Source organism: Schistocerca cancellata, chromosome 3 (assembly GCF_023864275.1).
Source record: "Schistocerca cancellata isolate TAMUIC-IGC-003103 chromosome 3, iqSchCanc2.1, whole genome shotgun sequence".
Classification (NCBI taxonomy): Eukaryota; Metazoa; Arthropoda; class Insecta; order Orthoptera; family Acrididae; genus Schistocerca; species Schistocerca cancellata.
In genome coordinates this window covers 352,076,753-352,220,931 of record NC_064628.1, presented here as the reverse complement: position 1 = coordinate 352,220,931, position 144,179 = coordinate 352,076,753, and positions in this window count along the sequence as shown.

The following is a 144,179-nucleotide window of genomic DNA, read 5'->3' as shown; positions in this document are numbered from 1 at the left end:
CCATTCAACTTATAGCTGAAGGGAAACTCCCAAAACCCTGGCCAGAACAGCTGGTGTTGCCACTTTACTTCTTATGCGCTTGTTTTCGTCTCTTTTGATTATAACACTTGCTAGTCTATTGTTGGGTTCGTGTTCTCGTTTGGTCTAGTGGACTGTTCCTGGATGGATGGTAGACGACTATTTGGATGTCATCGGTAATGGTTATATGATGCACTTCTTCCTCGGGTGATGGCGATCTGCGTGTTTGTGGCCGTTTGTATCTACATCTACATCTACATCCATACTCCGCAAGCCACCTGACGGTGTGTGGCGAAGGGTACTTTGAGTACCTCTATCGGTTCTCCCTTCTGTTCCAGTCTCGTATTGTTCGTGGAAAGAAAGATTGTCGGTATACCTCTGTATGGGCTCTAATCTCTCTGACTTTATCCTCATGGTCTCTTCGCGAGATATACGTAGGAGGGAGCAATATACTGCTTGACTCCTCGGTGAAGGTAAGTTCTCGAAACTTCAACAAAAGCCCGTACCGAGCTACTGAGCGTCTCTCCTGCAGAGTCTTCCACTGGAGTTTATCTATCATCTCCGTAACGCTTTCGCGATTACTAAATGATCCTGTAACGAAGCGCGCTGCTCTCCGTTGGATCTTATCTATCTGTTCTATCAACCCTATCTGGTACGGATCCCATACTGGTGAGCAATATTCAAGCAGTGGGCGAACAAGTGTACTGTAACCTACTGCCTTTGTTTTCGGATTGTATTTCCTGAGGATTCTTCCAATGAATCTCAGTCTGGCGTCTGTTTTACCGACTATCAACTTTATATGATCATTCCATTTTAAACCATTCCTAATGCGTACTCCCAGATAATTTATGGAATTAACTGCTTCCAGTTGCTGACCTGCTATATTGTAGCTAAATGATAAAGGATCTTTCTTTCTATGTATTCGCAGCACATTACACTTGTCTACATTGAGATTCAGTTGCCATTCCCTGCACCATACGCCAATTCGTTGCAGATCCTCCTGCATTTCAGTACAATTTTCCATTGTTACAACCTCTCGATACACCACAGCATCATCTGCAAAAAGCCTCAGAGAACTTCCGATGTTATCCACAAGTTCATTTATGTATATTATGAATAGCAACGGTCCTACGACACTCCCCTGTGGCACACCTGAAATCACTCTTACTTCGGAAGACTTCTCTCCATTGAGAATGACATGCTGCGTTGTGTTATCTAGGAACTCTTCAATCCAATCACACAATTGGTCTTATAGTCCATATGCTCTTACTTTGTCCATTAAACGACTGTGGGGAACTGTATCGAACGCCTTGTGGAAGTCAAGAAACATAGCATCTACCTGGGAACCCTTGTCTATGGTCCTCTGAGTCTCTTGGACGAATAGCGCGGGCTGGGTTACACGCGATCTTTTGCGAAACCCATGCTGATTCCTACAGAGTAGATTTCTAGTCTCCAGAAAAGTCATTATGCTCGAACATAATACGTGTTCCAAAATTCTACAACTGATCGACGTTAGAGATATAGGTCTATAGTTCTGCACATCTGTTCGACGTCCCTTCTTGAAAACGGGGATGACCTGTGCCCTTTTCCAATCCTTTGGAACGCTACGCTCTTCTAGAGACCTACGGTACACCGCTGCAAGAAGGGGGGCAAGTCCCTTCGCGTACTCTGTGTAAAATCGAACTAGTATCCCATCAGGTCTAGCTGCCTTTCCTCTTTTGAGCTATTTTAATTGTCGTATCTACCGAGGTCCGTCGCAATCTACTTGGCGTCCCTGAGGGTGCTGGTAGGTTGTCATGTCTGGCAAATTCTGGCGTCTGGGTTGACCGGTTGTTTGTCTTCTGTTTCTTGCACGTGTGAATAGTTCCAGTAATAATGCCATGGTCTTCCCCCACTATGGTCGGTTCCAGGCGTTACATCTACAGTCGCTCCTGCTAGCAGTGTCCTTAGGAATTCACTTTTTCGTCTGATACACATGTTCTCGCGCTATTCATCCATTTACGGTTCGATGCGGTTCTAGGTGCTTTCCTTGCAGTCTGCAGATCAGGTTCTGTGATATGTAGTTGCCTGAGACGTTGCAAGAAGTCCTCTGGGTTGTGAATGGAGTGAACACACTCTCCAGCGTATGGGAACAGCAGTTTCTTCAAGAACGTTCCTGCTAGGTCGGTTGTGTGCTATTGTTGTTGACAGTTTAGTGCAGTCACATGTCCTCTAGGTGTACTTTCGGCAGCCCTTATAGTCTAGGTGGAATTGATGCTCTCGGCGAAAACTGGTATTTCGACTCCATCTCGACATCTCAGCAGGAAACTGAGAGAACTCAGTGTCCTTCTTTTCCTCCGACGAAGCTTGTCCGGCTTCTTGATGTTTCGGTTCATCTCTTCTCCATATAGTCTGTTAATGTAATTATTTAGACTTTCCCGGCGATCTGTTGACATCATACGATGCCCGGTATTCTACCGGATATGAGCGTCATTCAAGAACGTAGTTCACAAGACTCGTTCCACTCGACGTAGTACGTGATGAATATAACGAGCCAAGTTGTCGAAATACCTTGCATGAACGACGCCGATATCCGGCAGAACATTCTACAAGTGAAGATGTCAACAGATCGGTGGGAAAAGCTGAAGAACTACAGATGGTAATAATTAGTTATGCGTGTATGTTAGCAAGGAACTTTGTAATAAACATGGATTAATATGGACGATAGTTTCATTTCATAGCTAGCCCTTTCTCTAATAAACACGAGGTAATGTGATCCATAGCTTCATTTCATAGATCTTTTGTAAGGTGCAACGCCCATATCACATGTTTGGTAGGGCCACATCTTTCATATTACTTCTCCGCAACACGACACCTTTTATTAAATGCCCCTGAACCCATGGGGAGGGATCTGACTACTGACCACTCCAACTGATGCCGAAAGCTCAGCTGCACCCTCACGACGTCTGTGACCATCTACTCAAAGCCTCCTGTAAGAGTACTGTGGCTGCTACTCTCGTACTCTTTGTACACTAGCCGGTGTGTCAGACGTTCTGGAGTCTTCGGTACGTTACGGAAATTTTTTGGTAAGCGGGAGCATTATCGAGTCGCACTGGCGTTTTTTAAATATGTAAGTGGGAGGCATACGAATGGGTAGGTTTACGGCTCTAAAAAATAATTTTGATCGGGGGTTAAGGTGGAGATCGGTGCCAATAAAACCTAAAGACAATGTCGAGGGGAAGAAATGTATTAAGAAGTCAATCGGTTATCAGTTAATAATCACATACAATGCAAAAAAAAAAAAAAAAAAATGTGAAGCACACAGAAGACAAAATATGATGTCAGTGTAACTTCATACACATACAAACCATCTGAACGTGTGTAAATGATTAGAGTTGTAATTCTCTGAGACAGGCAGAACGCTCCAGAGAGGATTAGTGGTGATGGTTTTTGGTGTTGGTACCAGGTCTGGCAGGGTATATAAGGGGTGCAAACAGCATCCGATGTTGAGTAATCACTGAAGAACACGGAGATACACTCGTGTGAGACAGTGTTATCAGCAACTGACAGAGATCGAAAGGGGCCTCATTATGTACCTCGATTTGGCCGGCTAGTCCAAACGTGCAATATTCAGATCTACAGGCCATTCGGCTCGACAGTGAACTGCATGGAGACGTAAGGGCAAGTATATTTTTAGTCGAGATTCGGGTCGATCACGTCAGACCACCACAAGAAACTATCTCCGTATTGTGCACCAAGAAACCCCAAGAACAAGTAATGATCTCTCTGAAACATTCTGTGGCATCCCGCATCATTTTTGCGAGGCTAGCAGTAGCCAGGTTAGGTAGCTGCCATCTCATGAGTAGCCAACCGTTAAAACTACAACACTTGTAAGTGGGCTGTGTGGTTTTTTTTTTATTGGTAACGCCACGTAGCGCTCTGTATGAAAATCACTGGGTGTGCTGTGTGCAGTCTGTGGCTGGTTTGCATTGTTGTTGGCTATTGTAGTGTTGGGCAGCTGGATGTTAACAGCACGTAGCGTTGCGCAGTTGGAGGTGATCTGCCAGCAGTGGTGGATGTGGGGAGAGAGATGGCGGATTTTTGAGAGCGGGTCGATCTGGACGTGTGTCCATCAGAAACAGTACATTTGTAAGAATGGATGTCATGAACTGCTATATATATATAATGACTTTTGAACACTATTAAGGTAAATACATTGATTGTTCTCTATCAAAAACTTTCATTTGCTAACTATGCCTATCAGTAGTTAGTGCCTTCAGTAGTTAGAATCTTTTATTTAGCTCGCTGTATTGCAGTAGTTCGAGTAACGAAGATTTTTGTGAGGTAAGTGATTTGTGAAAGGTATAGGTTAATGTTAGTCAGGGCCATTATTTTGTAGAAATTATTGAAAGTCAGATTGCGTTGCGCTAAAAAATATTGTGTGTCAGTGTAAGCACAGTCATGTATAATTTTTCTAAGGGGACGTTTCACACTAACGGCTGCATTTCGAGTGTTGCCGTGACCGGGAAGTACGGATTGCTGAAGAATGAAGCCGCATCGTGTTCAGGGATGAATTACGGGGCTGCACTATCCCAGATGACCATCATCACCGAGTATGGCGTTGACCTGCGAAGAGGTCAAACTCTTTGAATGTTTTGGGGGGTACAGCAGTGTCATTCCTGGCGTTAAGATGTGAAGAGCTGTCGGGTATGATTTCAGGTCACGACAGTTCGTAGTGCCACTTTTCAATAGGACAAAGCTCGACCACACGTGGAACGTGCCTCTATGAACTGTCTATGGTGTCACCGCCAGACACCACACTTGCTAGGTGGTAGCTTTTAAATCGGCCGCGGCCCGCTAGTATAAGACGGACCCGCGTGTCGCCACTGTCAGTAATTGCAGACCGAGCGCCACCACACGGCAGGTCTAGAGAGACGTATTAGCACTCGCCCTAGTTGTACAGCCGACGTTGCTAGCCATGATTCACTGAGAATTACGCTCTCATTTGCCGAGACGATAGTTAACATAGCCTTCAGCTACAGTTGCTACGACCTAGCAAGGCGCCGTATTCAGTTGCTATAATACTTCTGTATTATCAAGAGCAATGTTCTACAAATGTGGATTAAAGTTAAGTATTCCAGAAGCTACGTACTTTTCTTTATAGCATTCATTACGTATCCTGTTTCAGACCTCACGCCCGCCTGCTTGAGTTTAACGCGTGCATTTGGGCCTTCTCTAGCTATACAACAAGTGGCGCCGAGGATTGGTGACGCGCTCACGTTGCATTCGTCTTGATATTGCTTTGCTCTGATTTATTTGTGTAATGGCTTCGCCACAATCTCCAGATGTACTGTCCGAATTTTATCGCTTGCAGAATCAGCAGACGCAGGCCTTATTGGATGCCCTTGGACAGCTCGTCCAGGGTCAACGTGCATTGCAAACCGATGCGGCCGCAGCCGCTTCACCGCTACCGCCGCCACAACACGCAGTTGCACCACCATTCCGTAATTTTCAAGGGGAAGTGGAAACATGGACGGAGTGGTCACGCCAATTTGGATTCCATCTCGCCGCCTACAGAATTCAAGGTACCGAGCGGCAGCCTTTTTTGTTAGCATCCGTCGGGGTGCAGACGTACCGTGTGATAGTGAAATTGTTTCCCCGACGCGACGTAGCAACTCTGTCCTACGAAGAAATTTTGTCTGCTTTAGATGCCTATTTCAAAGAAACAGTCAATGTAGTTGCAAAAAGGTATACGTTCTTTCGTACAAAACGTACGGCCGGTCAGACTAATCGGGAGTGGGTTGCAACTTTGCAAGGCCTTACAAGGGATTGTGCTTTTGAGTGAGAATGTGGACTCCCTTATTCAGATACTATGGTGCGTGATGCAATTGCACAGAACGTTTCTGATGTTCGCATAAGGGAACAGATTTTGAAACTAGTCAATCCCTCCCTTCAACAAGTGAATCCTCAACTAGTGACTGCAACTTTTCCTTTACCCCGCCCGGAAGATGTTTTTGACAAACTGTGCCCGGGTAAATATTTTTCGAAGCTGGACCTAACAGATGCTTACTTGCAAATACCGGTGGACGAAGAATCCCAGCGCGTATTGGTGGTTAACACGCATCTTGGTTTGTACAGATTCAAAAGACTGCCATTCGGGTGTGCATCCGCCCCTGCATTGTTTCAGCAATATTTACAAACTGTTTGTGCGTCGGTCCCTACTGCTGCAAACTATCTGGACGATATTGTGATCTCCGGAAAGACGGCCGACGAACTTTTAGACAATCTCTGAACATTATTTCAGGTCTTGGGACAAAATGGTCTTCGCTTGCGGAAGGACAAATGTGTGTTTTTTGCTCGTGACTTGGCATATCTGGGACATGTACTCAATGCCCAAGGCATACATCCCAGTCCGGAGCACCTCCGTGCCATACACGACTTGCCTTCGCCGCAGAATTTGAAGCAGCTACAGAGTGTACTGGGTAAAATAAATTATTATCATCGCTACATCCGCTATGCCTCTTCCATTTCAGCTCCGCTTCATCGCTTACGCCGTAAAGGTGTTCCGTTCGTCTGGTCGACGGAATGCGAACGCGCCTTTCGCCAGTTGAAATCGGCGTTGCTTTCTAATATTTTCCTTACGCCATTCGATCCCCAGAAACCCCTTTGGTGATGGTAGATGCATCGGATTTCGGGATCGGTGCTGTGCTTGCGCACAAAGATGGCTCGCATGATCGCCCTATTGCCTTTGTGTCCAAATTGCTCTTGTCAGCCCAAAGAAATTATTCACAGATAGAGAAAGAGGCTTTGGCTCTCGTATTTGGTGTTACAAAGTTTCACGATTTCTTGTATGATCGTCACTTTACCATCATCCCAGACCACAAACCGTTGACATCACTTTTTCATCCGACCAAGCCTGTACCTCCACGTACAGCGCAGAAATTCATTCGCTGGTCTATTTTCCTCTCGCAGTACCGCTACGATATCTTGTATCGGTCCACTGCTAAGCACGGAACGCCGATGCGTTGTCCCGTTTGCCTGTTGCCGAGGATAGAGCATTCGATTCTTCCGAACTTGCTTGCATGTTCATTGATGCGGAAACCGATGACGTGGTAGAATCGTTTTCGATTGATTTTCGTAGTGTAGCTGCAGCCACAGCTGCTGACCCTGTCCTTGCTACCGTTTTGCGTTTTGTTGCTACACAATGGCCCTTGTCAAAGTCACGGATCGAGGATCCGTTGGTTCGCCGATTTTTTGCTCACAAGGAGAGACTTTTTGTACGACGTGGTGTTTTGCTGTTGCGTTCTGATAATGATCAGTCCAGGGTCGTAGTCCCTCGTTCGTTACAGTCCTCTGTCTTAAAGCTTCTACACCAAGGACATTGGGGTATAGTGCGAACGAAACAACTTGCTCGTCAGCACTGTACTTGGTTCGGAATCGATGCTGCGATTACGAATATGTGCTCTTCTTGCATGGCGTGTGCCGAACAACAATCCGCGCCGCCGCGGAAATTCTTTGCATGGCCGAAAGCCACTTCCCCTTGGCAACGCTTACACATAGATTTTTCTGGTCCAGTCTGGAATGCTCAATGGTTGGTTGTGGTCGATTCCTTCAGTAATTTTCCTTTTGTTGTCCGGATGTCTTCCACGACGTCTTCTGCCACAATCCAAGCGTTGTCCGCTATCTTTTGCATTGAAGGACTACCACAGACTATTGTTTCCGACAATGGCTCACAATTCATGTCCGCAGACTTTCAGTCATTCTGCAAGGCCAATGGTATTCAACATCTGACATCCGCGCCGTTTTCGCCTCACTCAAACGGTGCCGCTGAACGTTTGGTCCGGACTTTCAAGTCACAGATGTTGAAGTTGAAAGAGTCGCATTCTCGGGAGGACGCGTTATTGCTCTTTTTGTTCTCGTATCGCTCTCAGCCCCGCGATGGTCGCTCGCCGGCTGAGTTGCTCCACGGTCGCTCTCATCGAACCTTGATGTCCTTGCTACATCCGCCGCATCAGGTTCCTGTGCAGCGGCAGACACTTGCTTTTGCCCCTGGCGACGTTGTATACTATCGCAACTATCGCGGTTCACGGCGTTGGCTCGCAGGGCGCATTCTTCGCTGCCTCGGCCGCGCGATGTATCTAGTTTTGGGGGTCTCTGGTGAGGTGCGTCGGCATCTCAATCAGCTGCGCCTCTGTCGTCGCCCGGGTTCTGCCGCTCCCCGTCTGCTTTCAGCGACGGTGCCGTCCGGTCAGCGCCCTGGGGACCCATCTACTGGCTCGCGTCATCCCCAGGTGTTACCGACGATGCCTTCCATTTTGCCCCATGGCGACGCGCCGCCGCCGCCGCCTGTTCTCCCGCCGGCGCCGCCCGCAGTGGACGCTTCGCTGCAGCCGCTAAGCGCCTAACTGGGTCACGCGCCGCCGATCGCTTCCCGTGACCAGCTGTCCTCCGCCATGGAACTCTTGTCCGCTCCGGACCAGCTGTCGTCTTCGCCAGTCGGGTGTTCCGACTCAATGGAGGTCGACCCTTCGGCTCCTCCTGACAATCTACGGGCGCATACACCTCATGTTGGCGTGCACCCTGGACTAGGTTTTCAGGCGTTTCCTAGCTCCCCTCGGACCGAATGGCCGGGTGCGGGTGGCACAGCCTCGCCTGTTGTTAGGCTCCCCACCTCGTCGCATACGTCAACATGGGGTCCTCCCCACGGCGGGCGGAAGCCTTATAACACAACCGTTCGCCGATTTGCGGGGGAGGAATGTGGTGTCACCGCCAGACACCACACTTGCTAGGTGGTAGCTTTTAAATCGGCCGCGGCCCGCTAGTATACGACGGACACGCTTGTCGCCACTGTCAGTAATTGCAGACCGAGCGCCACCACACGGCAGGTCTAGAGAGACGTACTAGCACTCGTCCCAGTTGTACAGCCGACGTTGCTAGCCATGGTTCACTGAGAATTACGCTCTCATTTGCCGAGACGATAGTTAACATAGCCTTCAGCTACAGTTGCTACGACCTAGCAAGGCGCCGTATTCAGTTGCTATAATACTTCTGTATCATCAAGAGCAATGTTCTACAAATGTTGATTAAAGTTAAGTATTCCAGAAGCTACGTACTTTTCTTTATAGCATTCATTACGTATCCTGTTTCAGATCTCACGCCCGCCTGCTTGAGTTTAACGCGTGCATTTGGGCCTTCTCTAGCTATACAACAGTCTGTGTGATGTTGAGGTTCTCCTGTGGCCAGGAAAGTCCCAATATCCGTTACCGATACAATTTGTTTGGAAAAAAAAATGAAATGTTTGTATGGCGATAGTTGCCGGAAGATCGTATCTGGAACGTTTGGTCACCTGGCGCGAGTCTTTTTATTTGACGTCACTTTGGTGACTTATGCTCAACTAGGATGAAAGGATGATGAGGACAACACATATTCAAACAATCCCGAGCGGAGAGAATTCCACACACGGCCGGGAGTCGAACTTGGGGACACTTGGCGGGGAGTCAGAAATGATAACCAGCAACCATGAGCTGCTGACAACAAGCGTCAAACTACCTCGGACGTCAACTCTGCCCCAGTGCCAGAATTCCGGGTATGAAGGACCAGTTGCAATAGTTGCAGACCAGTTTAGTCCAACGGCTTTATGAAACCCTTCCTAGGCGAATCATCGAGGCCAGTGGGGTGTAACTTCAAACTGGTAAGTGGACTCACATTGCCAAGTTCTTTGTAAATTTGATTCGATTATGTAGGTCTAAGCACTGAAATACTCTCTCAACCCCTGAAGATTCATTTTATTTACTCCTGCTTCAATTATTTGTCACGAAGTGTCTATAAAACTTGCGTAGAGGAAGCGACTGTTAGCTTTTCTAATGTGAGTAGAACTGAGGTAACTGATTGGAATTTACGTGAATTAACAACCTGTAAGAGACTGTAGTAGAAGCTGAAACTTCCATCGATGAAAGATTCAAGATTAGTTAAATTATGACTTACCTCGAATTACAAATTATCAGCATGGATTACAAAAATGTGGGTGTGGAAGACTGAGTCAGGAACATTCACTATTGGGAACTAATGAACCAAGTTTATAATTATACATCATGTATTCATTTATAACAGATCCTGATCATGTGTATTAAGGAATCGATGACCGTTAAGTGCAGACATGTCACGAAAAATGGTTTATTTCTGTGTCGGACGTGATCTTTGTAGTTTGTCACCGATAAAAGTCTGATCACCGAACTACTAAATAAACAGTTATGTACGTAAAATACAAAAGGGAGAGCGTATTCTCCGGAAAATAGGTTGAAGATAAGTTGCAATGACTGAGACTGCTATAGATCTCTAGGCAACTGAAGAAGTCGGTGGAATAAAGCGCTAACGCACAAGACGATATTTTGAGTACCGCGTGTTATATCTTTAGTTAAATTCAAAGACAAGAAAATTAACACGACAAAAGAACAACACAAAATAATTTCTAACGGTACTTACGGACTTATTTGTTACAAGCGCACGCTGTATACGAAAAAAAAGGAAAATTGATTAATTGCGTACTAAATACATGGTTAGCACTTTCTTGCGTCGACCCCATAGATTGTCTTGGAGACTTCGTCGGGTTCGTCGTGCAGTCCAAGCCAGATACAGATGCTTTTGTTGAGCGGTTACAATCGGTAGTTCTCGTATAGACAGTGATGGATATCTCCTGTGTCTGTGTATCTTAGCCAAAGCCTTGAAGAAGCCTTTGCGGCACAGGCGACGCTGCTGCGACAGCGGTTTGTCTCTGATCTGCTGCAAGACGACTGACGAGTCTAACTTTGCAAAGCAGGACCCGGGGGACGTCTTTGTGACATTAAGCAGTAATTGCCATCAAGAGCTTACAGTCTCCTCATGAAAGGGGAGACACAACTGGGACATTACCGGTCTAATGCATCTCATTATCTTTGAATCACGTAGCTCTTCCAGACAGGCCGTAATGTTTTCCTTTGCAAAGAACGTAGTTCCTGTTCCCTTGGAAATCGTGACGTTCGTTTACAGTGTCTGCTCAGCTTTTGTCTACCCACCTTCTTCTTTTCCTCATTGCTCTTAACTTTTCAACTGTGCTGGAGTCGTCCGGCTCTAATGACGCCCAATTCTGATGACTCTTCCTTTTAACAATTTTTAAACGTGTACGCTTTAAGTATTACTTATTATAATTTTACAGGAGTCTTCTACAGATTCCTTCAAGGTTAGCAGTGCGACTCATTAACTTTTGACACTCTCAAGGGAACCGCGCCTACTCGACATCACCGATTTCGTAGAAATTTGTCGTACGAGGAACGTGCAATAAGTAATGCAATACAATTTTTTTCTTGGAAGCAGATAAGTTTTATTCAGGATTCCAACACATCGTATTATTCCCGACTCTTTTGGCTACAAAATCCTATTTTTGAACATAATCTCCATTCAATGCGGCGGTTTTACGCCTCCTTAACGGGAAGGCCTGTCTGTTCGTATTGTATTGCTATTCCAGTTGATTCTAACTGTCGCTGTTGATTACCAAAATCGCCTCCGTACTTTCGCGGTTCATCTATTCATCTTCGTCTTTTTGTTTCCCTTACTTTTTTTCACTGTAGGACAGCCAACTCTTACACTGCTGTTGTTTTTACGATGTGAGTTATCTAATCTAAAAAGACTTCTCTGACTTACCTTATAAAGCTGTAGCAATACAGGTGAGGTTCTTGGAATAAAATGCTCGATCAACAACTAGGTGAAAAATCCACAAACAAGATATATTAAACGGCCCAGTTGCAATTTTCAGAAATTCAACCACATATCACTTAACAGAGAAGCACATGCGTCACTGCAACTTTATGTATACAGAAAGAGCAGAAGCATACACAATACTGAAAAGATGATACAAGAGATCTAAGACGTCAGCATACCCAAAATAGCCACACACATATCATTTGACGTCACATATGCATACACCGGCATTCCCACCACCATCAACATCATCATACAGCAATTAGAACAATAGAAAGACATTCGCATACCCTGCATAAAAGAGACGACAAACATTCTGAAATTAATCACAGAGCAAAATTATTTGCCATATGACAACCAGTACTACTCATAACAAGATGGGATTCCCATGGGATCATCAGTCAATGGACTCCTAGCCAATATATTTCTTAATCACATTCGGAACAAAGTATCTGAAGCTATGGTAAGATACAGACAAGTAGTATATTGGCATTGCTATGTGGATGGCATCATATGCTTTCCTAGATGAAACACCTTATTTCATCAAACAACTCTACAATGACATTAACACGGTCCATCAACAATTAAAATTCGTCGTAGAAACAGAAAGTGACAGTAAGTTAAACAACCAACACGAATTATCCATATTCAAGAAAGTCACCACCACCAGCACAGCCACACAGCAAAATTCAAACCATCTGACTGTACACAAACAAGCCATTTTCCAAAACATGCTGCACAGACTGAATAAAACGTCACTCAGTGAAGACAACTACAAAAATGAACTACAGATAATCAAAGAAATGGTTGTGGAGAATGGATATGACACAAAAATTATATACAAACAATCATTAAATTGAAACAAAAATGAAGGTACAACTGGAATACAAAACAAACTGATCGTAACCACCTTACATGCACACAAATGGTTCAAGTGGCTCTAAGCACTATGGGACTTAACATCTGAGGTCATCAGTCCCCTAGACTTAGAACTACTTAAACCTAATTCAAATCTGCGACCGTAGCAGCAGCGCGGTTACTGACTGAAGCGCCTAGAGCGGCTCGGCCACAGCGGCCGGCACATGCAGACACCCAGAACACTAACACACATAACACAAACACGTAGCACACACACACACACACACACAAGCTCAGATCAACAAGAAACACAACAACAAGCAGGTGGAACACTCTCACTTACAACAACAAAGCAGCTCACAGGATAGGCAACGTGTTCAGAAAGCAACTAAAAGTAACCTACATAGCAACTAACTCAGTACTGAGGACTAAAGACAACGAGAAACGACACAAACACCCAGGGCCGGCCTTAGCCATCCAGGTGCCCCGGGCGAGTCGTCCAGTTGGCGCCCTTTATTGTATAAATAGCGAACCTGGCAGTGCTTTGCAACACGGTATTTGACTGTTTTCTAGAAATCGTCTTAAGTGGTTAATGGCGTCATCTTATGATCATAACATGGTTTTTTCCATCGTAAATTTGAGTATTTTATTTTTTTAAATGGAAATGAAATCCAAATAATCTGAAAGCCCGCTAAGACCCTCCATCTGAGTCTTGTGTAGCCTGTGACGTCAGTCCAGCTTGCTGCTGTCGCTGTCGCAACAGTCAGTATAGCAGTGATATATTGTTTGGGCATTCACGCTTTGGGAAATTGTCTAAAAATATTGCGTAGTACTGCACTGTACATCTACAAAAACTCCACAAAATTGTTTTTGCGTGTTCCAAACAAAGAAAAGATGCGTAAAATGTGGTTGAAACAGGCTCGTATATCCCAAATATTTCTTTTCTTTTCTGAAGCACCCCTGTACTATAGCGAACAAAACAAAACAAAAATTATTCAAATTGGTCAAGCCATTTCTTTATTTTGGTGAGACTAACACACAACAATTGATTTTTATATATAGGAGGTAATATGTATAACGAAAAAACACTAATTTTGAATTGGGTACCATATTTTTATTGAATTTAATATAACTGTAAGCCATAAACCTATATTTTCTGTCAGTCATCTGAACACAAAACATATTACGCCTAATGAAAAACAATTATAAACAACTAAAATTTTACTTTTCTCGCTTTTCTGTCGGCAAAGTCTCTGATCAGATTAGCAAAGTCCAGGTTTTCTGCAACTTCATTTTCAATGGACAGTGAGGCCAAACTGGTTAGTCTTGTTTGAGACATTGTAGACCGCAAGTACGTTTTTATCAACTTCAGTTTGGAAAAACTGCGTTCGCCGCTTGCGACAGTCACTGAGCAAAATACGTAACGTTATCCAGATGTTGGGATATAACTCTTGAAGATTATGCTTTTTTATGAAGTTTAAGGCTTCAATAGGCGTTGCCTGGCTGTCTTCGAGATAGTGTTGCAGGCCTAAAATTTCATCGCACAGCAAATTTCCATCAATATCTGACTTCATGTTGACAGTTAACTTTTCTTGTAATTTAGAACAGCATTGTATTAGTTCTTCTTTATTTTGATTTTTTTGAATGTCAAACAAGAAACTCCACGTCGCAGAAAATTCTTGCATCTGTTCAAATCTTTCTTTCATGGATATGTGCACGGTGTCCAACAGTGCATTGAAAAACTCTACTTTAAACTTCTTTTTTGGGTCAGTTATTTGATCATCAACAGCCTCTTCACCCGGCCTGCGTTTAATACGTCTTAATCGCATTTGTGGTTTAAATGATGGCTGCGTATCAAGATCCGAAGCCAGTTCAGTTGCTGTTACAATAGCTTGTTCGAAACCTGTTTGTCTATATGTTTCCAAATAAGAGCAACATTTGTCAAGGATTCCCATAAACTCGACAAAGTTGATTGTGGGTGACTGACTTGCTTTACTCACAACGTTAATTTGAAACAGAACATCATACCATGTCACGAGAGAAACAATGAAGCTGAAGTCTTTTAATTGTCCTCCTAGTGTTGTCGCTTCCTGTGACACCGCAGCATCGCTTTGTTCAGTAGCATCGGCCAAGGAAACCAAAGCGTCATGCATTTCGCACAATTGATAACGGACCGCTTTGACGCTATCGATTCGAGCTTCCCAGCGTGTGTCACTTACATTTTTCAGGGTGTATATCTTCAAATGGTCGGTCAAAATTTTCCATCTATTTACCGATCCAGCAAATAGATTAAACATTTTTTGTAACATTCCGAACAGTGTCACGGATTTTACTGATGATTTTGCCGCATCACACAATACCAAATTATAACTATGGCATCCACATGGCACAAAAAAAAGCTAGTGGATTTAACTTCTTAATTCTGTTCTGGACACCTTTATTTTTCCCCTTCATGTTCGCGCCGTTATCGTAGCCCTGTCCTCTGCAGTCATTAATGTTAAGGTCAAGATCACTCAATGTTTTTAAAATGCTTTCTGTGAGACCTTCACCGGTTGTATCATCTATTTGAAGAAATGAGATGAAATGTTCTTTTACACTTGCGCCATCCTCTGTTATGTCGGCGCTTCTTAAAGTTATCGAAAGTTGTTCTTTGTGGCTTATATCTGGTGTACAGTCAGCTATGATTGCATAATACTTTGAACCCTTTATGCGGGATACGATTGTAGACATAACGCGTGATGCCATGAGTTCTATTAATTCATTTTGTATATTTTTGCCGCAATAATGGTCAGCCAAATCACCACTCAATGCCAGTCTGACGTGCTCTTCCATGATTGGATCAAACTTTGCCAATAACTGTACAAGACCTAAGAATTTTCCATTATTTGGGGTAAATAATTTATCTGATAACCCTCTGAGTGCCGTATTATTTTCAGCCAAATACAAAGTAATGTGCATCAATCTTTGAAGCACATTGCTCCATCGTAAACTTTCTTTAGAAATTAGCTTTTGTTCTTCCTTGTCAACAGTTAATCCAGCTTTAAACCTGATTTCTGCTTCAGTCCATTGAGTAAATGCTTTTTTGTGGTTAGGACTATTTTCATGCAGTTTCAGAGCTTCACTTAAATGTTTCCAATTTCTGAAACCCACAGTGGAAGTCAAATTAGTAGTTGATTTTAAATCAAACAGTCGACAACAAAAGCAAAAGGCACTGTCGTTTGATACAGAATAAACTAGCCACCGTCGTCTGATAGTTTCTTCGTTTGATAGTTTTCTTGTGTAATGAGTTGAAGAGAAATGACGCCCATTTTCATCTTTTGGAAAGTTATTTAGACATACTTGTGAGGGTCCACATATTATAATGCGATCTATATCTCTAGCATTAAGTACTTTTGGCCACGTACCTACATCAGAAACATTGTATTCTTTTATTGCAAGAACGTTGATACTTTCATCGACCACAGATGTCATGTGTTGATTTTGACTTGGAGAAATAATTAGAGGATTCATGCAAAGATGTACTGCGCTGGTCAATTTGATCACCTTCAATAGGTGATTGTATATTTTTTGTGTATAATTGTTCACAGTCTGAAGAAATATTTGCTGATACATGGACTTTTGATTCAATATCTGAAGTATTTGCCTTAGAATTTCCTTTAAGGTACTTATAAATATTCATGTGTTTTTTAGTTTCTTCAAGAACTTTTTCTTTTTCAGCTTTTCTTTTCCGATTTTCTGAACCAGAAAGCTTTTTTTTAATCATTTCCTTCTCTTCTGGCATGATTTAATAATTTGACAAATTATTGCTTGGACACTGCTCTATTTCGCGACCACAATATTCGATCTATAACAAATAAAGAAATTCACCTATCAGTAGACATAACTAGAAAAAAACCTGAACTGAAAGATAAAAATGTTTTTCGCACTTACCAGAAAATTAAAATGTTGACACAGTCACGACACTCGTTTCACTCACAATTATTCAGCCACGAAAACATGACCGCTGCCTCCGACTCTTACTGACAATTACTGACATGTGGGTGCAAATCGTAGCGCTGCCAACATATGCAGTCTAACAAACATTGTGTGGCGCTGTATTATTTCAGTACGTTAGGGGAGAATTCTCTATGAATGAAGTGCACGCATTGCATGATCTATTAATTAATGTACATGAGTCATTAAGTCACAAATATTCGATATAAATACATTCGTATTAATTAAATCATAATGTAATGTATATTTCACAGTCTGTATTTTCTTTTATTTGGAGCGACCGGTAGTTTCTGTTGTGAACGAGAGATGGTGCGGCTGCATGGGCTCTTCCTTGTTGCAGTTCTTGAAACAAATAAGAGAGGCGCTTTGGTAGAGCCCGTGCTAGCCCGCGTCAAACATGGGTGGTTGCAGACAATACGAAGATTGCATTCAGCATGATTTCTCTTCTGCTACCCCGAATTCATCGCGCATTCGTGAGATTAGTGACGTATGTTGAATGAGACTGAATAATATTTTAGTTTCGCGAAATGGGTGATTGTAAATTGTAATTTTTTTTTACATGCGTTTAGTACGTGGCGCCCCTTGGGCCCCGGCGCCATGGGCGACCGCCCAGGTCGCCCCAGCCTAAAGCCGGCGCTGCAAACACCACACATCTAGCATTTATCATCTGACATGTCTAGACTGCAGTTCAGTTTGTATTGGACAGACAAGCAGTAGTTTCGAAATTAGGTACACAGAACGCAGAAGAGTACTAAAAAATTACCAGTGTCATTCTACATTCGCAGAACAAGTCATGAACAGAAACAGAAGCAACACTTGAAACGTCCCTTTTAGAACAATTTATACAAGACTGTGCTTAAACTGACACACAATGTTTTTAGCGCAACGCAATCTGACTATCAAAGATCCCTGCAAAGGAATGGCCCCGAGTAACATTAAACTATACCTTTCACAAATAACTTACCTCACAAAAATCTTCATTACTGGAACTACTGCAATACAGCGAGCGCCACTGCTGCCAGCTAAATAAAAGATTCAAACTACTGAAGGCACTAACTACTAATAGGGATAGTTAACAAATGAAAGATTTTAATAGAGAACAAACACTGTATTTACCTTAATATCATCAAAAGCCATAATATATGTAATTTCAAAACTCCGCCATCTCTCTCCCCATATCCACCACTGCTGGCGGCTCACCTCCAACTGCGCAACGCTACGCGCTGTTCACATCCAGCTATAGCAGTTCATGACAAATTACAAAACTCCGCCATCTCTCTTCCCACATCCACCACTGCTGGCGGCTCACCTCCAACTGCCCAACGCTATGCGCTGTTAACATCCAGCTGCCCAACAATACAATGGCAGACAACAATGCAAACTAGCCACAGACTGCACACAGCACAGCCAGTGATTTTCATACAGAGCGCTACGTGGCATTACCAATATAAAAATCTAAACAGCCTACTTACATAGCCCCCATGCTCCCCACAAAAAATTTTACAAATTTTTTTGGCCAGTGGCCAATAATGATTTGATAAAATTTTTCATACTTACACTAACAAAGATATCCAATGCACACACTTATTGATACAATGTTGGTCAAAAGCTAAAATTTTCTCACAGTCCATAAAGACAGTCCTGATCATTCATCATAATAGTAATTACAGTTTTTTTCACAAAGTCTCATTAGTAAAAAAATTGCACACAGAAGTAGTGGATTTCCATGCAGTCTTGCACACGGAAGTAGTTTTCCATGCAGTCTTGAAGAAGTAGTGTTGTCCTTTCAACGGAAAGACAGTGCTGACTCTTGACATGCTGACAGGTAATGGGCCACAACAGAGCAAACCCGCAGCAGAGTCATTCGACGTTTTGAAGAATATTGGTAGGTAGGTCATCACAGAGCAGACCCATTGTAGTCCTGGTAGAGATTACGGTATTGGTGGGCCACCAGAGGTGCAGACCCACTGCAGTCCTCGTAGAAATAATGGTACTGGTGAGTCAGCAAAGGTGTAGACCCACTGTAGTCCTTGTAGAAATAGTGGTATTGGTGAGTCAGCAAAGGTGTAGACCCACTGTAGTCCTTGTAGAAATAATGGTATTGGTGGGTCATCAAAGGTGTAGACCCACTGTAGTCCTTGTAGAAATAATGGTATTGGTGGGTCATCAAAGGTGTAGACCCACTGTAGTCCTTGTAGAGATGGCCAGCAGCCATCTGTTGTGACTGTGCAGGTGCACAATCACCATTGAAGAGTCTTGCGGATGATATAGCAAGTTCATAACCACCACTTGTGCACTCACAAAGTTTTTGGAATTGTCCTTAGAACCAGCAATGCTGTTATCCAGTCCCTTGCTGAATTATCAACACACGTGCAAACACTAACAGTTCCAACTTCTCACATATTGTCCATATACTATGACCAACAGAAACGTGTGCAGTGAAATGTAACGTACAAGTTACTTAATTAGATGAACTGGTGTCAATTACAATTTTATAACATGAGAATACAAAATGAGGTACAAAATACATCATTAAAGAACATAACAATACAGATAACATTTGTAGTACAGGCTTTACAACAGAATAGAAATAAACATATACATCAGTGTTACAGGAGTTATGACATAAGTAAATACATAAAAGATCAGAATAACTTGTGAAACATCAACTTCACACATGAGCATTAAAACAAAACAGAATAAATAATGTCTCAACATTTTAACAAAGTAAATAACATCGAAAAATTCTACAACATAGCTCTCATCAGCTAAACACATAAGACAGGAGAAACACAAATAAACAAGGGTACATAAACACATAGTGGGATAACACAAAAGGAAAGGGCAGGGTTTGTTTTACTGCAGTATTTTGCATGGAGATCTCCCTTCGTTCATCATTATTCCCAAAAAGTCCTATCTATACCTCCTTCCTGTATTCTGTTCACATCCTCTGTCAAAAATAGTTTTCTCCACTGTACAGTATCCCTTTTTTTTGCCAGACCATTTTCTGATAGCTTCTCAATGCATTTCTTATAAATTCATCATAGTTAGTTTCTTATATAGTCTACTCCTCTTAAGCTAACTTAAATCTACTGAGCTCAGATGCTAAACTAAGGGACGAGGCAATGCAGCAGCACATAACAAATTAACACAAACAGCAATGCAAAAAAAAAAAAAAAATGGAAAATTGCAAAGCAAGCTACAGTAAATCTAAATTACCAACATTACAAATAATATGAGCCAATGTGCAGCAACAAGAAAACTAAATCCGTAGTAAAACTGGCTTAACAGCGTAATACAAAGTCAAATTCTGTAACATTATGCCTGGCAAACAGCAGCAGCAAATATAAAAAATATAAAACTTATATCTATACATGACAAAGCTCAAGCAGAAAAAATATTACATTAAAAATGGCCATGTTTAATACCTATGTCACATCTTAACACTGAAGTGATGCATCACGAGAACTTACACCAGCAGATAAGTTACCAAATCGTAAAGAAATTATTTATGCAATTCCTGTGAAGGGAAATGTCTATTTATGTGCCCTCGTTTTCTTGGAAGTAGATCATAAATTTCTTATTGACTGGATCTGTAGGCATAAAATAACTATATTAGTACATATATTAAATTTTATTTTAACCAATGCTGCAGTGCAGCTAGAAACTAGATATTAAAGAAAATGAGAAAATATGTACAAAGGACGGCATGAAACATCATTCATTAGCCATATGGCATTTCATAACGCAGTAAAAAAATTCCCTCAATTCTAGAGAAAGACGCTTGTCATAATCAGGTGTGCAGATGTAAGCGTGTCGTGTTTGCGGTGCTTTCTACAAAGGTATGTCAAAAGCGAGTATAATGGCCTCCCCTTTTTTTTCTTTTCTACCTGAGCGTCTGAAAAGGCTTGTTCTCCAGGTGTCTGACGCAGCTGTGTGCCCATGACGCACGTGCAGGTGGTCACTTAACATTCTTACGGAAATATTTACGACAGCAGCTTCCGCTACAGTGTCAGTCTCATATAAAAATATTTCACAGGTCAAGAATTTGCGTTGCAAATGTGTAGAAACAAAATCTTACAGCATAATACACATCGTCGTCGTAAAAATATCATAACATGTCAGTCAGTTCTCAAAATCGTCGTAGCTTCCTCCAATAATTTCAAAACCTAAAAAAATTCTCTGCTCATGTCAAAAGTGTCATCTGCTTCAAACATACTTTAAAAATCGTGATCCCATACCAAATATATCATTCAAAGCTTTCATAATATCACAATGGGTCCGAAAAAATATGAACAGTTTACAAAGTACAGACAAAATACAATTTCGTAAGTGTGAAGTTATCCAACGGTGTAATCACGTAAACATCTGTCACTGACGTAATAAAAAGGTTGTCTCTCTCAGTTAAATGATCAGATAGCTGTGTAATTTGTGTTAGAGAAATATGGTACCGATGTGTAAAGTTGTATAAGCAAATACCATATTAGCTAGGGCTCCTTGTGCTTGCCAAACACATGGTACACAAAGTAGGCGTGTACCCCCCTGAGGTTTATTGTAATTATACCCTCAGCTGTTACAGATTACAGCAATGGAATGAAATGTATCACGGAAAACTTTCTTTGTAATTCAAAAATTTTTAAAAATAAATGTTTTAAGTACAAAATTAATCACTGAAATGCGTGTCCTGTAGCGCTAAATGTGCATCTTGTTGTAAGATAATCTCTGTGGAAGTGTCGTAGTTATTGTCCTCCGAAAGCTAAGTTCAGCAGAAGCCAATGTACTTACCTCATGATAAACAAAAGTGAAATGCTTTGCATATAGATATCTTACTTATTACGCTTATTGCCGTGATGAAGAAAGTACTGTGCTGTAACGTATTGTTGTGCTACAGAAAAGGCTGTCTCCTTGTAGCTATACCACAAAAGTTACTACTAAAACATGTTTGCTTTCCAGAAGAATTCAGAAAAAACTGTGCTGATATAAAACAGATACACCGCAAAAGCAACATTGTAAATTGTCACTCATTAGTAACGTCATGATATAATCGTGTAGCTGTCACATAAACTAACCCTGTGTCATCTGGTATCTCTCAGAAAGTACTTTAATTCAGAATGTATTTTCAAGTAAACCAAAATGTTGCATTAAAATCTCATTAGCAGTACCAGTATGTGTCCTAAGTATATAAGCCTGGTAGTCGTTACGTAATCGTGCAACTAACAAGCAAGAATGTACAAATACAACACTGTGTCGTCTGTTCGCAATAATAATGCGTTCGTAATTTCTGTTTAAATAAGTTCTCTTGGTTCTTGACTGGATATTGAACTTCAAAACATTGTTGCATGTTAACAGTTTCTCAGTGTGACAAATTGTACAAGTAGCATGAAGTGAAAATTGCAAAGACTAAGTTAAAAAGCAGATTATCTGTCAATAAATGGTTTTACATGTGAAATATGGTGTAAACCTATACTCTTCCTAGTACGCAGAGTTTCAACTTCAAAGCAATTATCATGTTGTATACGTCGGTAAAGAATACTGGAATTTTTCTCAAGGTTAGCGTCTATGTTATTTTTCCCTGAGCCAGCGGGCGCAAGTGGCTGCCTGCGGTGTGAGTCATTGTCTGTTTCTTTGTTGCCGCGCGTCGTTACTGGGATTAGGAGGCCTAACTGCCACAAATTCGCCTTGCCGAGAGGGCCCAGCTCTGTTTAAAGCTCGCCAGTTCTGATGGAATTCAGGTCTGTCGTTTTGTCGGTAGTTTACACAGTTTCTTTCGTGTTGGTCATGTGGTGGAGAATTTCCCCCTGAATTGTCACTGCACGGTGGACCGTTGCGTCTGAAGTTATTCTGTCTCCCGTGATAATAATAGTTCTGGTTGCCATATTGTCTGTTTCTATGATTGTCTCTGTCATATTCATTACTACGGAAATGCGATCTTTCTCTGTAACTATTACTCTGCCAGTGGTTGTCATACGGGTGGTGTCTGTTTTGGTCACGATTTACGTTATGAGAATAGCCTTGTCGTGTCCAGTTATTATTTCTTTCATCGCGGAATTGCGACGGATGTGACCTGTAGTGATTGTTTTCCCGTTTTTGCATCCCGCGACTGTCTGCGTCAATTTTTAATTCTTGTAAGAGTCCCTGAAAAGCTTCAATGTCGTCTTTGCAACGTCCTGCTAAAATAATATGTAGTAAATGTTCAGGCAGTTTGATTAAGCAAATGCGGATGAGTTCTGAGGGGCTGTATGGGTTTGACAGGTACTGATTCTTGTGCAACATGTCTTCAAAATATTTCACAAGACTGGAAAATTCAGATTGTTCGAAATGTTTCATCATTATGATGCCATGTTTTACTCGGTCTTGTGTGGCTTGAGACCAATATGCTGAGAGGAAGGCATGATAAAATTCTCCTTCACTGTGACAATCGTGAATGACCGATCACATTCTTACAGCTGGTTCATTCTCCAAGTAGCCACACATAAATTCTAACCTGTGCTCCAATGACCAGTTGGGAGGAAAACAATGAGAGAATTGATGGAGCCATGCTTGTGGATGAATGTCGTTGCCAGAATTCTTAAATGTTTTGAATTTACGTGTAGTAATGAACAGCTTATAGTCAAAATCATCATGTCGGCGAGTCACATATCGGTCATTGTTACGTCGTGTCGGCGGTTCCACCTCAAAATTCGGTGCACCTTGCCAATTCCTTTCATAATTACCGAAATGCCCTGTGTTATTATTTTGTGGCTTTTCCGTATTTCTATGTCCCTCTTCCCATATTGGGGCCCGAGTGTCCTCTGAAATACGTAATTCTTGTATTACCTGTGTCAACTGATCTTGTACTTCCCGGATTTCTCTTTTGTACTGTGTATTGATTTGATTTTGATTTTGTTTGAATTTTCTTATTTGTTCATACTCTTCTGTGTCAGTGAAGGCTACGGGTCTTGTGTCATTCAGATCATCATCTACCTTTGTAGATAAGTTAGTGACCTGATCCGAAAGTTTGGCTACTTTCTCCGATAGTGAACACATTTCCTCAGTGTGTTTTTCTGAACCAAGTTTCAGAGTGTCCATTTGTGTTGAAATCGAATCTACTGTGTTCTTTAAGTTTTCCTGAGTTTTTGCCAGTTGCGTAACCGAATCGGTAGATGCAACTGAGTCAATTTTAGCCCACAAGGTCTCATGATTTTCATGAACAATGGTTTGCAGCTATTTTATGGCTGCTTCGTGATTCTGTAATGCATTTTCATGCCGCGAAAAAATAGGCTGAAAATGCTCAGAAATTTGTGTTTTTACGTCATTACAGACTTTTTGACATTTCGATTCAATGTTATGTAACTCAGTAGTTAAATCTTCACGTGTTTGTTCAAGTGTGAACTTCCGAAGATTTTGTTCCATTGTGTCTACTTTTGCAGCTTTTGCTGTGTTTGTCTCTGATTTTGTTACATTGTTTCTAACTTTTGAAGATTCTGTTCCATTGTGTCTAACTTTTGAAGATTTTGTCCCATTTGTTGCATTAATTGTAATAACAATGCATTAGTGTCTGGAATCTGTTCCTCTACGCTTTTCGGCAGTGCATTTGCACCAGCAACATTCACATTTTGACAAGCAGAAAATGTGTCTTGACTTATTTGAGAAAACGGTGAGGACGCAAAACCTGAATCTACAGTATTTGCAAAATTGTGTCCTATCATTTCGGATTCCTGAGGCGAGCTGTTGCCGACCGATCGATCGATAATGCTTCCCTGTTCACTACCTGTTTGACTGTCTACACCATTATTTGCTGCCTGCTCCATGTCCCTATGCACAGTTACCAAATTACTACTTCGAATGTCTGTTAATTCACTACCCAGTGGTGCTGATAAGCTATGCTCGTCATCACTATTATTTCTCAGTTTACTTTGGAGCCGAGTGTTACGTTTTTCACACGCCATTATTGTCACAATATTTCACACGATAACACAGAAAAGAACAATTTGAATAGCAAAAATAAGAGAACACATTAACATAGCACTGAAAATAATATGTAGTTAATTACAAGCACAGCTGCGAAATACTTGGTGCAAATCTACATGCATGCCACAACTGTTTTACAGTACAACAATGAAAGACTGCAACTACAAAGGAGATTCTCTCTACAATTACGCGCTAGCAATAAACAAAAGCTACGCTAAATACACAAACTACAAGAAAAAATCAGAAGATTCCAGTGAGGTATCCTGGCAGGGTCGCCATATGAAACGTCCCTTTGAGAACAATTTATACAAGACTGTGCTTAAACTGACACACAATGTTTTTAGCGCAACACAATCTGACTATCAAAGATCCCTGCAAAGGAATGGCCCTGAGTAACATTAAACTATACCTTTCACAAATAACTTACCTCACAAAAATCTTCATTACTGGAACTACTGCAATACAGCGAGCGCCACTACTGCCAGCTAAATAAAAGATTCAAACTACTGAAGCCACTAACTACTAATAGGGATAGTTAACAAATGAAAGATTTTAATAGAGAACAAACACTGTATTTAACTTAATATCATCAAAAGTCATAATATATGTAATTTCAGAACTCCGCCATCTCTCTCCCCACATCCACCACTGCTGGCGGCTCACCTCCAACTGCGCAACGCTTCGCGGTGTTCACATCCAGCTATAGCAGTTCATGACAAATTACAAAACTCCGCCATCTCTCTTCCCACATCCACCACTGCTGGCGGCTCACCTCCAACTGCCCAACGCTATGCGCTGTTAACATCCAGCTGCCCAACAATACAATGGCAGACAACAATGCAAACTAGCCACAGACTGCACACAGCACAGCCAGTGATTTTCATACAGAGCGCTACGTGGCATTACCAATATAAAAATCTAAACAGCCTACTTACACACTTACCTCAAAATTCTCAAGTACGATAACAGTTCCCCACAAAACCTACCAAATACAGAAAACCATTGTTTAAGAAAGAGAAAGAATAAACGAATACAGAACTCACTGCACTCAATTGTTAGATGACACTAACAGTGACATTGCAAATGCAGTTTTCCACAGTGAAGATAATGGGCAAACTGGAAAAAGTAAATGAAACATATTGGATACACAGGCACCTACACACACACACACACACACACACACACACACACACAAACACACACACACATACAAACTTCGACACAGACTACAAAAATGTTAGCCATCGAAATACCCGCAATAAATTATTTTTGTTGGAAACAACTCTTTCCATTAAATTAGTGAAGACTCTGTAGCATGATTCACGATTTTAGAATCATATGGAGACGTCTATGACTGGTATATGTTTTTTAATTCATTATTTTAATTTCTTTTATGGCGTTACATGGCTGGGTTAAAACATATCCAACAGTCATTTTTATATGTGAAACATTACATTAGGCACATTGGAAGAAAGTTTCTGACACATTACAAAGATCATACACATGTTAATACTAGAACAGCGTCAGGTTAGCACTTGAAGGAGGAAAAACATAGGGGTACAAATGTTAATAAAAAAAACTGAATATCTTCTACGTGGCTGGTAGGAGACTGTATTAGGACACATTGGGGGCTTTGTGTATCTATACAAGAGATGGTAAGAGGGTGCTGAATTGACAGGATGAGTTCATCATGGACCTGTCCTTCAGTATGATCAAAAGCGTGTGCGTGCTGCAAACTACTATTACAGAGAACTATATTTGACGATTATTCTGAAATAATAATTCGATGAAAAGACACCATTATTCCTCATACTTTAAGTTTGTGGGCACTGATAAGTGTCTCTTAGTCCAACATCATTCATCATGACTACCCACATGCACAGTCTGATCGAAAGTACCTGGGCACCTATTATGAGATGTATCGAACCTTCGCCTGTGTGATGGGTTGAACTCAGCTGGGGACATTTTCAGTGAGGTGTCTTGAGTGTCTGTGGAGCAATGGCAGACATCTTCCTCAAGCGGCGATGCAGTGGAAGGCAGTGTTGTTGTGCACTGTCGTCGGCCTTGAAGTCGGCGTTCTGACTCACCCCAAAAGATGATCCATTGGGTTCAGATCGGGGTTCTACATGTACGTCTACGTCTACGTGATTGCTCTGCTATTCACAATAAAGTGCTTGGCAGAGGCTTCAATGAACCACCTTCGAGCTGTCTCTCTACCTATCCACTCTCGAACGGCGCTCGGGGGGGGAAACGAGCACTTAAATTTTTCTGTGCGAGCCCTGATTTCTCTTATTTTATCGTGATGATCATTTCTCCCTATGTTGGTGGGTACCAACAAAATGTTTTCGCAATAGAAGGAGAAAACTGGTGATTTAAATTTCACGAGAAGATCCTGTCGCAACGAAAAACGCCTTTGTTGTAATGATTGCCACTCCATTTCACGTATCATGTCTGTGGTACTATCTTCCCTATTTCACGATAATACAAAACGAGCTGCCCTTCTTTGTACTTTTTCGATGTCATCCGTCAGTCCCACCTGATGCGGATCCCGCACCGCACAGCAATACTCCAGGATAGGGCGGACACGCGTGGTGTAAGCAGTCTCTTTAGTAGATCAGTTGCACCTTCTAAGTGTTCAGTCATGGAATCGTAGTCTTTGGTTTGCTCTACCCACATTATCTATGCGATCGTTCCAATTTAGGTTATCTGTAATTGTAATCCCTAAGTATTTAGTTGAACGAACAGCCTTTAGATTTGTGTGACTTATCGCGTAATTGAAATTTAGCGTATTTCTTTTAGTACTCATGTGAATAAATTCACATTTTTCTTTATTCAGAGTGAGTTGCCACTTTTCGCAACCATACAGATATCTTATCTAAACTACACTCCTGGAAATGGAAAAAAGAACACATTGACACCGGTGTGTCAGACCCACCATACTTGCTCCGGACACTGCGAGAGGGCTGTACAAGGAATGATCACACGCACGGTACAGCGGACACACCAGGAACCGCGGTGTTGGCCGTCGAATGGCGCTAGCTGCGCAGCATTTGTGCACCGCCGCCGTCAGTGTCAGCCAGTTTGCCGTGGCATACGGAGCTCCATCGCAGTCTTTAACACTGGTAGCATGCCGCGACAGCGTGGACGTGAACCGTATGTGCAGTTGACGGACTTTGAGCGAGGGCGTATAGTGGGCATGCGGGAGGCCGGGTGGACGTACCGCCGAATTACTCAACACGTGGGGCGTGAGGTCTCCACAGTACATCGATGTTGTCGCCAGTGGTCGGCGGAAGGTGCACGTGCCCGTCGACCAGGGATCGGACCGCAGCGACGCACAGATGCACGCCAAGACCGTAGGATCCTACGCAGTGCCGTAGGGGACCGCACCGCCACTTCCCAGCAAATTAGGGACACTGTTGCTCCTGGGGTATCGGCGAGGACCATTCGCAACCGTCTCCATGAAGTTGGGCTACGGTCCCGCACACCGTTAGGCCGTCTTCCGCTCACGCCCCAACATCGTGCAGCCCGCCTCCAGTGGTGTCGCGACAGGCGTGAATGGAGGGACGAATGGAGACGTGTCGTCTTCAGCGATGGGAGTCGCTTCTGCTTTGGTGCCAATGATGGTCGTATGCGTGTTTGGCGCCGTGCAGGTGAGCGCCACAATCAGGACTGCATACGACCGAGGCACACAGGGCCAACACCCGGCATCATGGTGTGGGGAGCAATCTCCTACACTGGCCGTACACCACTGGTGATCGTCGAGGGGACACTGAATAGTGCACGGTACATCCAAACCGTCATCGAACCCATCGTTCTACCATTCCTAGACCGGCAAGGGAACTTGCTGTTCCAACAGGACAATGCACGTCCGCATGTATCCCGTGCCACCCAACGTGCTCTAGAAGGTGTAAGTCAACTACCCTGGCCAGCAAGATCTCCGGATCTGTCCCCCATTGAGCATGTTTGGGACTGGATGAAGCGTCGTCTCACGCGGTCTGCACGTCCAGCACGAACGCTGGTCCAACTGAGGCGCCAGGTGGAAATGGCATGGCAAGCTGTTCCACAGGACTACATCCAGCATCTCTACGATCGTCTCCATGGGAGAATAGCAGCCTGCATTGCTGCGAAAGGTGGATATACACTGTACTAGTGCGGACATTGTGCATGCTCTGTTGCCTGTGTCTATGTGCCTGTGGTTCTGTCAGTGTGATCATGTGATGTATCTGACCCCAGGAATGTGTCAATAAAGTTTCCCCTTCCTGGGACAATGAATTCACGGTGTTCTTATTTCAATTTCCAGGAGTGTATTTTGAAATTTGTTTTGATCATCAGATGACTTTACGAGACGGTAAATGACAGCGTCATCTGCAAATAATCTAATATGGCTACTCAGATTGTCTCCTATGTCTTTAATATAGATCATGAACAATAGAGGGCCTGTAACATTTCCTTGGGGAACGCCGGATATTAATTCTGTTTTACTCGATGATTTTCCGTCTGTTACTACGAACTGTGACCTTTCTGACAGGAATCCAATCGCACAATTGAGGTGATAGTCCATAGGCACGCAGTTTGGTTAGAAGACACTTGTGAGGAACGGTGTCGAAGGCCTTCTAGATATAAAAATTTGGAATTAATTTGACATCCCCTGTCGATGGCACGCATTACCTCATGAGTATAAAGAGCTAGTTGTTTTTCACAAGAACAATATTTTCTGAATCCATGCTATGTGTCAATAAATCCTTAATAATTCGTTAGGTTGCTGAATGGACAGGATGAGTTTATCATGAACCAGTACTTCAGTATACACTATATGATCAAAAGCAGCTGTGTGCAGCAAACTATAGGGGACTATATCCTCAAATAATAAAAGTCATTCAATGTAAATACACTTTTACTTCACATACCTTACGTTTATGGGCCCTGATAAATGCCTCTCAGTCCAACATCACTCATTCTGAATATTCACGCACGCACACACACACACACACACACACACACACACACACAGAGTGATCAAAAGTATCTGGGCACTTGTTATGGTCTGTGTCCAACCTTCGCCTTTATGATGGCTTCAACTCTGCCGGGGACACTTTTAGTGAGGTGTCTGAACATCTGTGGAGAACTGGCAGACCGTTCTTCCTCAAGAGCAGATGCAAGAGGAGGGAGTGATGTTGGACGTTGGGGTCGGATTTGAAGTCAGCGTTCTGACTCACCCAAAGGTGTTACGTTGGATTCAGGTCGGGACTCTGGGTAAGCCAGTCAGTTTCAGGTTTGTTCTTGTCCACAAACCACTGGGTCAGACATGCTGCCTTATTACATGGTGTATTGTCACGCTGATACAATAAAAAAAATGCAAATGTCGTGTGGCTAGGGCCTCCCGTCGGGTAGACCGATCGCCTGCTGCAGGCCTTTCGATTTGACGCCACTTCGGCGACCTGCGCGTCGATGGGGATGAAATGATGATGATTAGGACAACACAACACCCAGCCCCTGAGCGGAGAAAATCTCCGACCCAGCCGGGAATCGAACCCGGGCCCTTAGGATTGACAGTCTGTCACGCTGACCACTCAGCTACCGGGGCGGACGCTGATACAATCATCGTCTCCCAACTGCTCTTCCATTCGCTCTGTACATCTTGTGTCTTTTTTGTTTCATGTTGGACATCACATGTTGAGGCATATATTATAGTATCTGAAGGAAGACTGATGGAATGAAACATGTATTACGAAAAACATATAAAGAAGAAATTTTATTGTGTGGTATCAGGAAGCGGTAATGCATCAAACAAAGAAAGGAGAAAAATTAAGGGTAAGGGATACCCTTGTCTACTGCTTGCATTTTGCGCTCCACGATCTTTTCATTCTCACTGAGCAATCATAACTCAAATTAAGTAAATATAGGTTTTAAGGTGAAAGACATTGAATTCTGCTAACTGCATTGTCGTGAAAGATCGTGACCAATACGGCAGCACTTCGACAGCTCGCGATTAATATAGACTGTAGACGAATTTCTGCTATTTTAAAAACGAGAGTCCATCTTGTTCAACAGCAATTAGAAATAAATTTTGCTGAGCGTAAACGTAAGATTTGTGATTTGTATTATAACATAAGTCAGTTTCAAATAACATGGATATTTTCGTGTGATGACCATAAAAGGCAAAAATTTACCAAATGATCCTGAAAATCAAATGAATATTGAATATGTTGCCGATGCCAGCAATAATGCCGATGCGGCAGCACGAGAAGTGAATCCAGTCATCTATGATAAACAGTCAAAGCGATAAGCAGCATCTAGTGAGGAAATTCCAGAAACGAGTATAATGCAGGCCCATTCACAACGTCATTTAAGAAAGTTGCAGTAATGAAAAATAAAACGCGACCAGTAAATGGCCACGCCAATAAACGAACATGACAAAGATGTGACTTCGCGAATTTCCGCGTTGATAGGTAATACCCTAGCAGAAAGGAACAAACAGTTTTCCGCGTGAATTAACACTAATCTTGCAGAACGCGACCGGCAACTGTTAACGCGAATGGAAGAGAGTGACAAACAGTTTTCCGCGCAAATTAATGGCAATCTTGTCAAACGTGACGAAAAGAGGACCGCGTGAATTTTCGCGCAAATAAGCAATTCCCTAGCGGAACGGGAAAAACTGTTTCCCGTGCAAATTGGTACCACTCTTGCCGAACGAGATAGGGAGTGAGCAACTCTCACTGATACCGATTTGCCAAGTATTTCTACCGATTTTTCAAAACTTAAGAAAATTCCGATGGCATACCGTTAGCCGCAAAGAAGTTACCAAGCGATGTAATCACTGCAGTCAGCGCAGTCAATCATAGAAACCACTAGATGCAAACATACCTCAGTGAGGTGACAGCTTTGTACTTAACCCTGAGGAAATGCTACGTGAAGGCTTAGACGCTCAAGGTCAAAGGTTTTCCAACGAATTTACTAAATGTTGTTGTGGTCTTCAGTCCTGAGACTGGTTTGATGCAGCTCTCCATGCTACTCTACCCTGTGCAAGCTTCTTCATCCCCAAGTACCTACTGCAACCCACATCCTTCTGAATCTGCTTAATCCATTCATCTATTGGTCTCCCTCTACGGTTTTCAGCCTCCACGCTGCCCTCCAATACTAAATTGGTGATCCCTTGATGCCTCAGAACATGTCCTACCAACCGATCCCTTCTTCTGGTCAAGTTGTGCCACAAACTTCTCTTCTCCCCAATCCTATTCAATACTTCCTCATTAGTTATGTGATCTACCCATCTAATCTTCAGCATTCTTCTGTAGCACCACATTTCGAAAGCTTCTATTCTCTTCTTGTCCAAACTATTTACCGTCCATGTTTCACTTCCATACATGGCTACACCCCATACAAATACTTTCAGAAATGACTTCCTGACACTTAAATCTATACTCGATGTTAACAATTTTATCTTTTCACAAACGCTTTCCTTGCCATTGCCAGTTGCATTTTATATTCTCTCTACTTCGATCGTCATCACTTATGTTGCTCCCCAAATAGCAAAACTCCTTTACTATTTTAAATGTCTCATTTCCTAATCTAATTCCCTCAGCATCATACGACTTAATTCGACTACATTCCATTATCCTCGTGTTGCTTTTGTTGATGTTCATCTTATACCCTCGTTCAAGAAACTATCCATTCCGTTCAACTGCTCTTCCAAGTCCTTTGCTGTCTCTGACAGAATTACAATGTCATCGGCGAACCTCAAAGTTTTTATTTCTTCTCCATGGATTTTAATACCTACTCCGAATTTTTCTTTTGTTTCCTTTACTGCTTGCTCAATATACAGATTGAATAACATCGGGGAGAGGCTACAACCCTGTCTTACTCCCTTCCCAACCGCTGCTTCCCTTTCATGTCCTTCGACTCTTATAACTGCCATCTGGTTTCTGTACAAATTGTAAGTAGCCTTTCGCTCCCTGTATTTTACCCCTGCCACCTTTAGAATTTGAAAGAGAGTATTCCAGTCAACATTGTCAAAGGCTTTCTCTAAGTCTACAAATGCTAGAAACGTAGGTTTGCCTTTCCTTAATCTTTCTTCTAAGATAAGTCGTAAGGTCAGTATTGCCTCACGTGTTCCAGTATTTCTACGGAATCCAAACTGATCTTCCCCGAGGTCGGCTTCTACTACTTTTTCCATTCGTCTGTAAAGAATTCGTGTTAGTATTTTGCAGCTGTGGCTTATTAAACTGATTGTTCGGTAATTTTCACATCTGTCAACACCTGCTTTCTTTGGGATTGGAATTATTATATTCTTTTTGAAGTCTGAGGGTATTTCACCTGTTTCATACATCTTGCTCACCAGATGGTAGAGTTTTGTCAGGACTAGCTCTCCCAAGGCCGTCAGTAGTTCCAATGGAATGTTGTCTACTCCGGGGGCCTTGTTTCGACTCAGGTCTTTCAGTGCTCTGTCAAACTCTTCACGCAGTATCGTATCTCCCATTTCATCTTCATCTACATCCTCTTCCATTTCCATAATATTGTCCTCAAGTACATTGCCCTTGTATAGACCCTCTATATACTCCTTCCACCTTTCTACTTTCCCTTCTTTGCTTAGAACTGGGTTTCCATCTGAGCTCTTGATGTTCACACAAGTGGTTCTCTTATCTCCAAAGGTCTCTTTAATTTTCCTGTAGGCAGTATCTATCTTACCCCTAGTGAGATAAGCCTCTACATCCTTACATTTGTCCTCTAGCCATCCCTGTTTAGCCATTTTGCACTTCCTGTCGATCTCATTTTTGAGACGTTTGTATTCCTTTTTGCCTCCTTCATTTACTGTATTTTTATATTTTCTCCTTTCATCAATTAAATTCAATATTTCTTCTGTTACCCAAGGATTTCTACTGGCCCTCGTCTTTTTACCTACTTGATCCTCTGCTGCCTTCACTACTTCATCCCTCAAAGCTACCCATTCCTCTTCTACTGTATTTCTTTCCCCCATTCCTGTCAATTGTTCCCTTATGCTCTCTCTGAAACTCTGTACAACCTCTGGTTTAGTCAGTTTATCCAGGTCCCATCTCCTTAAATTCCCACCTTTTTGCAGTTTCTTCAGTTTTAATCTACAGGTCATAACCAATAGATTGTGGTCAGAGTCCACATCTGCCCCTGGAAATGTCTTACAATTTAAAACCTGGTTCCTAAATCTCTGTCTTACCATTATATAATCTATCTGATACCTTTTAGTATCTCCAGGGTTCTTCCATGTATACAACCTTCTATCATGATTCTTAAACCAAGTGTTAGTTATGATTAAGTTGTGCTCTGTGCAAAATTCTACCAGGCAGCTTCCTCTTTCATTTCTTAGCCCCAATCCATATTCACCTACTACGTTTCCGTCTCTCCCTTTTCCTACACTCGAATTCCAGTCACCCATGACTATTAAATTTTCGTCTCCCTTCACTATCTGAATAATTTCTTATATTTCGTCATACATTTCTTCAATTTCTTCGTCATCTGCAGAGCTAGTTGGCATATAAACTTGTACTACTGTAGTAGGTGTGGGCTTCGTATCTATCTTGGCCACAATAATGCGTTCACTATGCTGTTTGTAGTAGCTTACCCACATTCCTATTTTCCTATTCATTATTAAACCTACTCCTGCATTCCCCCTATTTGACTTTGTGTTTATAACCCTGTAGTCACCTGACCAGAAGTCTTGTTCCTCCTGCCACTGAACTTCACTAATTCCCACTATATCTAACTTTAACCTATCCATTTCCCTTTTTAAATTTTCTAACCTACCTACCCGATTAAGGGTTTGACATTCCACGCTCCGATCCGTATAACGCCAGTTTTCTTTCTCCTGATAACGACATCCTCTTGAGTAGTCCCCGCCCGGAGATCCGAATGGGGGACTATTTTACCTCCGGAATATTTTACCCAAGAGGACGCCATCATCATTTAATCGTACAGTAAAGCTGCATGCCCTCGGGAAAAATTACGGCCGTAGTTTCCCCTTGCTTTCAGCCGTTCGCAGTACCAGCACAGCAAGGCCGTTTTGGTTATTGTTACAAGGCCAGATCAGTCAATCATCGGGACTGTTGCCCTTGCAACTACTGAAAAGGCTGCTGCCCCTCTTCAGGAACCACACGTTTGTCTGGCCTCTCAGCAGATACCCCTCCGTTGTGGTTGTACCTACGGTACGGCTATTTGTATCGCTGAGGCACGCAAGCCTCCCCACCAACGGCAAGGTCCATGGTTCATTACAGCGACTTAATGCAGAGCCAGAACTAGAATCAGGCGCTGTGGGCGAAACTTTCGAAAATGATCTCTCAGGTACAAAGCACGTACTGAATCATCACATTCCTCAGTGGTGCGAACACACGTCCGTCCAAGTGGCGGACACACACCGCGAGATTTCGGCAAACAAGACACCGCCGCATCGCGAAGCAACCGCTGCAACTTACATTCATTAAATGTAGGAGTCGGGTGATCCTTACCGCCGAACTTACCGGAATTAAACAGCACTTGTTAGTCCCCATTCAGAATATATGAATGAATCGGTGGGGGCAGCATCCGCTTTAGCGGCGATACTTCTCGAAGAAAGCTTACTAAAGCGTCGCCAGTTTTAAGTGTTTTCGCCTGAAAAGAATTTCCCACACCCCGCATTTAGAGGTGTCTTGCCTAGATCATGGGATGAAAGCAGAAAGTTCAGTTTGTCACAGCACGTGTCCAGGGCTAAGGAGTCCTGTGTCCAACTGCTTCTGTCGACAAATGTACCACATACGACTAATTTAGAAGGCTTTCCTGCCTAACTTTTGGTCAGGAGCTGCTCAGGAGCGAGTTCGGAAGGAGGCTATTGGTCCAGACGCTTATAACCTCAATAAGCGTAACTTGAGGAAGTACTTCGAGCGCTACATTAATAAGACAAGGTACTTGGACAGTCCTGTCGCGCGCAAAAATATGCTGTGGATTTTAAAGACAAAATTGCCTATTAATATACGTGAGAAGCTAACCACGATGCCAACCGATGACATGTAATACTTTTTCTCGGTCCTACATTCGATCATTTGATACATGAAGATGTCAAATCTGCTAACCACAACAGCAGAGTGCAGTCTGTCAACACCGGCTCATACGCCAACAATGACAGACACTGTAACGTACGCTGTGGCAACGGCGCAGCGCCGCAACCCGCACCCCCGAATCAAGACAACAATGTAAAAATCCAGAACTTGGCGCCCTTTTACCGGCGTCGAGCAAATAGTAACCACCGGTTTAACCCGGAATGCCATACAAACTGCAATGCGACCGCAGAGAACCAGTGGCAGTCAAATTCTGGCAACCAGTGGTACCAAAATCGCGAAAATCGGGCACCGCCACGAAATTCTAATGGAAATGCCGTGTGGGTAGGGCCTCCCGCCGGGTATACCGTTCGCCTGGTGCAAGTCTTTCGAGTTGACGCCACTTCGGTGACTTGCGTGTCGTTGGGGATGAAATGTTGATGAAAAGGACAACACAACACCCAGTCCCTGAGCGGAGAAAATCTCCGACCCAGCCGGGAATCGAACCCGGGCCGTTAGGCATGACATTCCGTCGCACTGACCACTAAGCTACCAGGAGCGGACACGAAATTCTAATCATGATAGCCGGCCGCTGTGGTTGAGCGGTTCTAGGCGCTACAGTCTGGAACCGCGCGACCACTACGGTCGCAGGTTGGAATCCTGCCTCGGGCATGGATGTGTGTGATGTCCTTAGGTTAGTTAGGTTTACGTAGTTCCGAGTCTAGGGGACTGATGACCTCACATGTTAAGTCCCATAGTGCTTAGAGCCATTTAAACCCTTTAATCATGATAACAGATAAGCTAACAATGTAAGATCCACAACAAATTGGTCACCACTTCAAAACCCTTAATTTTAATGACAGGCACGCGAACAATAGGGAACTATCTCCGAATTGTCCGCGATCCATCCCGTTCGTATTGCTTAGGTGACAGGTGAGCATACATTGACAACGAACGAAGTGCCCAACTAGATGCGGTTCCAGCGTGCTCAATGATGACAATCGCTGGACGGAAAGGGGCACCATTTCCACCGAGCAGCTACACACGTCGTGACAGAATGGTGACATAGACATTAGGGAAGAGGTATGTATGGAAACTGCTCAAGAACCTGTTCAGGCCGCAGTTATTGCAGTTATGGGAGAAATTCCAACCATTGTTATACTTGACACAGGTGCAACGAAGAACGTTGTTGCTAACAGGTTTCGTAGAAGAATTACCGACAGACTGAAAATACTTATCGTGCCAGTATAGAACTGTTTGGTAACGGGCAGTATTGGTGTCAGGCGAAAGAGTGAAGATAAGCAAATGTAGATTGACGTTAAATTTGAGGACGGAACTACTAGTTGCCCGTTTCTCGTGGTGAAGGAGTTAAGAGTCAACTGCCTATTGGGCTTGGAGGTTTTGAGAAGAAGGAACGCAAATATCGACCTTCCAAGCGTCGGTGCCATTAAATAGTCAATAGTGGAGAGACTGTATTACGTGTAATTAAAAAAAAGAGACTTCACGGTAAATTTTGTCATGGAGTTAAAGTAAGAATCTTACAGTCACGGGTATTGTACACACCATCACCCTGATCGTGCTAATACCGCACCTGTTCTGTCAAAGTTTGAAGAGGCTATGTGTGAACCTGTACGCGTATATACTGGTGAGGCACTACTTTATGATCACTACCACCTCCCCCCCCCCCCCCCCCCCCCCCGCGGAGGTTGAATGGCCCATGGTAGTGTTGTGGGCATGTGAAGCGGTAAAGAAAGAATGTAAGCGGAAGAGAGACGAATGGGCACTCATTATAGTGAAAATTTCGGCCCCAGTAGCTGAGTGGTCAGCGTGACGGATTGCCGTCCTACAGGGCCATGTTCGATTCCTAGCTGGGACGGGGATTTTCTCCGCTCAGGGATTGGGTGTTGAGTTGTTTTCGTCATCATTTCATCCTCATCCGGCGCGCAGGTAGCCCAATGTGGCGTCGAATGTAACAAGACCTGCACCAAGGCGGCCCTGTAAGGGGCCTCCCGGCCAATGACGCCAAACGCTCATTTCCATTTCCATAGTGAAAATATGCGCCGCAAATGCCGAAATCCACTATTATAAGCGGTTTTGACAAAGGATACATTGTTGTGGCGCTGCGGCTGGAAACGAGAACCTCTGAAACGCCGAAGCTGGTCACGGCGTGCTACTGTCATGAGCACCTGTGGAAAGTGGTTGAAGGATGGTAAAATAACGAGTAGACCGTATGGCATTAGATAACCACGTCTCGCCACAAAACGAAGAGTTGGGAGGATCCCCCACTGTATAATCCAGGGTATGCAGCGATCTGTGGCAGATCTGGCGACAGAGCACCATCCCGGTTCATGTATAAATCTTTCGGAACACACCATTAAAAAGGCCATTACTGAACTTGGAGCTCCACATCTCAGGACCCGTACGTGTTCCTGTGTTGACTCAACAACACAGTCAGTTATGATTGCAATGGGCACAGCATCACTGAGTTTTTACTGTGGATCAATAAAAACGTGTCTCCCGTCGAATGAATCGCATTTCTTGTTACATCAGGTCGATGGTTGGGTCCTTACACGCTGCCATCCAGGCGAATCGCTGCACCTAACATGCACCGTGCCACAGATTTCGGCCGGGGAGGGCAGAATTATGCTATGAGGTACATTAAGATGGTCTTCCTTGGGCTCTGCGGTGGTAATCGAAGGCCTCATGAGAGCGGTGAACTACGTGAAATTTATTACAGACCGCCTACATCACTTCACGCTTGAAGTGTCCCCTACGGCGCTGACATCTTCCAACAGGATCCAACAGAATAATTGTCCATGTTTCGAGGTCAGAATCGTGCTGCAGTGATTTGAAGGGCTTTATAGTGAACTCACATTGATGTCTCTGCCAGCAAATGCGCTTGATCTGTACCAGTCTGAACACATATTGGGCGCCAGCTGCGTTCCCGTAAACCACCATTCCGTAATTTGCGGTATTGCTTGATCTGTGTGTAGAAATCTGGCGCCACTTACTTCTTGAGTCATGTCAAGGACTTTTAGAATCCATGACAGGCAGAATCTCTGTTGTATTGTGTTTTAAAAGTGGAACAACATACTATTAAATGGGTGGTCAAAATGTTTTGGCTCATCAGTGTACAAGAAAGTGGAAGAATCAGAATGTTTTTCTGAGCAGTGGAGGCTCAAGTTACTGATGTCTTGTGTTAAAATTTTCTCCAGTTAACCTGGAATTATTAAGGAGTATCAGCGTCAAATGAAAGTGGCTCTTCACAAAACAACTGCCAAGTGTCCTAGTCCATCCCACGGGCTAGAAGGGAGGCCGTAAAACATGACATTCAAAAAATGTAACAGTGGGACGTAATAGAAACATCTTTGTCCCCTTAGAGTAGTTCATTGTTAGCTATATCAAGGTTGGTGGAGGTGTTTGCCACATTTTGGGTGCAAGATCCATTAATAAAATCATAGTTCCCGTAATAACCCGAGCTTACATACTAGAGGAACAAACCCAAAAATTCTACAAAGTACACTATCTACACACGACAGATCTCCAATACTCCTACTGCCAGGTGAGCTTAACTGGGGAACACAAGTATACCACCTTTATTTTCGAAGAAGGTCATATGAACTTAAAGTATTGCCTTTCGGGTTGAATGTGAACGCTGTGTTTTCATAACGGCCCTGGTCATTTTTTTAGACCCGGAACTACGTGGAAGACCTGCTAATAGCAACTACAGCTTGGAAGTATCATCTTAAACAGCTAGAGGAAGTGTTAAGGAAGTTCTAGAATAGTGAAGTCACAATTAACTTAAAAAAGTCAAAACTTGGAGAGGACGAGGTCAAATTCTTAGTTCGTAATGTCTCGTCCCGAGAATTGTACTAGATCCCGAAAAAATTGAAGCTATTGAAAATTTTCCCCTTCCATCGACGAAACTACAATTGAAAGCATTCCTGGGACTTGCTTCCTTTTTCAGAAGGTTCATTTGGTGAATCTCTTGCGTAAGAATGTAAACTGAACTGATCTAGCAGGAATATTTTAACAAATAAAAGAAGCTTTAGTCACTTCAAATATTTTCTACGAACCCGATATACAGAGAAATTTCTGCATAGCCTCTGATACCACCTGTTCCATATTGGGAGCATGTCTTCTCCAGGTAACAGACAAAGCTGGTAAATCTGAAGTACGAGTAATTAGTTTCGCTAACCTAGTTCTCACCGAATGCGAAGGATCGTATTCTGCTACTGAATTAGAGGCCTTGGCTGTGGTTTGGTCATTCAAGAAATTCACTTTCTGTGTACATGGAAAACAAATTAAAGCCTATTGTGTTTATCAAGCGTTAAGTTTTTTTCTCGCTTGTAAACTGCTCCACCCGAGACATGGTAGGTGGTCAATCTTTTTACAGGTGTATTATTGTGATAGCGTTCATATTCAAGAGAAAGACAATTTAGTCGCAGATACTGTTCAGACTTCCACAAGGAATACCTGAGCGTTCAGATCTGATTGAACAGATGTCTGATTTTAAAATACTGTTAATAACAGATCCGTTACACCGACATTATTACCTGGAGATGTGCCTGAATATGAGAGTTTTACAAAACACAGATCCTCGTTGGACCAAAGATAAACAATTAATAGCACAAAAATCACGACACAGATCACCCAATGTTACAAGATGCGTGACAGTATTCTATTTCATAAACAAAACACGGTTCACACGCCTGGTGTGTATGCATTCCTTTTCCATACGGCGGCTACATTGTATGGTGTACGCTCCTGTTGGGGGGCACTTCGAAGTAGGAAAATGTAAGAGGATGCTCGCCATGAAATGCTATGTCCCTGATCTGCATCGTCGGATATATCAGTCCTTATGCATTTGCGTTGTCAGTCAGAAGTTTAAATCCTTGAACATATCCAGTAAGACACCTTTCTACCCGATTTTGATTTCATAACCTGGTGAAGTCATATCCCTTGATGTCGTGGAACCTTTACCTTATGCTCGTGGGCGTGCTAAATATCTCGCAGCTGTATATGATTTGTTTTGTGACACAAAACTTGTAAAGCATGGAAATCCTTTCATGAAGAGCAATAAGTTAGGCAATTTCGAAATTTTACTCTGAATCTAATTCCATCCTACAGGCTTTTAGGGATTTCAACCAATTCATTAGGACATACATTCGCCACCAACAGACTAAATGGGTCGAGTTCATAACCCCTTTTGAACAAATAGTGAATAATTTGCCCCATGCGTCCAGGAACCACACGCCTGAGCAGTTATGTTAGAAGGTAAAGAGAAGACTGAGTGGGTAAACCGTCTCTCGCACATGCCAGTGTGACATATCAAGGGAACAAAAAACATATCATGCTCTCATTTCCGTAACAGACTCTACGTGTCTTAGGAACTACAAATATGATGAAAAAACTGGATAAAATTAAGAACTGTGCGGCTGGTGAGAGAATACTGTTGAGAATTCACCCAAAGGCCACACTTCTGCAAAAGAAAAGCAAGAAATGGCAATTGCTATACACTGTTGGTTTTGAGATTATCAGAATTCCGCATGAAGGATCTTACTTCATAGACTGTCTTGATTCCAACAAGATTAAAAGGTTACGTCACCAGAGAGATTTAACGAAATATGTGTAATAGAGATTCTGTACGTAGTACACAGAGTCTTATTTGTAAATATTTTGCTTATTTGTATGTATTGCATTTCCATGTCATAATTTATGTGTATTTTGTACCGTAAGTCATGTCATGTCGCTCATGACAAACGTTTAAACACTACGTGTTCACGATATTTCTCTTTGTTGTACATAGTAGTGAGGATTACTAGGAGATCGAGAATCAGTTAAGCAGAATGTAAGTAGTTCATCACTGACTAGCTAAAACCCTAATTGGTCTTCTACTTTTAGAGTTATGGACATTTGCCTAAGGGATGCACAGTCCATTCAGCATGAAGAGATTATTTGCAAATAGTTGTATAAATGGTAAATGAAACGAGACATTCGTTTCTAAGCTGCTATAGAAAACAGCTTTCCTGCTTCGGTGATATTAACGAGAACTAGCAGATGGGCAAAGAAGGTTGAGAAAACCTCCCTTGTGCATGAAGTTTCAATGAAGTTCGCAATATACAGCATTGTCTCAAGAAATGATCGTGGCGCTTTGGATCTGAGTCGAATGGAAGGACTAAATGAGAGACTTCGAAAGTTCTATAACAAGCTAGGCTTCGACTTCCTGGACTCGAGCCACAATGTTGAGAACGGTAGGGTCCCTCTAAATGGGTCAGGTGTGCACTACACATCAGAAGCTGCTACTCAGGCAGCTGACTATATGTGGGGTGCACACAAGGGTTTTTTTGATTAGGCGACTCTCCATCCAATCCCGATAACGATAGCTGTAGGAAACCCAGAAGTATCAGTGCAAGATCGAAAGAAATGCCTCCCACAAGTGAGAGTATTAAAATCTTAGTGGTAAACAGCCGAAGCGTTCGCAAAAACGTGCCAGAGCGCGAAGCGCTCCTGAAAAGCAGTAGCTCACGTAATACTAGGCACAGAAACCTAGCTGAAATCTGAAACTGATAGCAGCGAGATTATTTGGGAAAATTTAAGTGCCTATAGAAAGGAGAGGTAAATGGGAAATAAGGTGGTATATTTGTCGCAGTAGACAAGATACTCAAATCCACCGAGGTAGAAATTGAAGCTGAGTGTGAGATGATTGTTTGGGCATGAATCAGCATGGAGTTGTCATAAAATGATAATTAGATCCTTCTATCGCCCACCAGTCTCGTCTCCTGATGTAACTGAAAACTTTAGGGAAAACCTCAGTTCACTTGTGCGTAAGTTCCCGAGTCACTGTAATGATCGGCGGAGACTTTAATCATACAACAAATACTTTGGAAAAGTAAAGTTTTGTTAGTGGTGAACGTGATAAGGCATTCTTTGAAACTTTCTAAATGCCTCTCTGAAAACGACCTAGAACAGATAGTTAAGAACCCCACTCATGATTGAATATATTGGATCTAATGGCACAAACAGCTGATCTCTTTGAGGATGTCTACATCGAAACTGGTATCAGTGACCATGACGCGGTTGTGGCCATAAGGATTACCAAAGTACAAAGGACAATTAAAACAAGAAGAAAGCTATATATGTTCAGTAAACTAGATAAAAAGCAGTAGTCATATCTCAGTGAGGAACTTAAAACTTTCAGCACAGGACAGGAGCATATAGAGGGATTCTGCCTCAAGTTTAAAAGAATAGTTGATCAAGCACTGGATAGATATGCACTAGCAGAAAAGTTTGTAATGGGAAGGAACCATCATGGTATACAGTCACTGTCAAGAAACTTATAAAGAAACGGACATTACTGCGTAGTAGATGTAAAACAAAGCGAGGGCTATGGGTAGAGAGATACTGAATGAAACGCTTTTGGCTATCAAGAGAGCAATGTGTGATGCCTTCAATCACTACTGTAGCAAAATACTGTCAAGTGATCTTTCACAAAAGACAAAGAAATTCTGGTCGTATGTCAACGCTGTTAGTGGCACCAAAGTTAGTGTCCAGTCCCTAGTGAATGAGACAGGAACTGAAATTGACGGTAGCAAAACAAAAGTTAAAATGTTTAACTCCGATTTCAAATGTTCTTTAACAAAGGAAATTCGAGGAGAGTTGAGCCAATTTAATTCTCGTACCACTGAAAAGATGAATCAAATAAGTATTAGTGTCAGTGGTCTTGAGAAAAAGCTGAAATCGTTAAAACTGAACCAAGTTCCAGGGTATGATGGAATCCCTGAATCCCGGACAGATTTATACTAAATTTGCGGCTGAGTTAGCTCCTCGTCTAACTATAATCTATCGTAGACCCCTCGAACAAAAAACACCGTACACAATTCTTGGAAAAAGGCAAAGGTCATACCTGTCTACAAGAAGGACAAGTGATCCACAAAATTACCGTCCAGTATTCTTGACATCGATTTGTTATAGTATCTTAGAACATATTCTGAGCTCAAACATAATAAGATATCTTCAACAGAATGATCTCCTGAGTGTTAACCAGCATGGATTTCGAAAAACGGATCATGGGAAACCCAAAGTGCACTTTTCTCACATGACATACTGAGAGCTTTGGATCAGGGCAATCAGGTAGACTCTGTATTTCTTGATTTCTGAAAGAAATTTTACTCAATACCACACCTAAGCTTATTGTCAAAAGTAGGATCACATGGGGTACCAAGTGAAATTCGTGTCTGGACTGAGGATTTTTTGGTAGGGAGGACGCAGCATGTTATCTTGGATGGAGAGTCATTGTCAGGTGTGGAACTAACTTCGCGTGTGCCTCAGGGAAATGTGTCGGACCCTTGCTGTTCATGGTGTTCATTAATGACCTTTCAGACAATACTAATAGTACAATAAGGCTTTTTGCAGATGTTGCAGTTATCTGTAATGAAGTACTTTCCGAAAGTCAGATTCTGATAAGATTTCAAAGTGGGCATAGATTTGCAACTTGCTTTAAATGTTCAAAAATGTAAAATTTTGCATTTCACAAAACGAAAAGACGTAGTATCCTATGACTATAATATCAGTGAGTCACTGTTGGAATCGGCCAACTCATACAAATACCTGGCTGTAACACTCTATAGGCATATCAAACGGAGTGATCACATAGGTTCAGTCGTGGTTAAAGCAGGTGGTAGACTTCAGTTTATTGGTGGAATACTGGGGAAGTGCAATCAGTCTGCAAAAGAGATTGCTTTCAAATCACTCGTGCGACCAGTTCTAGAATATTGCTTAAGTGTGTGGGATCCCTACCAGATAGGACTAACAGAGGATATTGAACATATGCAGATAAGGGCAGCACGAATGGTTACAGGTTTGCTTAATCCTTGCGAGAATGTTACGGAGATAGTGAAGGAACTGAACAGGAAAACTCTTGAAAATATAGGTAAACTATTCCGAGAAACTCTATTAACATTGTTTCAAGAACTGGCTTTAAATGATGACTTTAGGAATATACTACAACCCCCTTCGTATCGCTGACATAGGATCTTGAGGATAAGATTAGAATAGTTACTGCAGGCACAGAGGCATTCAAGCAATCATTCTTCCCGTGTTTCATACGTGAAGGGAACACGAAAGAAACATAATAATTGATACAACGGAACGTACTCTCTGGTAGTTGTAGAAGTGATGGCATGTTCTACTGATGTGATCAGCAGTCGCTACTTTAAACGTAAAGACAGTGCCTTAGTGACACCTCATGAGGTTATATGTATGTGTGCTGTAATATAGTTTATGTATTTTCTGTACGTGTTTGAACAGTTGGACTAAAAAAATACACAGATATCTTCTCATCCGAAATGAGAAGGCAATATCACTAGTTTTAAGCCTAGTTGCTGTTCTGAAAAGAAATATTGTAATATATTGATAAGCAAGAAGATTCTAGGTCTTCATCTCTTTCGCGATCGCGGTAACTTCTTTGTCTTAGTTTGCTTGCCATATCCAATCCGAGCGCGCATAAGTGACGATTTGTCTCGTGTAAGCATAAAACATTGGTCTCCTCAGTATTGGAATTTATGCATGTAATTCCATGGAGAGTTACAGCAATAGAAGATAAAAAAAGGTTTTGTAAAGAAACATGATAAGAGACACTGTATTCTGTGTTTTACAGGTTTATAAAAACCATTGTAAATTTTCATTGAGCCAAGTAACGTAAGGAAAGTTTTACACTCCGTGGAACTACCAAAGAAAGAGACTTTGTGTAAGCTCCACTTGATGTTATTGGTGTCGGACTTGTGTATGTAAACGTAGTATTTGTACCTTTCACTCAAATTTGAATAGATAAAGTAGTATAAGAGGCTCTCATGCAAGAGAAGATGCTATGTGGTGTACGCAAACAGACATTTAAAAAGACATTTGAAAGTGCACATTGCCTGCGTGGTCACCTTTGATGAACTGGATGAGACGTGGAAATGAGTGATGAATCCATGGACACTCCTCGTCTTCTATATATCCTGCAGTTGGTGATAAGCGCTCGCACTCACAAGAACATGTGATACTGGTGCAAGCCGCGGACACGAACTAACTTCCTGCTCAGACAGCGGGTGTCAATGATCCCCGTCACACCCAACTGTCGACGTGTTTCTTGTAGTCCAAATTGCGCGTGACTGCATTAAATGTGAATCACGCAGCGTTGAAATGCACTGAAATTTGCTTGTTGCTGTTGACGAACACTTAAGTGACTTCTAAGCAACGATATGTTTCATGTGAAATATCTGAGAAGGACAAACTTATTTGGAAATAAGTTACGTGTTGCATCAAGCAAGCAGCGTTACCAACTTACGGTTAATGAAAAAACTGTAAGCGATAGAAGTCATAGGATAACAGTATACACATATGCAAATGGCAGTAGTACCGCGCACCCATGATATAAAAGGACAGCGCTTTGGCAGAGCTGTAATTTTCACTCAGGTGATTCGTCTGAAACGGTTTCCGACGTGCTTGTGACTACACGACGGGAATTAACAGACTTTTAACGCGGAACGATAGTTGGAGCTAGACGCATGGGACATTCCACTTCGGAAATCGTTAGGGAATTCAGTATTCCGAGGTACACAGTTTCAAGAGTGTGCCGAGTACAGCACTTTCTTCGTACAGTACTTTCTTCGTACAGTACTTCTCACCACAGACAACCTTGTGGCCGACGGCCTTCACTTAAAGACGGAGAGCAGCAGCATTTGTATAGAGTTGCCAGTGTTAACAGTCAAGAAATACAGCGAGAAATAACCGCAGAAATCAAGGGGACCATATCAGTTGGATCCTAGAAGACTGTAAAACTGTGGTTTGGTTAGATGAGTCCTAGCGTCAGTTGGTTAGAGCTGATGATGGGGTTCGAGTGTGGCGCAGACCCCACGAAGCCATGGATCCAGTTTGTCAACAACACACTATGCAAGCTGGTGGTGGCTCCACAATGGAGTGGGCTGTGTTTACATGGAATGGACTGGTTCCTCTGACCTAACTGAACCGAGACCTTTTTCAGCTATTCATAAACTTCATGTTCCCAAATAATGATGGAATTTTTATCGATGACAATGCGCCATGTCACCAGGTCACAATTGTCTGCGGATGGTTTCAAGAACATTCTGGACAATTCGAGCGAATAATTTGGTCACCTAGACTACCTGTCATGAATACCATCGAATATCCATGGAACTCAATCGAGAGGTCAGCTCCTGCACAAAATCCTCCACATAAATGCAGTGCCCTACTTTCCAGGCGACCCTCCCAGAAAGTAATGCACCACATTGTTTTCTTCAACAGTTCTTTATTGAACATAATGAGAGTTACACACACGAAAGAATGGTGTTTTATCTACAGACTCTGTTTTTCCAGGTAATCTCCATCCCGTTCTATGGCCTTCCTCCAGTGCGAAACAAGGGCGTGTATGCTCTGTCGATACCAATCCTTGTCCTGGTGGCGGAGCCAGTGCTTTACTTTGGGAACCACCACCTCATCGTACTCAAAAAGTCTTCCACGAATGGCATCCTTTGATGGCCCAAACAGGTGGACGATCGAGGGGGCTATGTCAGGGCTGTCAGGTGTGACAGCCATGGATGGTCTCCCCGACCGCTGCAAATCGTGGAGCTCCGCCGCAACGCTTTCTGATGACCTCACCCTCCATGCCCAGCAACTAACTGTATTTCTGTCGACAGCAGATGCTCCATACACTTTGCACAAGCGTTTGTGAATAATCCGTACAGTTTCTTCCATTGCAGTGAGAAATTCAATGACGGTACGTTGCTTGTAACGTACATCACCTACAGACGCCATTTTGAAACTGTCCTGCAGCCACGCTATCTGTCGGACGTGACGGAAACTTGGCGCGCTCACTCAAGAGACTTCAGATAACACATACGCAACGTTTCGCATTCGTAGCATTGTTTTCGGCTGACAAAAAAATGCGGTGCATTACTTTATGGGCAACTCTCATATATATCCTCCAAAGCCAGTCCCAAGCCCAGTTGAAAAAGGGGGAGGGGGAGGAGTAACATCTCGTTAAAAAACCTTGGTTCACCTGGCCCAGGTGATAGTAGCTTGTGAGGGCCCTTTGACAGGGATACGGCGAAGGCCTTAACGGCAGTGAAGGCGGAGATGAAGATCATCGGTAAGGCGGAACTGGCGGAAGAGGCAGCCCAAATCCACTAGCGTCTGTTCTGGAATCCAGCTGACAGCGGTCAGCGTCTGTTCGCCTAGTTGGTGCGGCTGCTCCATGCTCTTCTTGATCTCAGCAATTTAGTTGAAAACATGCGACCTTCAGAGAAGTTCACCACAAACTAAGTTTCAGCTTGAATAAGCATGATGGAACAAAAGGAAAGAAATCTACCACCCCAGGCATCAGTCTGTAGACTGACTTTTCCTGGTCATCGGATTCTGGAGGACCAGGAACGTCAAGAACAGAAGAGTCGGAGCTTCTCAAAATCTCTAAGACCAAAACAGAAAAAACTTCATAGGAACTCTCAACACAAACACACTCTCCAAAGTAGGTAAACTCAAACCACTCACAAATAATATGGAAAAATTCCACATAAAAATCCTTGCGATTCTAGAAACACGATTTACTGACGAAAGCCATTTTGATTCAGGAAACTTCAGAATCTACAAAGGAAAACCTGCAGTCCAGCTGAACAAGGGATTCAAACAGTTTGGCACTGCTTTTGTTGTGCACAAATCAAGCATCAGTAATGAACTTCCATTAACATCAGAAAGAATCTCCACAATCTCAGTGAAATCTGGAAACAAGGCGTACACACTGATAAATGCACATGCCCCCACAAATGATTACAGTAGAATAGATTCTCAAGTAGTAGATGACTTCTGGGAACTATTGGAGAAACCTCGAATAAAATCCCTACTTATCACGTGAAATTATGTTACGAGATTTCAATGGACTACTCGGCAAAGAGCAAAAATTCAGAAAAACAACGGCAACTCACACAGCTCACAAGAGATCAAATAAAACCTGATAAACGTCTGCGAAAATTGTGATCTTACAATCATGTCCACACGATTCTTTAAACCTGTAAACAAACTTACAACATGGAAATCACCAAATTCAACTTTGGGCGAATTTCAGATGGATCATGTTGCCATATCTAATAAGAATACCAAAGAAATACTCAACGTACGAACAAGAAAGGGATTTTTTGAATCAGACCACCATCTGCTGCAAATAAAGATTAGATTTCAACCCAACAGAAAGAAACCACCAAGGAGCAAAACAGAATTGATCCAGAATACTTTAAACTTAACAGGAGGGAAATTCTCCAGGAAATTGGGCAATCAAACGCAACGAACTGGAAGGAACTGCAGAAGTACTGAAAAACACTATGAAATTTGGCAAACCCCCAAGAAAGAGAACACACAGATGGTGGAACAGCGCATGTGATCAAGCAATAGAAGAAAGAATACAGGCTTGGAAAACTTTCAGTAGCAACAAAACTACAGAAAAATGGCAGGGATTTTTGAGAATACAGAGGAGTTCATCCAAGGCAATACGGGGAGAAAAACTTAGATGTGATATAAACCGGCTTAAAGGAACTGAACAAGAATTTATAAAAAAACAACACCAGAAATTTTTACAAAATTTTCAAAAAAAACCTAACAGGGTATTAACCACCTAATTTGGGATTTCGCCGGCCCGATGGATCACTGGAAGCCAACCCTAAAAAGAACTGTTAAATTTTAGCTAAATATTTTCAATAACTGCTCAACTGCGAGCCTCAACAGAACAAATAGATTTCGAAAATCCCACATCCAATACCGATTCAAATCCACCATCACTTAAAGAGGTAAAGGAAATAATCAATTCTTTGAAGAACAACAAGTCTCCAGGGGAAGACGGAGTCATAGCAGAAGTATGGAAATTAAATGACAATAATCTCACGTAAGCAAACTACAGAATTATATCAAACATTTGAGAAACTGAACAAATACATGCAGAATGGAAATGTGCATTAATTCACCCTCTCCACATAAACGGTGCAAAAACCGATCCAAATAATTACAAGGGAATTTCACAGATCCATGTAATATACAAAATTCTTTCGAAGGCCCTGTTAAACAGACTACAAGAACAAGCGGACCAGTTAATAGGCGAGTATCAGACAGAGTTTTGCAAAGGTCGATAGACAAACATTATTCCTCACTTTAGAGGAGTTCAGGATAGACAGAAATACAAGGTCAATTATTCAACAAGCATTAACAGATAAACCTCCAAAGTTAAATTCATGAGAGAAACATTATAAGCATTTCATATCCATACTGGTGTACGCCAAGGAGATGGAATGTCACCCCTTCTGTTTAACAGGGTCCTGAAAAAATTGTGAGGGCATGGGAAAAGGAAATAAAAGAAATTCAGCTTGGGATTAAAAAAAAGAGCAGAGAATCAGATTGAAGTGTCTGGCTTTCGCGGACGATTTTGCCATTCTGACGAACAGTAGAGAGGAAGCCAAACTTGCATTGGAAAAACTACTCTAAATCTCACAGAAAACTGGGCTACAAATCTCCTACGAACAAACACAGTACATGGAAAACAAACCTATAGATAATCTCCCCATTACTACTCAATACGCGAAAGTGGCACAAGTTGCCCACTTCGGATATCTGGGAGAGATAATCCAACCATCAGGACTGAGCTCAATAGTCAATAAAGATAGAATCTCCAGATTACGAAATGTATATAAGCTCATCTGGAATCATTATAATAAGAAAACTATTTTTGTCAATGCGAAACTAAGGCATTACAACACAGTAGTCCTACCAGAAGCACATTATGCTGCAGAAACTACAGTGGCTCATGGTCATACGAAGATAAGAGAGATTGAAAAGCAGGAAAGAAAAATTCTGAGGAAAAAATATGGACCAGTGTTTCGGGAAGGAATTTGGACGAAGAGGCTAACTAAAGAGATTTACGAAGACATAGAAACAATAACAGACACCACTAGAAAGAGAAGCATGAAATGTTATGGACATATCAGCAGGATGAATAACACCAGGCTCACAAGGCAAATCATTGAGATAGCAATCAAGAGCAAAAACAAGACAAAGTGGATCACTGAAGCAGAAGAAGACATTAAAGAACTGGGGATCACACAAGACAACATAAACAATAGAGAACAGTTTAGAAACGTCATAAAGAAACACACACTTAAACAAGAACATACAGAGAACAGAATGGGAAGAGGTGGTCGGAAGAATGCAAGAGAGAACACAGTGAACGCATGAAGAGAATTGGAGAAGAACGAAGAAAGAAGAAGAAATCATGACTACTCAAGTTCAATCGCTCTCTTAAAAGGGAATGATCGAAAATTAATTATATATACTGAGGTGACATGAAATTTATTGTAATTTAATGTAGATGGCGCAGTGGCTAGCACACAGGACTCGCATTCGGGAGGACGACGGTTCAATCCCGCGCCCGGCCATCCTGATTTAGGTTTTCCGTGATTTCCCTAAATCGCTCCAGGCAAATGCCGGGATGGTCCCTTTGAAAGGGCACGGCCGACTTCCTTCCCCGTCCTTCCCTAATCCGATGAGACCGATGACCTAGCTGTCTGGTCTCCTCCCCAAGCAACCCAAGATACTACTCCTAGAATTGTTTGTTATATCCCTTGACGAGCGCCGGCCGACCTGAGCAGCGACCGGCAGCTGTCTATCGCGACGACCGTTCCCGTTCACGCTCCTGCCACCCTCCACCCACGCACCACTCTGAATCAGTCGTCCCCAGGCAACTCTCGACACCCGCTTCAGTAGCACGTTGCCACACAACAATGCGGCAACCTAGGTTCAATCCTCGACAACGTTATTTTATTATTATATGCAAAGTGTTTCTCTAGAACCAAGCTTTCAAACAAAAGAAAATTAGATGTTAAATAAACAGAAAGATTTCATCGTGTTATTAGTTAATTTATGTGCGGAAAGAACACAATTTTGGACACACTATGAACAAACATTTTTGTGTGTACGTAGTGGCTCAAATGGTTCAAATGGCTCTGAGCACTATGGGACTCAACATCTTAGGTCATAAGTCCCCTAGAACTTAGAACTACTTAAACCTAACTAACCTAAGGACATCACACACACCCATGCCCGAGGCAGGATTCGAACCTGCGACCGTAGCAGTCCCGCGGTTCCGGGCTGCAGCGCCAGAATCGCTAGACCACCGCGGCCGCCTGTACGTAGTGAAAAGAGCGTAATACCTGTGGTATTGTATGTTCTATAAGCATAACTGTGACTCATGAACGTGTTATTAAGTATAACATTTTGAGTCAAAGCGCTAAATAAATGTTTGGAATGCATAGAGGCGTCCCTCGCTCCGTTGTTTTTTTTTCTTCTTTTTTTCCCCTTCGCTGTTTTTTCCCACGAGCAGTACCAGGTGGAGCACAGAGAAGTCAAAACGATAAATGACCCAAGAACATTAGACTAACTGTCTAGTTCTCATCAAAAACTGAAACATAAAAGTTATTTCTGTTATCATTTGCATAGTTGTCAATAAATCAATTATCCTGAACGTTTTTTAGGAAATTACAGTACATGTACAGTTTCTATAACAGTTTATTAATCAAACGCTCTGTGTTTCGTTACTTTAAGGAAACACGAAAATAATATGCTGGAAAGTAACTTCTACTCCCTACCGCTGTTGAGTACTTGTCGTATATACTGTTGACGTAATAGCTACAAGCATTCAAGAAGGTGATAAAACATTTCGTTACTTTTTTTGTCCTAATTTTTATTTTCGTACTTGGTAATGTAATGATGTGTAATAAGAAAACCCTTTTTCAGTTGTAAAGAAGTGCACGACTTTGATTTACGTTAAAGGATTGCATTTTACATGACGAAACTTCCAGAAGTTATAAAAGTGGTGAGTGCAAAGCCACTGAGAATAATTTAAAGAGCGCTGTTCTTTTATCTTCTTGTTGTGTTATCATCTTTTGTCGTCTGCAGCTCTAGCCGTATACAGGGTGTCCCAGCTATCTTGTCCACCCAAAATATCCCTGGAACAATAACAGCTATTGGAAAACGACTTTCACCGGTATCAATGTAGGGATGGGGCCCAAGAATGTACATATTTGGAAACATTCTAAAACGAAAGCATATTTGTTTTTTAACACAAACTTATGTTTTTTTAAATGGACCTCCTATATTTTTTCTTCAGCAATCTATAGCATGACAAAGCACATACACAACGGCGTCGATTGCATCGCAATATTCCCATTACATCCCGAGATATTAAGACGCGAAGTTGACGCTTGAAACACCCGACATGCGCTGCGTACACAATATGAACCAGTACCGATCGGTGTACACCCGTCAGGTTGTCTTATTTATCCTGCACACCCAAAATAAGGTTTATCTAATGCGGTATATGACCCATTGTGCCTGTCGCGCAGGGCCTGGCTCTATCTAGTCAAGTGTCCAACGTAGTTCCCACTACTGCCACAGTTACCACTTCGCCTTGTTTATGATTTGCATCCCATGCAAACTCCTGTACTCCACCACCCTCCGAGCATCCCATTTGTTGTTGCTTTGGCGTGCAGTACACCGCTTTCCAGTGTAGTCGTGCATCAGAGTAATCTACTGACGGCACGGAGGTAGTACACATTCTGAATAAACGTTGTGTTGTGGAACTTGTACTGTACATTATAATGTACACACATGAAGATATGGTAGAAATGCTGCTGATCTATGGAGAATATACGTTGACGCGAAATATATTATGAGATTGCTTGTTTGTTGATAGTACTTTTAGCGAACATTATGATTATTAAGTTAATATGTCTGTTTTCTACCCTACTCTACATAACTGTAGTGTACCCTGTTGTAGGTGGACGAAATGCTGTTCAGGCAGAACGACTGTACAGAAGACGATTCCCTGACAAGCCATCGCCTTCGCGCCGGATGTTTGGTCGTCTCACATCTCGTCTACGTGAAACGGGAAGCTTAAATCCAACACCTCGACATCGTCCTTGAACACGCAAAGATGAACGTGCTGAAGTTGCTGTGCTCGCTACCATAGCTGTGAATCCTCAAATCAGCACACGTCAAATTGAACGTGAAGTCGGTGTGTCGAAATCAAGTGCACAGCGTATTCTTAAACGTCATAAATTTCATCCTTACCATGTTCATTTACACCAGGATCTTCATGGAAATGACTTCCGCAATAGGGTAACATTTTGTCGGTGGGCTCAGCAAAAACTTCTGACTAATCCAAATTATTTTGCAGATGGCTGGCTCTGAGCACTATGGGACTTAACATCTATGGTCATCAGTCCCCTAGAACTTAGAACTACTTAAACCTAACTAACCTAAGGACAGCACACAACACCCAGTCATCACGAGGCAGAGAAAATCCCTGACCCCGCTGGGAATCGAACCCGGGAACCCGGGCGCGGAAAGCGAGAACGCTACCGCACGACCAAGAGCTGCGGACTTTTGCAGATGTCCTCTTTACCGACGAGGCATCATTCTCCAACAAAGGAATTGTCAATATGAGGAATATGCGTTATTGGTCCGCAGACAATCCAAAATGGCTCCGTCAGGTAGAGCATCAACGTCCGTGGAAAGTTAATATTTGGTGTGGGATTATTGGAGATACCATTATCGGTCTTTTCTTTATAAATGGCATCCAAAATGGCAGACAATACTCCAGATTTATACGACACAATCTTCCTGTTCTCTTGGACACCGCACCTCTGAACCGGAGAATGGTCATGTGGTATCAGCATGACGGATGCCCTGCACATAACGCCTTACGAGCACGACGACTTCTGAACCGTAAGTTCCCTGGTAGGTGGATTGGACGAGGTGGCCCAGTTAGGGGGCCTGCCCGATCTCCGGACCTTACACCGCTGGATTATTTTCTTTGGGGAGCAGTGAAGGATGCTGTTTACCAACATGAACCAACAACACCAGAGTACATGAAGCAACGCATTATTGATGCTTGTACAGCCATCAAAGGGGAAACAGTAGCACGAAGTAAGGCATCCTTCATCCGCAGAGTGGCCCTATGTATGCAAGCCAATGGGCATCACTTTGAGCATGAGATGTGAACGCTATGTTTAGTATGTAGTGATGGTACCACAGTGGAAGTTTCTACAAAGGGCCATTTTACCCAGTGATGTTAAGAAACATTTGTTTGCAACAATTTGTCATTTAACGCATTGTTGTTGTTGTGGTCTTCAGTCCTGAGACTGGTTTGATGCAGCTCTCCATGCTACTCTATCCTGTGCAAGCTTCTTCATCTCCCAGTACCTACTGCAGCCTACATCCTTCTGAATCTGCTTAGTGTATTCATCTCTTGGTCTCCCTATACGATTTTTACCTTCCACGCTGCACTCCAATACTAAACTGGTGACCACTCGATGTCTCAGAACATGTCCTACCAACCGATCCCTTCTTCTAGTCAAGTTGTGCCACAAGCTCCTCTTCTCCCCAATTCTATTCAATACCTCCTCATTAGTTACGTGATCTACCCATCTAATCTTCAGCATTCTTCTGTAGCACCACATTTCGAAAGCGTCTATTCTCTTCTTATCTAAACTATTTATCGTCCACGTTTCACTTCCATACATGGCTATACTCCATACAAATACTTTCAGAAACGACTTCCTGACATTTAAATCTATTCTCGATGTTACCAAATTTTTCTTCTTCAGAAACGCTTTCCTTGCCATTGCCAGTCTACATTTTATATGCTCTCTACTTCGACCATCATCAGTTATTTTTCTCCCCAAATAGCAAAACTCCTTTACTACTTTAAGTGTCTCATTTCCTAATCTAATTCCCTCAGCATCACCCGACTTAATTCGATTACATTCCATTATCCTCGTTTTGCTTTTGTTGATGATCATCTTATACCCTCTTTTCAAGACACTGTCCATTCCGTTCAACTGCTCTTCCATGTCCTTTGCTGTGTCTGAAAGAATTACAATGTCATCGGCGAACCTTACGGTTTTTATTTCTTCTCCATGGATTTTAATACCTACTCCGAACTTTTCTTTTGTTTCCTTTATTGCTTGCCCAATATACAGATTGAATAACATCGGGGATAGGCTACAAACCTGTCTCACTCCCTTCCCAACGACTGCTTGCCTTTCATACCCCTCGACTCTTATAACTGCCATCTGCTTTCTGTACAAATTGTAAATAGCCTTTCGCTCCCTGTATTTTACCCCTGCCACCTTCAGAATTTGAAAGAGAGTATTCCAATCAACGTTGTCAAAAGCTTTCTCTAAGTCTACAAATGCTAGAAAAGTAGGTTTGTCTTTCCTTAATCTTTCTTCTAAGATAAGTCGTAAGGTCAGTATTCCCTCACGTGTTCCAATATTTCTACGGAATCCAAATTGATCTTCCCCGAGGTTGGCTTCTATCAGTTTTTCCATTCGTTTGTAAAGAATTCGCGTTAGTATTTTGCAGCTGTGACTTATTAAACTGATAGTTCGGTAATTTTCACATCTGTCAACACCTGCTTTCTTTGGGATTGGAATTATTATATTCTTCTTGAAGTCTGAGGGTATTTCACTTGTCTCGTACATCTTGCTCACCAGATGGTAGAGTTTTGTCAGGACTGGCTCTCCCAAGGCTATCAGTAGTTCTAATGGAATGTTGTCTACTCCGGGGGCCTTGTTTCGACTCAGGTCTTTCAGTGCTCTGTCAAACTCTTCACGCAGTATCATATCTCCCATTTCATCTTCATCTACATCCTCTTCCATTTCCATAATATTGTCCCTTCATCTACATCCTCTTCCATTTCCATAATATTGTCCTCAAGTACATCGCCCTTTTTAGACCCTCTATATACTCCTTCCACCTTTCTGCTTTCCCTTCTTTGCTTAGAAATGGGTTTCCATCAAAGCTCTTGATATTCATGCAAGTGGTTCTCCTTTCTCCAAAGATCTCTTTAATTTTCCTGTAGGCAGTATCTATTTTACCTCTAGTGAGATAAGCCTCTACATCCTTACATTTGTCCTCTAGCCATCCCTGTTTAGCCATTTTGCACTTCCTGTCGATATCGTTTTTGAGACGTTTGTATTCGTTTTTGCCCGCTTCATTTACTGCATTTTTATATTTTCTCCTTTCATCAATTAAATTCAATATTACTTCTGTTACCCAAGGGTTTCTACCAGCCCTCGTCTTTTTACCTATTTGATCCTCCGCTGCCTTCACTATTTTATCCCTCAATGCTACCCATTCCTCTTCTACTGTATTTCTTTCCCCCATTCCTGTCAATTGTTCCCTTATGGTCTCCCTGAAACTCTGTACAACTTCTGGTTCTTTCAGTTTATCCTGGTCCCATCTCCTTAAATTCCCACCTTTTTGCAGTTTCTTCAGTTTTAATCTACAGTTCATAACCAATAGATTGTGGTCAGAGTCCAGATCTGCCCCTGGAAATGTCTTACAATTTAAAATCTGGTTCCTAAATCTCTGTCTTACCATTATATAATCAATCTGATACCTTTTAGTATCTCCAGGATTCTTCCATGTATACAACCTTCTTTCATGATTCTTGAACCAAGTGTTAGCTATTATTAAGTTATGCTCTGCACAAAATTCTACCAGGCGGCTTCCTCTTTCATTTCTGTCCCCCAATCCATATTCACCTACTATGTTTCCTTCTCTCCCTTTTCCTACTCTCGAATTCCAGTCACCCATGACTATTAAATTTTCGTCTCCCTTCACTACCTGAATAATTTCTTTTATCTCATCATACATTTCATCAATTTCTTCATCATCTGCAGAACTAGTTGGCATATAAACTTGTACTACTGTAGTAGGCATGGGCTTCGTGTCTATGGCCACAATAATGCGTTCACTATGCTGTTTGTAGTAGCTCACCCGTACTCCTAGTTTTTTGTTCATTATTAAACCTACTCCTGCATTACCCCTATTTGATTTTGTATTTATAACCCTGTATTCACCTGACCAAAAGTCTTGTCCCTCCTGCCACCGCATTTCACTAATTCCCACTACATCTAACTCTAACCTATCCATTTCCCTTTTTAAATTTTCTAACCTACCTGCCCGATTAAGGAATCTGACATTCCACGCTCCGATCCGTAGAACACCAGTTTTCTTTCTCCTGATAACGACGTCGTCTTGAGTCTCTCCCGCCCGGAGATCCGAATGGGGGACTATTTTACCTCCGGAATATTTTACCCAAGAGGACGCCATCATCATTTAATCATACAGTAAAGCTGCATGCCCTCGGGAAAAATTACGGCTGTAGTTTCTCCTTGCTTTCAGCCGTTCGCAGTACCAGAACAGCAAGGCCATTTTGGTTAGTGTTACAAGGCCAGATCAGTCAATCATCCAGACTGTTGCCCCTGCAACTACTGAAAAGGCTGCTGCCCCTCTTCATGAACCACACGTTTGTCTGGCCTCTCAACAGATATCCCTCCGTTGTGGTTGCACCTACGGTACGGCTATCTGTATCGTTGAGGCACGCAAGCCTCCCCACCAACGGCAAGGTCCATGGTTCATGTTTAACGCATTAGATAAACATAACATTGATAATTATGTGATAATAAAACTAATTGGTTAAACATGTTTACATTCATCTTCTATGTCCTACCTGAACTTCCCAAATCAAAACATTTTTACCTAAACAACGGTAAAACTTTTAGTCCACTTGCTCGTTTCACTAAAACCATCAACATGAATTTTACTATTACGAGTGAATGATTATCTGTCACTTGCGATAGATCTACAGTAAAGTAAAGTTTTAACGTTGAACGGCATTACCTTTTTAGTAACGGATTAACGATAAGCGAAGTTAACTTTGTGACTAACGTTGCGGTACACAGATATGTTATAGAACCGCATCACCCCTAGCCTATGGGATAAATACCTGCTGGAATGTACGACGTTAATGCAGGATGGCAGCAGACCGTATTATTCGTTTCAGACCTCTTGATAAGTATGGACGTGTGATTACGCATGTCAATCACATCGCGATTACGGGCAGCATGGGGTTCACGCCTGAGCCTCAGGGCGTGCGCTAGCAGTGCATGTCGGGTGTTTCAAGCATCACCTTCGCGTCTCAGTACCTCTGGATAGAATGGGAATATTGCGACGCAATCAACGCCATTGTGTATGTGCTTTGTCATGCTATGGATTGCTGAAGAAAAAATATAGGAGGTCCATTTAAAAAAACATAAGTTCGTGTTAAAAAACAAATATGCTTTCGTTTTAGAATGTTTCGAAATATGTACATTCACGGGCCCCAGCCCTACATTGATACCGGTGAAAGTCGTTTTCCAATAGCTGTTATTGTTCCAGAGATATTTTGGGTGGACAAGATAGCTGGGACACCCTGTATATGTAAGTGTCGTAGTTGTAATTATATTTGTTCGATACAGGTTATTAAACCTGTCTGTTTTGTCGGCTCCATTATTAATTTAAGACATACCTCGTCTTTACTAATTTATTTTATGATATCTGAATGTTACAGCAAGAAAAATGGGCGAGGTTGGCGGCAGATCTTTCGGACATGAACAATCGGATATAACTAATGTTCTTTCGTTAATTACTTTTCAATCGGGTGCGCGGACCCCCTGACACATTTATTCTGATCATTTCTCGTCGGTTCACACTTTTTATAATTAAAGCTGCGGGGGTCTGACCTGTTTCCGTTTTCGAACAATTACGTCTGCCAGCCTACTCAGTGATCTGATACAATACAGATCTGCAAATAAAATGCAAGAGGGTGGATTTTTCTAATGTAAATTCTTGCAGAAAAGCACGGAATTTTCCTGTGATGCATTACATTGTGCACTTCTTAGTAAAATTATCCATCCTCAATGAGTGTTGCCTCTATGTCGCGGCTGTTTTGTTGTTCTAATTTTCCCCATTCATAACTCTTAAAATCTTGCCGCACCTTCGAGAAACGTCTCACCTAGTTGTCATTACAAGACGTGGAGTAGCGCCTCATACCTAAAGACGTGACAGTGAGGTAGAATTAACCCAGTGTAACCTCACCCATGCTAAATGTGGAGTTTTGACAGAGCGAGTGGCTTCCCTTTACATTCTATGGAAGTAGGTTCCGAAACTTCTGAAAGGTATAGAAGCAAGAATATTTTTTTCCTGTCCCCGGCGACAGGATTTTTCTCCACTTAAAAAAAGGTGCTCATCCCAATTTAAACTAAAGATTCTTTTACACCGTTTTTTGATGTGATTTTGGGATATTATCGAGAAGCAAAGGAGACAACCTTTTCATGGAATTCTGGATTAATTAACTTCTGGTGATATACTAAAAGAACCTGGGACTGCTTCGCAATTAATTTTTCACAGTTTTTGCCCTCATCTAAACAATGAAGACAGTGGTTATATATCTGAACTATGGCAGTACTTATATCTTCAGTTCTATTCCTATATAAAGTTTCTGATCATCGGCATAGAAATGATATTTACAGGACAGCCGAGTAGATTAAGAAGAATAATAATGGGCACACAACCGACCCGTATAGCACTCCTGAGTGAACTTGCTTCCAGAACGACCTCTCATTTCGACAGACAACACACTTCTGTCTGTTCATCAAGGAACTTCCAAAGAAGTGGAGCACATTATTTAAAAATAGCAGCTGTATTATTTTTGTGAGAAGTATGTTTATGTTAACGGTATCGAATGCTTTGTTGAACTCTAGTAATGCCAATATTGTGACCTCGCTGTTCTCTACGATATATTTCATGTCATCTATTGCCGTAATTGGTGCATTGTTCGTGCTACTGTATTTACGAAAACCGGACTGATGTTTAGCATTTAAGATGAATGCGACTGAACTTTTAGTCAGTTGAAAGACGTATTCCAGGTCTTTGTGCGCAACAGGTATTATGGGATTTCCTGCTTACGGATATGTAATCCATTCACGAGAGAAAAATTAAATGTCTGCCAAGACTGGTATTAAGTTCTCTGCGTCATTTGTGATCATGATTACTGCCTACCGTCGTTCTTCATCATGGTTATCACGATACGGCCATTCCCTATGGATTCTGAAGACGTTCTCGTTACTGCTTATCCCATTGTATTTATTATTATGTGTTTTGGGTGGAAAATGTTGTAATAGATTTGTGGTTGAGGGCGATGATTCATTCAAGTACGGCGCTCAGCTGATGATGAAACTAATTCATTTATTCGTCATCTGAGATATGTAACACCATTTATGATTTTCTCTTTCCGATACATTTGCTACGGCGTTACTTCCACACAGTCTTGGAGATTGTATCTGGCTGTCAGTGGTGTAAGCGTGCCTAATTTTGGCAACGCGAACACATTGTTTTACATTGTCTCCAATCTGTCTTATTCTTCTTAACGTACTATATATTTTAAATTTCGAGCCAGCTGTTCTCACGATAAAGTGCGTCTCTGTAAATCGAAAGGTCGAGGGATGGAGTTCAGTTAGGAGGTCATAAGTCTTCTGACTGATATGATGCGACTCACCACGAATTCCTCTCCTATGCTAACCTCTTCATCTCAGAACAGCAGTTTCAGTATTTTTTGGATGTATTCTAACGTCTGGAGGTTACTGATGGATATCTTAACACATGTCCTATTACCTTATCTCTTCTTCTTGTGAGAGTTTTCTGTATGTTCCTTTCTTCGCATTTTAACCAACTACGAACTTTCTTTGTTGTTTCCTATTTTCCCAGTATTCCTTCATTTAGTTGCCATGTTCTCTTTTCCTTTCTTCTATGTTGTTCCCGATTTCTTATTTCTTCTACCTTAAAAGCCTTGTAAACTTAGTATTTTAGTCTTGAAAAGGTTTATATACGCTATGTGCGATTCTTTGCTGTTGATACTTTCCAGTTCTTTTTCCTATTTGTGTAATAGAGAAATATTTGTTTCATTATCCTGTTCTTACTCATCCGATAGAGGTGTCCAAATAAGATTAATCTTTGCTTTGCCATTACTTCTGATATCTTCTTAAAGTTTTCATAGGTCTCCTGGTTATTTCCTATTTTACAATCCATGAACATTGCACAACAGAGAAAAAGGATCACTTATTTGAAACGCCATAATTACTTTCCACTGAGATGCAGAAATTTGAAATTTGGCTCAAAGGTCCCTAAAGCCTTACCCTCTAATAGGGCAAAAGCGTGGCGCCCTGCGACGTCATGCTCGAGATCGGAGACGCTTGAAACAGCGAGGTGTCGACACGTGCGAAAAAACGGCCAGAACTCAGAAATTCATGTGAGGCGTAACTTGGGTTAACGTTGTCACATCGGCATTGAATTTCATCAAAATTATTCCCGTGCCACATGATGGGAAGGTCGTCACGCCACCTTTTACCCAAATTTCATCCCTTCTTTTGACATCTCTGCAATGGAGGTCAGAACTGCGACGTCTAGTGTTGAAATCACTGGGTTTTCTAAGGGTTGGCCCAAGAAAACATTTCAGACACCCTACCGCTCAGGATCGACTCGGAAAGACCTTAGGGGGTGGTATAAAGAACGTCAGTGAAACTAGCCCCCCCCCCCCCTTCTTGGAACTTTGATTGCCAAACATTCCGCGGTCGAAAACGGCACTTCGAAATGTGATGATGAGAAACTGGACGATCTTCTTGACAACCTTTGTCATCACTGAAACACCCCGGATGAGTCAACCCTTCTCTAAGGGTATCTAGGGCCAGAAGTCCCACTGGCCGAGCTCGGACCCCTTTGGAGAGCAGTGCGATCTCAGTTTTTGCTCTGGTGCAGAGGGTGGAACCGCTATGGACTGTTCAAAACCATTAGTCCGAAGCAACAAAGGGAGCATATACTTTTTCGTTCCTACAATTTCGCGCCACAGTGTGGAGTGATTATTTGGGGGAGGGGGGGGGGGGGGCGAGGTCTCTGTAAGACCCAAGGTACCACAGTTCAGCAACACCCAGGCGCTTGCAGACAGACACCCTGCTTCCCCACTAAAGGGCGCAAGAGCAGAAGTGTAGCTTTCCCACAGGCACCTAGGACTCTCACCACGGTTTGTATCCGAACAGGTACATTTTTAAAGTGGTCAACAAAGGTGGGCGGGTGGTACTGAGGGTGTTGCCAAACTCGGTGGATGCTGTTTTATTCACACATATGTCAATATCACACAGCCTGCGCCCTTCTCCATGATGACGCCACAGGAGGGATGAGAAAGCGTGTATTTCTTGTTTATATATTTTTTGTCAAACCATATGCTCTTTTCATTTCGCTAATGCTATATCAGTAGCAGATGTTTCTAGTCCATTTGGCTGTATAGCTTCTCCCAGATATTTTAATTTACTAACTCGCTCTATCTTATGTATTTGTGTTTTTATGTATTTTGATGTATGTTATGAGGTTGTTTCTTCAGCTGAAATTTTGAGGACAGTTCTATTCGCTATTTTTTTCAGAAGATTTGTTTGTGGAACTGCTTCAGTCATATTTTCTGAAAGTGTTGCAAAATACTATGAAAAATTAAAAGCCCTTTTCTTCATTTTTCTTTCTTGATCTGAAGATTACGATTTGATGCGATAAATATCAACCTAGTTGTGTCAGGAAATAAATAAAAATGAATAACAAGTTAATAAGACTTACGTGCGTGATGAGAGGTAACTGGAAGACGTGAGAAGAGAACGGTGTCCAGTGACCTGGAAAGAGGTTGGATTGGTGAAACCTGTGAAACGAAATGCAGGATTTAATAAAAGAAAGAAAGATGTCGACAAACCAGAAATGACACACGATGTGTCGTGACCCAGTCTACTGACGCAGCTAGAGGTACTGTACAATTTACCGGGTGATCAAAAAGTCAGTATAAATTCGAAAACTTAATAAACCACGGAATAATGAAGATAGAGACGTACAAATTGACACTCATGCTTAGAATGACATGGGGTTTTATTAGAACAAAAAAAAAAAACAAAGTTCACAAAATGTCCGACGGATGGCGCTGGACAGCAAAACTGCTACCGTGAAGGGTGAGAGGTACGCTGATATGTTACAGAATCGCATCATCCCCAGCCTGGCTGGAACGTACGATGTTAATGTAGGATGGCGCTCCACCACATATTGCTAGACGCGTGAAAAGATCACTTGCGCGCGTTGTTTGGTGATGATCGTGTGCTCAGCCGCTACTTTCGTCATGCTTGGCCACCCAGGCCCCCAGACCTCAGTCCGTGCGATTATTGGCTTTGGGGTTACCTGAAGTCGCAAGTGTGTCGTGATCGACCGACATCTTTAGGGATGCTGAAAGACAACATCCGACGCCATGCCTCACCATAACTCCGGACATGCTTTACAGCGCTGTTCACAACATTATTCCTCGACTACAGCTATTGATGGTGGACATATAGAGCATTTCCTGTAAAGAACATCATCTTTGCTTTGTTTTACTTTATTATGCTAATTATTGCTATTCTCATCAGATGAAGCGCCATCTGTCGGAAAGTTTTTGAACTTTTATACTTTTTTGGTTCTAATAAAACCCCATGTGATTCCGAGCATGTGTGTCAATTTGTACCTCTCTATCTACATTATTCCTTGATTTATTCAGTTTTCAAATTTATACTGACTTTTTGATCACCCGGTACATCGCACTTCGCATTGAAACACGGCGAAAAAACACTTAACTCAATCAATCGAAGTTTCTTGCGGTACTATATTCGACTCCAGAAGCACAACAGATGTGTTATCTGTGGGAGGGAGGCGATGACCTGAGTGCAGCGCCGGCCATACACACCACTTCATTACGAGACTGCCTCCGCTACGGCTGCTGGCGCAGCTCGATATCCGCTCGTAACCAGCGATATTTCGGGAGCGGATCGCGCGCCGAAGCACCGCAGTGGGAATGGAGCTTACAGCCAATTAACTTGCTCGTCACGGGGAATCGCTTTTAACGAACCAGCCAGCTAGCGAGCCTACAGCGGACGACGACACTCCTATCGGCTGTGGCAGAAACAATGCCGCTGCGCCATCACTTGGTGGAAGGGAGCTGCGTGGGTGGAACAGTTGGCCAGCGGTGAAGAGAGGACGATAGATGTGCGCCCCTGTCGTTTGCAGCCATCAGACCGTTTCAGTCCATTACGAATGGAAGCGGCTTGTTGTTTACGTAGAAGGTGGTCCAGCGACCGGTCCAAATATCTCACGAAATAAGCGTCAAACGGAAAAACTACAAAGAACACGAAACTCGTCTAGCTTGAAGCGGGCGTTATGGTTGGCCGCTAGATGCCGCTGCCATAGGTCAAAAGGATATCAACAACGTTTTTCTAAATAGGAACCCCCATTTTTTATTACATATTCGTGTAGTACGTAAAGAAATATGAATGTTTTAGTTGGACCACTTTTTTCGCTTTGTGATAGCTGGCGCTGTAATAGCGCAAACGTATAAGTACGTGGTATCACGTAACATTCCGCCAGTGCGGACGGTATTTGCTTCGTGATACATTACCCGTGTTAAAATGGACCGTTTATCAATTGCGGAAAAGGTCGATATCGTGTAGACGAATGGCTATTGTGATCAAAATGTCCAACGGGCGTGTGCTATGTATGCTGCTCGGTATCCTGGACGACATCATCCAAGTGTCCGGACCGTGCGCCGGATACTTACGTTATTTAAGGAAACAGGAAGTGTTCAGCCACATGTGATACTATAAAATAAATAAATAAAACATAATATTAATTATTGTATATGTATGATAGTGATTGGTTGTAATTAATATTTGCTTATCTGGAATGTGGACGTTTAATTATTTGGTATCAGACGCTTGACAATGGCTTTTTCGTAAATGCAATGTTATTCGTAGTTGACCGTGAAATAAGACTCAAATAATCGGACTTCGTATTTAAATCGTTTCCAAAGACAGCTGCGGTAAGTGCGGACTCAAAATTTCAATATTAGAATAATACGTCATACATGTCAATACGTCGTACAGAGGTGACTGTCTACTAAACATAAAAAAGTTTACACAGCTAGTTAAATCAGATATATTCCACGAATAAGCCTACAGTTAAATAATTCAACTTACTTTCATAAATATAGAATCTTTGCAGAGTCGAGGGCCTAGTGAGATTGCAACTCGCAGTGTTCTTATATAGCATCAATTATGGCGATGTGCCAGTAAATAAAATATACGTGCTTCCCGCACCAGTTATTGTACAAGACCTACTTCTTCTTAATGAAACATAAGAGTGTCGTAATTGTATTTAGGTTTTATCAGTGGCATAGCGCTGCAGTTCTATGCCATAGGCTTTATTTATTTGTCAGAGATTAATTATTTAATTAAGATTTCGCGTTTCCGAGGAAACTCACGCACGGCATGCAAATGTGCCTTTATATTGCCCCCTGAATTGCGAGGCGAAAATACATACCTGCAGGCGAGTAATTCACCTAAAGGCACAAGAAAATCTAAGTTATCTACAACTATTTACATACATACGTTATACAATATATTATATACAAAATTTTAATGACGTGCATGCGCCGTTAAAGTCGTTATGTTGGCAAAATAGAGTGCGTGCATGCGCAGAAGCGTCTATGTGACTCCGGCACTGCCGTTATATTGTAAATTTAGATCACGCGGCACAGTATTGCAGTTCATATTGTTCGTGTGCGCGCGCGTTTCTTAGTCGTTGCACAAAGAAAATATTCCACCAAGATTACATATGAAGAGTACATTCTACGACAGGTAACTTAATTTTAAAATTACAATATTTGTTATAGTACAATACAACTTTAGATTGTTGAATGTTCTTAGTTACATAGTATTGCATTGAAATGCTTCAAAGGAAAATGTCTTTTTGTTTCAGGGGCGTTGACCTAAACACATCGTGTCGTTATAACAGTTTATATTCATCTGCTGCACAGTAATGTTTCACAGGTTAGTGTCGTCGCGGTAAAGTTTTTTGATCACAGTAACATCGCTGTATAATAAAGTAACTGATACATAAGCATGTCCATTTCCTATTTCCATTATAGTCGTTGTGACAAAAAGCATTGTTTATTACAGATCGGGAGTAATTGGTCCATTTGCAGTTCGTTTTCAATATTCCGTGGAAGCTTGGTTGCAGAACCTCGGACGGCACATTAGCTGGCGTCGATCCTTGGATAGTCCAGGTAAGTGTGTCCGTCACATTTCGAGAACATTCCATTCCCTGAAGTTCCAACCAAAATTCTTCCACTCGTCGTGTTGTTTTCTGGACAGGCACGTTGTGACCATTTAATCCAGTTAACATCTTGAAGTTAGATACTGTAGTAATGTCACTAGACGATGCACCAATTATGCGCTTCACATTTTCAGTTTTTTGTTAAATATAGCTGACCTGAATGTTCGTAGTTACTTATCAAAGAAAGCGTTAATCGCGTTTACAATGGTACGATGCATGATGAATATTATTAAAAGGTTCTTTCACATAGGTTTCTGCGTAGTTGCAGACCTAGTAATGTACGTTAATGTCTGTGAAGAATGGTTCACTATGCAATTTTTTTTAAGTTTTTCACATTTTGGCACTCCTTATCGTTCAAATTTTCACATAGTAACAGTTACATTATCCATCATTTTTCAAAAAACGTAAGAAATCATACGTATACGCGTCACATATTTTCTTAGCATAAACATTATACAGTTATACATAAACATGTTTACATCATCATTACATAGCTATAAATTATTACATTATGTCACATTTGATTACATGAATTGCAGATATTTACATTCTCTTTTACGGTTTTACTGCGTTTTTATCGATGTTTTTTGTGATGTCATCTGAAATTAAGATAGGTTAGACACAACATTCATCACATCAGTAGGCAAGACCAGGCGTTTTCACTACTCAATAAATATTCAGAATAATAAGAGACGGAAAACTGTTGGATTACTCATATTTTGTGCGAGTGTGTATAGTGTCTGTGTGGCCTTGGCTACTGGTAGATGCTTTTCTTGCTGAGAGATGTGGGTCTAATCTATTTCTCGAAGTAAAAGACCACTTCACAGATGACGTCTGTCGGTTCGTCAGGTGTCATACCAAGTCAGTGGTACCTAAAGTCACATATGTTCCGTGAAAAATTAATATATCATTCACTGCTACGTAATCATAAATTTTACCTTAATATTCAATCTTCTTGGTAGTGCCGCGGCGTTGAAAGAAAAGTTCTTCTGTCTTTAACTGCGTCACTGGTACAGCTGAAATGAAAATTTCTATACTACTTATTATCTATGTTGTAGCAAATAGAGTTTTGCGAGTTGCTTAGCAATGTTTTCCTGGATATGACTGACATTATTTAGCATGAAATACTCTATGATCTCGGTGTGCGTATAACCCAATAATTTTGTTAGTTCTAGGATGCTGTAACAGATACGCACCAGGACGCGGTATGTTAACAATAATATAAGGTCCTTCATATAGCAGACGCCACTTCGCATTGCGTCGCTTGAGTGCTACAGATTTATGATGAGTACGAAGTAGTACAAACATTCCTGCCTTGAATTTTTGTTTTCTTTTTATTATGTTTGAGTGATGTTTGTTTCGTATCTGTGCGTGATGTGTCAGTGTAGTCAATTCTTCTTTTATTTTCTGTTCAGGTGTGATTTCCTTGTCTGACAACTTAGGTAATGGTTCTATCCATTGATCGTTCTGTTTGCAATTGAACATGATCTCGTTAGGTGTGTAATTTGTATTGCAAAATTTTTAAGTTATTGTGTACGTCTTCGGAAAGATTTAGGTAGGACACCCAATTAGTATGTTTTGATGAAATATAGGTCCTCATGAATCGGTTTAGTTCTCGGAAAAGTTTCTCAGTCACCTTACATTGTGGACTAAATTTTGAAATAAATATACTTTTATTGTTATTATCCTTCAAGAAATTTCTCCATTTGTACCTAGAGTAGTATGCTGCATTATCTGACAGAATTTCTTTTGGTTTTCCCAAGTGCGTCAGGTAATCACTGAGAATCGGCGTATTATAGCATTTGCAGTGGCGGATTTTAAAGAATGAAGTTTTACATGTTTAGAAAATATATCGTAAAAAGCTAAGATATATTTGAAGCCTCCAGAGCTTGCTGGATGCGGTCCACTTATGTCAGTACACAGAATTTCCAGGGGTTTACTAGGTAAAATAGAATGTAAATCTGCTTTTGTGGATAAATTCTGATGTTTTGATTTTTGACATACGACACATGTTTTCAGTTCCCTGTAAATTTTTCTTCTCATATTGCTAAAATAACAGTATGTGCTGAGCTTTGCCAAACACTTTATCGTCCCATAATGACCACAAACTAAGTGTGTGTGCCAAATCAAATTATGTTCTGACTGTTTGGGAATGTATACACACCTGTTAGTAGCATTTGGATGTCGGCGATAAAATAATACATCATTGTGTGACTTGTAATACTTAGTCAAAGGATGATTTAGTTTTTCTACCAGTCATGTTATTATATTATACCAGTGAGGATCAGATTTTTGTAATTTAGCCATGTTTCTGCACATATCACTATAATATTGGTGATACTGCTTGTCTTGCATTAAGAGAATCCTGTAGTCATTTATGTTTTCTAAGTCACTGTTGGTTTCATTCATACCTTGTGGAAGGCTAGACAAAGTGTCGGCAGTGGTGTTGTCCTTACCTTTTATGTACTTAAGTTCAAAAGAGTAGTTCTGAAGACTAACTGCCCATCGTGATAGTCTAGGATGTACAAGTTTACAAGTTAACAAAAATGTCAGGGCCTGGTGATCGGTATAAATTACTGTATGTTTGACAAATAAATAATAATTGAATTTCTTGGATACCCAGACTATGGAAAGTGTTTCTAACTCAGTAGTGGAGCAAGTATGCTCACATTCACTTAGAGTACGCCTTGCAAATCCAATAATTCTTATCTGTTCCTTTTCTTTATTCTTTACAACTTGAAATAGGCAACAACTCAAGCCAGAACATGAAACGTCACAAGTCATACAAAAATCTAAATTGAAATCTGGATGGCTCAATATGTTTGCATTCACTAAAGCATGTTTAATTGTATTAAAGTCATTCTGGCACTGTTCCGACCAGACCCAAACTTGATTCTTTCTGAGTAGATTTGTTGTCGTGGTGTGTTTTGTTCTTGTGTGTTTGTCGTGTGTGGTATGCGTGCGTCATACTCGCATGTATATTAGTTTCTGAACTGTACATTTTGACTGATATTTTCGTTACATTCAGACTGTGGTTGATCCGTGAATTGTTTCATTGGAGCAGTGACAGACTGTACTGCGTCGCTAATCAGCTGTTATTAGTGATGTATTCCGCTATGGAGTCGTGCAAAATTGTTGGTAAATTTTCACGTATGCATCTATCAAAATGTTTGTCTTTGTTCTCTACCCAATCATGAAATTCTTTATTAATATTTTGAAAATGGGCTGTGGCATCAGATTGTAATCTGTCAGTCAGGTGTTGTTCAACATCGCCAAATTTATTCTGCACGTCAGTAATTCATTTTTCAAGGTTGTCATGTACTGAAGGATATGTTTGAATTTGTTCAGTAAGAGCTTCACACGTGACATTAAGGTTTTTTACTTGTGTCTGTAAAAGTGCTACGTCATTTGTAGTCTTTTCTTGTATCGTATTAAGCTTGGAAAATTTCGTACTGAGTTCAGTCATCTGTTTGGTCAGTGTGGCGTCTATAAGTTCCACACGTTTACATAAAGTGTCATTACATGTCTTGATTGCTATGAGATCAGATTTAATTTCGTCATTTTGTGTCTTCAACTGTTCATTTTGTGTCTTTAAGGTTGCCATATTTTCTGCGTTTTGTTTCATTAGCATTTGTAACATGTTGGCAATGTTTACTGTTTACAAGGTCTCTGTCCCCGCCGCATCATTAGACGTGACGTCATGTATTAATATGGGCTCTGACTGAGACTTTGAAATTTTTGTGGTGGACGGCCTATTTTCAAAATTTCCGTTGACACTTGCGTCAATATTTGATGAATCGTCACTACCGGTTGCTGTCGTAAAGTCATTTTCTAATATTTGTCTCTCGTCCGAGTTGGATTGCATCTGAATAGTATGTCTTTGCTGCTCCATCTTTGCGTATTGTTTTCTAGCTATGACCATGCCACACGTAACACAGGCTTCAAGAAAATAAAGTTTGACACTGGTTTTAAAATAAAATGCAGTTGAACATGAATCACTCGTAGCAACAATGGCTGATTGTTAATTTAAAAATGTAAGCTGAATATCGGATTATTCTTAATGACTGCTGGCCATGTTACAACGTATCGTACAGAAGTCGGCCATATTGTACACTCGTGTATTGGTATTGTTGCAGAAGTTTTTGTTTAAGGAAAAATACTGAGAATGAAATTTATCACTGAAAACTGCTACGCGCGAAAGAAGTACTACAGAATCTACTGAAGAGCTAATACACTGAATTATGCGTCTGGTCAAGCCTGCCAATGCAAAGATGCTGCGTCTTACCTTATTTTGCTGGAAGCTTCGTTGCGTCTTCCCGCAAAATTTTAAAATTGGAAAATATCTTTAGACTTTTATATATTTCTCATATATTCACGTCCAGGTCCAGAAAGTTGATTTTTCACATGAAACAAAGAGAACAATGTAACAAATGACAAAATAAGAAGTACGACACGCAGTCGCCAATATAAAATAAATAAATAAAAAAATAAAATATAATATTAATTATTGTATATGTATGATAGTGATTGGTTGTAATTAATATTTGCTTATCTGGAACGTGGACGTTTAATTATTTGGTATCAGACGCTTGACAATGGCTTTTTCGTAAATGCAATGTTATTCGTAGTTGACCGTGGAATAAGACTCAAATAATCGGACTTTGTATTTAAATCGTTTCCAAAGACAGCTGCGGTAGGTGCGGACTCAAAATCTCAATATTAGAATAATACGTCGTACATGTCAATACGTCGTACAGAGGTGACTGTCTACTAAACATAAAAAAGTTTACACAGCTAGTTAAATCAGATATATTCCACGAATAAGGCTACAGTTAAATAATTCAACTTACTTTCATAAATATAGAAACTTTACAGAGTCGAGTGCCTAGTGAGATTGCAACTCGCAGTGTTCTTAAATAACATCAAATATGGCGGTGTGCCAGTAAATAAAATATACGTGCTCCCCGCACCAGTAATTGTACAAGACCTACTTCTTCTTAATGAAACATAAGAGTGTCGTAATTGTATTTAGGTTTTATCAGTGGCATAGCGCTGCAGTTCCGTGCCATAGGCTTTATTTATTTGTCAGAGATTAATTATTTAATTAAGATTTCGCGTTTCCGAGGAAACTCACGCACGGCGTGCAAATGTGCCTTTATAAAACGTCAACCACAACCTGCAACAAATGATGATGCCCAAGTAGGTGTTCTAGCTGCTGTAGAGGCTAATCCGCACAGCAGTAGCAGAAAAACTGCGCGAGAATCGGGAATCTCAAAAACGTCGGTGTTGAGAATGTTACATCAGCATCGACTGCACCCGACCCATAATTCTATGCCCCAGGAATTGCATGACGACGACTTTGAACGTCATGTACAGTTCTGCCACTGGGCACAAGAGAAATTACGGGACGATGACAGATTTTTTGCACGCGTTCTGTTTAGCGACTTAGCGTCAGTCACCAACAGCAGTAACGTAAACCGGTATAATATGCACTATTGGGCAACGGAAAATCGACGATGTCTGCGACAAGTGGAACATCAGTGACATGGGCGGGTTAATGTATAGTGCGGCATTATGGGAGGAAGGATAATTAGCCCCCATTTTATCGATGGCAATCTAAATGGTGCAATGTATGCTGATTTACTACGTAATGTTCTACCGATGTTATTACAAGATGTTTCACTGCATGACAGAATTGCGATGTACTTCCAACTTGATGAATGTCTGGCACATAGATGGCGTGCGGTTGAAGCGGTATTGAATAGCATATTTCATGACAGGTGGAATGGTCGTCGAAGCATCATACTATGGCCCGCACGTTCACTGGATCTGACGTCCCCGGATTTCTTTCTGTGGGGAAAGTTGAAGGATATTTGCCATCGTGATCCACCGACAACGCCTGACAACATGCGTCAGCGCATTGTCAATGCATGTGCGAACACTACGGAAGGCGAACTACTCGCTGTTGAGAGGAATGTTGTTACACGTATTGCCCAACGCATTGAGGTTGACGGATACCATTTTGAGCATTTATTGCATTAATGTGGTATTTACAGGTAATCACGCTGTGACAGTATGCGTTCTCAGAAATGAAATGTTCACAAAGGTACATACATCACATTGGAACAACCGAAAGAAAATGTTCAAACGTACTTACGTTCTGTATTTTAATTTAGAAAAACCTACCTGTTACCAACTGTTCGTCTAAAATTCTGAGCCATATGTTTGTGACTATTACAGCACCATCTAACACAAAGCGAAAAAAGTGGTCCAACTATAACATTCATATTTCTTTACGTACTACACGAATATATAATGAAAATGGGGGTTCCTATTTTAAAAAACGCAGTTGATATCCATTTGACGTATGGCAGCGCCATCTAGCAGGCCAACCATAGCGCCATCTGGTTTCCCCCTTCAAGTCTAGACAAGTTTCGTTCTTTGTAGTTTTTTCGTTTGTTGCTTATTTCGTGAGATATTTGGCCTGGTCACGATCAACGGACCACCCTGTAGATGTAAATAACGCTTGATGTCGACAGCAAATGTTTTTGTTCAGATGAGTGTTGTATGTAAAAGAAGATCTCATTTCGGTGAAGGCTATCATACGGAGGTCATTCAAAAAGTAATGCCAATTACTTTTTAAATTTTCCTTCACGAGAAAAACTGAGTGCAATATATGCTGCCTGACAATACAAGAGAAGCACTGAGAAGGAAAGATGAGAGAAAGGAAACTCCACAGGTTGGAGATTATGTGATGTTATTTCAGACATAACTGAATCGAATCAAATTTACAAGGATTTTATGAAAAGGGTAGTTGCTGCTCACAATACAGCGGAGATGCTGAGTTGCAGATAGGCAAAACAAAAAGACTGTCACCAAATGAGCTTTCGGCCAACAAGACCTTCGTCGGAGATAGAAAATATTCGCATACACTAGCGCAAGTGCTACTCACACACGCATGACTGCTGTCTCTGGCTGCTGAGGCCACACTGCGAGCGCCAGCTGCACATAATGACAGACACAATCGGGTGGCGGGGTAAGGAGGACGCTGGGGCAGGGAAAGGGAGAGATAGCGGGGTAGGGGTGGGGGTGGTGAAGTGTTGTGGGAGCTTACAGAGACGAGGTGAAGAGATGGTAGAGCAGCTAGATGCAGTGGGAAGGTTAGACGGAGGGTGGCGGGGGGGGGAGGGGTTGCGGAAAAGGAGAGAGGTAAAAAGACTGGATACATTGGTGGCGTAGAGGGCTGTGTAGAGTGGAATGGGGCCAGGGAAGAGGCTAGGGAGTAAGGAAAAAGGTTAACAAAGGTTGAGGCCAGGAGGGTTATGGGGACGTAGGATATTTACAAAAAACTTGGCAATACGTACTCATTTACCAGAATGACATTGGACAACCTCTGGTCTGGGTGCATGCACTGATACAGTTAGGATGGGTGTCGTAAATACGTTGGGTCTTCTGCTAAGGGAAGCTGACCCAAAACTGTTCTAACTGGTCTCTGATACCCTGGATATGGTATTTGATGCAGGTGTCGTCGGAACTGCTCTTTTACATGTTCGATTGAGGACAGATCTGAAGATTTTTTTGCCCATGGATACTTCAACATCATTCAGACAGTTCTTATTGATACGTGCCATCTATGGATGAACATTGTCCTGTTGAAAAATGGTACCACAAAATTGTCCTGTGAGTGGTAACCCATAAGGACGCAGGAAGTCCGTGGCGTACTGTTGTCAGGTTTTTCTCAGTTGCTAGCATTTATGGTCTAAAGTCAAACCCAATAATTTCCCACACTGTAAAGTTAGGAGTAACAACGTTTTGCCCATCCAGAACGTTGTAAGAATAGGATCTCTCTCAAGGTCACCTGTATGCCCACTGTCGATGGTCATCCGGGTAGTGTCAATCGCTGAACGCACTGAGATGCTATTCTTCAGCAGTCCATGCTTCCCAGTTACAGCACCACTCCAAACGTAGCCATTTTCGATGTCGTGGTAACGGCAGCCTACACGTGGGACAGTAACTCGCTGTTCTGGGTGCTGCTAGACACTGACTAATGTTGCAGGATAACACAGAATGTTGGAAGGAGTCGATTACTTGTTCTCAGGTGCCATGTACAAATATGAATGTGTCACAATGTACTTTGCGCACAATACGGCAATCCTCCCTTGTGGTGATCACACATGTTCGACTGGAACCTTGAAGACAAGTATTCCTGACCTCGCGCTCCATGCATTCCAAGAACAGGCTATTACCACATCAAAATGCACCACAGATCTGAATATTGCACTATTTAACGAGCAGGCCAAATTGAGACCAACCATGAGGCCCATTTCAAACTCTGTCAGGTGCTGATAACTCTGTTCACAAGAGTACGTGGCATCTCCGTGTCCTTCACAGTGATCACTCAACATCTGACGCTGGTCGCGCTCCTTATATACCCTAACAGGCCTAGTGATATTACTATACACTAACAATAATGATGCACTCTGGTGGCCGTTCTACCAGTTGCAGAGAACTGCATCTACACTCCTGGAAATTGAAATAAGAACACCGTGAATTCATTGTCCCAGGTAGGGGAAACTTTATTGACACATTCCTGGGGTCAGATACATCACATGATCACACTGACAGAACCACAGGCACATAGACACAGGCAACAGAGCATGCACAATGTCCGCACTAGTACAGTGTATATCCACCTTTCGCAGCAATGCAGGCTGCTATTCTCCCATGGAGACGATCGTTGAGATGCTGGATGTAGTCCTGTGGAACGGCTTGCCATGCCATTTCCACCTGGCGCCTCAGTTGGACCAGCGTTCGTGCTGGACGTGCAGACCGCGTGAGACGACGCTTCATCCAGTCCCAAACATGCTCAATGGGGGACAGATCCGGAGATCTTGCTGGCCAGGGTAGTTGACTTACACCTTCTAGAGCACGTTGGGTGGCACGGGATACATGCGGACGTGCATTGTCCTGTTGGAACAGCAAGTTCCCTTGCCGGTCTAGGAATGGTAGAACGATGGGTTCGATGACGGTTTGGATGTACCGTGCACTATTCAGTGTCCCCTCGACGATCACCAGTGGTGTACGGCCAGTGTAGGAGATCGCTCCCCACACCATGATGCCGGGTGTTGGCCCTGTGTGCCTCGGTCGTATGCAGTCCTGATTGTGGCGCCCACCTGCACGGCGCCAAACACGCATACGACCATCATTGGCACCAAGGCAGAAGCGACTTTCTTCGCTGAAGACGACACGTCTCCATTCGTCCCTCCATTCACGCCTGTCGCGACACCACTGGAGGCGGGCTGCACGATGTTGGGGCGTGAGCGGAAGACGGCCTAACGGTGTGCGGGACCGTAGCCCAGCTTCATGGAGACGGTTGCGAATGGTCCTCGCCGATACCCCAGGAGCAACAGTGTTCCTAATTTGCTGGGAAGTGGCGGTGCGGTCCCCTACGGCACTGCGTAGGATCCTACGGTCTTGGCGTGCATCCGTGCGTCGCTGCGGTCCGGTCCCAGGTCGACGGGCACGTGCACCTTCCGCCGACCACTGGCGACAACATCGATGTACTGTGGAGACCTCACGCCCCACGTGTTGAGCAATTCGGCGGTACGTCCACCCGGCCTCCCGCATGCCCACTATACGCCCTCGCTCAAAGTCCGTCAACTGCACATACGGTTCACGTCCACGCTGTCGCGGCTTGCTACCAGTGTTAAAGACTGCGATGGTGCTCCGTATGCCACGGCAAACTGGCTGACACTGACGGCGGCGGTGCACAAATGCTGCGCAGCTAGCGCCATTCGACGGCCAACACCGCGGTTCCTGGTGTGTCCGCTGTGCCGTGCGTGTGATCATTACTTGTACAGCCCTCTCGCAGTGTCCGGAGCAAGTATGGTGGGTCTGACACAACGGTGTCAATGTGTTCTTTTTCCATTTCCAGGAGTGTATAAATAATATACATACCCGCCGATGGTCTGTACGTGTACGAACTTACACTGACATCCGACCATGTCTTCTAGTTGCTTCATTATTTTCGTCAGGCTAACATAGACTAACAGCTACAACATTCATGATTAAACCGTCACTTTCCAATAAATCTTTGTCCACTGTCTCTTTCCATCTTGAAGCAAGAGGATATGTACCTGTGTGATAAAAACCATGGTCCTTTTATCTGAGCCACTGGAACACCGAATTTTTCAGTCTCCACATCTTCAAAATGATATCTCCGATGAGGTTCTTTGAGTTGGCCAAACGGATAGAAGTTTGATGGTGCCACAGATAGGACAAAAATGTGTAAGAGCGACGCTTTATTCTGGCCAGTCAACACTTTCGGCACCTGATGACCACATATATTTGAGTTGCCTTGTTATTAAATAATGGCTATGAAGTCGCCTTTACCAATGGATAACTAACTGGCAACACAGCTTGCTTGTTGTTACCCTGCAGTCGTCGCGGCTGATATGGCCGACAATGTGGATGTTACGTGTACGTACTGCAGTTGCTGACTGGCCTCTTCGCGCTGCATAAGCCTACTGTCTAGCTACTCTATCGCACATCATAGCCTCTCCTAAAGCTTTCTTCAGCCTTTCGTGATTGCAGCTGGGAGTTCCTCCGTGTGCGATAAGGAATTCAGTCAAAGAACGTTGTCTTATACTACGTCAATGTCGTATATTTTGCCGGCGGGTGTGGCCGAGCGGTTCTAGGCGCTTCAGTCTGGCACCGCGCGACCGCTACGGTCACAGGTTCGAATCCTGCCTGGGACATGGATGTGTGTGATGTCCTTAGGTTAGTTAGGTTTAAGTAGTTCTAAGTTCCAGGGGACTGATGACCTCAGATGTTAAGTCCCATAGTGCTCAGAGCCATGTTTCGGATATTTTCTGAATTTATTCAGTGATGTCATCCGTTGATGCAGGACACTCTTACAGGAGAGCACTACAGAAGAATGTTTGCGGTAGTGCCCCAAATGTGGTACTGCTACAACGGCAGCTTAATGTTGTTGTTGTTGCTGTCTTCAGTCCTGAGACTGGTTTGATGCAGCTCTCAATGCTACTCTATCCTGTGCAAGCTTCTTCATCTCCCAGTACCTACTGCAACCTACATCCTTCTGAATCTGCTTAGTGTATTCATCTCTTGGTCTTCCTCTACGATTTTTACCCTCCACGCTGCACTCCAATGATAAATTTGTGATCCCTTGATTTCTCAGAACATGTTCTACCAACCGGTCCCTTCTTCTTGTCAAGTTGTACCACAAACTCCTCTTCTCCCCAGTTCTGTTCAATACCTCCTCATTAGTTATGTGATCTACCCATCTAATCTTCAGCATTCTTCTGTAGCACCACATTTCGAAAGCTTCTATTCTCTTCTTGTCTAAACTATTTATCGTCCACGTTTCACTTCCATACATGGCTACACTCCATAATAATACTTTGAGAAACGACTTCCTAACACTTAAATCAATACTCGATGTTAACAAATTTCTCTTCTTCAGAAACGCTTTCCTTGCCATTGCCAGTCTACATTTTGTGTCCTCTCTACTTCGACCATCATCAGTTATTTTGCTCCCCAAATAGCGAAACTCCTTTACTACTTTAAGTGTCTCATTTGCTAATCTAATTCCCTCAGCATCACCCGACTTAATTCGACTACATTCCATTATCCTCGTTTAATGAAGGAGAAAAAAAATAGAAGTCATTACTTTCTGGTTGGCTCTCGTACATCATATGAATCTGTTGGTGTTGTGAAGCCCTATGAATCTATTTGAGCAGTTTTAAAATTCCTGCCTCCGGAATAAGTTCTTATAAAAATTACTTCTTCAGTTTTGTAACATAAGACGACGCCGTGACTTTGATGCTTCTCGGCAAGTGTTACGTACAGTAAAAGTTCCATGCTACCGTGTCAGAGGAAAATGAGAATATCATTTAAGATTTGTGCGTTTGGGTTGCTAGTGAACCAGTCTAACCGGGAAATAATGAATTTGACGTTTTGTTTATCATATGACAAATATCGCATGTAATTCTGAATTTGCTTACGTAAAATTATGTGCGTAAGTATCAGTCTAAGTTGTGTTCTTTCAGTTTAAGTACACGGTAAGCGAATTTCTGGTCCCATCTCATTAACCAAAAGTTCAGTTTTAAAGTATGTTTTGATCTGACTTGTGTTTCGGCCAATGAAAAAAGTAGGGATGTGCTTTCGGAATTTGTGGTGTGAACAGGAACAGTAACTGTCAGTATATCTTCAGAAGAAGACCAAGACTAAGACTTTGACCGAAATGAAAAACCACCTGGCACTGTTGTCGACCAGGAGATTATGCTGTGATTAAAGAATATGGGAAAAGTAAGCAGCCATTTAGATTATCTGCATATAAAATTAGTTATTTAGAAACGAAATGTGTCCATCTCCAACCATACCGAACGTCCCACAGCACAACATGTGTGCCTTACAAAGTTATTTAGAGGTTATGTTGATGTTTTTTTGAAAAAACAAGGCCGATTCAACGTGTTTATTTTAACAGACGATGAGTCATTTTAGCGAAGGAGATGGTGTTCTAAAGTCTTTTTTTACTTATGGAATGGCTCGTAGATTCAAGGACATGATTTTTAAACGTGATGTCACTGACTTAATGTATTAACAAACAACCAAATTCATCAGTTTAATGTTAAAATAAAGTAATTAGTATAACATTCTTTTTTTGGAAAACAAAATAAAAAAAACAATTCATGCAATACTTTCAGTTTGTGCATTGAATAAAATTTCTTTGAACCAGATAAATTTGTTTTATCATTCTCCTACATCCAAAACAGATTTTTACGTGTCCTTGCTCTCCCCCAAGACTAAAAAGTGGAAAAATAATAAGATTAACTGTGATGTTTGTTTTCACTCCTCTCTGCCGGGCGAACGGAAACAGAAAGTTTCTTTTATGTTACAAAAGCAGGAGTTAGGTCAGAAATCTGATAATAAGTTTAAACTTGAGCACAATACCTATAATCCCATTTAATTTTGATGTCGCAGCCAACACTTAACCATTGCTGTCATACTTCATGCTGACTTAAACTTGTAAAGGGTGATAAATATTGCGAAATATGTACAGGACGCAAAATATACGAATACAAAACTTTAGAGTGTTTAGCTGGGATGGAAAGAAACACTTCTTTACGTGACAAAAGCGTCACAGGTGCGGCGTTTCCCCGCTGGGAGTCAGTGAAGGTTTTGACGATAGTCATATTCAGAAACGGTGTTAAAATGTCGTCTGATGAACATTGTTTCCGAAATGTTGCTGAAAATTTCGTGCATTTACGTTAATGCATTACTGTCAGCTGCTTGTCAATGGTTGTCTAACGCGCTTGAAACGACCAGTTGCTTCATGAATAAAGGCTACAGCTTCAGCCAAAAGGGGCAACCGCTCTCCTAGGACGTCAGTCCGTGTCCCAACACCAAACGCTTCCTGTCCCCGCACAAGAGGAAGTCCGTGGGAGTGAGGTCTACACATCGTGGTGGCCACGCTACTGCGCCACCCTCCCCTGTCCAGCAGTGTGGGAAACCAGTGTTCTAAATGTTCTTGCCATCAAAGTCAAAGTGTGGTATGAGTCCGTCATGTTGGAACCGTAATCTTTGACTGACTGCTAGCGGTATATTCTTCAACATGCCCTCTTAACACTTTACGGAGAAAGGTGCGGTAATTTCCTCCGCCGAGTGTATTAGGCAGAGGTACAGCCCGGTCAAATGGTTGTGAGCAATACAGTCAATAGCACATAAATGCCAGTTATGTATTCACTTAAACGGGCAACATTTTCAGCAACACCTCTAAAACAACATTCATCACACGGCAATCTGAACACCGTTTCTGAACATTACTACCGTCAAAAGCATCAGGCACCCCCGGCGAGGTGCGATATAACTATGACACTTTTGTTACATAAAAAAGTGTTTCTTTTTATCTCCTTTAAGCAATCTAAAATTACGCTGAGGTGACGCAAGTTATGGGATACCTTCCAATATCGTGTCGAACCTCCTTTTGTCCCTGATAGTGTAGCAACTCGATGCAACATGGACTCGACAAATCCTTAGACGTCGCCTGCAAAAATATTGAGCCATGATGCCTCGATAGCCGCCCATAACTGCGAAAATATTGCCGGTGAAGGATTTTGTACATGAACTGACCTGTCAGTTATGTCCCATAAACGTTCGCTGGGATTCATGTCGGGCGATCTGGATTGCCAAATTATTCGTTCGATATGTCCACGATAATCTTCAAACCAATCGTGAAAATTTGTAGTCTGGTGACGTGGAGAATTGTTATTCATAAAAATTCCAAATTTCGCCTCACAGTCTTCACGCATACGTTCATCGCATGGCCATCGAATATGGTCACCAACCGGGGAGGGGCCCTGCAAGCGACGTCACGCTGCATTAACAAATGTATTCGAGTCAGTCGTCTGCTGCCATAGCCCATTAACGCCAAATTTCGCCTCACAGTCTTGACGGATACGTTCATCGTATGTCCCACATTAATTTTTGTGGTTGTTTCACGCAGTGTTGCTCGTCTGTTAACATGAATTTTATGAATGGTTGCAAATGGTCTCCAAGTAGCCGAACATAATCATTTCCAGTCAATGGTCGTTTCAGCTGGACCAGAGGTCGCAGTTCATTCCATGTAAACACAGCCTACACCGTTATGGAACCACCACGAGCTTGCACAGTGCCTTGTTGACAAACTAGACCCATGGATTCGTGGGGTCTGCGCTTTACGCCACACCATCAGCTCTTACCAACTCATAAGACTCATAAGACCAGGTCACGATTTTACATTCATCTAGGGTCCACCCGATATGGTCACGAACGTAGGAGATGCTCTGGAGGCGACGTCACGCTGTTAGCAAATGCATTCGAGTCGGTCATCTGCTGCCATAGCCCATTAACGCCAAATTTCGTCTCATAGTCATAACGGACAAGTTCCTCATACGTCGCACGACTATCCAGGGCGTCTCCAGGCACGTATCGCTGGTCATCGGGGCTCAGTTCGAAGCGGGACTCATCACTAAAGACAATTCTACTCCGGTCAATGAGATTCTAGACCGAATGTGCCCGACACAAATGTAAACGGGCTTGTTGGTGTACAGAGGTCAGTGACAGTCGGCGCAAGAGGCGCCGTGAGCTCAGCCTCCTTTTTGTGGTCCTCTTATTAGTGGTCCTTGTGGTCACTGGAGCACCAGTTGTACTTTGGATCGGTGATGAAGATGAATCCAGGCCTCTGAGTGCCTCTCTGACGATTGATGAGTCATCACGTTCTGTCGTCTCTCTTGGGTCAACCACTTCCCCCTTGACGCTCAATTCGGCCATTATTCATCCATCGTTGAATGTCCAACGATCTGCCGATTACCTCAACTGGTTTCTTTGAACCTACCTACACTTTCTCACTCAAATGCTGGCATCTGCGTATATCATTCAAGCGCCTCTCTGTGATGCGTATTTACTGTCGAACCGTGTACACAGAATGAAATTCGCAGACTTTATGCTCTGGTATCGGGATGTCCCCTGCCATGTGCGAGGTAAAACTGCGCTGTAGTGTCACGCATTCATCCATCGGCCGCCAGAGTTTACAGTTTAGCATGTTCTATCGGTAGGTGTATGAATATCACTTTGTGATCAATTTGCATAACTCCATGGCCATGCGTCGGTTTTTGGTCTTAGAGTGTATTTGGATCAGATCCCTTTTTTTGGCTTAATATGTGCACTTCACGAGTATTCTTGCAGGTCATATTGCTTTCGACTCATGTTTGTATGTAGTACATTCTCGCTTCAAGTATTCGTTAAGAATTCATTGTCATCATATTCGGATCCATGTGCCCATGTCCCCAACCAACCATGTGCCCGATTGATACATCCTTGAGCGCCGGTGACCTACAGTTTCTGTCTCAACTAATAGTAGGAAGAACCCTTTCATTGCATTATTTTTGATCTTATGAAATAACTACACAACTGATGACATTGAGCGGAATTTGAGACGAATTGAAATCGTCCACATGGAGTTGGCTGTCCTGTAATTAGTCCTTTTGAGAATATCTTTCTAAAACAATCTGCGTTCGTATTTCCATTGCATTAAAAAGTTTCCTCTGTTTGACCATATAGGCACGTGTTTTTATGCACTTGCACCAGTAGTTGGTTTTCTCGTTGTATGTGTTCGTATTTAACGATCTTCAATAAGAAATGCACTTGCCTCACTTCACCACGGAATACTTAGAGCTGTTGTATAAGCCAATGTGACGCAGTCTGCAGATGTCCGCAGTTTGGGGCAGCGACGTCATCAGATCTGTCTCGCTACGTGAATTTCGTCATTGTTTAACACGATTAAAAATTTTTGCGCTGGTGCTTAATTTCAGATCGTTAAGTTCGAAAATACATTTAGACCTATATTGCATGAGTTTCGCCAAAAGGTGAGGTTTATTACACACTATATATATGAAGGTGGAGACCATGCAGCTTGTTAGAATGAAACTACCATGCAATTAATACCCTTAGCTTCATACAGGCGTTGATATAAGTCAACGCGGAGAGTTGAAAATGCGTACCCCGACCGGGACTCGAACCCGGGATCTCCTGCTTATATGACAGACGCTCTATCCATCTGAGCCACCTAGAACACAGAGGAGACTGCGACTGCAGGGACATACCTCTGGCACGCCTCCCGTGAGACCCACATTCGCAACTTATTGTCTCGCACTATATTCATAGTGCCCCTGCCCATTATAATCATTACTCGCGGCTTTACTGCCAATTCCCGTAAGAGTTCGGGCGCTCTGTTTGTGCAACCACACAGAAAAAGAAGGTCATATATATATATATATATATATATATATATATATATATATACAGGGCTATTACAAATGATTGAAGCGATTTCATAAATTCACTGTAGCTCCATTCATTGACATATGGTCACGACACACTACAGATACGTAGAAAAACTCATAAAGTTTGGTTCGGCTGAAGCCGCACTTCAGGTTTCTGCCGTCAGAGCGCTCGAGAGCGCAGTGAGACAAAATGGCGACAGGAGCCGAGAAAGCGTATGTCTTGCTTGAAATGCACTCACATTGAAACGTCCCCTTAGAACAATTTATACAAGACTGTGCTTAACCTGACACACAATAATTTTAGCGCAACGCAATCTGACTATCAAAAATCCCTGCAAAAGAATGGCCCTGAGTAACATTAAATTATACCTTTCAGAAATCACTTACCTCACAAAAATCTTCGTTACTCGAACTACTGCAATACAGCGAGCGCCACTACTGCCAGCTAAATAAAAGATTCAAACTACTGAAGGCACTAACTACTGATAGGGATAGCTAGCAAATGAAAGATATTAATAGAGAACAAACAATGTATTTACCTTAATATTCATAATTGACATCCAGTATTACAAATTATCAAAACTCCGCCATCTGTCTCCCCACATCCACCACTGCTGGCGGCTCACCTCCAACTGCCCAACGCTATGCGCTGTTAACATCCAGCTGCCCAACAACACAATGGCAGACAACAATGCAAACTAGCCACAGGCTGCACACAGCACAGCCAGTGATTTTCATACAGAGAGCGCTACGTGGCGGCGGCGTTACCAATATAAGAACCTAAACAGCCTACTTACATAAAGAAAACATAAACAGCCTACTTACATAGCCCCCATGCTGCCCACAAAAAATTTTTACAAATGGTGTTGGGCACTGGCCAATACAGATTAGAAAAAAATTTTTCACAATTACAGTAACAAAGATATAAAATGCACACACTTATTGATACAATGTTGGTCAAAAGCTAAAATTTTCTCACAGTCCATAAAGACAGTCCAGATCATTCATCATAATAGTAATTACAGTTTTTTTTCACAAAGTCTCATTAGTAAAAAAAATTGCACACAGAAGTAGTGGATTTCCATGCAGTCTTGAAGAACTGGTGTTCTCCTTCCAACAGAAAGACAGTGCTGACTCTTGACATGCAGACAGGTAATGGGCCACAACAGAGCAAACCCACAGCAGAGTCATTCGACATTTTGAAGAAGATTGGTAGGTAGGTCATCACAGAGCAGACCCACTGCAGTCCTTGTAGAAATAATGGTATTGGTGAGTCAGCAAAGGTGTAGACCCACTGCAGTCCTTGTAGAAATAATGGTATTGGTGGGCCATCAAAGATGCAGACCCACTGTAGTCCATGTAGAGACGGCCAGCAGCCATCTGTTGCGACTGTGCAGGTGCACATTCACCATCGAAGAGTCTGGCAGAGAATATAGCAAGTCCATAAACCACCACTTGTGCACTCACAAAGTTTTTTAAATTGTCCTTAGAACCAGCAATGCTGTTATCCAGTCCCTTGCTGAATTATTAACACACGTGCAAACACTAACAGTCCCTACTTCTCACATATTGTCCATATACTATGACCAACAGAAACGTGTGCAGTGAAATGGAACTTACAAGTTACTTAATTTGATTAACTGGTGCCAATTACAATATTATAACATGAGAATACAATTACAAAGGTACAAAATACATCATTAAAAACATAACAATACAGATAACATTTGTAGTACAGGCTTTACAACAGAATAGAAATAAACATATACATCAGTGTTACAGGAATTATGACATGAGCACATACATAAAAGATCAGAAGAACGTTTGAAACATCACCTTCACATGTGAGCAACCAAACAGTATAAATAATGTCTAAACATCTTTACAAAGTAAATAACAGAGTATTAGAAAATGTCTACAACATAGCTCTCATCAGCTAAACACATAAAGACAGGAAAAACACAAATACACAAGGGTACACAAACATATAGCGGAATAACACAAAAGGAAAGGACAGGGTTTGTTTTACTGCAGTATTTTGCATGGAGATCTCCCTTCGTTCATCATTATTCCCAAAATTCCTACCTATACCTGCTTTCTGTACTTTTTTCGTATAACTTCTCAATACATTTCTTCCAAGTCATCATAGTTAGTTTCTTATATAGTCTACCCCTCTTAAGCTAACTTAAACCTACTGAGCTCAGATATATATACCAAGGGACGAGGCAATGCAGCATCACATAAAACAATTAATACAAACATCAATGACAAAAAATTTAAATAGGTAAAGCAATTGCAGCACTACAACTAATATGAGCCAATGTGCAGCAACTAAAAATAAATCAGTAGTAAAACTAGCTTAACAGAGTAATACAAAGTGAAATTCAGTAACACTATGCCTGGCAAACAGCAGCAGAAATAACTTATATCTAAACATGACATAGCTCAAGCACAAAAAACATTACACTAAAGACAATAATGCAGACAAGGGAAATGTCTATTCACATCTTAATGTCTACGTAATTAAAGTGGTGCACCACAACAACTTATTGTAAAAAAAATATTACCATGTACTTGAAAAGAAAATCATGTGTTACTGTTACTAGTTCCTTCTTATTGTTCTTTCCTTTCCAAGTGCTCCTTTTTTAAAGAATGTGGATCATAAAATAATTATTTAATAGATCTGTTGACAGAAAGTGTTCACATTAGCAAATGCATTTTATTTTATAAAAGCAATGCTGCAACACAGCTGGAAACCAGATATCAAATGAAATAAGCAATTACGCAAACCAAAGCATAAAAATATCATTCAATAGTCATGTGGCAATTCGTAAGTCAGTAGCTCTCAACTTCATAGAAAGACACTTGTCATAATCAGGTGTGCAGATGTACGAATATTTCCCATCATAAGCATTTCAGTAATTAGCACAAAGTACGAGTAATCATATGTTTTCAGGTAATGAGCGTGTAATATTTGCGATGCTTTCTACAAAGGAATGTCAATAGCAAGGTTAATGGAAGTAATGAGGGTGTCGCATTTGCAATATTTTCTCTAAAGGAATGTCAATGGCGAGGATAAAGGCCTGCCTTTTTTCTTTTTTTTCTACCTGTGCTTCCGGAAAGGCACACCCTAATGGCTTGTTCTCCAGGTGTCTGACGTGCCGACGACGCACGTGCAGGTGGTCACTTAACATTCTTATGGAAATATTTACGACATTTTTCCGCTACAGAGACAGTCTCATATACAAAATTTCATGGGTCGAGAATTTGCGTTGCAAATGTGTGGAAACCAAATCTTATGAATATAACAGTGTCCAAAAAATTTTCGCCGGCATTGTGATACATTCACGCATCTACACACACATTTCATAACTCTGAAAGTACGATTCTTGGTCTCCAACATCCTTTTTCACAAGTCAAGAGTCCCTAAACACTACTCATTATTCCTTACCTTATTCGTCAACACTTCTTCAATATTTCATCATAACCTACGTAGCATAATCAAATAACTCATGTAGCATTAGCTTATTGATCATAAACATACCTCAACAGCATAATACACATCGTCGTCGTAAAAATAACACCATAACACCTCAGTCAAATCTCAAAAACGTCGTAGATTCCTCCAATAATTTCAAAATCTAAAAAAATTCTCGGCTCATGTCAAAAGTGTCATCTGCCTCAAACGTACTTTAAAAATCATGATCCCATACCAAATACATCATTCAAAACTCTCATAGTATCACAATGTTTCCGAAAAAATATGTACAGTTTTCAAAGTACAGACAAAATACAATTTCGTAAGTGTGAAGTTACCCAACGGTGTAATTACGTAAACATCTGTCACTGACGTAGTAAAAAACATGTTTATCTCTCAGTTAAATGATCAGATAGCTGTGTAATTTGTGTTAGAGAAATATGGTACCGATGTGTAAAGTTGTATAAGCAAATACCATATTAGCTAGGGCTCCTTGTGATTGCCAAACACATGGTACACAAAGTAGGCGTGTACCCCCCTGAGGATTAATGTAATTATACCCTCAGGTGTTACAGATTACAGCAATGGAATGAAATGTATCACGGAAAACTTTGTAATTCAAAAATCTTTAAAAATAAATGTTTTTAGTACAAAATTAATCACTCAAATACGTGTCCTGTAGCGCTAAATGTGCGTCTTGCTGTAAGATAATCTCTAGGAAGTGTCGTAGTTATTGTCCTCCGAAAGCTAAGTTCTGCAGAAGTCAATGTACTTACCTCATGATACACAAAAGTGAAATGCTTTGCGTATAGATAACTTAGTTATTACGCTTATTGCCGTAATGAGGAAAGTACTGTGCTGTAACGTATTGTTGTGCTACGGAAAAGGCTGTCTCATTGTAGCTGTACCACAAAAGTTACTATTAAACATGTTTTACTTTCCAGAATAATACAGAAAAACTGTGCAGATATAAAACAGATACACCGCAAGAGCAATATTGTAAATTGTCACTCATTAGTAGCGTCATGATATAATCGTGTAGCTGTCACATAAACTAACCACTGCGTCATCTGGTATCTCACAGAAAGTACTTTAAATCCAGAACGTATTTTTAAGTAAACCAAAATATTGCATTAGAATCTCATTAGCAGTACCAGATATAATGTTATTTTTCTCAGAGCCAGCTGGCGCACGTGTATGCCTGCGGTGCGAGTCATTGTCTGTTTCTTTGTTGGCGCGCGTCGTTACTGGGATTTGGAGACCTAACTTCTACAAATTCACGTTGTCCAGAGAGCCCAGCTCTGTTAGAAACCCGCCAGTTCTGATGAAATTCACGTCTGTCGTTTTGTCGGTAGTTTACATAGTTTCTTTCTTGTCTGTCACGTGGTGGAGAATTTCGCCCTGAGTCGTAACTGCGTGCTGGACCGTTGCGTCTAAAGTTATTCTGTCTCCCTTGATAATAATTATTTTGGTTCCCATATTGTCTGTTTCTCTGATTGTCTCTGTGATAGTCATTACCGCAGAAAGGTGATCTTTCCCTGTAACTATTACTCTGTCAACGGTTGTCATACGGGTGGTGTCTATTTTGGTCACGATTTATGTGGTGAGAATAGCCTTGTCGCGTCCAGTTATCGTTTCTGTCGTCACGGAATTGTGACGGATGTGACCTGTAGTGATTGTTTTCCTGTTTTCGCATCCCGCGACTGTCTGTGTCAATTTCTAATTCTTGTAACAGTCCCTGAAAAGCTTCAATGTCGTCTTTGCAACGTCCTGCTAAAATAATATGTCGTAAATGTTCAGGCAGTTTGATTAAGCAAATGCGGATGAGTTCTGAGGGGCTGTATGGGTTTGACAGGTATTGATTCTTGTGCAACATGTCTCCAAAATATTTCACAAGACTGGAAAATTCAGATTGTTCGAAGTGTTTCATCATTATGATGCTATGTTTTACTCGGTCTTGTGTAGCTTGAGACCAATATGCTGAGAGGAAGGCATGATAAAAATCTCCTTCACTGTGACAATCGTGAATGACCGATCGCATTCTTACACCTGGTTCATTCTCTAAGTAGCCACACATAAATTCTAACCTGTGCTCCAATGACCAGTTGGGAGGAAAACAATGAGAGAATTGATGGAGCCACGCTTGTGGATGAATGTCGTTGGCAGAATTCTTAAACGTTTTGAATTTACGTGTAGTAATGAACAGCTTATAGTCAAAATCATCGTGTCGGCGAGTAGCATATCGGTCATTGTTACGTCGTGTCGGCGGTTCCATCTCAAAATTCGGTGTACCTTGCCAATTTCTTTCATAATTACCGAAATGCCCTGTGTTATTATTTTGTGGCTTTTGCGTATTTCTAAGTTCCTCTTCCCGTGTTGGAGCGCGAGTGTCCTCTAAAATACGTAATTCTTGTATTACCTGTGTCAGCTGATCTTGTACTTCCCGGATTTCTCTTTGGTGTTGCGTATTAATTTGATTCTGATTTTGTTTGAATTTCCTAATTTGTTCGCACTCTTCTGTGTCATTAAAGACTACTGGTTTTGTGTCATTCAGATTATCATCTACCTTCGTAGATAAATTATTTAGCTGATCCGAAAGTTCAACTACTTTCTCTGATAATGAACTAATTTCCCCCATGTGTCTTTCTACTGTGTCCTTTAAGTTTTCCTGAGTTTTTGCAAGTTGCGTAACCGAATCGGTAGATGCAACTGAGTCCATTTTAGCTTGCAAGGTCTCATGATTTTCATGAACAGTAGTCTGCAGTTCTTTTATGGCTGCTTCATGATTCTGTAACGCATTCTCATGACGCGAAAAAATAGGTTGGATATGCTCACAAATTTGTGTTTTTACGTCATTACAGACCTTTTGACATTTCGATTCGATGTTATGTAACTCAGTAGTTAAATCTTCACGTGTTTGTTCAAGTGTGGTGTCTAACTTCTGAAGCTTTTGCTGTGTTTGTCTCTGATTTTGTTCCATTGTGTCTAACTTCTGAAGATTTTGTTCCATTGTGTCTAACTTCTGAAGCTTTTGCTGTGTTTGTCTCTGATTTTGTTCCATTGTGTCTAACTTTTGAAGATTTTGTCCCATTTGTTTCTGATTTTGTTCAAGCGTTGTGTCTAACTTTTGTAGCCTTTGTCCCATTTGTTGCATTAACTGTAATAACAATGCACTGGTGTCTGAAACATGTTCCTCATTGCTTTTCGGCAGTGAATTTGCACCGGCAACATTCACATTTTGACAAGCGGAAAATGTGTCTTGACTCATTTGAGAAAACGGTGAGGACGCAAAACCTGAATCTACAGTATTTGCAAAATTGTGTCCTATCATTTCGGATTCCTGAGGCGAGCTGTTGCCGACCGATCGATCGATAATGCTTCCCTGTTCACTACCTGTTTCACTGCCTACGCCATTGTTTGACGCCCACTTCATTTCCCTATGCACAGTTACCAAATTACTACTTTGAATATTAGTTAATTCATTACATGGTGGGGCCAACACACTGCTTTCGTCTTCACTGTCATTTCTCAGTTTACTTTGGAGCCGAGTGTTACGTTTTTCACACGCCATTATTGTCACAATATTTCACACGATAACACAGAAAAGCACAATTTGAATAGCAAAAATAAGAGAACACATTAACATAGCACTGAAAATAATATGTAGTTAATTACAAGCGCAGCTGCGAAATACTTGGTGCAAATCTACATGCATGCCACAATTGTTTTACAGTACAACAATGAAAGACTGCAACTACAAAGGAGATTCTCTCTACAATTACGCGCTAGCAATAAACAAAAGCTACACTAAATACACAAACTACAAGAAAAAATCAGAAGATTCCAGTGAGGTATCCTAGGCTAAGGGTCGACATATGAAACGTCCCCTTATAACAATTTATACATGAAACGTCCCCTTAGAACAAATTATACACGACTGTGCTTAACCTGACACACAATATTATTTTAGCGCAACGCAATCTGACTATCAAAAATCCCTGCAAAAGAATGGCCCTGAGTAACATTAAACTATACCTTTCAGAAATCACTTACTTCACAAAAATCTTCGTTACTCGAACTACTGCAATACACCGAGCGCCACTACTGCCAGCTAAATAAAAGATTCAAACTACTGAAGGCACTAACTACTGATAGGGATAGTTAGCAAATGAAAGATATTAATAGAGAACAAACAATGTATTTACCTTAATATTCATAACTGACATCCAGTATTACAAATTATCAAAACTCCGCCATCTGTCTCCCCACATCCACCACTGCTGGCGGCTCACCTCCAACTGCCCAACGCTATGCGCTGTTAACATCCAGCTGCCCAACAATACAATGGCAGACAACAATGCAAACCAGCCACAGGCTGCACACAGCACAGCCAGTGATTTTCATACAGAGAGCGCTACGTGGCGGCGGCGTTACCAATATAAGAACCTAAACAGCCTACTTACATAAAGAAAACATAAACAGCCTACTTACAACATCAGTCAGTCATAACAGTGCAACGACGCTTCAGGACGAAGTTCAACAAAGATCCACCAACTGCTAACTCCATTCGGCGATGGTATGCGCAGTTTAAAGCTTCCGGATGCCTCTGTAAGGGGAAATCAACGGGTCGGCCTGCAGTGAGCGAAGAAACGGTTGTACGCGTGCGGGCAAGTTTCACGCGTAGCCCGCGAAAAATTGGCTCATGCCACAACTGGAGACGGATAGCGCCGACTTCATCTTTCAACAGGATGGTGCTCCACCGCACTTCCATCATGATGTTCGGCATTTCTTAAACAGGAGGTTGGAAAACCGATGGATCGGTCGTGGTGAAGATCATGATTAGCAATTCATGTCATGGCCTCCACGCTCTCCCGACTTAACCCCATGCTATTTCTTTCTGTGGGGTTATGTGAAAGATTCAGTGTTTAAACCTCCTCTACCAAGAAACGTGCCAGAACTGCGAGCTCGCATCAACGATGCTTTCGATCTCATTGATGGGGACATGCTGCGCCGAGTGTGGGAGGAACTTGATTATCGGCTTGATGTCTGCCGAATCACTAAAGGGGCACATATCGAACATTTGTGAATGCCTAAAAAAACTTTTTGAGTTTTTGTATATGTGTGCAAAGAATTTTGAAAATATCTCAAATAATAAAGTTATTGTAGAGCTGTGAAATCGCTTCAGTCATTTGTAATAACCCTGTATATATATATATATCGTGTGCGGATGCACAAACAGTGCCCGAACTCTTACGGGAATCGGCAGTAAAGCCGCGAGAAATGAGTATGACGGGCAGGGGCACTATGAATATAGTGCGGAACAATAAGTTGCGAGTGTGGGTCTCACGGGAGGCGTGCCAAAGATAAGTTCCAGCAGTCGCTCTATCCTATGTGTCCTCGGTGGCTCAGATGGATAGAGCGTGTACCATTTAAGCATGAGATCCTGGATTCGAGTCCCGGTCGGGGCACACCTTTTCAACTGTCCTCGTTGACTTATATCAACGCCTGTATGAGGCTAAGGGTATTCATTTCAGTGTAATTTATTACACAGTCACGCATTAATGCAACAACATTCCTGGCTAAAACTTATTAACCGTTTCAGTAACTTGTAAGTTAAATTCTAGTTGCGCTTGCGAATGCACTACCACTGCCATAAGAATTTCGAAGTCAGATTGCCTTAGCAGCTTAAAAAATTGTTTCAAAATTTTAACTGAAAATTTAGCTTAAGTTTTAAAGACGATGGTAAGATTTCAACCTGTCTGACTTTATGAACACACCGTGTGTATCATCCTGCCATCAGACTGAATCCTGGACACGTAGATTCTCCACTGGGGTGTTGCGTATGGTTTCACAGCCATCCAAATACAGATAAGAACATTGTCTGTATCTCGGAGCGGGGTTCATCGCAAGAGAGCTTTCGAATATTCCCACGATTAAAAGCAGAGTGGGATACGTCTGGAGAATGTGGTTTCCATGGAATTCGTCCACCTCTTTCTATCCATGTGTCACGCAATCTGTTGTTTAGAAGCCGTAGGGCATTGACACTGATACTGAAACAAGAAGGAGTTCCATCGTATTTGAGGTACGTGTTTAGTTGCTGCTCGGTTCAGCTAGACTGTTGGTTGTGTGCCAGATCATTTTCCCAAATGTCCGGAAACAGCTATTCACCACACGTCAGAATGATCTACATCTACATGGTTATTCTGAAATTCACACTTAAGTGCCTGGCAGCGGGTTCATCGAACCATTTTCATTATTACTTCTCAACCATTCCACTCTCGAAAGGCACGTGGGAAAAAGGAACACCTAAATCTTTCCGTTCGAGCTCTGATTTCTCTTATTTCATTATGATGATCATTTCTCCCTGCGTAGGTGGGTGTCAAAAAAATATTTTCGCTTTCGGAAGAGAAAGTTGGTGATTGAAATTTCGTAAATAGATCTCGCCGCAAAGAAAACCGCCTTTGTTTCAGTGCTGCCACCCCAACTCATGTATCATATCAGTGACATTCTCACCCCTATTGCGCGATAACAGGAAACGGGCTGCCCTTCTTTGCACTTTTTCGATGTCCTCCGTCAATCCTACCTGGTAAGGATCCCACACCCCGCAGCAATATTCCAGCAGAGGACGAACAAGTGTAATGTAGGCTGTCTCTTTAGTGGGTTTGTCGCATCTTCTAAGGGTTCTGCCAACAAAGTGCAATCTTTGTTTCACCTTCCCCACAATAGTATCTATGTGGTCTTCCCAATTTAAGTTGCTCGTAATTGTAATTCCTAGGTATTTAGTCGAATTGGCAGCCCTTAGATTGATTTATCGCATACCCAAAATTTATCGTATTTCTTTTAGTGCCCATGTTGATGACCTCGCACTTTTCTTTGTTTAGTGAAAATTGCCACTTTTCGCACCATACAGAAATTCTCTCTAGATCATTTTGTAATTGGAATTGATCGTCTGATGATTTTACTAGACGGTAAATTACAGCATCATTTGCAAACAGTCCAAGGGGGCTGCTCAGATTAACACCTAGATCATTTATGTAAATCAGGAACAGCAGAGGGCCTATTACACTACTTTGCGGAACTCCAGATATCACTTCTGTTCTACTCGATGATTTACTATCTATCACTACGAATTGTGACCTCTCTGAGAGGAAATCACGAATCCAGTCACACAACTGAGACGATACTCCATATGCACGCAATTTGATTAATAGTCACTTCTGAGGAGCGGTATCAAATGGTTCAAATGGCTCTGAGCACTATGGGACTCAACTGCTGTGGTCATAAGTCCCCTAGAACTTAGAACGACTTAAACCTAACTAACCTAAGGACATCACACACATCCATACCCGAGGCAGGATTCGAACCTGCGACCGTAGCGGTCGTGCGGTTCCAGACTGTAGCGCCTTTAACCGGTCGGCCACTCCGGCCGGCCAGGAACGGTATCAAAAGCCTTCTGGAAATCTAGGAATATGGAATCGATCTGAGATCCCTTGTTGACAGCACTCATTATTTCATGGGAATAAAGAGCTATCTGTGTTGCACAAGAACGATATTGTCTGAATCCGTGTTGGTTATGTATCAATAAGTCATTTTCTTCAAGGTAATTCATAATGCTCCAAAATCCTACTGCAAATTGAGGTCAGTGAAATGGGTCTGTAATTCAATGGGTTACTCCTATTTCCTTTCGTGAATATTGGTGTGACATGTGCCAATCTATAGGAACAGACCTTTCGTCAAGTAAGCGGTTGTATGTGATTGCTAAGAAAGGCGCTATTGTGTGTGCATACTCTGAAAGGATTTTGTAGATTTACTTCGTAATAGTTACCAAAAAGGTGCGCTGATGTTAGTGCCGTATTGTGCTATGTTGCAAGGTACACTTAAGCAACGAGGTTTACTAGGCTTTAATACGCATAGAGGTGAGTATATCGGTTTTATAACTGAGTGGCTGTTCAAAGTTCATAAGATTTATTATGTAATCAGTTATACACAATACTTAACTCTCGCTTGGAAGAGATACGAAGTTGGGTACAATATTTGAGAAATACCAGTCTGAATCAAAATCCTAATCCGGACTGTAGACGCTTCAAAGACACTCTTCTAGGTCCAATCGCGAATGCATGAGCTGGTGGACGAGCGGCGGTCGTCGGAGACTGGTTGCAGGCTGTTGATCACTCCTGATCACCGTACCAGACGGCTGGGCGTCAGCTGCGGAACTGGACCCACCAATTGTCTCTCTAGTCGATTCCCACTGTCATGCTGTGACGCCCAAATAAATACCCAATGCGAACGATACCGAACAACGCTCTATTTTGTCCTCGTGACAGGTGACGCCAAGTAGGTCGGTGAAAATGTCGCCCGCTGTAGCCCAGATCGCAGCTACGGCTTTAGCCATACGTAGCCTCACAGAGTAACGCCTGGTGATCAGGCACCCCACATGACACTTCTGTACTGCTGGGAGCTTCTTTGCCCCGTGGGATACTGCATTTAGTAACGAGGAGAAATGGGTACTCCGAGAAATTCTGAATACTGTACGAGATATACATACCATAGGCTGCTTGTGTCAAGCATTGATTTAACTACCGCGAATGAGCCCAGGATGTCTGTCGTGAAAACCGTCTCTATTACATATTTTTGAAAGTTTTACAAAATCTACCCAGTATCTGTTAGCGGAAAAACAATATGTCGCTGATTTGGTTTCACTTTTAAAACTACCCACAGGCTAGTATTTTTGCCGCACATATTGCAATCGGAATTTCAGAGAATGATTCGTCGCTATGCAGTTACTTCGCTCGTCGGCTACATGAGCCACTGTAAATGTGAAATGCTTATACATTAATAACTGGTGTACCCGCCAGAAGGCTGAATGTAACCATGCAAACGTGCATACACACTGTTGTGCAAGTGGCGGATGTCAGTTTGTGGGATGGAGTTCCATACGTTTTTCACTTGGTCGGTCAATACAGGGATGATTAATGCTGTTTGTGGATGACTCTGGAGTTGTCATCCAATGACGTCCAATGTGTGCTCGACTGGAAAAATACCTGGTGATCGAGAAGGCCAAGGAAACATGTCGATACACTGTAGAGCATGTTGGGTTGCAACAGCAGTTTCCTATCGGAAAACACTTCCTGGAATGCTGTTCATGAATGGCAGCACGACAGATTGAATCACCAGATTGACGTACAAATTTGCAGTCATGGGGCGTGGAATAACCACAAAGTTCTCCTGCCGTAATTAGAAATTGCACCCGAGACGATAACTCCAGGTGAGGTCAGTGTGTGTAGCACGCAGACAGGTTGTTTGCAGGCCCTCAACTGGCGTTCTAACCAACACCCGGCTATCACTGGCACCGAGTCACAACAAGTTTTCATCAGAAAACACAAGTGACCTCCACCCTGCCTGAAAATGGGCTCTTGCAGTGGTTTGGCGTCATTGGAATGCACGCTACAGGGCGTCTGGTGCGGAGCTGTCCTTGAAGTAATCGAGTGGTTCGATATAGTTCCCCACAGTCGTTTAATGAACAAAGTAAGAGCATATGGACTATCAGACCAATTGTGTGATTGGATTGAAGAGTTCCTAGATAACAGAACGCAGCATGTCATTCTCAATGGAGAGAAGTCTTCCGAAGTAAGGCAGGGGAGTGTCGTAGGACCGTTGCTATTCACAATATACATAAATGACTTTGTGGATAACATTGGAAGTTCACTGAGGCTTTTTGCGGTTGATGCTGTGGTATATCGAGAGGTGGTAAGAACGGAAAGTTGTACTGAAATGCAGGAGGATCTGCAACGAATTGACACTTGCGCAGGGAATGGCAATTGAATCTCAATGTAGACAAGTGTAATGTGCTGCGAATACATAGAAAGAAAGATGCTTTATCTTTTAGCTACAATATAGCAGGTCAGCAACTGGAAGCAGTTAATTCCGTAAATTATCTGGGAGTAGGCATTAGGAGTGATTTAAAATGGAATGATCATATAAAGTCGATCGTCGGTAAAGCAGATGCCAGACTGAGATTCATTGGAAGAATCATAAGGAAATGCAATCCGAAAACAAAGGAAGTAGGTTACAGTACGCTTGCTCGCCCGCTGCTTGAGTACTGCACAGCAGTGTGGGATCCGTACCAGATAGGGTTGATAGAAGAGATAGAGAAGATCCAACAGGGAGCAGCGCGCTTCGTTACAGGATCATTTAGTAATCGCGAAAGCGTTACGGAGATGATAGATAAACTCAAGTGGAAGGCTCTGCAGGAGAGACGCTCAGTAGCTCGGTACGGGCTTTTGTTCAAGACCGAAGAGTCAAGCAGTATATTGCTCCCTCCTAAGTATATCTCGCGAAGAGACCATGAGGATAAAATCAGAGAGATTAGAGCCCACACAGAAGCATACCGACACTCCTTCTTTCCACGAACAATACGAGACTGGAATAGAAGGGAGAACCGATAGAGGTAGTCAAGGTACCCTCCGCCACACACCGTCAGGTGGCTTGCGGAGTATGGATGTAGACGTAGATGTAGATTTGTAACAGTTCGTTGTGGTGCCAACTATTGGTAGAATTGCTGCTGCAGATGCAGTACGATGCGCCAGAGCCGTACGACGAACGCGATAGTCTTCCTTCTCGGTAGTGCCACTCGGCTGTCCGGAGCCCGGTCATCTTGCGACCCCCCGTACATTCCCGTGTCCACCACTGCCAGCTATCACGTGCAGTGGCTACCCTTCTGCCAAGTCTTTCTGCAGTATCGCAAAAGGAGCACCCAGCTTCTCGTACCCTACTACACGAACTGTTTCAAACTCAGTGAGGTGCTGATAATAGCGTCCATGTCGCTTTAAAGGCATTCTTGTCTAATATTAACTCACCACGTCCAATCTCAAAGATATCCAATGGTCATGACAGTTACAGCGTGTATTTATAGCAAACCTGATTTGCATCCTCATAGTGGCGCTACTAGCACCAGTCTTAGGCGACTTGCGCGAAATGTGAATAGGCGTCATGTTTCAGATATAGAAACATGCCTACCAACTTCCGTTTATGCCACACGACTCGTTCTCAATGTTGCGTTTTTTCCGTCAGTGTATCTCAGTCGGATTTCCAGAGAACATTTCGTCGCTAAACAGTTACTGCCCGCGTCGGCGTACGATTTTCACGCAAGAGGACGCCACAATGAGTGGGTCGTCCGGTGTGCCAGGGAGTAATTGCTCGCTCTTTCTGACAGAAGGGCGCAGTTGAGTAATTGGGGCGCGAATTATGGCCGCTTCAGCGTTTGAGGAGGGGAAACACACCGCTGTACAGGAAGCAAAAAGCAAGCAGTGCAAAAACCAAGTGACGCAAAAAGCAAGTGACGCGGCAAACAACGCGGGGGTGGCGCCAAAGTGGTGACAGGGCGCAGGGGAACAGCAGGTAACAACTGGACTCGGAGCGAGCCGACGTGTAACTTTGTGCTGTGAGGTAACAGCGTGTCCGAAACAAGGGGTGGAGAAAAGTATGGAAGTACCAAAATCACAACACATTACCATGTCTAATATTGTGTAGAAACACCGTTGGCCTTCAAACAGATTACAACAATCTCGGGATGGATAAATGCAGGTTCTGTTCGGTCTTCAAGCGAATCTCATAGCATTCTTCGTCCAAAATGGTCGCAAGTTTTTGTAACTATGGTGGAGGTGCGTATCGATCACGCACCCTTCTCTCCAAAGTAGACAAAAATGGCTCTGAGCACTATGGGACTTAACATCTGTGGTCATCAGTCCCCTAGAACTTAGAACTACTTAAACCTAACTAACCTAAGGACATCACACACATCCATGTCCGAGGCAGGATTCGAACCTGCGACCGTAGCGGTCACGCGGTTCCAGACTGAAGCGCCTAGAACCGCACGGCCATACCGGCCGGCCAAAGTAGACACCAAAGGCTCAGTAATATTGAGTTTTGACGACTGTGGTCATCAGGAGAGACGCGACAGTTCATTCTCGTGGTCACAAAATCAGTCCTGCACGATGTGATCCGTGTGAACAGGGGCGCTGTCGACTTGCAACACAGCATCACGGTTGGGGAACAAACCTGATCAGCCAGAATGGTCACATAATCCTTGAAAGTAACTCGATTTTGCAGAGTAACCACGGGGTCCATGGCATACCGCAAGATATCTGCCCAAATCATCACCGAAACTTCGCCGTGTTTCACTCTTCACACGTAAAGTCGACCAGGAGCTGATAACAGTGTAAAAGAACACTCAGCCATCCAAATAACTTTCTTCCATTGCTCCGTAGTCCAGGTTTCATGGCTTCGACACCACCTTTTCCTGTAAGGGACATTTGCATCACTGATGAATGGTTTTGCAATTCCATCTCGTTCTGCAGTTCCCTGCTTCTTGAGCTCCCTCCACATTGTTTTGGTGCTGACAGCGTTCGCTAGTACTACATTCAGTTCTGTAGGTGTCACAATCCTCTTCATTGAGGGTCTGTCACCATCACTCAACACCCGTGTTCTGGCTTAGTGGATGATGTTTCTCCGCTTGCCCTGTGTGCGATACAGATCTTCGATGTGGTGCCTCTTGAAACACCCGCTACTTTGGTTACGGAGGCACCCACGTTTACGAACAATTTGCCCTGTTCGAATTCACTAACCTGTTCACAGTGCATTCAAAACTACACCGAATACTATTCTCACCACAACAGACACTTTCGACGCAATTAGGAAACTGCACAGGACTGATCGTGGTCAAGTACCTTTTTTTGCGATGTGCACCAGCTCTAAACTCTCTTCTGCACAGGAGGCCTGTATGCTATGTGACCTCGGCTACTACAAATTTACAATGAGTAACGCAGTATGAAAGCGTTTGTGTGCTCTGTATATCTCGTCGTACGTGTTCTTCCTGTCTATTCTATATATCTTGCGTCATATATACTCCCACTTGTTCAAATTCGCGTTACCTGTTCGCTACCTGATGCCTTATACTGCATCTTACTAAGTTTTTCCCTTGGAGTCCCAAATGGCCAATCCATGGTTTAAACATATTCGCCAGTTTCTCTGAGATTGGCACGGTAACGATCTTTTCATCCTTAGCTGGTTCCTTTCTTTTGTTTCATCTTTCCAGTGTATGTTACACGGATTTGTCATATTTACATAATATCGATTGCTTTCTGCTACTTGCTAAATAGAGCTCAAGTCATTTAGTCTATCTGTTGTAGGCATTGGCGCAATAATGTCTCTGTGCGCTAAACTTTTAAACAGCTTTTTTGCAAGTTCACAGGTTGTGGGGTTAGTTAGGAATCGCAACAACTGTTGTTGTACGCTTCCTAAAGATCTTAAGGGCATGCAGTTTGCCTAACCTTATTATCTCTAGGTCGAAAAACTAAATACCAATATCACTTTCGACCTTTACGGTGAAGCCAATATCCTCGTGAAAGTAATTCAATTTACAATTTTATAGCTGTCATCCTCGATTCCTACATCTACATCTACATCTGCATCTACATTTATACTCCGCAAGCCACCCAACGGTGTGTGGCGGAGGGCACTTTACGTGCCACTGTCATTACCTCCCTTTCCTGTTCCAGTCGCGTATGGTTCGCGGGAAGAACGACTGCCGGAAAACCTCCGTGCGCGCTCGAATCTCTCTAATTTTACATTCATGATCTCCTCGGGAGGTATAAGTAGGGGGAAGCAATATATTCGATACCTCATCCAGAAACGCACCCTCTCGAAACCTGGACAGCAAGCTACACCGCGATGCAGAGCGCCTCTCTTGCAGCGTCTGCCACCTGAGTTTGCTAAACATCTCCGTAACACTATCACGCTTACCAAATAACCCTGTGACGAAACACGCCGCTCTTTTTTGGATCTCCTATCTCCTCTGTCAACCCGGCCTGGTACGGATCCCACACTGATGAGCAATACTCAGGTATAGGTCGAACGAGTGTTTTGTAAGCCACCTCCTTTGTTGATGGACTACATTTTCTAAGGACTCTCCCAATGAATCTCAACCTGGCACTCGCCTTACCAACAATTAATTTTGTATGATCATTCCACTTCAAATCGTTCCGCACGCATACTCCCAGATATTTTACAGAAGTAACTGCTACCAGTGTTTGTTCCGCTATCATATAATCATACAATAAGGGATCCTTCTTTCTATGTATTCGCAATACATCACATTTGTCTATGTTAAGGGTCAGTTCCCACTCCCTGCACCAAGTGCCTATCCGCTGCAGATCTTCCTGCATTTCGCTGCAATGTTCTCATGCTGCAACTTCGCTGTATACTACAGCATCATCCTCGAAAAGCCGCATGGAACTTCCGACACTATCTACTATGTCCTTCTGCTAGCAACAATGCGTCGTCAACATAGTGTTTATTATATACTTTTCCATTAAAGGACTTTCACATTTCGAAAGCGCTCTTCAAAATTGCTAAAAGAAGAATAAGCCATTCTGCCATACGCCATTCTGCCCCAAATGCTCGATTCTATAGCCAGCCCATTTTACTGGACGTAAAACTTATTGTCAAGCGACAGGTCGTTAAAATCAGTGACAAAGCAGCAGGTCCGTTAATTCAATCTTTTCCTGTCTCGAGATCTTATGCCTGAGCAATTTATTTTTAATAATCTCGATTGCTTCTTCTTCTTATATCTTGTATGAAGGGCTGAACACGGACAACCAGATAAAGGGAACTTGACTACTGGAACGCGGGTATTTTAAGCTAAATAATGGTAATTGTTATCTTCAAAACCGCTACCTCCAATCTTCAAGATGAATGGTATTAGAGCACCGCATATACTTTCATCTCTTCATGTACACCAAGTGAAATTTCTTTATTTGTTATTTATTTGTTCTATATTATAGTGCATTTTCTACTGTTCTGCGTAGACATCACATCTTACATACATCCTTTTATTTTTAATTTGTAGGATGAGTTTAGTACTGCCCAGAGCAAACTCTATTACATTCTTGGTGCCGCATGCACTACACGTGAACAAGTGCATTTCATTCTGCCAGAACGGAGGGGGCTCTTGGTCTCAATAGTAGGGAAGGCTGCTGTTCTGTCAACGGTGCAGCCAACTTCTCGAGTGTCGCAGAGCCCTATCCAAATTTTTGTCCCCTTCAGTTTTGTATCAATATACGTGTTTTTGGCAGTTCAGTATAACTCTGCATAATCTGTCGAAATACACCTCAGGAAAAAAAGGAAGTTCTAAATAACGCACATCATCAAGCAAACGCCGTTATCAAGCAAGACGTTTCTTAGCAACGTATCTAACAACACATTTTCGCAGCGTTTCTTTTTATCGCATCGTTAGTGAAACTCTTACTTGGTAGTGATGGGTTACCGTACCCTGTTACACTCTAGAGGGACGTTTACAAACTTGACGTGCCTCTACTACAGTGGACAGAGTTGCCAATGCCAGAAACAAAGAAATGTCTTTAGCACTATCAAAATATTTATGTCAAATGCCTAGAGATGAACGGTTCAGTCACTCAGCTGATTGTCCTTTGTTGTAACGTGAATGTGAAAATAGTGTGGTGGTCCACTTCCCTTAGTGTGGGGTGGCGGGTGGCTTTTATCTTCTTCATCATTTACCAGAGCCTGAAAACTATTTTTGCGGTCAGCCAAAAAGCGATGGAAAATATACTGACCGTAATTTAAAGTCTGCAAGTCCACATTCATCTTGTGCTCACTGAAAGAAAATGTTCCTACTTGCTATTTACTCAGCGGAATCAGGAACTATGTCTATAAATACAGGTTTTGGGTTCTACATGATTGATATATTCAGTACAAGTTCATATGCACAAACGTAATAAAATTTCTGATGATAATAATAATATGTGTCTATCAGAAACAGCACTATTAGCAGTTCAGAGGCGACCTCTACTGTAAGTTCCAAGTAAAATGGTCTATCGCTCTAACGTCTAAAAATCAAGGTTAATTGTTCGCCACAAAAGTGGAAAAGGATCTAATCACCTGACACGTGACTTTCTCAGCATTACAGGCGGCACATATTTATTTCCATAAAAGCTAAGCGATTGAGGACAGTATATAGTCCTCGCAAATTCACTTCCTACTTTTACCGAAAACACGTTTGATAGATCCTAGCTTTGACGTCATACAAAGTCCAGCGTATGCCGGCGTTTGATTGACGCGGACAAATTAACAGCTCGGTGCGAAGTGTCTCCCCTAACGGCTCTCTGATATATGTATATATACAGGGTAATTATAATTAAACTTTCAAACCGATGTAGAAATAACACCACCGGTCAGAATGACGTAATTTTATCGGAGAAGGGGGAAAACGTATGGCAGAAAAAAAAGTTACGCAATATGGCAATAGATGGTGCTGTAAGCATCATAATTTAATAGTGGTCGATTACAAATGACAAATAAAACATACAACAGTGCCTAATGTGTACGTTTGACCTTAAACAAGCTGTACCACTCAGTGTGCATGGGTGTACAGGTGTGACACTGTTAGTTACGTAAGCCCATCCACCACGGCAACGTCATATCACATCGGAAGGGGAAAATCGGGTTTTAATTGTCCTGAGGCCAAAAATCGCATAAAAAGCATGAATCAAAATCAAATCAGATTATTAATTTCCATGTGACTGGTGCAAAACATGTTCAATATGCTGTCAACCGTTTTCTGCAACAAGTTGATATCGAGAAGCAACATGATCCACAATTGACCGAAGTTTTACGGGGTCACGTTCAGAATTTGTTGCGCAGTGCGTGCCTTCAGTGCAGCTAAGTTTTCAATCAGAACACTGAATACAACATCTGTCAGATAGTCACACAGCAAGAAGTCACACTGATTAAAATCAGGTGATCGGGACGGCCAGGCTGTAGGGAAATGGCGGCTGATAATTCTAGCATTTCTGAAATGGGGCTTCAGCAGCTGCTTAACTGGATTTGCAATGTGCGGAGGTGCGCCACCTTGCATAAAAATGATCCCATCCACACATCCACGCTGTTGAATAGCTGGGATGACGTGATTGCGCAAAAGACACTCATAGTGCTTACCAGCGACGGTACAGGTAACCGGACCGGAAGCACCTGTCTCTCCGAAAAAATATGATGCCGTAAAATGACGCCCTAAACCCGCACCACACAGTGACCTTTTCAGTATGAAGTGGTACTGGTTGATTTGAGTGTGGACTTTACGTTGCCCAATATGGGCAATTCTGTGTATTGACATATCCTGTCAGATGAAAGAGGCCGTCGTCTGTCCACAAAATCTTCCACGGCCAGTAATTGTCCACTTCCATGCGAGCAAGAAATTCTAAAGCAAAGGTGTCTCTTGATGGCAGGTCAACAGCAAGCAACTTGTGCACATGGGTAATTTTGAATGGCCAGCAAAGAAGGATGTTTCGTATGATTTTACGCACCGTGCTCACGGGTATGTCAAATGTTCGGGCAATTCTCCCTGCACTACACGTTTGCACACTACCACTCGTCTCCTCCTACATTGCTGTGGCTACTGACTCCACTGACGTCGAATCAATTCGTTCCCTACCTCTACCAAGTTACACACCAAAAGAACCCGTCTTTTCGAATTTCCGAATAATTTTTTTTTTCAAACCCTTCAGTGTCCGGAACTTCTGCAGAGCGACGTGTGCACAGTCATCATTCTTGTAATACAGCTTTGCAAGCAGAGCGCGATCTTCCATTGAGACAGTCATGGAGAAAGTCGCAGACGCGAAAGGAGGAAATGCCGTGTACCCGGCGTGTTTATACCAACATCGATGTGCTGTTCGCATGACAGGTGTTTTCATTTACGTTTTCTGACACATACAGGGCCATCTATTGATCGATTTTCACAATATTTTTCTTTTTCCTTCTATCATAATTCTCCCCCTTCTCCGATAATATCCCGTTGCAATTGGACGTCATTCTGACCAGTGGTGTTATTTGTACAGCATTTTGAAAGTTTGTGTTTTATTCTAATCACCCTATATATATATATATATATATATATATATATATATATATATATATATATATATATATATATATATAGGCGAAATTTCAGCTTTCCATTTGGTTCAAATGGCTCTAAGCACTATGGGACTTAACATCTGAGGTCATCAGTCCCCTAGACTTAGAACTACTTAAACCTAACTAACCTAAGGACATCACACACTCCATGCCCGAGGCAGGGTTCGAACCTGCGACCGTAGCAGTCGCGCGGTTCCAAACTGAAGCGCCTAGGTCGACGAGTGAATGAAGAGAAGTCTTCGACTCGCCTAGCGATGATGCTTGGTTCGTGGGGCGCTCAACTGCACGGTCATCAGCGCCAGTACAAAGTCCCAATTTTTCGATTGGATTGATGTGGGGGGAGGAGACCAAACGGCGAGGATATCGACCTGATCGGATTACGGAAGGGTGGGGAAGGAAGTCGGCCATGCCCCTTCAAAGGAACCATCTCGATATTTGCCTCAGGCGATTTAAGGAAATCACGGAAAAACTAAATCAGGATGGCCGGAAACGGGATTGAATCGTCGTCCTCCCGAATGCGAGTCCAGTGTGTAACCACTGCGCTACTTCGCTCGGTTCCAATTTTTACACAGTCCAATATAGCCACTGTCGCGAATGACGATGATGATGATGGTGATGATGATGATGATGAAGTGATGAGGACAACACAAACACCTAGTCCCCGGCCAGACAAAATCCCCAACCCGGCGGAAAATGGAGCCATTGATCCCGAGATCCAGAGGCAGCAACGCTAGCCACTAGACAACGCGCTGCAGACGATCCGCTCAGCGATTTTATGTAGGACGAGTATTTTCTCAGCTTGTCGACAAGATCTGCCGCTAAAATGTGACGGTGGAAGTTTGTATGCGTCGCGCACCTATCTTCTTATAGACTCGCGAACTTCTACTAAGTTTTGCCTGTCAATATGTACGCGTTCTTTCTTGAATCGAGAGTGCAACAGTCCCAGGCTTACTCGGTATTTTTTGAAATTTTGCCGTTAAACCATGGTGGGTCTTAATCTACTTACTCGGCACATGCTTCCGGTGAGAGCGATTTACAGTCCGTTCAATCTTAGCTCATTGCTTAGTCCGATAATATAACCGTAGATCAATTATGGGCAAAGTCTGAACGGACTGTAAGTCGCTCTCAAGGGAAGAATGTACCGAGTAAGTAGATTAAGACCCACCATGGTTTAATGGCTTCTGTCGAGTCACTCGTCGAAGAGTCTGGGGTGGCAGTAGACGAAAGCAAATGGAAAGCTGAAATTTCAAATTTCGTGGTTAAAAGATCATTCAAGCAATAGTATCGTGCAGCCCAAAGAGAAGGGATCGAAACGAAACTGTGCAATTAACCGATATATACGTGTATGAAATGGGATATCTTCATAATAAACCTTATGACTTTGTTTCAGTGATTTGTAACTCAGAATCTATGGCGAGGATCTAGCGTCTTCAGAGGAGTGTTACATGGGGAACCAACAAGTGCCCAGGAACTCTTATGGAACTGATCTTCATGAAAATCTCTTGCTGGCCGCGGTGGTCTCGCGGTTCTAGGCGCTCAGTCCGGAACCGCGCGACTGCTACGGTCGCAGGTTCGAATCCTGCCTCGGGCATGGATGTGTGTGATGTCCTTAGGTTAGTTAGGTTTACGTAGTTCTAAGTTCTAGGGGACTGATGACCACAGATGTTAAGTCCCATAGTGCTCAGAGCCATTTTGTTTGAAGATCTCTTAAAAACTGGAGATGGTAGTACTTTTCTTCTAGAAAACGATAGATTAGAAGAAAGGATGAAATTTTTAGCAGAAATAAAGGATAAGAAAGATAAAAACGTCTTCCAATTTTTTCTGGAGAGAACATTTAAGAGCTGCAGCAGGTAGTTTGCATAAATCTATGCCATACATACAGACTCCCTCGTTACCCACTCCGAGCTTGTGCTAGTGTCAGGACACATGGGAACGCGGACACTTGCGACCCCAAGTCACGAAACAAACATTGTTCCTGCTGTAATTTGCACTGCTCCCTATATACACTCCTGGAAATGGAAAAAAGAACACATTGACACCGGTGTGTCAGACCCACCATACTTGCTCCGGACACTGCGAGAGGGCTGTACAAGCAATGATCACACGCACGGCACAGCGGACACACCAGGAACCGCGGTGTTGGCCGTCGAATGGCGCTAGCTGCGCAGCATTTGTGCACCGCCGCCGTCAGTGTCAGCCAGTTTGCCGTGGCATACGGAGCTCCATCGCAGTCTTTAACACTGGTAGCATGCCGCGACAGCGTGGACGTGAACCGTATGTGCAGTTGACGGACTTTGAGCGAGGGCGTATAGTGGGCATGCGGGAGGCCGGGTGGACATACCGCCGAATTGCTCAACACGTGGGGCGTGAGGTCTCCACAGTACATCGATGTTGTCGCCAGTGGTCGGCGGAAGGTGCACGTGCCCGTCGACCTGGGACCGGACCGCAGCGACGCACGGATGCACGCCAAGACCGTAGGATCCTACGCAGTGCCGTAGGGGACCGCACCGCCACTTCCCAGCAAATTAGGGACACTGTTGCTCCTGGGGTATCGGCGAGGACCATTCGCAACCGTCTCCATGAAGCTGGGCTACGGTCCCGCACACCGTTAGGCCGTCTTCCGCTCACGCCCCAACATCGTGCAGCCCGCCTCCAGTGGTGTCGCGACAGGCGTGAATGGAGGGACGAATGGAGACGTGTCGTCTTCAGCGATGAGAGTCGCTTCTGCCTTGGTGCCAATGATGGTCGTATGCGTGTTTGGCGCCGTGCAGGTGAGCGCCACAATCAGGACTGCATACGACCGAGGCACACAGGGCCAACACCCGGCATCATGGTGTGGGGAGCGATCTCCTACACTGGCCGTACACCACTGGTGATCGTCGAGGGGACACTAAATAGTGCACGGTACATCCAAACCGTCATCAAACCCATCGTTCTACCATTCCTAGACCGGCAAGGGAACTTGCTGTTCCAACAGGACAATGCACGTCCGCATGTATCCCGTGCCACCCAACGTGCTCTAGAAGGTGTAAGTCAACTACCCTGGCCAGCAAGATCTCCGGATCTGTCCCCCACTGAGCATGTTTGGGACTGGATGAAGCGTCGTCTCACGCGGTCTGCACGTCCAGCACGAACGCTGGTCCAACTGAGGCGCCAGGTGGAAATGGCATGGCAAGCCGTTCCACAGGACTACATCCAGCATCTCTACGATCGTCTCCATGGGAGAATAGCAGCCTGCATTGCTGCGAAAGGTGGATATACACTGTACTAGTGCCGACATTGTGCATGCTCTGTTGCCTGTGTCTATGTGCCTGTGGTTCTGTCAGTGTGATCATGTGATGTATCTGACCCCAGGAATGTGTCAATAAAGTTTCCCCTTCCTGGGACAATGAATTCACGGTGTTCTTATTTCAATTTCCAGGAGTGTATATACATATAGTCGCAGCGGACTGCCGAACGGAACATCTGCTGTCAACCGCTCTAGGCATAATGAGAAGCATCTAAATGGCTGCTTTCTCAGGCACGTGTTATTTAATAACTCTGCTATGTAGCAATTTACCATCTACATACTTTTTATAGAATGAAAGTAAGTTGGCTTTAGTTAATGAAAAAGTTTCAGCTTGATTGCATTCAAATTTTGCCGGCTAGACTCTTTAGAATGGAACCGACAGTAGAACATGAACCTGAACTGCTTCTTTAAGAGTCCTTGTATTGATTGTTATTTACATTAAGGTCTTGAAACTTGGTCCAGATGTTTTATTCCCTTAAAATAATCGAGTGATTTTTAATTAGAACTTTCTATAACAGTTACAAATGACATTTTATCTAATATGAATGGGACGATTTTGTTCCAAATTTGGTTTTTAGTAAATAACTTGAAAACTATTACAGCTAGCTTAGTGGAGTCAGAGAGTTAATGTTTCTATATGAAACTGAGGCTACATAAGTGTTTTCATCTTTCTGAGTCTAATATTTGGCGCCTTCAATTTTTTGTAAAACTGTCTATTTTGACCGATCAAGTTGAGACTGGTAACTTTTTATTGTGACACACATTTGCACAATCTGAACGGTTTTTGGCTTCCTAGCATTATTATTTAGCGTCACTTATTTTTTTCTCAAATTAAAATATTTAGCAAAAGTTATTCATCTGATTATTCTGAGATTTAACAACCTTAACATTAATATATAAGCATATACTGACAAAGTTTGGGAAAGATATTTCAGTTTTTAATTTCTCTCTTAGATTTTGGCGCAATACGTTGTATGCTACGCACAGGTTCGTTATGATGACGTGGCGCTAGTAGCAGTGAACTGGAGCAAGTGCCGGTACACTCGCTCGCATCTTTATCTCTCATAATGATACAGCGCTTGTTTTGATACATTAGCCCTCTCCAAGCCCATAAGATTTGTAATCTGCAGAATCCACTTCCCTTACCCCGTGCTACATGGAGCTAATGACTATTTCCAGGCGCATCTTTACGATCAGCTACTACCCATCTGAAAAACACCAACTAGTATCAACAGTTCTAAAAATATTGACCTGCATTAATGAAATATGTTTGGAAAATATTCAGAATACTTCCTGAAAGCCTAAATTCTGTATTATGTTATGAAAAATTTATTTTAATGTCTGTGATACCACGGTACAGCAGCAATTATTCTAAGACCAACATTCACTTTCATTAGTTCACTTTCTAGTTCTAGTTCTTTGTGTGAGAGCCATGCAATATTGCAGAAGGATAGCTGTAATTTATTTCTACGTGTAATCTTTTGTCCTTTATTGTGGTATGTCATTTCCACGAAGTTCTGCTTCTTCCACGTTTTCTATCGGCTCGACGAGCAACTGGTTGTAACACTACTACAGCTAGTGAGACGCTCAAATACCATGTGTATAGTTTAATATAGTACCTGCGTCTGTACAACACAGTTTCATAACAAAATGTGTGCTCCTTACGCTGCCCAGATTTAATAATAATAGTAATTAGCCATCGGTGTTGTTCCACACGAAGCCCTTTAGTGCATTATCATGTTTCTGCATCCAGTTTCGCAGCACGAACTGAAAAGCAAAAATCCTGCACATTATTATTTTAACTATGCATGTAACTTCAAAATTTAAGATTTTATTGAAAGAACTACATCATGTAAGATTTGGCGTAGGTGGTAGAACAATAACGTGTTTTATTACTATAATTAAGTGGTCAGTTAGTAAATTACGCAACCTGTCCCAATGAAAAAGTTATCGCTGTGTATACATATGTACAGTGCCTAGTTGTTCTACATGTGATTGAATGAAGCAACTATGGAAAAATAATGTGACATTATTGTAGAAGCCAATTCAAATAGACTTCACAAAAAACATGTATCCATGTATCCAAGCCCGCTCTTGGCGATATTTTTATGACACACGAAGCTAAGGAAAGCACTAAACTCCGATAGGCTAGGGGCAGGCGGACTCTAACGTGTATATAACAAGTCGTCAGAGACTCTTTCTAACTACTGCACAGTGCTTCCGGTACAGGTCATGCCAAGGGACGACATCTTTAAGTAACTACGTAGTTAAGAGGGCGGTAGTGCTACGGTATTTTATTGGACACAGTACCATAACTAGACGAAGTTAAGTTGCTATTTATTGCCTCGATATCAGAGAAAAGCTTTTTATGTAAGTGACGTAATCTGAAACCAGAAGGGTCACAATGCGTATTGTCGTGGTAGTACGATTTTTTCCAGGAAAATAACGAAATTTAAATTGTTACAAGGTCAATGACTGGTCAATATGTAGAGAGCCCACAGGAATTGATTCTCATTGTTGTATTGTTGCCCAGAAGGCACGAATGCGTGCTATCGCTCAGAGAGATGCTAACGAAGTATTCCTTGAAGTGTTGACCGCTAAGTGAAGGCTTTATGCAGTGATGTTTCACGATAGCTAATGTGAGACTCGTATGGTTGCGTGTGGGCACAGTGGACGCCTGGTGAACGATATTTACCTTAGTTTGCTGTGGTGGTACTGAAATTCGGCGGAGACGATGTGATTTCAGTGGCTGATGTTACTACTTATTCCTGTGTCTCGATTATGACTGAGGGGAAATTTCGGACAGCAACAAGCTTCCTAACTTGTGAAAATAATTTGGAATATGATCTTTTCTGGCGTAGCCCAATAATGTCCCAGTCTAATGCAACGACCACTCAACAGTGACTTTATATTAGAAAATCAAATTGTTTGCTAACTTTGGTTTCTCATATCTGTAAGGGCGACTGCCGAGATGGGTCCTTTACAACTGAAAGGCCCGATTACCTTCCCTACCCTTGTCCTTAACCTGAGGCGTGCTTCCCATTGAAGAAGCATTCAGGAGGACCATGGTGCAAATCCGCGTTGGACCATCCAGATGTAGAGTTTCTGTGATTTCCTTAAATCATTCCAGTCAAATACCAGGATGGTTCATTTGAAAGAGCACGGTCGATTTCTTTCCCCGTCTTTGAATCATTCCGAACTTGTGCTTCATCTCTAATGATCTCGATGTCGATGGGACGTTACACACTGATTGTACTTTTTTTTCTTGCACTGAAGAGATACGATACGCTTTACAAGAAAGTGACAGACATTGGTGAAGCGCGTAGAAGTGCAGTTTAAGCAATGTCCCAATGTGAGATGCTGGTAATTTAGGAAACTCCTTTCACGTCTATACAACAAAAAAGGCAGAGTAGTGGCTCTGTAATGTTTAAGTAAAGTTTTATCTCAACAGGAGGTTGGGTGCGACAAGTGATTGTTACTGTCAGTTAGTTCAACCACAGTTGTCATTATGTAACGCAAGGTTGCACTGGTATGATGGCTGACCGTTTTACCTACCTCCTGACCTTGTCGCAAACGCCTTGTTGGCTTCAGGTGTTTACCATCTTACTGGTGGACTCAGAGGAGAATAGAGTTTTTTCATTCTGCCAACAGCACTCTCAAATTTTGTACCGTTCTTAATTCGCAGTCTACATGGCACCTTGTCTGCTTGACTATAACAAAACCACTGCACTATGCAGTATCTTTAAATTTCTTCCTATCTCTCACCTCAGTCAATACGGAGATTGTGTATGTTTCCTTCCATGCGAAATCTTTTTCCACTGGCCTAGATCTCTAGATGTTCATCAATCCAGAGAAGTAATTTTATTACGTTACAGCTTTTTCGTATTTTCATTAATGGTAAGAGAGATATTTGGTGGGGGTTGGGTGAAGGGAGTGGGTGCGTTTGGGATGATAAAGTGACTCTTATATCTCACTAACCAATAAGGAACTACCAACACTCGTTACATCACCATCCCACACGAAACAACGGTGGCACAAAAACCAATAGAGAACAATATTTAAACAGCTCGCCGCAATTTTCATAATTTCGGTTTACTGCTCGGTATTCGCTTAACAAGCAAAAGCTTCTGTTGAAACGCAGTTTAATGTAACAGTCGTTATTTATGAAAACCAGTTGAGGCCTCAAATTTCTGTAGCTGAAGCAGCACGTATTGAATTCAGTTACCTCTGTTACGGTTTGGAGTCCGAAACTATATTGCTGCCTGTCGCTTCCTGTTTCTGTGTTCATAAATTAATATTTGCTGACGGTGTAGAGCGATTGGATAGCCCAGGGGCATTTGTCGTCTCGATACTCGTTTGTACTATTTCTCTTGTTTCTGTTTGTTATAACTGGTACGTTTCCTATGGCATTATTTGAAGAATGCCGTGTTCTGGTAGAACGTATGAACATTTAAAAAATTTGAAATTGTTTTAAATAGCGTACTTTGCTTCGAGATGAGAGTTGTGGATTATTTTTTAAAATTGTCTGTAACTATATCACATCCGTTTCTTTATGTTCAGCCGGCATTGTAGTATGCAGTGATAACTACTATTATTTGGGCCTTAAAAGCCCTTGTTATGTTTGCGCTGCGTATGATAAAAGAAGGTATCTGATACGCCGAGAAGTATCGCAGCCAGTCATAATTGTTATATCCCAAAGTTCCATTAATCATAAAGTCCTTGAGTGATAATCGATGAACGCTGGTAGCATATATCACTCGGCTTTTTTATAGCTCTTTTGACGGGATACGATGTATGAAATGCTTTAACTAACATTATGTAAACTGTATTACCACACTGAATTCTCTTAGTAATGACGTATAGGTTAGATTTTTAATTTGAATGTCGCCCAATTCGACTTTGGTTTGTAATACTTTTCAGTGAGCCACTCATGGACGGTAACTCAACGGTGCCATTAGCAGAACCAGCATTATCTTTGTTTCAGAGATATCACAGCATAATTGTTTGTACAAAAAGAAATAACATTTATTTTTTCACATCGAAAAAAAAAAATAAACCTTTCAATTTATATTTTGAAACTTATTCGAAGAAAAGGAAGACTAGAATTTAAGATCCCGTCGAGAGCGAGGTCACTGGAGATGGAGCACAAGGAACCCCGGACAGTTGCGATCGTTGACGTTTGAGGTCGGCAGAGTTTGTCGAACATTTGCGGTCACCCTCTCTGCCAGGTAGGTTGCGACACAACCAGTACGTAAGGGACCTCCTTCTTCGTCATCTTGGTTTCATGAAATCACGTTTGCCAAATGAAAATACTGAATTACTTATTGATTGTGCCGCACTACTTAGATGAATTTGAGGTATAGTAGTTCCATCTGATGCCAATGGCCCTGCAGCAGTAGTAACACCGGTTACAGTCACATCACCGAAGTTAAGCGCCACCGGGCTTGGTTATCACTTAGATGGGTGAGTGCCTCGCTCTATCGAGCGCTGATGGCAACCAGGCTGCACTCAGCCCTTGTGAGGCCAACTGAGGAGATTGTTAATTCAGAAGTAGTGGCTCCGGTCACGAAAACTGCCCTTCCATATCCGCATCCACTGATATCTATCGTCTGAGGACGACACAGCTGTCGGACGATACCGTTGGGCCTTCCAAGGCTTTTTCGGACGGAGTTTAGTTTAGTTGCTACTAATACTAATATATTTCCAAATACTGTTCAACTGAAACGAAATATAGAGCTTCTATTCAGTATCCAGAAATCGAAATTTGTAAAACTCTTGGGAAACGATAGCAATACCATCGACTATGTCAATATGTAATTAATTATTCCAAGCGTGTATAAAGCCCCACCTCCCTCAGTCTGCACGGTAATTTCTTTCCTCACTTGCTGAATGCGGCGGAAATAGACCATTGCCACGGGAGGAACAGGAAAGGAACGATGTGGAAAGAATGAGCATGTTCGCTAGTCATTTTGAACACTGCATTTGTGGCTAACAAATGCCAGCGCTTCACACATGCTGACTGAAGTCTTTAATCTTTGTTCTGGCGGCAATCCTCAGTTAGATCGAGATCTTGAAGTCATCCCCATAAACTGTTCTTCTTATGGAGATAATGTCCATTTATTTCACTTAGAGTGAAAACTTAACGAAGGACCGATGTAGCGCGTGCCTCAAAATCGGTGCGCACTTTTCTAGGACACCACTGAGGAACTGCTTGTTTAATCAGAAGAAAGAGGGAAACATTTGTGCCTTTCTTCTTATTAGGGAGCAATGCAAATTACAGCAGGAACAATGTTTGTTTCGTGACTTGGGTCGCAAGTGTCCGCGTTCCCATGTATCATGACACTAGCACAAGCTCGGAGTGGGTAACGAGGGAGTCTGCATGTATGGCATAGATTTGTGCAAACTACCTGCTACAGCTCTTAAATGTTCTCTCCAGAAAAAATTGGAAGACGTTTTTAAACTTTCTTATCCTTTATTTCTGCTAAAAATTTCATCCTTTCTTCTAATCTATCGTTTTCTAGAAGAAAAGTACTACCATCTCCAGTTTTTAAGAGATCTTCATGAAGATCAGTTCCATAAGAGTTCCTGGGCACTTGTTGGTTCCCCCATGTATCACTCCACTGAAGACGCAAGATCCTCGCCATAGATTCTAAGTTATAAATCACTGCAACAAAGTCATAAGGTTTATTATGAAAATTTCCCATTTCATACACGTATATATCGGTTAATTGCACAGTTTCGTTTCGATCCCTTCCCTTTGGGCTGCACGATACTATTGCTTGAATGATCTTTTAACCACGAAATTTGAAATTTCAGCTTTCCATTTGCTGTCGTCTACTTCCACCCCAGACTCTTCGACGAGTGACTCGACAGAAGCCATTAAACCATGGTGGGTCTTAATCTACTTACTCGGCACATTCTTCCCTTGAGAGCGACTTACAGTCCGTTCAAACTTTGCCCATAATTGATCTACTGTTATATTATCGGACTAAGCAATGAGCTAAGATTGAACGGACTGTAAATCGCTCTCACCGGAAGCATGTGCCGAGTAAGTAGATTAAGACCCACCATGGTTTAACGGCAAAATTTCAAAAAATACCGAGTAAGCCTGGGACTGTTGCACTCTCGATTCAAGAAAGAACGCGTACATATTGACAGGCAAAACTTAGTAGAAGTTCGCGAGTCTATAAGAAGATAGATGCGCGACGCATACAAACTTCCACCGTCATATTTTAGCGGCAGATCTTGTCGACAAGCTGAGAAAATACTCGTCCTACATAAAATCGCTGAGCGGATCGTCTGCAGCGCGTGGTCTAGTGGCTAGCGTTGCTGCCTCTGGATCTCGGGATCAATGTCTCCATTTTCCGCCGGGTTGGGGATTTTGTCTGGCCGGGGGCTAGGTGTTTGTGTTGTCCTCATCACTTCATCATCATCATCATCATCGTCATTCGCGACAATGGCTATATTGGACTGTGTAAAAATTGGGACCGAGCGATGTAAGCCTTAAGAGCAGTTTCAATAAAGTTACAAAAAATATGTCTGAAGAAGAGTCAGTTGCTAGTTTTAAAAAGTGAAAAAACACAAAAATAAACATAAGCTACCTCAGCAACGAGTATAAACAGAGCTATAGGTTTGAAGTTAATTTACTTTTTCCAACTTAAACACCATTTTGGAAAAACGTGCCATGTACCTATTTTGAAATATATATTAAGATACTAGAATGTGTTACTATCTTATAACTTCCTTTCTGTATTTCATACTGTTGATATAATCTTGTAAAGGTGTCGATATTACCCAGAAACTTGAGGCAATACTGGCAGACTGAAGTCTTGAGAAAATGATTGTATAGTTCTGGAGGTATTTAACATTTTTTCGATTTTTCTAGTACAGTTACATGTGTAACATCCGTGGCTCACATAGGGTGCCATGAATTTCGCTGTGGAAGTGCCAGATTCCAAGCAAAACGAAACATCTCTTAAGACTCTGGTATTCTCACAGTCTCAGCTACTTAGCTGCGGGATAGGCTAATTTCTCTCTCGAAATTTCCACTTGAACCATTATTCAGCAGACATCATCCTTCCCTATAATGTTCTCAGGAAAATATGATTAGTTGATGTTTTAGAAACGCTTCTTAATTTCGAATAGGCAGCTTAACGTGTTAAATAGCAGGAGAGACAGCACAAGGATTGTCTGGATTGTAAGAACACTGCCCGCAAAAAAGCTAGGCTGTGCATCTGGCCGCATTGGTGTAGCTACCTGCTTTAATGTGCCAGCAACTGTGTAAACGCGTACATTTTACTGCAGAATTATAGATGCGTACTGGCACCAGGAAATTATTCTGTCTCCCAGTTAATAAGAGCGCTAGGTGCTTCTTTAGATCTTCCTGTGTGATATGCCAGAGTTTGTAATTACCTCTGTCAGCCCCAGGTGTTGCAGCATGAGGACGCCACAGAAATGTACTTCCTCCTGGGAGAAGGAGCAGGAGTAAGTTTGAGTATTGGTGGAACTACAACGCTACAGAAGATCGAGTGAGGTGGCGCAGGGGTATGGCGCTCGACAAGTACTGGGAACGACAGCGGTTTAAATAATAATAATAATGAGCGTATGGCATTGGTGGCCGGGAGATCCCTCGCGGGGCGGTTCAGCCGCCGCTCCACACAACACCCAGTCATCTCGAGGCAGAGAAAATCCCCGACGCTGCCGGGAATCGAACCCGGGACCCCGTGTGCGGGAAGCGAGAACGCTACCGCAAGACCACGAGCCGCGGACGCGGTTTAAATAAACGCCTGGCTATCCAGATTCGGAAAGCGGTTCAAATATTCATCTGAGTCGTAGGGCAAACTTCGTTTCAGTGCGTTTTGTTTGCCCATATTCAGCAACAAGTATACATTCAAGGGCAAACCTATCGTTCCCTTTTGATTGACAGGTCCTTAATCTATGGTTCTGCTAAGAGGATTATGACCCCCTGGGGATAATACGTCCTTTTGATTGATAGGTTCTTAATCAATTGTTTCCCCACCCATCCCCCACCTCTATCCCCTCCCCCTCCTCCTCCCTCGTTCCCTCTCGGAACACCTCATGTCAATGAAAGCACACTTTTGATGTAAATTTTATTGACTAATTTATTAATCCGATAAAGTAATTAAACACCGTATTGGAGAGGAAGGATCTCACAACACGAAATTCAAATCAAAGTAATAATATATTGATACATATTCTTTATTTAATCAGTTTGAGGAAACAGGGTTGCCCCACTTGGGTAGACATCATGATTACACCTCCTCCCCCCCCCCCCCCCGTCCGCTCACCCTTGGCCCCCACCGCAAAACAACTGTAATCACCAGGGAATGGATTGAAATGCAGTATAGTAGCCACTGTTTAGGGCTTCCTGCAGGTATGTCTATTGTCAGGGTGCCGCCACATATGTCGAAACATCTCATTGTCCTAATTAAAGATCACGTTACTAAATACCACCGACCACAGACTGGATTTTGGCCTCCTTTGATCTTGTGGCCCCCTAAAGAAGCATCAAGTGACGACATTCTGTTGATTGGAAAATTCCAGACGCGCGTCCTGTCTCTGTATCTCTCAAGAGGTCACTCCCTGTTTGTCTCTGTGAACCAACGTCTCCAAATACGAAGATGGAGTTTTTTTATCTCTTCTCAGAATACTGTATTCCTATTGGCTAATGCAGGAGACAAAGGAAAAGGTGTCGCAATTTCCATATCAAAAATGGAATGAATAATCCACTTGCACTACACTATCAAATTAAGTGTTTAACAATTTGCAGGAATCAAATAGATCGCTTAAAACGCTCACCTTCACATTGTGATGATCCGTCTTCATAATAAAAGCACTCAGCCGTTATGAGGCAAACTGAGGAGCTACTTGCTTGAGAGGTAGTGGCTCTGCTCTTGTAAACTAACAGATGGCCGTGGAAGCTCTGTGCTGACCATACGGCCCTCCATATCTGCATTCAGAGATGCCTGTGGGTTGAGAGTGACGCGGCAGCCGGTCGGTACCGTTGGGCCTTCTAGAATTTTTCGAGTGGAGATTGGTGATAAAATTCCCAAACTGATTCTCTCTGCTACATTCGGAAGGAGGGAGGAAGGTGCCACTGTGTGACAGAATAGAGAGAACAGCAAATACCACTGTAAGACAGAGCCCACCGCACTGTACTGAGAAGCAATAAACACGACACACACTTAAACCACGATTCAGTCTGTAGCAATAAGTTGTCACGGCTAGACGTCAGAGATCGCCATCAATCGGGAATCTGAAGCCGCGATTGGGTTTTTCAAGCACTATAGAATTCCTAAATTGGTTCTCTCCGCTACATTAGGAAGATGGACCAGGAGGAAGATACTGCTGTGTGACAGGATAGAGATAGCAACAAATACCATTGCACGACAGTGTACACCAATAGATTGAGAGCACTAAACACGACACAGTAGTAGTAGTAGTTGTTGTCGTGGCTAGATGTTGGAAATCCCTATCAGATGGGGATATGACGCCGTGATTGGGTTTTTCAGGCACTATAGGATTCCTAAATTCGTTCTCTCCGTTACATGCGGAAGGAAGAAGGCCTACTGCATAGTGCCTTTTTATTTAGAGTGCCTTTGATAATTTCGCTCGCAACCGTGTAGTCACTCTTTCAACATTTTTTCTGTCTCTCACTCTGTCATCGCTTACCAAGTAGTAGAAGGCTAATACGGCTACTCGTAGGATGCCAACTCTCAGATATCTCTAACACCACACCACATTGTCCTCCACAGTCCTCCCTTGCATCTACCGTGATCCAATATAGCTGTCTTCACTCTGTCTTCCCTCCTTCCTCAGGCTTACCACCAACGTCAAATAATTTTCGTCCTGGATCACCAGCCGAAAACGGCCACCACACATTTCTTTGTTCCCTGTCAGAGATGAGGGATATTTCATTTCTGTCACCCCTTAACGAAGGAAACCAGTTGTAGTTCTCCCTCAAGATGTTTTTACCAACTTCTCAAGGTTGGGTCCCTCCAGTTATCGTCACCTACTGTGTTGCCACTTCCAGTGTGCGAAACAATTTATCTGCCGGGTCAACAACTCCACGTCTTTTCTATGAACAAACATAATTCGAGCTTTACCTGAAGTTAAGAGCAGATGAGGTATCGCCTGTTGGCTCCTGCCTCGGTATCTTCGTACGTCAACGTTTTGCCACGAAAGCCTCTACAGTTTTGTATTAAGAACTCATGTTTCTTTGACGCGCTTAGAACCATCATAGAGATCTATACCATACCTGAATTTCAGATTTATCACGTGATTTTCGCACAAGATGTAGGTTTTAGGCTTCACTTTCGTTACGAGTTAAATAATCGCAAAATACCTAGCAAGCTATTTGCAATAAAAAATATTCGAAAAAATCCGTTAACAGACGAGTTTGTTTTTAATCAATAGAAATAATTATTTCAGAGAGTTCAGTAGCTTCAGAGAAACGATGGTAAAATTTGGAAAAGATTCAAAACATTATCGTAATCTGAAGCCATATTGACCATTAATCGACCGTGACATTTTGAATACTATGAAACGGTTTTCAAATGTCGCTACCAGTCACAAAATTTGTTGACTACTAAATTATTTATTTAGTGACATGTTTCGAGGTGATACCTCATCATCAGGCTATGTGGCATTATAAAACCTTTTAACATAAGTGAATGCAGATATTAAAGTTTCTTCACATTACTGCTGTGATCATCTTTATTCTCGCAGCGTGGCAGTCTTCTTGTGATATCGCTATTTCTGTGGCTCTCTTGGACTTTTTCATCAGTGTAAGAAAGGGGGTCAAAACAAGGCCTTGTTGCCATTGCGGGTGTCGTGTGGGATGGTACGTAGGACACTTGAAAGGAGTTGTATAATGGGCAAGAGTTAATCCTGACGTTTTCTATATTGAACGTACTTAACATATGGACTACAAGGTCGGCAGAAAGCACTGGTATACGTACCTCTTACAAGCATTTGTTTTAAGCAAGAATAGTGTTTTTAATTAATTATATGATGTATCTAGTTGTCTTTGGGCTTTGGAAAGTCTTGTTTTTACCGACATCTTGTTTTCTGCACTGTTGATTTGTTTTATGTTATCGTGTTTTTAAAGTCGACCTTGTCAAGTTTATGAATAATTGTGAAGAAGTCCAAGAGAAAAATGTAAATAGCGATACTTCAGCACATCACAAGGATACTAGCCACGTCAAAAGAACAAAGATAATCACAGCAGTCATGTAAGGAAACTTTAATATCTGTACATACTTATGTTAAATGTCTTTGTAATGCTACTATAGCCCGATCATGAGGTGATACCTCACCTCTAAACATGTCGCTAAATAAATAACTTAGTAGTCAGCTAATTTTGTGAATGGTTGCGGTATTTGAACACCTTTTCATATATTAACGTAACTGCAGCCTCAATTAAAATTAGGTCCACTTTTTTTGGCGTTCTTAGAGAAATTATAGCCTATGCGATATGTGAACGTCAGCTTTTTGTTTGATGTTTGTGAGAGGTAGATACTTTAAACCGATTTAATACCTGTCGTTGCTTCTTCCACGCAGTAATTTTTTGCTGCAACTTCGTTTCCTACGGAAGTAAAACGCCAGATCCCACCTAATTTAAACTAGACTACATGAACCCATCCTTCGTTCAGATTTCAGCCCAAAACCACTTTGCGATGCCCAGTGAGTACGTGTGACGTCCATTGTCCTTCAGATTCGGCATGAAATCAACAGGATTCAACAAATGGGACCGTCCCAAGCTGTCGAATGACTGTAACAGTGACGAGGTGGATTATGTTCGTATTTAGAATGAAATTTTCACTCTACAGCGGAGTGTGCGCTGATATGAAACTTCCTGGCAGACTAAAACTGTGTGCCGGACCGAGACTCGAACTCGAAACCTATGCCTTTCGCGGGCTAGTGCTCCACCAACTGAGCTACCCTAGCACGACTCACGCCCCGTCCTCACAGCTTTACTTCTGCCAGTACCTCGTCTCCTACTTCCAAACTTTTCAGAAGCTCTCCTGTGAACTAGCACTCCTGAAAGAAAGGATAATACGGAGACATGGCTTAGCCACAGCCTGGGGGATGTTTCTAGAATGAAACTTTCACTCTACGGTGGAGTGTGTGCTGATATGAAACTTCCTGGCAGACTAAAACTGTGTGCCGGACCGAGACTCGAACACGGGACCTTTGCCTTTCGCGGGCAAGTGCTCTACCATTTTTATGTCCGTATTATTTATGCATTTCTTGTTACTACCTCCATGGTCAAATTCAGCCAGAGGGATGTTCAGCGTCAAGTTAGTTTATGAGCACACATCTAGATTGCTTCCTTTCAAGCACTGCTCAATCTGACACTGAACCGAAATTGGTAGTTTGCTTACAGCTATTAAAATCGCTGGCTGTCTCCAACCCAGAAGTATCTATGAGTCAAAAGGTCATACGCAGTTGATGACGGAATGACGGAGAACAGTTCAGTAGAAGTGCTAAATTGTGTGCTATGCCCTGTTTTCAGAATATGTAATTCTTCTGAAAGTACGACATTTCCTAACATTTCGTCTCGTGTAGCTTGTAGTAGCGTCTTTGTGTGTGTGTGTGTGTGTGTGTGTGTGTGTTTGGAACTTACGGGCCCTCAACGCCGGGTTTATCAGCACCGTTACAAATATTGAATGAAACGAATATGGATAAAATGACTGAAACTGTTCTCAGACAGTGAGGAGGAAACCTAAAAAATAACAGTCATTCACGCAGTCCCATCTCACTTGCATTGACCAACACAACCACTCGAACTTGTAGTGGTTCAAAATGGCTCTGAGCACTATGGGACTCAACATCTTAGGTCATAAGTCCCCTAGAACTTAGAACTACTTAAACCCAACTAACCTAAGGACACCACACACACCCATGCCCGAGGCAGGATTCGAACCTGCGACCGTAGCAGTCACGCGGTACCGGACTGCAGCGGCAGAACCGCTAGACCACCGCGGCCGGCGAAATTATAGTGGCGTAGTATCACAGTACACGATGTGTGTTACAGTCTTCATCAACACTCAATAGTCCAAACGAGCTAATCTCATGAGATATACCATAAAAACAGGATGTATAAGGTTCTGTGGTCTAAACAGCCTATGCTATGACTTGTCTATAAATTGAGTGTGAACTTATTACTTAATTTATGCAGTTTCCTTACATTTCTGATATTGAATCAAGCCATTATGTTCTAAGAAAAGTGAATTGAGATCTGTACTGTCCAACAGATTACGAAAATCCTGTAAAATGGCACTCAACCACTAACTCCTACTTCACTTGCGTTGATCCACACAGTCACTCTAGCATGTAGTGACGCAGTATCATAGTACATAATGTGTGTTGAAGTTTTCATAACACCAACCAGAAAATGAAACGGAAAAAGATTACGAAAAGGACCTGTAGCTCCTGCTGGAATCAGAATTATGGGTGGAATAGGCGTAAATGTACATGTATCTAAGATTTGGGCCAACGGCCTTGCCGCAGTCGTGACACCAGTTCCCTTCGGATCACCGAAGTTAAGTGCTGTCGGGTTGGGCTAGCACTTGGAGGGGTGACCATCCGGTCTGCCGAGCGCTGTTGGCAAGCGGAGCGCACTCAGCCCTTGTGAGGCAAACTGAGGACCTACTTGATTGAGAAGAAGCGGCTCCGGGAGAGCGGTGTGCTCACCACATGCCCCTCCATATCCGCCCGCATCCAGTGACGCCTATGAGCTAAGGATGACACGGCGGCCGGTCAGTACCGTTGGGCCTTCATGGCCTGCTCGGAAGGAGTTTAGTTTTAGTTTTATGCAAGATTTGGAAGATAGTAAACAACTGGTAATTTCACTCATCTAGTAGGTATGGAGACATGCCAGTAAATGCGTGTGTAATAACTAACAATGGCAATAACAGAAGGAATATGTGTTCGAACAAGTTTAAAACAAGGGAGGAAAGACAAAAACATCAAAAAACAGCGAGTAACACGTCAAATTACACGGTACAATATAGCAATTTCCAATCTGATGAGGACTCAAATCTGGAAAATATAGAAGGTTATGTTTTTTGGCTGGTTCAAATGGTTCAAATGGCTCTGAGCACTATGCGACATAACTTCTGAGGTCATCAGTCGCCTAGAACTTAGAACTAATTAAACCTAACTAACCTAAGGACATCATACACATCCATGCCCGAGGCAGGATTCGAACCTGCGACCGTAGCGGTCGCTCGGTTCCAGCTGTAGCGCCTAGAACCGCACGCCCACTCCGGCCGGCGGTTATGTTTTTTGTACACGATAAGTCGTAGAATGCATGGAAGGTAAGCAACTACCAGCTTAAATAACCGATAGCGTAATGTGAGGTATGTGAATAATTAGATAGCTTTTTAGTTTTCCAAACTAGTACCCTGAGCCTAAATTTCGGCATTGCATAAACGCACAACATTGAATGCGTCAACGCTGTGACATGTGTCTTCAGCTGCATGAGTAAGCGTAAAGTTTGACGGCTAATTGTCGCTCCTTTGTATATATAAATGAAGTGATTTAAGGCAAAATTAAAAAAAACTGCACAAGTTGTTAACATGTAATAATAATTTTCAGAAAGGAAGTAAACGAAACACCCTGTAGATAGTACAGAAACATGTTCGGATAAAACAAATCAAACATAGTTTTGCATAAGGCAGAATTTTTCTCCAGTATTTCATAGCAAGCACCTAAAGTAAGATGAGCAACATCATCCAAAAGTAATTGTAAATCTCTACATTTCCTGTTTTACTACATTTACACGTTAGAAAAAAGTTGACTAAAATATATTTAAAAATTCGAGAGCTTAGTGCTAAGGTACGAGAGCTCCGTCATAAAAACTGACGTTGATGCATTATAACTGAAGCAAAATAATTTTGTAGAAACGAGCTACAGTTTCTAAAGATGAAGAAGATAATGCAAATGTGTTTAGCAAGGAAAAAAACAAGCGTAAAAATTGTGTAGTCCTAAGGGAGTTGTTGTGTATTATGTAATTCTGACGAGACGTCCGCCTCTTTGTACTGCGTTATCAGGGTGCATCTGCGGCTCCGAAAATTGGTTGCCAGGGGACACACAAAAGCCGCTTTTGTTCCTCAGTAATTCCGCCGCAAATGCAGGTACGCGGCACTGGCCAAAGCTCGTCACAGGGAGGACGCTGCGGCAGGAGGTTTATTCACGAAGTATCTCCGCGTGGTCGAAACTTAAAAGTTAGCCCAGCAGAACTGTTTTTCCTCTGTAAATATTTGTCCGTCAGGAAGAGTGACGGAGAACGAGATATCGTACAATGTTCTCTGTCCAACAAGGCACTGTTTTCCCCCTGTCAGACAATGAACAATTACATTTTTAATTACTTATCAGCCGCACTGATTGGCATTCAGTGGTCCATATAAATTACACTAGTGGAAAAGAGTAAAATGGCTTACTCTACTTGTGGCGGAATATGCTATTTGTCGTGTTCAATTATGTACGTACTAGCTTAGCGCCCACTGTTTCGCTCACACAGAATCTATGGTCTCTACAGATTTTTTTGTTTTTATGTAATCAAAGAAAAACAAATTACAACATCTTATAGACTTTTCACGCTAATTAAAGCAGTAGAAGATTGGTCTTTTCCGAACGTATTTCTGATCAAAAAGCGATTCTGGTAGGTGGAGTCAAGGTTATCGTTAATTACACCTTTTGCACTCTTTTGGAGATATTTTAATATAAACTTTCGTCCCTTAACTCATATTTCCCTATATTCAATCGAGAAGTGAAATACCAATTTTATTAGACTTCGCTCTAAGATATTTTTAATACAATGAAATATTTTCTTAAAAATTTTCATACACTATTTCACTCCTTTAGGGGTTGAATTTCCCCAAAAAAGTGAAAGACGTATTTTTTATTGCTAACTGAGAAGGCAAATTTAAATTTTCTTTGATATTGCTTTAAAAATATTTACATAATAAAATATTTTGATATCAAATCACATACCCTACTTCATCCCCTTTGGGGATCAATTTCTAAAAAACACAGACACGTATTTTTTTATTTATAACTGAGAAGTCAAATACCAGTTGTCATTGACGTAGCTGTAGTAACACATGAGTAGTTATTTAATAAAAATTTATTCTTAAAAAATTTCACGAGGTGTTTCATCCCCATAGGTGGCAAATTTCAAAAACACTTTAACACGTATTTCCATATTTCTGTCCGAGAAACCAAATACCAACTTTCGTACGTCCAGCTTAAAAATTGCCTTGAAAGCGACGTATTTTAAGAAAACATTTTATCCCCTGTTTCACCCCTTTAGTGGTCGCATTTCGAAAAATATCTTCTTAAACAACACCTACGGTATAAGGTCAACACCCTACACGAATTTCAAATTTTTGTCCTTAGTGATTTGGGCTGGCTGATGATGAGTCAGTGAATAAGGCTGGCCCTATTTCACCACATTAGAGGTTGAATTTCCAATAACAGTGACTTATATATTTTTTTAATTTCTAACAAAGAAGTCAAATACAAATTTTGGTAGATCTGGATTGTAAAATGCTTGCATAATATATCCACAAACGCTATCGTCCCCCACTTCACCCGATGGGGTTTGAAGTTCCAAAAAAACTGAAACACCGTATTTTGTTATTTGTAACCGAAAAGTCAAATACCAATTTTCGCAGATATAGATATAAAAATACTTTAGTAGTTCTTTAATAATGATTTATTTCCGCAAAAAAAGAACTTTCACGCACGATTCCGCCCCATAGGAGTTATATTTCCAAAAATGTTGAAAGACATATTTCTTTATTTGTGACCGAGAAAGGAAATACCAATTTTCGTAGATCTTGCTTCAGAATTGCCTTAATAGCGACATACTTCCAAAAAAAAAAAACATTTTACCTACTATTTCGCCCCCTTAAGGGTGGAATTTTGGGCTTATTTTTGCAATGATCACCCTTAATTATTAGTTTCGTAGAAACTGATATAATGTAAATTTTGTTGGTCATTATGAATGTATGTTGGAGTATTTTATTTAAATACCGTAACTGCGAGTTACGGAAAACTAAACCATGGGAAAAGAATTACCTTGAGTAATACTGGTGTATGTGCATCTGATGGGGGCTGATATGGCAGTGCGGATGGCTCAGTTTATATCTCCTCAATAAGAAAAAACTTGCTGTTCATTTAAAACTGCAGAAACTAATGTAAAACTTCACTGTATGTAACACGATCTGTGGAATCCAGAACAAATATGAGCTAATAAGAAGATGGCACAGTGTACATTAGCAGTAGACGTAATTTACAAAAATAATAGATATGTATATCTGAGACCTGCGGTATGTCATTCTGTTCTCAAAGATAAAATTTATTTTCGTTTTCAGTCCGTATAGGACAAACAGAGAATGTCGTTGTATATTTGTCATATCTCCTTCAAAATGGAGGCGGTCGACATCGTGAGAACGTTTGTCTGCTTAGTCGCCACTGCCACACATGTAGAATGGGAACATACGCTATATGTTCAAAAGTATCCACATACCTAATAGTGGTCATTAATGTGGGGTGTGCTCATCCTTCATCTCTATGATGGCTTAAACGCTGCTGAGGATTCGTCCTACGAAGTTTCCGAATGTTTGTGAAGGAATTAGAGCCCATTTTTCGCAAAAGGCGAAACCAGGGACGATAGTGATGTTGGACGCTGGGTATAGGGCGAAGTCGATGTTCTGCCTCATGCCAAAGGTATTTTATTAGGTTACTTTTGGCACTCGGGGCAGGTCAGTCCATTTCAGGAATGCTATAGACCACAATCTATTGCCTCACAGATGCTGCTTTATGACAGGACGTGTCATCATGATGACACAAAAAAATCATCGTTTCGTAAGTATTCCTCCAGAGTACGCAATATATAAGGCTCTAAAATATTTTCATATCTTTCCATATTTAGCGTTTTCTTAAGAGCAATATGTGACTCACACCCTAACCACGAGAAACATAACTCTACAATAACACCACCTTCCCTGCACATCACTACACATGACAGCAGGTAAGGTTCTCAAGGCATTCACCAAAACCAAACAGTTCCATTGATTGCCATATGATATAGCGTGATTCCTCACTCTAAATAATTGGTTTCCAGTCATCCGCTGTTCAGTGGCTTTAGATAACCTCAAGTATCACGTTGTACTGACTTCAGAAATGTTTGGCGTATGAGGAGCTGCTCGGTCGTTCTACCCCATTACTTCTAACTCCCTATGCTACCTGAACTGATAGTAGCGCTTTGGAACTCATTAGTGATTTAGTGCAATTTTTTACAACCACCTTCCTCAATGCTGGACTGTCGCTGTCCGTCTGAATATGAAGTCAGCGTGATCTTCAGTTGTGGTTGTCCCTTCGCATTTCCACTTCACAGTCACATAAGTAACAGTCGAGTGGTTTTAGAAGGATTGAAATGTCTCTGATGGATTTGTCACTCAGATGATACTCAATACCTAGTCCACACTTGACTGCCCCATTTTGCTGCTAGTGCTTCTCTGCTGACAACACAATACTTCTGACCTACTTTTATGCTGACTGGTCCGACCCCATCCTCTTCTCCCCCCCCCCCCCCCCCCCACACACATACATACTGGCGTTCGCATATTTTTCATCAGACAATGTATGAAAGCATATATATCAAACCCACATTATAATTAATAAATATATCTTTGTTAAATAGTCACCCTCCCTATTGAAACATCTGCATAAAACTGTGAATTAATTGACTTCTGTTTCATGCTTTAACTGAAATTTTCTGTGTAGTATAAAAAATAGTACGGCATCTGTTAAAGTAGAGAAAATAGCTGACACCATTAAAAGTAAAATTTTGAACTGAAATGTAGTCAGTCTTCAGCAGAATCAGACTTCCGTATTGTTGTTGTTGTTGTGGTCTTCAGTCCTGAGACTGGTTTGATGCAGCTCTCCATGCTACTCTATCCTGTGCAAGCTTCTTCATTTCCCAGTACCTACTGCAACCTACATCCTTCTGAATCTGTTTAGTGTACTCATCTCTTGGTCTCCCTCTACGATTTTTACCATCCACGCTTCCCTCCAATACTAAATTGGTGAGCCCTTGATGCCTCAGAACATGTCCTACCAACCGATACCTTCTTCTAGTCAAGTTGTGCCACAAACTTCTCTTCTCCCCAATCCTATTCAATACCTCCTCATTAGTTATATGATCTATCCATCTAATCTTCAGCATTCTTCTGTAGCACATTTCCAAAGCTTCTATTCTCTTCTTGTCCAAACTATTTATCGTCCCTGTTTCACTTCTATACATGGCTACGCTCCATACAAATACTTTGAGAAACGACTTCCTGACACTTAAATCTATACTCCATGTTAACAAATTTCTCTTCTTCAGAAACGCTTTACTCGGCATTGCCAGTCTACATTTTATGTCCTCTCTACTTCGACCATTATCAGTTATTTTGCTCTCCAAATAGTAAAACTCATTTACTACTTTAAGTGTCTCATTTCCTAATCTAATTCCCTCAGCATCACCCGACTTAATACGACTACATTGCATTATCCTCGTTTTGCTTTTGTTGATGTTCATCTTATATCCTCCTTTCAAGACACTATCTATTCCGTTCAACTGCTCTTCCGAGTCCTTTGCTGTCTCTGACAGTATTACAATGTCATCAGCGAACCTCAAAGTTTTTATTTCTTCTCCATGGATTGTAATACTTACTCGGAATTTTTCCCTTTCATGTCCCTCGACTCTTATAACTGCCATCTCGTTTCTGTACAAATTGTAAATAACCTTTCGCTCCCTGTATTTTACCCCTGCCACCTCCAGAATTTGGAAGAGAGTATTCCAGTCAACATTGTCAAAAGCTTTCTCTAAGTCTACAAATGCTAGAAACGTAGGTTTGCCTTTCGTTAATCTAGCTTCTAAGATAAGTCGTAGGGTCAGTATTGCCTCACGTGTTCCAACATTTCTACGGAATCCAAACTGTTCTTCCCCGAGGTCGGCTTCTACCAGTTTTTCCATTCGTCTGTAAAGAACTCGTGTCAGTATTTTGCATCCGTGACTTATTAAACTGATTGTTCGGTAATTTTCACATCTGTCAGAACCTGATTTCTTTGGGATTGGAATTATTATATTCTTCTTGAAGTCTGAGGGTATTTCGCCTGTGTCATACATCTTGCTCACCAGATGGTAGAGTTTTGTCAGGACTAGCTCTCCCAAGGCCGTCAGTAGTTCTAATGGAATGTTGTCTACTCCCGGGGCCTTGTTTCGACTCAGGTCTTTCAGTGCTCTGTCAAACTCTTCACGCAGTATCGTATCTCCCATTTCAAAAAATGGTTCAAATGGCTCTGAGCACTGTGGGACTCAACAACTTAGGTCGTAAGTCCCCTAGAACTTAGAACTACTTAAACCTAACTAACCTAAGGACATCACGCACACCCATGCCCGAGGCAGGATTCGAACCTGCGACCGTAGCAGCTCCGCGGTTCCGGACTGCAGCGCCAGAACCGCACGGCTACCGCGGCCGGCTATCTCCCATTTCATCTTCATCTACATCCTCTTCCATTTCGATAATATTGTCCTCAAGTACGTCGCCCTTGTATAGACCCTCTATAAACTCCTTCCACCTTTGTGCTTTCCCTTCTTTGCTTTGACCTGGGTATCCATGTGAGCTCTTGATATTGATACAAGTGGTTCTCTTTCCTCCGAAGGTCTCTTTAATTTTCCTATAGGCAGTATCTATCTTACCACTAGTGAGATAAGCCTCTACGTCTTTACATTTGTCCTCTAGCCATCTCTGCTTAGCCATTTTGAACTTCCTGTCGATCTCATTTTTGAAACGTTTGTATTCCTTTTTGCCTGCTTTTTGTCTTAGCGCCTACAAGCGCCGAAAACGAAGACAGCTAACAATATACGAAACACATCCGAAAATTGAGAGGCACATGCTCTATGGCACGATTTACCGTCTTGACACCATGAAAAAATATAAAGTGGCTTACATCTGACCCTTTACTGCATTTTTGTATTTTCTCCTTTCATCAATTAAATTCAATATTTCTTCTGTTACCCAAGGATTTCTACTAGGTCTCGTCTTTTTACCTACTTGATACTCTGCTGCCTTCACTACTTCATCTCTCAAAGCTACCCACTCTTCTTCTACTGTATTTCTTTCCCCCATTCCTGTCAGTTGTTCCCTTATGCTCTCCCTGAAACTCTGTACAACCTCTGGTTCTTTCAGTTTATCCAGGTCCCATCTCCTTAAATTCCCACCTTTTTGCAGTTTCTTCAGTTTTAATCTACAGTTCATAACCAATAGATTGTGGTCAGAGTCCACATCTGCCCCTGGAAATGTCTTACAATTTAAAATCTGGTTCCTAAATCTTTGTCTTACCATTATATAATCTATCTGAAATCTGTCAGTATCTCCAGGCTTCTTCCATGTATACAACCTTCTCTTATGATTCTTGAACCAAGTGTTAGCTATGATTAAGTTGTGCTCTGTGCAAAATTCTACCAGGCGGCTTCCTCTTTCATTGCTTAGCCCCAATCCATATTCACATACTATGTTTCCTTTTCCCCATTTTCCTACTACCGAATTCCAGTCACCCATGACTATTAAATTTTCGTCTCCCTTCACTATCTGAATAATTTCTTTTATTTCATCATACATTTCTTCAATTTCTTCGTCATCTGCAGAGATAGTTGGCATATAAACTTGTACTACTGTAGTAGGCGTGGGCTTTGTGTCTATCTTGGCCACAATAATCCGTTCACTATGCTGTTTGAAGTAGCTTACCCGCACTCCTATTTTGTTATTCATTATTAAACCGACTCCTGCGTTACCCCTTTTTGATTTTGTATTTATAACCCTGTATTCGCCTGACCAAAAGTATTGTTCCTCCTGCCAGCGAACTTCACTAATTCCTGCTATATCTAGCTTTAACCTATCCATTTCCCTTTTTAATTTTTCTAACTTACCTGCTCGATTAATGGATCAGACATTCCACGCTCCGATCCGTAGAACGCCAGTTTTCTTTCTCCTGATAACGACGTCCTCTTGAGTAGACCCCGCCCGGAGATCCGAATGGGGGACTATTTTACCTCCGGAATATTTTACCCAAGAGTACGCCATCATCATTTAACCATACAGTAAAGCTGCATGCTCTCGGGAAAAATTACGGCTGTAGTTCCCCCTTGCTTTCAGCCGTTCGCAGTACCAGCACAGCAAGGCCGTTTTGGTTAGTGTTACAAGGCCAGATCAGTCAATCATCCAGACTGTTGCCCCTGCAACTACTGAAAAGGCTGCTGCCCCTCTTCAGGAACCGCACGTTTGTCTGGCCTCTCAGCAGATATCCCTCCGTTGTGGCTGCACCTACGGTACGGCTATCTGTATCGCTGAGGCACGCAAGCCTCCCCACCAACGGCAAGGTCCATGTTCCTTATTTGACGAGTGATATGTACTGAACTGTATTTAAATTTTCTCATTTCGATAGGGAAGACTTTGTGGTGAGTTTGCATGAGGCCCCGAGCATAGAGAAGGAAGACGGCGTCTGATCACATAATAATAAACTCTAGGTGAGTCTCCAGGAGTGCTACATTAGTGGCGAGTATAATATTACCAACAGCAGAAAATGGTGTAACAAGAATAGGATAAAATACTACGAGATGACAGGAACGACAATGGAGAGAGTTGTGTGGTGGGCGGTATGAAATTTCAGTCTTCGACTTCGACTTCAGTCTTCGACGGAAGACCCAAAAATAAAGGGGGCAAGGTAAGGCTGGTGCCTGAATTTACTGTGATCACGTATTGCCTGGCCAGAATGAAAGCAGCCTCACTCTACTCGCAGAACTGTCCTACCCTCGTCTTCTGTTATTAATATTGTAATGTGTCCTCCAAGAGACCAACTATTTGGCCACTGATATAAAGATATTTTGCTGTAATCATATTTTATTTCAAAAGTTTCAATGTATATTGAGAGTGGCTGGACACAGCACCAATCGCTTCTTTTGCTCACAAGTCAGGCTGATGAAACACCGAGACGATTTAGGGCCCAAAAGGTTATGGAGGAAGCTTATTCAAAAATAGGAGTATCTTAATTACTTCTTTTAGCATAGAAAAGGAAGTGATTAAACAATTTCAACGAAAGCTACTAACACATACTGTGATTGACAAGGCTGGGGAATCAAGTTTAAGTTAACGCCCGGAGAAAATTTTGCTGAATGCCCGAGGAGGGAGGTGGCAGAGTGATACTCTTACTGCGATACACTTCAAAGTTAGTCCTGACGTGAAGCTCTTCAATTGATATCGCAAGGTCGCCTGGGTACACAGGCTTTATCCGTTGTCATTGTCGGTAGGTGTCTGACCCAGTTCCATCTGGCTGCCACCTGTACATGCCGTGAGTCCTTGTCACCGACACACTGTTCACGTACTGTGTGGTAATGAAGTACACTGCAGCACTGACATGACGATCTACCTGCCAATGTCCTTTTTCCTCAAATCCTAACAGCCAGGAAAACAACCTGAGATAATTATAAGAGGCGTTGCAGCAGCGTATATGCAACGTGGCGCGATTCCGATGCGGGTATACAGGGTGTTCCAAAAAGGTACGGCCAAACTTTCAGGAAACATTCCTCACACACAAATAAAGAAAAGATGTAATGTGGACATGTGTCTGGAAACGCTTAATTTCCATGTTAGAGCTCATTTTAGTTTCGTCAGTATGTACTGTACTTCCTCGATTCACCGCCTGTTCGCCCAATTGAAGGAAGGTAATGTTGACTTCGGTGCTTGTGTTGACATGCGACTCATTGCTCTACAGTACTAGCATCAAGCACATCAGTACGTAGCATCAACAGGTTAGTGTTCATCACGAACGTGGTTTTGCAGTCAGTGCAGTGTTTACAAATGCGGAGTTGGCAGATGCCCATTTGATGTATGGATTAGAATGGGGCAATAGCCGTAGCGCGGTACGTTTGTATCGAGACAGGTTTCCAGAACGAAGGTGTCCCGACAGGAAGACGTTCGAAGCAATTGATCGGCGTCTTAGGGAGCACGGAATATTCCAGCCTATGACTCCCGACTGGGGAAGACCTAGAACGACGAGGACACCTGCAGTGGACGACCAATTCTTCGTGCAGTTGACGATAACCCTAATGTCAGCGTCAGAGAAGTTGCTGCTGTACAAGGTAACGTTGACCACGTCACTGTATGGAGAGTGCTACGGGAGAACCAGTTGTTTCAGTACCATGTACAGCGTGTGCAGGCACTATCAGCAGCTGATTGGCCTCCACGGGTACACTTCTGCGAATGGTTCATCCAACAATGTGTCAATCCTCATTTCAGTGCAAATGTTCTCTTTACGGATGAGGCTTCATTCCAACGCGATCAAATTGTAAATTTTCACAATCAACATGTGTGGGCTGACGAGAATCCGCACGCAATTGTGCAATCACGTCATCAACACAGATTTTCTGTGAACGTTTGGGCAGGCATTGTTGGTGATGTCTTGATTGGGCCCCATGTTCTTCCACCTACGCTCAATGGAGCACGTTATCATGATTTCATACGGGATACTCTACCTGTGCTGCTAGAACATGTGCCTTTACAAGTACGACACAACATGTGGTTCATGCACGATGGAGCTCCTGTACATTTCAGTCGAAGTGTTTGTACGCTTCTCAACAACAGATTCGGTGACCGATGGATTGGTAGAGGCGGACCAATTCCATGGCCTCCACGCTCTCCTGACCTCAACCCTCTTGACTTTCATTTATGGGAGCATTTGAAAGCTCTTGTCTACGCAACCCCGGTACCAAATGCAGAGACTCTTCGTGCTCGTATTGTGGACGGCTGTGATACAATACGCCATTCTCCAGGGCTGCATCAGCGCATCGGGGATTCCATGCGACGTATGGTGGATGCATGTATCCTCGCTAACGGAGGACATTTTGAACATTTCCTGTAACAAAGTGTTTGAAGTCACGCTGGTACGTTCTGTTGCTGTGTGTTTCCATTCCATGATTAATGTGATTTGAAGAGAAGTAATAAAATGAGCTCTAACATGGAAAGTAAGCATTTCCGGACACATGTCCACATAACATATTTTCTTTCTTTGTGTGTGAGGAATGTTTCCTGAAAATTTGGCCGTACGTTTTTGTAACACCCAGTATAAGCATCGACGTGTAGGCAAGGAACTCATATGGCATTAGTGTCCCTCCGATATGTGTGTAAATGCGGAAACGGGTGTATGGCGTCGATATTACTAAATGCTTCCAAACAGGATCAGCATGCTCTTACGCTTCTCTTGGCTGCCGAGGTACAAACACCAGTAGACATCCATCGGAGAATGAAGAATGTGTGTGGGGTATGGGGCAGCATGTCAGTCGAAAACCACCATTGTATACTGAAGCGCCAAAGAAACTGGTATAGGCATGCACATTCAAATACAGAATATGTAAACTGGCAGAATACGGCGCTGTGGTCGGAACTCCATATAAGACAAATGTCTGGCGCAGTTGTTAGATCGGTTACTTTTGCTACAATGGCAGCTTATCAAGATTTGAGTGAGTTTGAATGTGGTGTTATAGTCGGCGCACGGGCGATGGGACACAAGATCTCCGAGGTAGCGATGAACTGGGGATCTTGCCGTACAACCATTTAACGACTGTACCATTAATATCAGGAATCCGGTAAAACATCAAATCTCCAACATCGCTGCGGCCGGAAAACATCCTGCAAGAACGGTACCAACGGCGACTGAAGAGAATCGTTCAACGTGACAGAATAGCAACCTTTCTGCAAATTGTTGGAGATTTCGATGCTGGGCCAACAAGTGTCAGCGCGCGAACCATTCAACGAAACATCATCGATATGGGCTTTCGGAGCCGAAGGCCCACTCGTGTACTCTTGATGACTGCACGGCACAAAGCTTTACGCCTGGCCTGGCCCCGCCAACACCGTCATTGGACTGTTGATGGCTGGAAACATGTTGTCTAGTTGGACGAGTCTCGTTTCAGATTGTATCGAGCGGGTGGACGTGTGCAGGTATGGAGACAACCTCATGAATCCATGGACCCTGCAAGTCAGCAGGGGACTGTTCAAGGTAGTGGAGGCTCTGTAATGGCGTGGGGCGTGTGCAGTTGAAATGATATAAAAAAGGAACCTCTGACAGTTCCAGATACGACTCTGATAGATGACACAGACGTATGCTTTCTGTCTGATCACCTGGATCCGTTCATGTCGATTGTGTATTCCGACGCACTTGGGCAATTCCAGCAGGACAATGCGGCGTCCGCCTCCCTATCGCAGCGGTAGCGTTACCGCCTACCACGCAAGGGGCCCGGGTTCGATTCCCGGCAGGGAACTGGGTGTTGTGTGTCGTTCATCATCATTTCCATCATCATTGACCCGAAAGTCGCCGAAGTGGCGTCAATTAAAAAGACTCGCAATGCGGCGGCTAAACCCCGAAGGGGATATCCCGGCCAATAAATGCCATACGATCATTTCATTTCAGGACAATGCGACACGCCACACGTCGAGAATATCTACAGAGTTGCTCCAGGAACACTCTTCTGAGTTTAAACACTTTGGCTGGCCACCAAACTCCTCAGACATTAACATTATTGAGCATATCTGGGACGCCCAGCAACGTGCTGTTCAGAAGAGATCTCCACCCCCCTGGCACTCTCACGGATTTATGATGTCACTTCTCTCCAGCACTACTACAGACATTAGACGAGTCCATGCCACGTCTTGTTGCTGTACTTCTGCGTGCTCACGGGGACCCTACACGATATTAAGGAGGTGTACCAGTTTCCTTTGCTCTTCAGAGTAGAAAGGAGCACGAAGGGGTGCTGCTACTTCTTTATAATAACACACATCTGCACATTGGAAATGTCCTAACGCAGAAGTTACGTTAACTTCAGTGGGAGACACTCGAGCACCCACACTGTAGTCCTGATATTTCGCCATGCGGTTATCGCCCCTTCGGTCCCTTAAAAAGTTCTTCAAGGGTCGACGATTTATAATGATTACATTAACAGGGGTTACCCAGTGAGTGATACCTAAGATCACACAATGTTGGGCAATATGTTGCCACTGGATTGTGTGTGTGTGTGTGAGTGAGAGAAGAGAGAGAGAGAGAGTAAATGAAATGAGGGACAGAAAGCATCCTCTGTAATGTCCCTGTCGACGTGGAATTATATTAGCCACGTAAGAAGACAGCCATTGGCAGACCCCAGAAGGGAACAAATATATATATATACACGCAACAAATCAGAGGGCTCTGACTAACCCAAAACACAAGGAAGCACTTTACTGCAATGTGTCAAGGTAACAAAGTGGGAGTCGGGAAGTGAGGGCTGAGGTGAGCGGTTGCATGTCGGGCGTAGGTCCTACTGATCACGATAGAATATGCCCTATGAGTTAAATTGTGACACTGTTAAGAGTTTGTTAAATGTAGGGTAACTCTGCCCGCCCGGTTAGTCGTGCGGTCTAACGCACTGCTTTCCGGGGGAGGGGGGGGGGGGAAGGCGTGCGGTCTCCGGCACGAATCCACTCAGAGGACAGGACTAGTGACGAGGTCCGGTGTGCCGGCCAGTCTGTGGATGGTTTTTAAGGCGGTTTTCCATCTGCCTCGGCGAATGCGGGCTGGTTCCCCTTATTCTGCCTCAGTTACACTATGTCGGCGATTGCTGCGCAAACACTTTCTCCACGTACGCGGACACCTTAATTACTCTACAATGCAAACATTGAGGTTACACTCGTCTGGTGTGAGACGTTCCCGTTGGGGTCCACTGTGGGCCAAACCCCACAATAACCGTGGGTTCAGTGTGGGCGGCGGTGGGGTGAGTGGACTGCTGTAGCCTGTTGCGGGGTCGTGAACTACTGCGGGCTACAGCGGGGACGAAGCCTCTCCGTCGTTTCTAGGTCCCCAGTTCCATTCAGTACAATACAATACAAAAGTAACTGTCATTGCTTTAGCGCGTTAGTGATTGTGAGTGTATAAACGTGTTTTGTAAACCACCATAATGAAAATTACTAGAATTAAAAGTGGCATTGGCATACATTCAAAAAAGCGCGCTGGCAATTATTCGACTACTGGCTCCTGTCCGACTTCACATCGTTACAGCCGTTCATCCAGATCCTGAGTCCAGGAGACATCATCATCTGAAAGTCGCAGGTCTGTGTATTTCAGGTACCTGCAGCGAGATACGACGGACGTACGTGTCTCCGCCAGCAACCTCACCGAGTTAAGACGACCTACCAGCAATTGGTTCTGTGACCGGTCTTGCTAACACAAGGGGAGAGTTGAAGTTTTCTGTCAGATGAGGATGTGCAGCAGATAGTTGCGGACTTCTTCACGCAGGAAGACACAGTGTTTTAGCAAATAGTTAACTTCAGCCTGGTGCATCAGCGAGATGGTTGTCTCAGTGTTGACAAAGATTTTTGCTGATTGACATACCGGTTATGAACTGGACGGCATTCGAACAGAAACTTTTTGCTCGCGCCTTATATTAAAGGAATGGAAATATCATTATTTTCTTTTTAATCTTAGTGCAAATGATGGAAATACACTAATTATTTCAGAATAAGTACAGTGTAGCTGCAATTAGTACAGCCTTGGTCCGGAAAAAGATACAATTTATGGAAATAAAAACATCTCTAATACGGCACATTTGCTTAAAATACTGCCCTGCAGCTGTCACATGTACTTCTTTTATTTGGCGCTGGTTGAGAGTGCTGCACTGAAATCAAATATAAATTAGTTTCTCAAGTAGGACAGTACAATAAATCCGTCACCATCTAATTAAGCTTCCCAGAGTGGCACCTAATAAACTGATCACTGCAAGTTGTGTACTTTGAGACTATGTGGAATGCCATATGAAAGATAACTGTCGTCTTGTAACTTTCAACAAGTACTCGACAAAGTTTTGAAACAACTTTTAATTGGAGGTGTGCATCAACCAGCCAGAGTATTGAAGCGCTCCAGAAGTACGGCTCTTTGGAAAACAGAGGAATTGGGAAGTTGTGCTCGTTTCACGGCTTATGAAAAAAGTCGGCATGAATAGCCGGCACGTTTCAGATAATAAACTGGAAGGAAGGGCACGCCATGCTTTTTACGATATCTGTCCCTGCCGATATCCGCAGTTTTGCTACGGAGCCACGCTAAAGCATGGCCACAGGGAGCGCGGCTTAAAACACAGCGTTACAGACCGCGGCCGGCTACAGCGCCGCTTAGTCGTATAAAAGGAGAAGCCCCGCCGAGAGCGGTTGGCCGCAGCCGACACGCCAAACTGTGGAACAGGCCGAAACCGCGGCACGCAGTCAGCAGTGCTGTAGCCGTGCTGGTAGACAAAAAGCGCAGTCACACGTAACGCGACAATTATCTTCGTGTGATCAAACTGGTCTGATTGCTTTTTTCTAGGAATGCTGACTTGCTGTTTCCATACAGTGCTATGTTAAATTCATAAACAATTCAGACGAGGAGCAACCCGGAATAGGCGATGCTAAGAGAATGAAATTAATTAGAAGAACATTAAGCGTAATACCATCTGTTACGTGTTCATGAGGAATCAGATATACGCTACTACCTGACTACGATGTTACTGCACTTGGACCCCTGTGGCCATTATCAGAAACACGTCGTGACATTACAGTGAACAAGGAAAGTGCTAACTGAGGAAAGTGCATCGCACTGTGAATGATTTCAAGAAAAAAATGGAAATTTGTGGTAAGGCCTGACGGGGCCAAACTGCTGAGGTCATCGGTCCCTAAGCTTACGCACTACTTACTCTAACTTAAACTAAGCACAACACGTACACCCATGCCCGAGGGAGGACTCGGACCTCCGACGGGTGGACCCACCCGGGCCGTGACAAGACGCCCTAGACCGCGCGGCTAACGATTTCAAGACAATTGTGCATATGTGAGGGTCATTTAATAAGTAATGCAACATATATTTTTTTTGCTGAAAGCACGTTGGTTTTATTCAGGATTCCAATAGACCATACGACTCCCCACTATTTTGGCTACAATGCCCCATTTTTCAACATAATCTCCGCTCAATGTGACGGTCTTACGCCACGTTCCTGGGAAGACATGTATGCCCTCATAGTGCTACTCCACTGGTCAACGTCAGAGCCAATGTCTTTCTGCATCAATAGCCTCCCTGTCATTCACGTACTGCTTTCCCGTGGAATGCATCCACCATTGGGCCAAACAGATGGAAGTCATGCATCCTTCATTGGGCCAAACAGATGGAAGTCGGAAAGTGTGAGCTTCGGGCATACATCTTTCAGTATCCCCGCTGGTGGACGAATGTGTCAGCACTACCAACAGGGACGTCGAATTGTGCAGTGAGGTGTGCGATTGTGATCCATCCATCACCTTGCATGAGAGTGTCCGTACATTCCAACATTGAAGAAGTCTCAGCTGTGCGTCCGACCGGTACTCAGGAGGTTGGACAGCTCTGCGTGATCTTGTTGCGATGACAGTAGACACCTTTCCCAACGGCTCACCGTGCTTTCGTTCATTTCCAGGTCTTCATAGACATTTTGCAAGCGCCTGTGAACCTCTGTGATGATTAGATTCTCTGCCAAAAGGAATCTGATGACAGGTCTATGATTGGAAAGGAACTTTGTTACGGATGCAATTTTGAATGCTACGAATAGCAACGCCACCTATCGGAACTTTATGAAAACTGTAGGGGCTGAAGCGTGAATATTCCACGATGTTTCACAACAAAGTCCGCAATTTTTCAACCAAAACCGTTAGAGAAATTGTGTTGCATTAGCTAATGGACGCCGCTTGTAGAATCGAGTGATTCTCTGTGAACTCGTGAAATATTGTAACTCTGGAAATGCATATCCTCCTATTTCCATCTAAGGTACTATAATTTTTTTCCTTATTTTGTTACCTGAAGATATGACATTTCTGTTTCTTTATATAGTGTAATTGTTTTACAATTTGTATATACACTCCTGGAAATTGAAATAAGAACACCGTGAATTCATTGTTCCAGGAAGGGGAAACTTTATTGACACATTCCTGGGGTCAGATACATCACATGATCACACTGACAGAACCACAGGCACATAGACACAGGCAACAGAGCATGCACAATGTCGGCACTAGTACAGTGTATATCCACCTTTCGCAGCAATGCAGGCTGCTATTCTCCCATGGAGACGATCGTAGAGATGCTGGATGTAGTCCTGTGGAACGGCTTGCCATGCCATTTCCACCTGGCGCCTCAGTTGGACCAACGTTCGTGCTGGACGTGCAGACCGCGTGAGACGACGCTTCATCCAGTCCCAAACATGCTCAATGGGGGACAGATCCGGAGATCTTGCTGGCCAGGGTAGTTGACTTACACCTTCTAGAGCACGTTGGGTAGCACGGGATACATGCGGACGTGCATTGCCCTGTTGGAACAGCAAGTTCCCTTGCCGGTCTAGGAATAGTAGAACGATGGATTCGATGACGGTTTGGATGTACCGTGCACTATTCAGTGTCCCCTCGACGATCACCAGTGGTGTACGGCCAGTGTAGGAGATCGCTCCCCACACCATGATGCCGGGTGTGGGCCCTGTGTGCCTCGGTCGTATGCAGTCCTGATTGTGGCGCTCACCTGCACGGCGCCAAACACGCATACGACCATCATTGGCACCAAGGCAGAAGCGACTCTCATCGCTGAAGACGACACGTTTCAATTCGTCCCTCCATTCACGCCTGTCCCGACACCACTGGAGGCGGGCTGCACGATGTTGGGGCGTGAGCGGAAGACGGCCTAACGGTGTGCGGGACCGTAGCCCAGCTTCATGGAGACGGTTGCGAATGGCCCTCGCCGATACCCCAGGAGCAACAGTGTCCCTAATTTGCTGGGAAGTGGCGGTGCGGTCCCCTACGGCACTGCGTAGGATCCTACGGTCTTGGCGTGCATCCGTGCGTCGCTGCGGTCCGGTCCCAGGTCGACGGGCACGTGCACCTTCCGCCGACCACTGGCGACAACATCGATGTACTGTGGAAACCTCACGCCCCACGTGTTGAGCAATTCGGCGGTACGTCCACCCGGCCTCCCGCATGCCCACTATACGCCCTCGCTCAAAGTCCGTCAACTGCACATACGGTTCACTTCCACGCTGTCGCGGCATGCTACCAGTGTTAAAGACTGCGATGGAGCTCCGTATGCCACGGCAAACTGGCTGACACTGACGGCGGCGGTGCACAAATGCTGCGCAGCTAGCGCCATTCGACGGCCAACACCGCGGTTCCTGGTGTGTCCGCTGTGCCGTGCGTGTGATCATTGCTTGTACAGCCCTCTCGCAGTGTCCGGAGCAAGTATGGTGAGTCTGACACACCGGTGTCAATGTGTTCTTTTTTCCATTTCCAGGAGTGTATATATATGTATATATATGTATTTATGCCGATGTATAATTGGTTTGTTTTGTAAATATTATTTGTATTTTTACGCTTGGCCTTGCCTAGGGAAAACTCTGCTATCGAACGATTACATCGATAGGTCGTGTGGAGAACCAAAGTGTTTAGGATCTTTGGTGGTGTTAACTCTGCCGTGTGGTGCGCGGGCAGAGGGAGTCTGGCTGGAGTAGGGCGGTGGAGCAGGTGTGTCGAGTAACGCTCCCGCGAGTTGCCACGCTTGCGGGGTTTGGCATCATGTAATTGCGCTCGACTTGCTATGATAGTTTCTGGCATGGGGGCGCGGACGGGAAACATTAGCTGGCACATATCAAGAGCCCGTTTCGCCTGGTGACTGTGTCGAGAAGAAGGCGCGCCAACATCCAGCTTCTGCAACAGCGACGGCCGACAATAAGTGACTGTCGCCACCTCCCCGATCGACGACTTCAAACCTTCAATGAACCAACAAGGAGACTAAAAGCACGTAAAGTGCAGACCTCAGCTTTTAAAACTGTTGCATCACAAAAATACAGCAACTTAGCATGAACCTTTGTTGCTCATTGTCCCAACTGCATTACCAAGCAGGGACTCTTCCTTTTCTGGAATGAACCCGAGTGTCGTTGAAATTCATACGCCAGCATTAAAGTAATATCATTCCATTTCACTGCTTTAATTTCAAAGTTCAGTTAAAGTATTCATAGCTGGCTACAGTATTTAGATTCATCATCATCATCATCATCAGCCAATTCAATCATTAGATGATGTGGCCTCTTCGAGTCGTAGGTTCAGGTAGGCTTCCAGCAGTCTTCTCCAAGTGGGACGGTCTTGGGCAGTTCTCTGCCAGGTGTTACCAGCGATCTTCTTGATGCTTTGTTCCATCTGTCTGGTGGTCTTCCTCTAGGCCTCCGGTGCTCTCTCGGACTCCACTCCAGTACTAGCTTCGTCCATCTGTTGTCTTTTCTTCTTGCAACGTGGCCAGCCCACTGCCATTTCAAGGAACCTACTCTCTCTAAGATGCAATTAACCTTCGTCACAGACCGGATGTCATCTGTCCTTTTCCTGTCCTTTCTTGTATAGCCCAGTATTGATCTCTCCATGGCTCTCTGTGCTGTCCTAAGTTTCCCTTTTGTGAATGAGTTCAGTGTCCATGTCTCGCAGCCATACGTCATCACAGGAAGAATGAATTAATCAAATACTGCTTTCTTCAGATTCACTGGCATTTTTGATCTGAATACTTTTGAATTCTTCCCAAATGCTTGCCAGCCAAGCTTGATGCGTCGACAGATTTCTGGTCTTATGTCTCCCTTCATATTTATAATCTGGCCAAGGTAGACATATTCACTGACTTCTTCTAGTAGACTGTCCTTGACTTTCACATCTCCAGCTGGGACCCATTTGTTGGATATTACTTTTGTTTTGGAAAGGTTCATGTTCAAGCCAACCAGCTGACATTCCGATGCAAGATCTGTAACTAAGTTTTGGAGCTCTGCGAAGTCTTTGGCCAGTAAGGCAATATCATCAGCAAATCTCAAGTTGGTAAGCCTTCTTCCATTAATTCTAATTCCCTTACCTTCCCAGCTCAGCTTTGACATAGCCATTTCCAATACAGCAGAGAACAGTTTTGGGGAGATGGGATCGCCTTGCTTGACACCTCCCATGATGCGGAATTCTTGAGTGGATTCGCCGATGTTAACATAAGCAGAAATTAATAGTGCGAGTTTTGTTACCATATTTTAGCTTACCTGTGATTTCAGCTCAGCTTGGTACGTACTAAATTTTACTATTGTTAATTGTTCAGAATCATTTAATTCAAGTTCAAAGTTAAATCTCTTATTTCTAAATTGCATAGATTCAAGTTGCTTTTGAGATGATTGTTGAGGTAGCCCAAGACTAACCTTATTTCATTTAATTTCGTAGTGCTTTAGAAACAAAGTTCACTATTAATTTCAGTCACTAAATTAACTTTCAATTTTCCGGTTTTATTAATTCCTTTGCTAAATTAAGTCAGTGTGTAGCGAAATTTATTACTTCTGACAAACATTTAGTTTTCACACAACACATGTCAACCTTCAGTTGCCACGCTTTTAGTGCTAATTATATGTGAATTAACCTTTCTTTTTCAGTTATTATAGTAGTTGTCCATAGGACTGGCGACCGTAATTTTCCCCAAATCTCAAATATCTAACTAACGCCAGTTAATTGTTAACGTAACGAGCGCACATTTACCTTCTTTATTAACTTTACACTTTTTCAAAATTAATTTCCACCAGTTTCATTTGCATTTTTTCTTTCATTTAGATGTAACCCTTTCCTCCCTCTTTACCGACAGATTAAATTCGGTGACGATTGCTTTTCCCAAATTTCCATTAGGTACACGCGGTTTAATTTTTGACTGTCACTAAGGTCGATAAGTGAGGGGGAAGT